Genomic DNA, 144,179 nt, shown 5'->3' on the forward strand with positions numbered 1-144,179 from the left:
CATACATGTACGGGCTTTGTCATTAAGGGGTTAATGAATCCAGGTCACTATAGTGCTGTTTTTATCAAATTTTTTCCATTGGAATCTATATGGTGCTCAGTGATAATAGCTTTATTTCCAGTGCCAAATCCAGCCTATTATTACTAGAGAGTTTCTAATTTATTTGTTATGTTTGTAAGCACCCTTTCATTAATATTCATTAAGTGACAGATCCATTTTAAACTGATTTAACCATTCATATTTCCTTTCTGATTGGTACTTTTCTTCTGGAATAAACTGATTTTATCTGAAATGGACTATAGTATGTAATCTACAAGATCCTGCTGTTCTAAAGCGATGTTATGAACAGGCTCACAAACTAAATGATGCTCGCATTACAGCACTGTGGATTGGTCTGTACTATAAATATATACGGCTCTCACTCTGTTCAATCTGTTCCTAATTTAAAAGGTATGTTAAGTATATTTCAGAGACAGTAAAGTAAATTTTAGGTTTCAGTGGCTCATAAATAAAACACTACAAAATGTTCCCGAAAGATGACAAAGTAGATTCATTTGCATGTAATATACTCTAATTCAGGCACAAAACACAGATTCTTTACCCATAAAAAATATACTATGAGATTGCACCTGTTTTATGAGGCTTTGAATACTTAAGCGGTTAAGGGTACACCTACCTTTAACTGAAAAAATAATAGGTGGGCTGCGTTTCTTTATTAGTATTGATAATTACTGACAGTTTCATAGGGGTTAAATATGATTGGTTAAATATGTGTTATAATTGTACTCTGGGGTAAGGCAAATGTTCCATTAGACAACTGAAGGCTAGGTCTATGTCGGTGTGGCATTAAAGAGAAACGGTCACCTTCACTCATTTTTAGCATAATTAGACCCTTCTATTAAAATTATTTATTGCTTGTATGTTTTGTTTTTCAATTAGTGTAAGTGTTTTGGAGATATTTAGTATGAATTAAGGAAGGACTATCTACCGCTGTGAAACTAAGACCTGCTGCAAAATGTTGTTGTTGGGACATTTTGTTGTTGTTGTTGTTGTTGGGCACTTACAAGGCTGCAAGAGCCAGTAACCAAAAAATAATTTTATGATAAGCAATAATCATACAAAACCTGAGAACAGGGAGCTAACTGGGAATAACAATGTGGCCCTGGCACTTTAATGGTGTAAGCTTGGCCAACGGCTGGATATGACAGGCTGCACGTTACATTTTGATGCTTACGTGGCATGCAGTCAGGCATATCCAGTCGGTGGCTAACCACTACAGGAGCATGTTGAGCAGTGGTCCGCCGGGCATTTTGCTCTTAAGGTAGACATTTAAAGTTGTAGGGGAGTGCTAGAAAGGGGCAACTGACCCCAGGGCTGGCTTAAATTCAAGAGTGTAGGCCAATACTTGAAGCCTTTCTGAGTGTCTTCTAACAGTTCTACATATATCTGATGTCTAGCGTATAGAGGCTTTTAAGTGGCATCTCCATGATGAGTTTTATGTACATTTTCTGGAGTTTCTACAGATTATTTTTCTGTAAATATGTTTTGGACAGGAATAGATGTAGCACATGGAGCATGTCCTCTGTCTTGTGTTTGTTTATTAAAGGCTACTTTGCTGGACCTGCCTTGTGCCAAGTATTACCATCCCTTCCCTGTAATGTTGGTTTTCTAACGTATTTAAGGCTTATTTTAATGTGTAAACATTATTTCATGTAGCTATACAATGTAGAGCTGTGAAATCTAAATGTAGAACTCGGGAAACTGACAGATCTGCTTTAAGAGGTGGGTGGTAATCTGCTGCCAATGCTGCAAGTATATATTTAAGGCATAGTCCTAAATTCTGAACTCTTTGCAGACAAGCAGTTTTAAACAAGATGTAGCAGCAACTTTTTAATCTCGTTAACCATTGTGTAGCACCGTAGAATATGATGACACTACATAAATCGATAAATAAATAATAAGAATAATTTCAGCATTCCTTTTTAAATCTCATCATAACTTTCCGATATTTACAGCAAGTTTAATGTGTTCTGGAACTGGTCCATGATTTCCTTCTGCTTAAAGTGGATTGGTCGCTTTTCTAAAAATATATTGTTTTGCACTTTAGTAAACTCAAGAAACTTGGGACATCCATAGAAAAAAAAACCAGTTAAGTTTCCACTAGTTAGTTACGCCTTACAAATTAGGGATATCGGTTTGCCTACAAATTACCATACATGAAAATTAAACCTGACGATATTAGACACAAATCATTCAAAACAATAAATATAATAAAAGCCCAACTTTACTGAACACTACACGGATTGTATAAAATAATGAGATCAATAACATCCGCATAACATTGTGTGCTCAGGTGCTCTTAATAACTTTTTTATTATTATTATTAACTTTTAGAGAAAATCATTCTTATTTATATTTTTGTCTTTATGTTAAACTCGACGAATTAAAAGGACCAATAACTTTAATCTCTTCTTTTCTCTTTTCCTCTCTCTCTCTCTCTTACTTTTTTCTACCCCTCTCTCTAGCAGCCAGGAAACTTAACTATCAACATTTCTAACTGAAACAAAAACACAGGCATCTTTGAAACAAACACACACTAGGGTCACACAAAGCTTTACATATTGAAATATAGCTTCTAAAATCTCAGATATGGAGACAGGTTTTGGTTTCAGGCAATAGGCATCATCTAATACTTTGCTGTGAATTGTACAAAATATCTGTCCGTAGAATGAGTAAATGGATGTGGATATCAGACTTGTGCATTTGGATTTGTACGGATTTTATTTGAAAGAAATTTGGAAATTTTGTTAATTCGTATGAAGGTCCAAAAACAAGGAGGGGCCCCAACAAAACAAACAAAAACAAAGCAGAAAGCTCAGGATTTTAATATGCGTTTCCTTGCTTGCCTTGCTCTCCCACTCACTTTCTCTCGCACTCTTAGGCACTCTGTTTCACCCTCTCTCTCATGGAGAAAGAGAAGCGTTTTATTCTTGCTTCTTGAACACAGCAGGTGAGGATTCCAGTCCAGGAGTTCTGGATCACCCAGGTATTTCCTAACCTGTTAGCAATGAGCAGCAGAAGGTAGCTACCAAATTTAGGGATTCAGAGAGAGAGCGAGAGGATGCAAGCAGTGAGTGAGACTGCATTTCTCTCCAAAACAAAGTCTACTGAGAAGAAAAATGTCTATGCCGTGGTTCGGTTTGTTTTGTTTGTGTTGGCAGCGGATAAGCCGCCCAACTATAGTCATCTGAAACTGTTATTTAGAGCAAGGCTTCTCTTTTGTTTTATTTAAATTGTTCTGTTTGCCTGATATATTAATAAAAGACTGAGATTTCACCAGAAATACAAACTTGTGTGGTGTTTCAAACAAGACTGTGTGATTATATATACATATAAAACGAGAACCAGGGGTCTACCGGAACATCCCTGGCCAGCATTGCTGGCATCCTTGTAGCAAAAGCGGGCTACAAAATGGGTAGCCTCTCCATTTCTCAGAGTGAAGGTGCTCCTCTGGGGAGAAAGGGTCTTCCAAAGAATTTACCACCAGTCTTGACACCAGTCAGCATGCAAGAGAACACTTTATTGGGATTGGGCATGGTTTGTATAACCCATAGAGCAGGGAGTTGATTTACACAGTAAAGGAGTGACTAACAAATAACATACTAGCAAAGGGATTACGCAGACAACATTAGCACCTAACTAATCTCATCACACATACCACAATGGTGCTTAACTGTAGATTAGACAGTGAGTTCATTTTAATAAACATTGAAACAAGAGAGTGAAAATACAATATGTTACAGTCCCACTAATATTCTTAAAACATGGACCCGACATCATAAATACGACCAACTAAGCAAAAAAGTCATTTATACATTAAAAACATCAATATCCTGAACAAAACTGGCAAAACATAATACCAGAAATATAACCAAAACAGTCACATATTAACTACCTTATGCATATACTGATGGGGGAAGCCATATTAATTTTGCATTTTTTAGGAATTGGATAATTATTTATCCCCAGTTATTTTTCATCTTATTTTAAGTTACTACCCCTTTGTGGGCGCTGTTTTTTTAAAAAGAGTTTTAAAAAGATATGTGTGGGTCACCTCTTACCACAAATCGAACCTTCTGTAGGTTAAAATAATCCCTAATGGGAAATGTCCCTGAACAAATGATAACAAAACAAAAAGCAGAATTAATGAGACTAGCAACATGTTTAATCTGCCAGAGTTTGGCGTTTCATTGGGATGCGAAGAGGGTTTAGTGGTATTCCCATCCAGTCGACCCTTTGGGAATCCAACCTACTTTTGGTGTGAAGAGGCAGATTCAGCGAGCAGGCACATGTGTCTTACACAAAAGTATGCAGCGCTAGACAACTCTTTTATATGTTTTATAGGAAATCTGACCCTGTTATTTAACTTTTGTTCATGTTACACAGAAATGTTGCAGAAAAAGAAATTAACAGAAGTTCTATGTATTCTTAGTATTTCTCAGCAGTCTTCTTGTGGCTTTTGTAATCTTACCAAAGTATCAAACATCTGTGGCTATAAGTGCCGTGTCTGCTAACGCAAAGTAACGTAATCTAAAACAAATGCACACTGCTTCCAAAGAGAGAATTCGGTAATACCCCAGGGATGTGCTATGACAGAGTTCTTATCATGCTGCATTTATTCAACATCAGATGTAACAAGGTGATAATTTCCCAGAAAGACAGGGAATCGGAAAGCTAATCTGATTTCCCAGTTGTATTTTCCTGGTGAGTGCATCGCATCAACCAGTAAAAATGTGGATTGCCTCCAAAGAAATGTGAATGAGGCTTCCTGGAACTTCTGTATTTTTTCACAAATTGGTTTATAGGCAAAATTAATGCAGACTCTTGAGTTTGATGCTTTTGATTATACACTATCACATTTCCTTGATATTTATGATCTCAAGAATATATGGTTAATCAGGTTCGAGACTAACATATGTTCATCTAGTCCGAACATGACACATAACTAAATATCATAATCAAGAAGCAGAAGCAAGAAGAAATACTGCAGTTTTTTGGACATGAAAAAACTGCAAAACTGCACTTTTACTGCACATTTACTGCACTTTTTTTTTTTATACTGCAAACCTACAGTTGTACTTCAAAGTACTGTAGCTTTATTGCATTTGTACTTCCGTACAAAAATAACTGCAGTACAACTGCAGTACAGTGAAGTACAAATGCAGTAAAAGTGCAGTAAATGTGAAGTAATACTGCAGTAAAAGTGCAGTATTGCAGTTTTTTCATGTCCAAAAAACTGCAGTATTACTTCAGAAAAACTGCAGTATTTTTTTTGTAAGGGGCTACCTTGCGTTTAACTGTCCAACTTGGATTCAAGATGTATACGTCGTTTATACATATTTATTTGACTATGCAACTTCATTTTCAGTGAATTTCAAAAATTTCGTAAATTCCAATGTAGCCTCTTCTTTCCTCCAACTTTGAGGCATATTTTTTGGTATTCTCTGGTATATCATATTACTGTCTTCAACATCATATTACTAAAGGGGACAAGCTTGCAGAACACCAAGAGAACATGCAAACAGGTCTGATCCCCAGGTAATTATCAAAACATTTTGAACATATAAGTTAAATGTATTCTGAATGTATACATTTTTCAAATCTAGGGTTGTCTTTAACATTGATGAAAAGAGGCAATTGCTGTGGGCTAAGGCTTGTCTTAGGGACCCATGGCAACTGCCCTGAGGTGTGGGTCTACTGGTTGCTGATGAGGGCCAGGGTATGACATCATATCCCAGCAGCAAGAGGCAATTAGACCCTGAAGGAGGAAGTGCTTGTGGAGGTGCCCCAGGACCCATTAGGAGAAGCAACATGCATTTACGTCATAGGAAATATTTTGCTAACATTTTAAATATTTTATAATAATTAGTTTGGTCCAAAACTATGAATATAATGTTTTGAGACAATACAATGCCAGCTTTTTTTTCTATCCAGCTATTTGGATTCTAAATCAACATGTCCAAAGAACTGCAGAGTAGTATTTTATGGAATAATAATTAAGGAAAATTGTTGTGGACTGCTTATACAGAAATGCTTTATGGCATATCCTAAAAAAACAATATTAGATACATGAGTAGTGATGGAGTTTGAGCCTTCAACAGCTTGCAGTCTCCATCCTCAAGGTATGGCTTTAAATCACTTTGACCCTGAAGGCATATTTTCTGTGAACATGATCAAAATATGTTTGCTTCATTAGTGCATTTTAGCCTGCTCTTTATTCAGAAATCCAAAGGATAATGGCAAATTTATGGTATGGTTACGTGATGTAAGATTAAGGATAATCTGTAATATTTCATTTTCTAACCCAGTTATGTAGACCTGCTAAAAAATAAATGCATCAATCTATAGGATTGAGTTGCATAAAGCAGATTAAATATGCTAAGAGCATCCCCAAACCAAGTTCAGTATGAAACAATGCACTGAATGAATGCCCTAAAAATTAGTAATTATTAATGCCATTATTATGGAAATGAGCAACTTTAACCAACCATGAAATACAAAGTTGATAATAAGATATGGCATTTTTCCCATTCATAAGAAAATTAAAAATATAAGCATTTAATGGTTATCGTTATACAGTAGAATTTTAAAATGTATTGTATTATTTTTAAAGTAACTTTAAAAAAATGAACAATAAAGACTATACCACTGTTTTACCTAAAAGTTGAGGGATGGAAATATGTAATTTATAACAAGGTACTGAACTTTATTCATACAGACAAATATTAATTAATATAAATTGAGGTTACATATACGAGCATCTATTATTCTATTATTTTACTCATCCTTTAATTACTTTTTTTTTTTTTACAATGTCTGAGCGTGGCAGGTGATACTTGCTATTTGTTTGTAAATTGAACAGGAACTGAAGTGAGATTCTCACTAAAATAAACTCTCTCTATTGTATGATCTTATTTATGATTACATTTTGACTTTTTTTTTGACCTTCATTTGAGATTCTATTGTAACTGAATAAAAATTTCAGATTGTGACAACAATCCTATAAGCAAGTTGGATGTACATTATCAATCAGCTCTAGCATTGAAACTTTATCTGGTAAGATTCCAATATTTATTTGGTTTTGGTCTGGTTAATAAACTTGGACCATGTTCTCAATCATTGCTTTTTTTGTGGAAATCTGTTTCCGTTTTTTTTTCCATTTCATTGGATTCCACTGGAATTTGGTGACTATTTAGCTATTTGCTACAGAAAGGCTGGGGCTTGTTGTTTTATTCTATTTGTACTTTTAAGCTGTACCTTTTAAGTGCCTTAACACAGCTTTTATCTCTCAAAAAGTAATAGGTGATCTTATTCTTGGTTGTCACTCAATGTTGTCCCTGCCTCCTGTGTTATGCTAAAAATGTTGTTTGATGTGAGACCCTATGTCCCTTACAAACTTTATGGAATTAACGGAAGGAGATCTCTAAATGTCTTTAAGTAGACAGGGTTATCAACCATCTTAAAATCAGCACTGCATCAATAACTTTGAATGAAGGAGAAAGAGCAATACACACGCGTATACTCTAAGACGAATGAGTGAATTGGTGATCAGGTACGATATTTTTGTCCCACTCCTTTAGGTGAGTGTGGATATATAATTAAGTTAATCTGTATAGGTTTGTATTTACCAATAAGAAACTTTATAAAAACTGAGCACAGAAATGATTTATTCCTAACCATAATATGTCCATTTTAAGGGGGTAAATATAGCCTATAGTCCCAAGAACATGACTGATACTACAACAATAAATGTAAAAGTGTGAGGGCTTATATCAAAGTGAGCAATAAACTGGGATGTAGGACCAGGGGGCAAGAAAAAGAGGAAAAAGAAGTAGAAAAAGCTCAAAGTGAGATTAGTACATTAGCCATAGTACCTGATGATGACAAACGTAGAAGGTGTTACAGTTACCTGGAGTTTGCCTCAAGTTTATCTCAATCTGCCCGCTTATGAAACTTGTGATCAAGGAATTAACCACTTTGGTTTTCCGAGATACAGCACCAGAATTTGTAGGATTAGCTCACAGTTGTGTTGAAAGGGGCTTCAGATGGATGTGACAGTGGCTAACATCAGTGCACATCTAATCATACTGACATCATACAGTGCCAGAACAAGACCCATACTCAGTCCTGGGCGGGCTATCTAGTGCCACATACATACCTTTACTGCTTCTCCAGCAACAGATCTGTGGGAGCCAGCTGGCAGGATACAGATGGTAATATGCTCCGAGAATATAAAATAGCAGTGTTTCTGTATGTCTCTGCCTATCACATTAATAAATATTACAGTTATTAACATCTATATCTTTCCATAGCTTTCTTCTGCAAACTTAGTTTTATTTTTATTACTTCTAAAGTGATTTTTTTTAATCCAAAAGAAATATGGTGTATTAAACAGCAATGTTCTGCCGACCTACTCTGTTATACAACATTTCAAAATAATTCATTTTTTATGGAAAACAATTACTCTTTGCCAATTGAAAAAGAAGGATTAATGAAAGATTCCCATATGTTGCACATGGGTAAGCCATTCATATTGAATTTTATAACTCTTCCTAGATCAGCAGCAGCTGTAGAACTGTAGAACTTGAGTGAATTCCTTGACTGTCTATGGAATAAATTGCAGCACAGGACAATACACTATTTTCAATAGATTAATTTTTTTCCCCTAAACCCTTCTGTACATTAAACAAATGTGAAGTTTGTGAAGCCTTTGGAACCAGCAATAAATCAAAAACCATCTGATAAAACGGGTTTAAGCCAGACATCTACAATATTAATATCAGAAGCATAAATACTCAAAAACACATGTACATTGAAATGTCATTTGTATAGAGTTGTCTGTGTGATTTAGGCAAGGCGCATCAGCACACTGGACATTTTATTTCATATTTCCATTAGGAAGAGTGATTTTGCTCTTATTTACCGGTAACAGTAACGAACCCTTTCGTGCCTACAACATCCTTAGTTTGTGCCTTCTATTTGCGATTAGCTATTCTCACTAAATATCTGACCGGTGTTCTAGACCTTTTGGAATCAATTATTTGTTTAGTATATCTGCCATAGTTATAAGAGACTAACTTGAGACATTAGGACTGTGGCTATCGATAGCCAAAATATATGATTGTATATTCATGAATTATCATATGATATGTACGTTTTGTCCATTTAATGAATTATTAAATAGAAACTGGGTTTGTGTCCTTTTACTGGTTTGATTGCTTTTATATTTGTAAAGTACAAAGTATACAAACCCTAACAACCAAGCAATACAGATCTTTTGTTTCATGCAGTGCTCTGGGCGAGTGCCTTGTCCTGTCTTGAATTCACTGCATTGACTAATCGTGCAAAGGTCAAGGTCCTCAGCACTCAACTTGATGGACCATAAAATGCTAAGGTGTGAAAACCTCAGTGGTGGACTTAAAGACGTATCTGCTCTAGGTCTGGCTGAGGGCAACTCCTCTGGTGGTCACCCCCAAGGCCCTACCTCAAGCCGCTCATCCTCTCTTCCAAACACCAGCACATGATGTTATGTCATGGCTCCCCACCTCTTAACAATGTGAGGGCTTGAGCGAAAGAGCCCTACAGAAGCAGTGCCAACACGGACCTCTGTACTGTCCATGAAGCAGTGGTATGCCAGTGAGGCTAATCATCACAGCATTGCCTGGGCAAAAATAAGCTGAGCAGACATTTTTGGGCTAAAATATAAAAACCGACAGCAGATAAGAACCAATCTTGTTTGGCTGTTGAATCATTACCAGTAGCGGAATCCGAGTGCTATTATAATGAGGAAGAAATACACTAATGTCCTTTTACCTTCTCAGCTATATTTTCCAGTCATGCATAAATTCCACTCGCAATTGACCTACTCATGAAAAAAAAAGCTTCCCAGCAGTATGCAGCATCTATACACTCACAGAAGTAAAGCAATTCATTAATCATAGTTGGGATATCATAGGAACCACTATGATTAATTAACTGATGTTCTCCTGTGAATATATAGATGTTACATACTGCCAGGCAGCACTTTGCATATTCTGTCAGCAACATGTGAAATTTATGTATGACATATAAAAATGGTTGGAATCCTAGAAGCAGAATTCAATTTGTTTCCGGTTATTTTCTAAAAGCATGAAGCCATTTCGACATACATTTATTATAAATTAAAATTCTGTAAACTGTAAAGCAATAATATATATATATTTTAATAATATATATATATTTATTTTTTTTTCCTTCACTTTTTGGCAAGATCAAGCAACAGATAAATGTTTTGTTAATTTTATAGCTATGATTAATTATATAATACCATTTGCACATCTCTAGGTAAAACGTAATACCCCAGGATATATGGAAATATATGTTAAATCACTGGAGTACAGACATGCAACCGTGATCTTGGGTAATCTATGCGTACGTGCAGACACTCGACTGTATGTTAATTGTGTTACTTATTGTGTAAATGAAACACGCTAAAAGCGTTTTACAACGTCATCTGCAGCAATGCTAAAATGACAATAATAAAAAGTCCAAAAGAGATGCGAGAAGTGTGTTTCGTGGTTGACTGCTGAGGTCTCTGGGGAACGTTAGTGCAGAATCACAGCTGTTAACATTTAGGAAATTACACTGGTGAAAAAACAAATCCATTTAAATGTTACCACTGAAAATTCTTAGTCTTGTGAGCTGATCTGCCTCTATATTGTTCTCTGTATAAATCTTAACACCTTAATGACAAAGCCCGTACATGTACGGGCTCAAAATGCATTGCTTTCAAGGGGTTTAGGGACCGCCCATAGTCCTTAAGGGGTTAATAAGTGGTTACATTTTAAAATATATATCTCTGTGTTGGCTTAACCATGCAAATACATGAAGAGTATATACTAAGAAAGTGCAGTGGGTTTCCCCCTGAAAATCTGCTTCTTGCAATTACTTTATTTACATAAATATACATAGATAAATGGCCACAAAAAATGTAATACATTTGTTAATAATTTGTGTTAGTGTACAATACCCAAACTTCCCAACATTACAGACTGGGAACATGGGACACCCTAAACTGTGCACCCATGCTGTCTCTGCGACAAACCATTTCAAAACAACATATTTTAGCATCTAGATGGGTGGATAGACTGTTTACCCGGACAAAGTATTAGTGTCAGTTGCCAGCGTATTATTAGGACCAGTTAAGTGGCTGTTTCAGATCATTATTTTATCTGCAGCTGGACCCACAGCATAAGATTAGGGATTGATGTATCCATTCAGATTCATATTTTATGTTTCTTTATGTCTCTAAATCACGTAAAGTATAGAACAAATGCCTGTCCAGTGCTTCAATATCCAAACCATGAAAACAAGAGAGTGGTACTGGGCAGTTGCAAGGTCACAGTTGACCAAGGTTCATCATCATCTTCATCATCTGGGGCTGCACACCCCAAAGGGATAAGTGACCCCTGACTTTCTTCCTTGGCCTAAACGCCATTAAGATAGACATATTTTATTGGAGGAAGTCTGCAAAGGGAGACAGGAGCCAAAAAAGCCAACCTATCTCCCCCACCCAAAAACTCCTGTGCATGGAAAAATGTGATTTGAATAAATTTGGTAGTCAAACGGCACAGAAGCAACTAGTGTTAATGGTTAGAGTTACTATTTAATTCATGGGTTGCATTGGGTAAAATCCCTGTTAAACCCCCAAAAATGTGCTACAGTCTTGCCTTCATAAATATGACCCAACATTTTATTTTAGAACCCACAGTTTATAGCCTAAACATGTCAATGAGTGGCATAAATATGGAATTTGCAAAAAAAATCCAGTTTACACCCATAAACGTGTGGCGTTTGCACAACTAATTGTAATGCCTGTTCATAAAACACCTGACATAATGATACCGTTGTTTTATTGGGTGTTTTCTAGTATGCTACAGTCACATTCCCTGTTTGAACACAGGTGATTCAATTAAGAATGATTAGAAGAAGAAGATTAGAAGAATGAACATGAGTGCAGCAGCTGCAGCTTAATGATGATTAATTGAAAATAATGCACTTTTTTTATTTAATATTAGGTCACTGTGCTGTCTGCGACAACAGAGGAAAGAGATAGTTACTTCTGAGGGTTTAATGGTGGGCAGGCAATGCATCAAAGCAGCAGAAAAGGCAGGCAGGGTTCTAGGTTTTATCGCTAAAGGAATTACTAGCAGAGAGAGAGAGAGGCAGTTATACCACGTTAAAGGTCTCAGGTCAGACCTCATCTAGACTATGATACACCGTTCTGGAGAAATGTCTCCAGAAGGATATAAATATTCCGGAAAGAGTTCAGTGAAGGGCAAATAAAATGGTTCAATGATGTACAAGATGAAAAATATAAGGGAAGACTGAAAGCTTTCAAAATATATATATATATGTAAGCTCATTTGAGCAGGGCCCTCCTTACCTGTTGTCTCTGTTAGTCAATTTGTTATGTTACATGTTACTTGTCCTGTCTACCCATTGTACAGCGCTACGGAATTTGATGGCGCTATATAAAACAATAAATAATAATAATATATATATATATATTGGGGATACAAGAGAGACAAGGGATGCGATAGACAGATTTAAATACGTAAAGGGATTTAGCAAAGTGCAAGATTAATGTTTCTTCAAATGTCTCAGTAAAGTAAAGCTTCCGTACATTACATCTAAGCCTCTGACTCTTTAGCTTTAGATAATGACCTCTTCCAACATTTCTCCTCCTTGGAAACAAACTTCCCTCGTGTACTTTATGAGATCCCTTATGTATTTAAATGGTTCTATCACATCCCATTTACTTCTTCGTTCTTCCAAGCTAAACATATTAAGGTCCCTTAATCGTTCCTGATATTTGTTATCCATTATCACTTAATAGTTGCCATCTAACCTGGCATCTAATGTTATTTTTCTACGTATATCTCCTGAGTAGTAAAATGACAATTAGGGCTTCTTTACAAAGATTAATTCTGATATGCTAATAAGCGGTTCATAACTTTATTAACTATACTAAATAATAATAAACATAAACATTTATTAATTGTTAAAATTAGTAACAAAATCACTTTTTTAAAATCAAATATTGAGTCTTTTTTTTTTTTTTTTTGCGGAGACTGCGGTCCTTCAGTTCAATTAGTCTGTAATACACCAGACAGGAAACATGCCACGAAATAAGACTGCAATGTCATTAAGTGCATTTTCATGAAATGTACTTTTAATTAGATATAATACAGCTGGCTTGCCATGTGTTTCATGCTGTGTTTGGTTACAGCAGCAGATTGTAAAGGCCACCGTTATACAAGCATAGCTCAAAACCATGTCATAGGACGTCTGGTTTAGTAAACCTGTCACCAGCCATTTCTATAGAGATAAGAAGCCGCTGTCCAAGGGAGGGGGTGACTAGGGGATATAAGTAAAAAGGTTTATTGGGGGTTCTACTTTTAACGCCAACAAATACAAAGAATAATGTGTAAACTAAGGAATGCAATATAACACAAAAAAAGTGACCCGCTTAAGAGTAATCGTCACATGAGAATATTTTTTGCTAGAAGTGTGTAGAAAAGACACTACTATTTAAGCAGCTAAAGAAACAAGCTGTCATCACAATGGCCCACTTAATTTGCAACATTATTTTTTTTGTTACCTGTTCAACGAAATAGCAAATTAAATGCCAAATATTTCAGTTTCTCTTTATTCATTGGAGATACTTCATTAAAAAGAATATATATATATTTATATATATATATTTAGATATATATGTACGTAAATAGCCACACAGGGAGAGTTTGTAACTCATCTCACTTAAAAACCTAATATTTCCTTCTTTAGCGTAATGTCGTCTTCTTTTATCATCCATCTAACTCATCATGTCAAAAAAAATAAATGTCTAAACGACTTTTTGAATGACTGAAATCCCTAATATCGGTTGGTATACATATAAAAAGTTTGACAGGCTTCTGGCGTATAAACTGATACTAAATCTGCTAATGGCTAGAGGCATTAATTAAATTCATTGAACAAAGTTCTGGAATTTGGAATCATTGCTATAGAAACCAGAAGGATATTGTACTCAGCAACAAATGTACGGTCGGCATCTTAAAATGTGTGCAATGCCTTGTTGCTCTGGGTTATGATGTCATATTTTTGCTCGCCATGTCTCAAAGGCTCGGTATAGCCTCCATAGCATGAATGGACCAGATGAGATCAAAGATCTCCCTTTTAACCGGCCCATAGTGCAGTGGGACACTGGGGGGCTTGATCGCACAAGAAGGCTCTCTCTATCCTCTCTGGTTTTTGGGTTTTGTAGTAGGGGACTGCCGACCTAGGTCAAGGCCTAATAGGCTTAAGCCAGGATATGCCTCTTATTGTGCTACAGATTTGCCTTTATAAACTATACGCTTCTCCAGAAAATTGTCGCTATATAAATTAATAAACAATATTTAATTCTACAAATGTAAATCCTAAAGCTTAAACATGTCAATTTCTAGTTTACGCATCACACAAACAGATGTCCATAAAATGTGTGGCTTTGGCTGTTTCATTACCAAAGCGTGTGGGACTAAAACATATGGCCATAAAATAAAATAAATACAAAAATAAAGGAGTGTCTGTGTCAAACATACAATGGATGCCCTGGCATCTTACAGAGTGGACATCATGTTATAGGTAGCGTTTCTCCATTACTGAAATTACATAGAAACCACATTTTGTCCAGACAGACTCAGATTCATTACTAATGCTTTCAAATGTGCTTCGCTTGATTATTTTATACACCTACAGGCCCTGAGCTAAATTTCATTATTTTGATATATTTTTCTTCAACCCTAATTTCCCACTTTCTCATTTAGCATACTCACACAAAGGATCATTTTTCCTGGACAATTAAGACTTTAGTTTTTAATCATATTTGTACATTTAATACAGTATTTATTAGGAATAAAATCTAAACAAAATTGGTATGAAAATGAAAAAAACACTTGTAATTTTGATTAGTATTTCTTCTGCCAGTTAGGTGAAACCAAATTTATGTTTAGCAACATCCTTATAGTAGAGTAATAAAGCACATGCTGTTACATACCTGCAATCCTGGCACTCCTCTTCGACGTCTTCTCAAGGAAGCGGAGACCCCTTCTTCCTCGCTGTCGCTGCAACTGCCGCGGAGAAGAGGGAGACCCTCCTCCACTCCGCAGCTACCACTACTGGAACCGCCACGGAGAAGAGGGAGGCCCTCCTCCACTCCTCAGCTGCCACTACCGGTACTGCTGGAGAGGGTCAACTCCAGAACTACAGGACTTTATACTGGAAGGTTACGCCACACTTAAGATGGCCACAAATCCTGACACACGGAAGTGACGTTTTGGCGCCAAATGGAATTCCACGCCTTTTCCTTCCGGCTCCTATTTAAGTCTTCCAGTTTTCAGGAATCATTGCCCTCTGATGGTCGCCTTTGTTTATAGTGCTAGTCCTCTCCGGTTGTCTTTTGTGTTTGACCTTGGCTTGCTCCTCCACTACATAGACTCTCCGGTATCCTGACCCTGCCATTGATTCTGATTCCTGATATCCTGACCTTGGCTTGCTGACTACGTTTTCGCTACCGTTGTGTTCTGCCTGACTGCGGTGTCTCCAACCTTGCTGTGCATGACAGGTGCTTAATAATTTTAAGTAAGTTTATGAGAGCCCTTACACACCATTAATTAATTTCTAATACCTGTGGAATTTTATATATAATTTTATTGTTTTATATTTTGTGTAACCCAGTTATCTCTCTAGTAATATTATACTATCATCCTTTTGAATATTTCTTTTTGGCTTATTAATTGTTTAACTTATTATTTTTCTTTCTTTTTTTTTTTTTTTTTTTTTAAGAAGAATAAATTCTCCCCCGCAGATCACAGTGATCAGGAATTTCACTGAAGATCTGTATTCAATTAGGAGAAGCTTCACAGGGTCCTACATTCAACAGAGCTTCAAAAGCTACATTTACTGATTTTTAATCAAAGACACATGATGCTAATATTAGGGTTTACTGAAAAAAATTATTTTTCCTGCTGGACAGAATTCAGTTTTTCATTTTATTATTTTTTTCCTTTTTTTAGAGCTTACAAAATTGACAGATCAGAGCAGCTGTGGAGGTGTTTTGGTGAAATAGGATGTAACTGCTATGCTGGAAGTTATTTATGACTTGTACGTATCTCCTAACATCTCAAAGTTAAAAGATGGTCCAGTGGTGTCATGGACTCCTCTGGGCTGTAAGCATTACTTTGGAATTCCTCCCCATTTGTTAAGTCTCTTTGCAGTTGGTAGAAGTAGGATCTGAAAGCCTTCGTAAGGGCAGGTTTAGAAAAGGAAGATGACTTCAATGCAACAATTGAACTAGACTGAAGACTAAAAAGTTCACGTTAATCACACCTAGGGTCTCTTGACATCCTGAACCTTTTGAATATCTGTGTCCACGGATTGTTTAAACATTACAGAAAAACTGTCCTTATTAATGTAGGTAAAAAAAAAATTAAACATTCCTTATTCTAAATGGTCTATTCAGATATTTTTTATGTCAATAATGAAACTAAAATAAGTTTAAACACTTCTACATATCTTATTAATCTTCTGAGATAAGGTTTGTTTGATATTTTTTATTTGTCAGATAGGTTATTACTTCTACAGAACACCCTAGCTCTTTTTGGTTTGTCTTATTATGCGCCTGTCTGTGTTTAGACATAACTCTATATTCATATGCAACAAATTATTCTTTAAACACCTGGATTTGTAGAGTTTCATTTGCAATGATCATTACCATGGTATATTTTCCTGGTATACTATGATTTCATGAATTAGACTGCTTAAGTATGATGTTATTCTAACACTCAGCCATTCAATAATGAGAAGACATCCTTTAAAATAAAGATTTAAAATGCTTTAATTGACTTGATTTGCTTTCAACTTCTACTTAAGTAATAACACTTGCATTATAAGCTAGTGGGTCATATATATTCTAAACACTTACGTTGAATATTACTGAAACAATAATGTGCTACCATGTGGTTTATGAACTATAAGTATCATACTGTCAAGAGGTGTTCTAGAGTTTTTTGGATACATTGATGGCTTAATAGTCTGTTTTAATGAAAGACCCCAGTGTTCTTAAGCGAAATGTGTGAAGAAAGCCTAAATATTTTAGGTAATTAAGGGAAAAAACAGACCTTGATGAATAGGTGTACATAAAGAGAGACAAACATGAATGATCATTATTTTTAGTAAACATAATCGTGTTATATTAAGGAAATCTGGATGTACCATGAATTTTCTTCCCAGCTAGACATGCGAATGAATGAAAGCGTACATTCCTATATGTCGCAAACATAGTATAGCTAAACAATGTGTAGGCTTTCTGCTTGCTACTGCCCAAGAAAGGGAATCAACCAATGTTTAATTTTGGACAGAGAACAAAATTTGGAGTGACTTCTTATTTGGTATCTTAAAAATGCGTTGTGGAGTTATGTTTTATGTAAGAAAGTAAAAATTCCACCTGCCATTTATACAAATTCCAGACATGCTTTTTGTGTATAGCATTTCACTCCGTTATGTTTTTTGTAACACTTCACGTTTTAGCTTACACCGATATAGCTTTTCCAATAAACATTATTTTACCTCTGTTACAGTACATGAGCTAATTTAGTACCTGAAAAAAAATAACAGATGTTGAAAAGTCGTAAAAAAGTTTCTGCCTACATCGTTATGTGTCTTGAATCGTAACGTGTACGGTATGCAACAATGTCATAAAAGATTATTTTGATGCCTGGCCAGAGATGAAATCATTTGGAGAGATTTACCAAATGTTTACTGCAATTCAGTACTGAGAGGAAAGGTAATATTTTAGATAAAAACCTAGCACGAGAAAATGTGAAAATAAAAAATGCATAATGTGCTGCAATTTTTTATACAACTATATATATATATTATATATATATATAAAATAATCTTTTTTACTTTAGATCATGTCTAATATGCACTTAATTAGTTTTACTGTCAGTTATAATATGGATTTATATCAGATTCAAAGAACTGATGGCAGTATGTAAAAGGTTATTTAAAAATAGCACAGCAGAAATAATGCAATTTATATTATAATGTATTTTTTGTTTGATTAAGGTAATAGCAATAGATTAGAAATATGCATACTGCGCCTTATATAATTGTTTTGGAAAGTTGTCACAGTTATGTTATAAGTCAGAATCCAAATGTAAGTAGTAGTAGAAAACCTGGATTGGACCATCACTATTTTGCATTATGAACAACATTCACTCCAAAATATCATTGTTGGGTTATACACAAATGACATGCCAGAAACGTGGGTTACTTTCACCGCATACTATAGAAATGCTAATACAAAATAATCAATAGGTACATAAAATCCTGTATGTACTCTAAAACGCCAACTAGAAACCCTTTAAAAAATGCCACAGACAATTCTAACCAAATTTGTTTCAGTAAATATGGGTAAATATCTGGTGATTTGTTCCACAATCATTTTTCTCAGTTTTTTTTCCCCTTCAATTTTACAGTATTTTTTTTTATTGCCCCACAGTTTCAATATGTCAGATCAGGCCTTTAATCCAGCAAGATTTTCATCCTGAGAATTGTATTTAAGAGGCGAAGAGAGAAAAGAGAGGGGCAGGAAGGGTTAGAAGACCATTTTATATTTCTGCGATTCATGTTTGATATGTTAAATATGCTAAAGAAAAGAGAGAGAAAGAAGTTGCTGTGTTTTGACATTTTACGTCATTCTTATTACACATTTCAGTTCATTTTGGTTAAAGAATGACAGATGATCAAATATGATAACGTGTTTGGAAACTCATTTCTAAGGTGTTTGGTCATTTTAACCCAACTTTCAAAAATATCTTGTAAAATAAAAAGAAAGTGGTTTATGTTACAGAAAGACTATATTTCTGAATTTATTCATATTACTGTTATTTTTTATATTTATGTTTTCTGGATCTTGTTGTGCTCTGGTAGTAATCTCCTCCCCACCAAGAAACACCCCTTTATTCAAAGAGACTTGGTGGACTATGGTGTACCTCCTTGAAAAATGGGTATTTTGGAGCATCCCAATAAGTAACACTGGGAAATATGATGTAACAATGCAGAACATAAACAACTTGACCCAATTAAACATAACGCATGTGCCCAGTGGATGAAGACCATCTAGTGTTATATGACTGCTTTAATTATCATTTCAATTTTGAAAATATATTTCTACAATGTTGACATTGAAACCTATCATGGCATTTGCTGCAATATTCTGTTTTCTAAAATGAAGCAACTTTGCCCTGGGTAGACAAAATAAAAAAATGAATAAAAAGATTAAAATGAATGGAGACTAAATTTGGGACAACGTGCTCACAGCTGCTTCATGAATAATGAATAATCCACGTGGTGTTCACACAGGTTGTGAGTCGCCCCATGTTTCTCTGAAGTTTTGTGTTTCAATTTATGTAAGCTCCATGTGTGGTCTATTTGCTTGTTTTTCTACAAATCACTTTTTGGCAGTTCTACTGTAAATCATATTATGCTGAACCTAATGAAGGGATATGCTTGTTGTCCAGCTCAAGTTGCATTGAAGAAGATCAATGAGGAAATTATTTCAACCAGGTCCTTCACAGAGGTGTGAAACATTTTATTTTCTTTTTTTCAAAACAAGTGTGGTGTTTCCTACAAGTTTGTCTTTTTTATGCAGAAACTATTAACCTATCTGAAAAGAATGAAGCCAAGGGGAAGCATCATTGATAGGCCAGATTCCCCCCAAAAATATTCTGGGAGAAGAAAAAACCCTCAAAAGCAGGATCTTAATGAGAACAGAACTGTGACAGAGATATCCATGAGGTTCCTTTCAAACCAACTAAAGAATATGCTATCTTGTGGTATTCGAGTCTCGATGTTTTAGGCTATCAGAAGCAGCTATCTTGGCCAACTTCCTGGGGTGCCTGAACGAAGGGGGTGAAAGTAAGAGTGCCACCAGAGTTGTCTTTAATGTAGGGCAAAAGGGTCAGCCTCCATGAACCCAAGGTAGCCTAAAAAAAAAGTCAAGATGATCTAAATAAGGGCTGTCTGGCTTTGAACTGGACAGTATACTTTTAGACCCCAGTCTGTAGAAGGAAGGAATTCAGTAGCATCATGCAGCATGTATGTGTTGGTGTCCTTTAGTATTTTTTACAGCTGAACACATGCATAAATGTACACAATCATGTATTCACTCTTTCTATGCATGGCACTTTTGATCACATTGTAGACAATAGGAGTGATTTTATAAAAATACAGAAAGTACATCACTTTCAATTAAAGTAATATTATAGAAATTAAAATGTGAGCAAGTAAGTATTTGTAAAAAATTAAGACTATGGTGGCCACAAAAAATATTTTATATTTTTTATATAATATCTTTAGTATTGGACTAGTGATATACAAAATAAGGTTTGAAAAGTGGTATTATCACCCGAGCAACAAAAGGAATGGTACAATTAGATGAACATTCAATGGTTTTGCTAAGATTATCCTTTTCCAAATGTTACCATAATGCCAAATACATATATCATAGATACCGACTGTAAATGTTTTGAGTATAAGCTATTTTAATTGTATGGATAATATTTACTCTCATCTATTATAATAGCGCTACTGAATCTGCTGGTGCTCTATAAATAAAACATAATGTAAGAAAACTCTTTAAGACATTAGAACAGTAAATCAAATCAGCAACGCAACAAAAAAGGCTATTTAAATAATCTAAGTGTCAGCCATAGTTCCGCTGCAGACAATATAAAGCATGCAGCACGTGACATGCCATCAATACAACATCTGAATGAAGAAACTGAACGTGCCTCCTCGTATTGTTACTGCGAATATATGACTTGGGTTTCTTCATTGTAAACAATGATTTATCAGTGTGAATGTAAAAATGTTAAAATATTCATAGAATTCTACAGTTTTCTAATTCCCCTTAATGGCTGCGTGTAAGGTTTGAGTGACCAGTATGGCATCCCACAGATAAAGGGAATCTCATTTCAGTTTATGGTGCATCTGAGAAACGTGCACTCGTTAATTACAAATGGAATCATTTGAACAAAAGGTAGCGTCGAGCCTGGAAAAATGCCATCACATCTATCAGACAAGGCAAGGGCTCCTGAACAATGTATGATCTCAAATTACACAGTTAGCGGCATCTGTATACAGGAGGTGATGCCTGAAATTCATCACATTTCAAATTAATTTTAATTAAAATCTTCAAAAAAAATAAACAGCAGCGACATCAGCGCAACCATGAGAAGTGGGGTTCATTACCCCTTCTGTACCAAGTGATCATTGAAACTGGATTGAAATGGTTAAAACACTAACTGTTCATCCCACAGACAGAAAATTTTAAGAGGTCATTATCGAAGAGTACATAAACAAAGGCTTTAGTTATTATTGACGGGGCAGTAAAGCTCTAGAATTCTTTACACTGGGAAGTGCTGAGTATAGATGATATGGTTGCATTGAAGAAAGAGTTGGAATGATAGTTGGCAAAGCCGGTCATTCATCAGCACATTTTCTTTATTAATAGGATTTGTTCCAGGGACAATGTTGATGTCTATTGAAGTCATGAGACAAGAATTTTGTTTCAACCTTCTGAAGCAAAATTGGCATTGGCTTATGGAGAATTGTTTTGCCTTCATCTGGATCAACAAAGACAGGGATGTCTTGGAAACCTTCAACTAGATGGACTTTTTATTAATCTTTTTTTAACCTCATTTATGATGCACCTATAGCTACAGAAGGATCCCCAAAACCACATTACCAATGCTTGTAATAATATTTTATGGTAAATTTACAAAATAATTTCACTCATTTCAAGACGTTGCCTACACATCTAGGATTTCATCTTCTTATTTCTATTTCCACTTTCACCCTGTTGGCTTGCCTGACTACTCTTCTGCCTAGGCATTTTGTTCCTGTATCGCCCTACCTGTGCACAATACCTGGCTTGTCTGACTACCTGCAGCTGTGTACTGACCTCTGGCTTATGCAACTTCCCATTTAGTGTACTGAACCCAGCTGCGTCTTACCATTCTCACATTTATTAGAGCCACCGCAATACTTATTTATTAGCCCCAATAGTTAGGCGTACATCATAAAAAGTCTTTAAAACGGGTAATTCATTTGTGCGTGGGATATAGAAGAAGGAGTGGATCGGAGGCAGGCAATGTGGATTTCACCAGGTCCTAGTGCTAGAGATCTTTATCCTTACCAATCCGCAACATTCCTATCCCCACAGCAATCAGCTCGAACAAGACAGTCCCACTGTGTGATGTATGCACGACACCTTTCGCATATCCACGACTTGTTCACTAACTCACATACACACTGGCACACATATTCACACAAACTTATACACTAAAGCTAACACAAATACACACTCACGTTTACACACACAGATTGATGTTCATACATACTTACACATACACATTCATGCTAGGTCACACACAAAGAATCATGCTCACACAAACACACACATGCTAACTTACATATAAACTTGCGCTCATACACACTAAGGGGTATAAATGTCCAGCACATGTGCCTGATGCAGGCATTATCAAAGTCCTGGACTGGATCCTGGATACTGGAGTTGTACAGATACTGGTACAGATGGATAAGAGTGTCCTGCACTTACAAGCTTAAAATCTATTTGGAGGTTAAGGGGGAATACAATGTTAAGCCTTAATTACAAAATCCTCTGGCAATTCCAAAGGGTTTCAAGTTTTTTTTGCCATTTGGCAGGGGATTCCTGGAAAGCAAGTTGGAGTGTACTGTCTGTACATAGGAGTAACAAAGTACATAGATGACACTGGTCCTGCTATTGTCCATGCCTTTCACTTCAGCCATGACACTCCACATAGACCTGCCACATGTACTGTACCGCTAAGAATCTGTGTAATCATGTTTACCCTAGGACCTGATGTTGTGTCCAGATTATTGCATCTCTCTACTAAGTGTACTCCCATCTCCTGCCTTTCACTACTCCAATCCATTCTCAACACCTCTGCCAGACTAATGTTTTTATCCTATCAGTTTTCATCTGCTGCCCCAATGTGCCAGTCCCCTCCAAAATTAAATGTAAACTACCGACCCTTACCTACAGTGTCCCATTCTCTTCAAACATAATCACTTCTTTCCACTCCTAAATCCAGGATTTTACCAACACTGTAACTATTCGCATAAATTCTATACCATGTTCTGTCAGACTCCTCCTTACTTATTCTAAGTTTAAACACTCGCTAAAACCCACCTGCTCAGAGAAGCAAACAATTCTCCTCCTAATACCCACAACCTCCTGAAAGAAACCATCTGTTCTCCTTACCTTGGAAATCACCAAGTCTCCACATCTTCCTTGCTGCCATCATATCATCCTCAACCTAACAGAGCCTCACCCTCTGTCCCATTCCCCTTCAACCACCCAGTAAAATGCAAGCTTGCAGGACTCTTTTCCTCTTCTCTACCAGTTTGTCTTAATATATGTCAATGTTGTTGTTAATTGTGTATATTGTCACAATTGTCACTATGGTTAATTTGCTCTCTCCTCCTTTTTTTAATATGGAATCTGTTGGTACTGTGCAAACATATTTGATGTAATGAGTGATTGTGCATCATTAGATTACAACACTCAATATGACGATCTAGAATTTTTTTCTGGAGTTCTGAAACACACCATGGAGGCATGAACCAAAAAAAGTAGTTTTTAGACTGATTTACAGTTGCATCAAGCATCTCTGATAACTTTTTCAATAGTGTTGCCTTTAAAAATGTCTATTTTGTGCAGTTTCCACCATCCCCAGCAACGTATTTATGTGACTTGTGCTTACATGTTGGTTAGAAGTCTGTTACCAGACTGGGTTGCCAGTGTAAAAGCTGGTCCTGTGAGTCTCGATTAAATGCCTTTTGAAAACTTCTATGGTCCACACCAACATCAACTGCCTTTGTGGCCAGTTTGGCAACAGTGTTTACAACCTTGAGCAATATTAGGTTTAGGCAGCGGATAAACTACCCTTAAGTCATTTGTCACTACATGGAATTGCCCAAAGCAAAGTGGATTTGTTAAATAATTTCAGGGAGAGCTGGTAAGAGGGCAAGTAGTCCATTTCTTGTTTATTCCTGAAATTCATTTTTGATCACAGCTTTTTAGGCACTGATGCTTTATCTATTGTATGTCTACAGCTTTCAGTACTGCTCATTTTAACGCATGCTCGAAAGGACCAATTATTTTATATTGCTGGAAACTCTGTGGACCAAAGCAATTTTGGCTGCTATAATAATGACTTGTGTGACTAAAAATGCCCCAAACCCTGGTCCTGATATTAGCCAACCTAGTCAACTGGCCAACAATTTAATCTACAATTAAACCTCATTAAGTCATCCTGTATTAAGTCAGTACAAAAACAAGCAGTCCCTCTCCTTATGTCTCCCTCTGAATAGCCTAATAGACTATAAGCTCACAAGAGCAAGGTTGTCTTCATCCTAGTGTACCAATGTGTCCTAACATGTGTTACCCTTATTGTCAAATAGTATGTTTTCCATGTTAATGTTATTGTTCATTTTTACTGCCTCCCTATTGTAATTGTGCTACAGAATCCGCTGGAGCTCTATAAATTAATGTAATATATCCCGAGAATAGTTAAAGAAACAGGAATACTACTACTCAGTTTCGGGCAATAGACCATTGTTTCTCATATAAATGCTTTCTTTGAAATATCAGTTCTACACTTGCAAAAATTATCTAATGCTATTTTAACAAAAATGCAATATGCATTAAACCTGCATTAAAAAAATAAAAAATAAATAAAGGTGCAGCTCATGTAAATTGCCAAATAGCTCTATATTCTTGTAAATTAGTTGATTCTTTAAACAAAGGTAAAATGATGTGCTCTCAGTGCTGCATTCCATGTTAATACTGCAGAGCGACTTCTCCAACCTACAGCAATAAGCACCAGACTCCCTCTACTGACACTGCTGTACATTATTTAACCTACAATCCAGGTATATTCCACAGACCCCAGTGAATTTTAATTACTAATGACTGCAATATATTGCTTGATATATAATAACTTGTTTTCCTTGGGGAAAAAATTTATAATATATATATAGAGAGAGAGAGAGACAGTCTTTAAAAATAAGACAGTCTGCATTATCCTGAAAGATCTTCATTGACACATATATTATAATTATATTAAAGGATGGATGACCACTCTGTATAATATAAGCCCCAAAGAGTGGGTGATAAAAAGTCAATTAATTAACTCCATTAATTTATTCAATAATATCAAATGTTTTTTAGGTAGTTTTTCATAATCTATAATGCTTACCAGCATCACAATGCACAATTCACTTGTTCTAGGTTTGTCAAAGTACCTCTATATACATTATAATGTTGCAGTATATATTTAGTATGTCTTCACTAATATATTGCAGGCAACTCTAATCATTTAATGTGAATATTGCACATTTACTACCCACAATAACCAGATGCTCTGCTGTAGAATTTTGGAATGGCATATTTTAGATTCATGTAAATGACACCTTCAGTTCCAACACTACAATTTTGTAGACTATTTTATCACAACGCACAAAATCTAAAACCTAATTCTAACATTATAATCGAAATACGCACAGTGGCAACATCCCAAAAGAAGGTTGGTACCCTTACTGGAAAAAGAAAAAAAAAAGACTGCTGACTTACTGATTTTATTATTCTCATTACTGACCCCATATACAGTTTATTTTTTATTTTTTAAGAAGAATACTTTTCAAATGCCAGAAAGGTGTCAACACAGACTTAATCAAAAAATACTATTTCCCCAAATAATAAGTCTGCACTTTCAAGCACTGAATTATAGATTACTATAACACCATGGCACAGAAGGACTAAGCTCCACAGCCCCAAGCTGCAAAGTGAGTTAAATGTCTTCTGGTCCCATAATGACAGCTGTGCAGTTTATTCCAGGGGTAAACAAACAGTGGTATAATGACAGTGATCATGAAAACATAGCATCTTAAGCAAATTCTCTAGCAATACAAATGACCACAATGAAATAGAAGAGACCTATAATAGAGACCCTATCCTGACAATTTTAAATCCAATATAATGTATTATAGCACAATAGACCATAATATATTATTATTATTATTTATTTTTTTTATTATATAGAATCAACAGTTCTAGAAGAGTTATGATAAGTAAACTCAAGACAAAATGATTGCAGAAAAATCAGACGTGTTTCCCCAACCGCTCACAAACTATTGCTATCTTAAAATATTTTTCACAACTTTGCTCTACACACACATGCACACACACACACATCCACACACATACACACACACACACAATGAGAAATGCATTTCTACCAACTGTGTTAGTCTTGTGCTATCTGCAGGATCCTTCAGTTCTGTTAACCCTAAAACACAGTTACCTGGCATCCTTAATTGCACCTGTCTGTCTTTTTTGTTTGAACAATGACAGCTATTTCATGGAAAATTGGGACCTACCTGTGTTTGAAAGAGCCAGTAAGTGATCTATTGCACCTGCCTTTTAGTCCTTGCTGTGAAGGGATGAGTCTCTCAATGCCTCTCGCTTGTGATACAGTGCAGACTGTAATCCCTTAAGAGAACAGCCCTAGTCTTTTATCCTGCATCCTGCACATAGACACAGCTCTCATGATTTCTCCTTTACTTCACCATCCTCAGTGTCTGATGAACTGAATGTTGAATAAAATGTGGAATAGGCAGAGATAGACCTCTTCTCCAAGCTGAAAATCTGTTGGGGGCTTCAGCTTTCATATTCACACACAGACCAAACTAACACCTCCTGCTATCAGCTGCTGAATTTCTGTAGCTGTACATGCATCTCTGCAGAAATGTTCTCTCCAAGAGCTGCATAACATAGCGTTGGATAGGCAGGTACGCTTCACTCCTCTCTCTGCCATAAATTGGTCCATTAAGGCAGTTGCCACCAAAGTAGGGGTGTCCAGCTGTGTTTTTCTGCAATCAATTTTGATAAATATTAATGTCAGTTTTTTTGCTCAGATATCACTAGCAGTTATCCTAGGGCTAGTCGGAGAACAGTTTTTTTTCCCCTTGGTTTGGGTGTATTCCAGAAGTAACCCTGACAGCCAAGAAATGAGTTAAAACAATTGTCTGGCTCACTGGTTGCATAAATAACATTCTAAAATACAGCACATTTAATACAATTTCACAATAACACTTTTTGAGGGTTTTTTTTTTACACATATTGTCGTTTTTTTCACCTCCTGTTGAAAAAGATATCATGTTCGGTGCTAAATCTAACTGTTTATCGGTGGTTCATTTTGTATAAATAATCTCTTTAACTGCGTTTTTGTTTATGTGAGTTTTGGAGTTTGGAATGTTGGTGTAGGATTTGTGGGTTGATTCTAGAAAGACATCAATTAAATTACTAGAGGGAGGTAAACTGTGGATCTCAACTGTTAGGTTGGTTGAGGATAATGGGAGGGGTACGTGACATCGTGTGGATAGCTCTAGATTAAGTAGCAGGATGGCAAAACTATGCATGGTTCATTTTCTAAAGCAAAAGTTTCAAAGCCAACAAGTTCTGGGTCATCTTTTGTTGCTTTGGTCCAGCATGCAGTGGCATACAGTCTACGCTAACTAGGGAGCCAGATCAAGGTGGCGGTAGCCCCCTGTCACAAAATAAGGGGCAATTAGAATCCACATATTATAAATCTCTAATCTTCACTACCAGCACACTTAACACTATGGATGACTATGCCTCTTTAGAATCTTATAACCAGTCCAGCCATCATGCGCACTTTAATGTATCTGATGGCTGATAGGTCCCTTTACATTTCTGTTTTGGAGGCTTTTGATGAATACTTCCATCTGCATTTGCCCCTTTGCCCTTTGCCTAGTAATTTTCACAAACTATATCCACCTAGGGGTGCTCGTGTGTAATAAACACAGAAGCAAGGGAAAAACAAAAACAATAGTGCAGCAATAAAAAACAAAAGTGATGTGTTTTTATACGTCACTGGTCGCACTCACAGTGTGTCTGTGATTTTCAAGCTTCTGTGATCTGAATAAACAGAGGAAACAAAAGGACCAAAATGGGATGGTATCTTCATAAATATCCAGTGAATACAAAATGATTGAATACGGATGGACACACTCAAAAAGTGTGTTAATCAGCTTTCACAATCCACAACTCCTGGGTAATCAGCAACCGGTGTTCTTATAAGTGGAACTTGAGAACCATTCGTTCCACAGTTGATGTTGGGTGTTTTTCTTTGCTGTGCCCCAAAAATGCTGATATGAAATAACCGTGCCACTGCTCCCCTTTTGTTGTTCTTAGTAAAGTGCTGATGCAGGGGAAAAAATTCTTCTTTCAAATTCTATACAAAAATTTAAATTTATTTTGGGACACAGCCCTTTTTAAAAAACTACATAAATATTATTTAAGGGACGTATAGATGAAATACAGGAGAATACAGGAAGGAAGTGGAGTATGTGGTTAGTACTGTGTGTATATGTGTGTTTATATATATATGTGCATGTGTGAATACCTATACTGTGTATATACTGTATGTGAGTGATGTATATGTGTGCATGTGTGTGTTTTTTTATTGGGGGCAGAAAAAGGCAGGCAACCAAGAAAAAAGGGAAAGAAGATAGAAAAAAGTTAGGAAAAGATCACAGCAAGTAAGGTGGGAAAAAGACAGAAAATAGAACAGATGCCAAGAAAGGAGGAAAGAATAGATCGGAAGGGAAAAGGCCTGCAAGAGGCAAGAAGCAGACAACAAATCTACACAGTAACATAACTGCACACATTAACATATTTATACACGCACGCACTACATACTCACATACACACACTAACCTACAGGAAATGGCATCATAGCCCAGCGCTCAAACTCAGTTTGCGCGGGATGAGTGTGGCTCTCCGGCCCAGCGGTATGCACAGCCTAGGGGGTAGGATTTTGCTAGAGCTGGGCTAGCATTGGGGCACGAGGCCTCTGTTATGCCGGTGAATCCAGAGAATGGCCCTTCCTGTATAATTGCCCCAGGCCCCTGGAGCTCCTTAACCTGGTCTATGCCCCATACCTCTAAACATTTCAAATGATTCAACATGGCTAGGAAGCAGGGCTTTATTAAGACATTTTTAGGTGACCAAGTGATGCATTTCAGTGTATTTTATTTACTTTTACAATTTTATTTATAAACCAATTTTCTGATGTTTCTATAAACCTATTGTAGCTTTCAGGGCTGTAGAACACTGTGATAAACGCATTCCAAGCAAGCAGTTTGAGCTTTTGAGAGGAACGGAGTGATTTAGGACTGTCCCTCCTAAAGATGGATACTTGGCATGATCTCCAATGTACAGTACGATACTGTACACCGTTGTAGTTTACTTGCCAAATAACGCCAAAATTACTAGCACGGTCTACTAGATTTATTCAGCCCGCCTCAAACTAGGAAACTTTACCTGTTTTATATAACCTATCAAGACCTTACATTTTTCTCATGTATATCAATAATTAATGACAGGATTCAGAGAAATGTAATTGCTGTCCTTGATTGAGATATTAATGCATCCTCAAAAAATTATTAGGAAAAAAACATATTAATTCAAATTGAAATCCATGCAGTATCATAAATTAACTGGAATACTAACTGGCTATGAGGATCAACAGAAATTATTATTGTATTGCCAAAGTTAATTACTTTTCATTTCTGAATTTTAATTATTTTTGGTAACAATGTGTTGATATATTACACAACAAATGAACCTTTTTATTGTCAAGTTGATAAACACATGGTGGTTATCATATATTTAAAATGTATTATGAAAGTTCAATTCTGTTTGTTACAGCATCAAAGGGAATGATATCTAATAATTCCAAAACAATATAGAATAAGACAGGCTGAAAGGTCAAGTGTGAATTCGGGAGAAGGGAAGTACTTATTACGCTTTGCCAAAAATTTACATCTTGGCCAATAAAGATATTTTTGCTCCTGTGTATGAGATATATTCCTCATAAGGGAATGTCTGTATTAGTATTATTATTATTATTATTATCTTTTATTTATGTAGCCCAAAACTTATCGCAGCACTTCTTACAGCATATACATTCAAAGGGTGTAACAAAATTAGAACTGATAGGCCAAGCCAAACTGACACATTCGGTAAAGTGAGCCTTGCTCGCAAGCTTACAATCTTTTGGAGGATCAGCTGTAAAGTCAGAGTGTTTAAACACAGTACGCCTTATATGTAGCAGCATGTTTAGAAATGTCTGGCTATGACTAGCAAGCTCAACACTTGGGTAAGCCTGGCTTTAAAAAGGGGGAAGTGCGAGCCAAACTTAAATCGGCTTCTTCATTCTAGTGTTCTTATCATATGGACACAAATGAGGATTTTGATATTCAGTAGACAACTTTAGCTTGTCAGGTCAGCTTGTCCATCTCCCTGGCTGATACAGCAAAGCAAGGACACATGCTCTTTCCATATCTCTCTATAGCCCTGCATTCTTGACCACAATAAGTGAGATCAGCCACCAGGCGGAGTGATTCCAGCAAGGTCCGGGCAGACCCTCTTATTTCTCTTCTTCTCTCCTCAGTCTTTCTGGAGGTCAGCAATGACAACTGCCAGAAGTGCATGATTCAAACAGTAATGAGATATGCTGGCTCCTGCTGACCAGGAAGAGTCCATGCTACTGCTGCAAAAACCTCACTTATTTTATATCTCACTGACTTTATACACTCTGGTGCACAAATGGGTTAAACCACAAACAGTATTTCCTTGTCTTACTAGTGTTGTACAGAATGAGGACCATCGAACTTCAAAACACTTATAAACAAACACTGTTTGTCAAGATCATGCAGGGGAATCATTAATATCCATTTGTGGGTGATAAATTAAGTGTTTGTCAGCTCAGGCTGTGGTTCAAAACTCTTTAGTTTCTGCAACAAATTAGAGTGGTGAGCTTACATTTAAAATATGTTTGTTTTTTAAAATGTATTTCCACTTTGCAGTGGATTCCCTGTGTCACTGAGCGTTATTTAACTTTTTTAGTTGCCTAAATTGGAAATTTGGCCTTATCGCAAGAAAAGAATGGTGTGTATTGGAAAAAAAATATATATATTTTAGTCAATATGAACATGCCTGAAAACAATCATGCAAAGACATGTGAATAAGGCAATAGATATGTCACTTCAATGATCCCTCAATCATATTGACTCCTTTGTTTGCCTAAGCCTGATCCTTTATGCATAGCTTTGGGTATATCATGTGGATGGAGTTGAGTGAGCCTGAGTAGTACACAGTTACTTTGATCAGAGCAAGGTTGTGTTTTAGGAACTTATGTTTTTGTTGTAAGGTTTATTTTATTTTACTGTATATATGGACGTACGAGGGCTTCTGTCACTTTTTCATAACTATAAGCATACTGAATCTGTATATTGAAAAAAAAATCTTTATTCCCACTCAGGAAACCCAAGTGGACTTTTATTGCCAGTCATATTCACAAGATAATGCAACATTTCATCAACAAAAGCACATTTACGTAAACCCGAAAGGGATTAAAGGATTTTTTTCTTCTTAGGCTAGAGCTGCGCAGGTGACTCTGTTTTGTAATACTGACAAAAAAAACGTAGGTCCACATCCAAATGTGTTTACATGTAGTGATAGGTCAAGTGTGGGGTCATTAAATGGAACCCAAGCCAGGAGAACAGACCTAAATATAGTTACTTACAATTGTAAACTCTTTGGTTAGAAATATTATGTTGTATTTAGGAACAGCGATTCAAAGTTTTAAAAGTGGTCTATCACCATGGCAATCAATGGATTGATTGGTCACTGTGGTGACAGGGCTTTTTTGCATACTTTGCACCAAAAAAAAAAAATTTGCTATAGAACCCTTATTGTTTGCCTTTATTATGGACATTACTAGTAGAACTAGTTCATGAAACCCCTACCCAACTGGATCACCTATGTTACCTCCACTACTATGCTTTAACTGTATTTGGGGAAAGAATGACGAGAAGATGCAATTTTCCCCCGGTTTTCTTGGCGTGCCGCCAAGGAAATAACATCATAATACTTACGTAGGACACTTTTTGCAATATTTGTTGCGACTTTCCTGCTGTCCTCATGGGCTCAGACCTTATTGAAATCAAAGTGAGTGAACATAACAGGACCCATCAGATTTTTGGCAAAAGGCAAGCCCATTGAAAGCTCCAGAGCGCCTCACTTTAGTTAAGGATGCAAATAATTAACCTCTATTTTAGCATATAATTAAACACTCCTTTGTGCTTTGGCCCAATGGAATTTACAGCAACGTTTATTTTGTAATTGGCATAAGATTAAATTTACACAATTTGATAACAAATAATACATGTGCAAAAAAGAAACTATAATTCAAACAACTGCATGATGGAAAGTGCGATACTGTATCATAATTCCAAACCAATTGTTTAAATCCGTTAATCAGTTGTAATTGCATAATGTTCACACTAACCATGTCAGACAAGATTCATCATGAAATAGTTAATTTTTTTTTGAAGTTATAGTTGTATACATTTTCATTATGTCTTTTACATAGCGTAAATGTGATGACTGAATAGCCCTAATCAAGCTCCCTCAATACATTGACAACATCCTTAATTTCCGTTACCCTGTCATTAGAATATCATTTACTCAGCACCATGCATTCTTTAGTTAGCAGAATGATAATTTGCATCCTTTGGCACTTCTGTGAATTCTAATTTTTTAAGAGTTTTTAAAAGAAAATGTGCCTTTTCCGGTGTTAAGATTAATAATTAAGACAATGTCAGGGAGCAAGACAACAAATAGTACAACGGTGCAACCAATCTCTTATCACTCCTTTAGCACTGGAGGTGGGAAAAGGGGCAAATGCATATCGGGGGGGGATTGTGAAGAACCCCCTAATGCTTTGACAAAAGGGACACTACTGCAATGTAAAGAGGGCATGCTGGTATCATATGCATTAAAGTGCATATATGATGGCTGGAGTGTCAAGTATTCACAACTAAATATCATTTAACTCTTATGGGAATTAGAGGAATATTTATCATAATCGGAAGGTTGCCTCGTTAAATATATTATGTTAATATATAATGATAATAAATAAACCTTAAAATGAAATAGTGCCCCTTTGGACCCTTGTCCTATTATTTTCCACATGCCTATTTCAGATCCAATCCACGATTAAGTCACTTATCTCTGACAATATGGTTTGCCACTGCATTATTAGAAAAATATATATTTTTCAAGCCTTTTTGTGTGTTTATGTGTAAGGCAAGTAGTCCAACAGGGAAATAGTTCCTGTCTAGAAAATATGCATTGGAGGGCTGCCCTGGGCACCTGTTATTTCTATACAGGAAACATTTATAGAGATAAAGAGTTATTTCCCAATGGTTTTGTGCTAAACTGCTCACCTTAGAGGAAACACTGTTGTCATATTTACTTGCTTTCGGAAAGTGTGCTACTTTACAGAAAGATATGAGATCTGCTTTATGTCAGATCTCTTGGGACATAGGTATGATATTAAATGATTCCACTGTAATCCTGTGAAAAAAAAGAGGTTTTCATCTTTACAGATTAAAAAATATCAGAAATAACAAAAGGATCTCAACATAGCTTGGAAGAAAGAGGGGAGTGATGGAATATGATAAGCCATGCAAGCTATAGATAGAGAACTACTATGAAGGGAAGCCAAGACCAAGAACTAAAAAAGTTTTCTAGGTTTCTGTATTGTTGTCTCCATAGCTTTATGAAGGTAAGCTATTCTCAGATTCATAAGGTTTGTACTGTTACTCAACTTCAAAATGACAGTTTTCTGCTCCTTGCCCCAAGAGGATTATTGTTTTACAAGTCACACCACCTTTTTTTTAGGTTGGTCTTTCCTTCCTCGGGACAGAAATCCCCATGCCCAACTTTCTTTCCCTGAAGTCCCCCTTTTCCCAGGAGTTCAGAATGTTTGCTGTGTATGAGTGTATCAAAGTATTCTAAAGTTCCAGACATTGCAATAATATAGTCATCAATAGGTCACAAATGTGCCTAAAAACTATTGGTAAAGCCCTGCTCCTGTCCATGACTTTCATTATACCCCCGAAACAAAAGAGTCCCTCTTCAACCATTTGAAGTGATATGAAAAAGCCTTGGGTGCCATTTGTTCTTGGATCGGCCATGGATGTTATATTTATAATAATATATACTGTATGTTCCTAGGTGTCTTGAGGTCTCAAATAATTAAATATATTAAATAAAGTGTAAAGTACTGAATTGCTAACTGATATACAGTGTATATATTATATATATATATATATATATATATATATACATACATACAAATACATTTTAAAAAAATGTTTAATGTTTCATAATTACTGAAAGAATGCTGTAATGGGGAAAAATGGTGCAGAATAATTTAACCACTACTCTTTTTTATTAACAGCTTTCAAACAGCTTGAAATATGTTTGTTAGGGTTTAATTTAATGATTTAGGTAAAATATAGGTTGAATACATATTATTTATTCTGAAGAACATATGCCTCGCTATAAATATTATCTTGTTTTAAATACAATGCTCTTATTCTAACTACAACTAGAGGATTTAAAAGATTATGAGATTGCATTAGAAAGATGAATTGCAAAACTCCTTTTTTTTTTCTATTAAATACTGGTCCTTCCAAGAGCTGCAGTGATGTGAAAGGACAGGGATATCAGAATATATCACGCTTTAAACATTTGTTTCATGATTTCATATATGCTTGGTAGCGTTTCACATTTAGGCCTGAAACACACTCCATACAGCAATGCTGGAAATGCCAAGAGACAGGTAATCTCTACTGTTTTTGACAAGACACGGCTTATATAAAATCTCAGATGCAATAATTCCAATCATGGTACCGATAGCAAACAATGCTGCAAACATTTCAAGGACCATCACTATAATTATGCTATGGTCTTGAATCTTTTATTATATCTTAAAAATGGTTGGCTATATATTGTTGTTTTTGTGTTGCTAAAATGTTATTATGGTAATAATTCAGTAATATAAAGGTTGCTTGTAAGTACATGCAAATTTGCAGTTTGAAAGTGGCCGGCCAGGGCATGTATGTCCTCACCTGAAACTTGCAACATTTGAAATATAAACCAACCCCTATGCAATATATTTATTTCAAAAAAAGAATTTGAACAGAAATCTCCTCCTCCATCTCACAGGATAAGGTGGAAGGTATGGGAAACAGAGTACAAAATTGTTGTTACTTTCAGCTAACAGAGTTAAAATATGGGATGGAGTGAGCAACCTATAGATTAATTCACTGATGGGCAAGACAGACTATTATAAAGGTGTCCTATGTCAGCTTGAGTATTTATAAACAACAACATGGCCAATTTAGGAACACTACTTAACCAAGATAATCAGTTAAGGTAAGTTCGTAAGTTGACATAGGTCGCCTTTGCAATGCTCTTACTAACTCATTAGTGAATGAACCTTTAGGTTGCTCACACCATTGCTGTTCTGTTGTGGTGAACACTGTTTTATGTACCTATAAAGCTTTGCTGGCAATTTAATTTCCTATTAAAATTAATATCCAGTACTTATATGAATGACACACTATTGACACTTTTTGCCACTTGGGGAAAGAAAGATTTACACATGTAGGGGTTAGCAAATACTTTGTTTAAAGAACCAGCCACAGTTCTAACTCTATCTGAAATCTATCTCTGGGCTATTTTATAGTGGCCCATATAGTATTTGTTTCCACACACTGTGACACAAGAATATTATATATAATTTTGCCAATAGCAACCATTTCTTTAATGTAGACTTACAAGTATGTTTGAAAATTATGAATTCAGTTCAAATGTCTTAATTAAAGTTATATTAAATCTTAATTATTGATTTCTTTGGAATACTGGTTTTTTTTCTATAGTAAAAATAGGAAAATATATTCATCAAAGGCAAGCAAAGGCATTTAACACCACAGAAGTTGTCATGTCTCTGACCAGCTGGTACTAATTTCTTAGCAGCTGTGTTTTTGCCTATGGAATATTTGCAGGCTGGGTGATTTGTCAAGTCAAAAGAAAATTAGTAAATTTAGAAAAAAAACCCTGTTTTTAGATTTCATCTAAGTACGTGATAAAATTATAAATATATGTAAAAGAATATAGGTGCCATTTTAATCAATATAACTATTCAAATGTTATTTTTTTTTTAAAAATCAACCTGTAAATACTCATATATATATATATATATATATATATATATATATATATATACACAATTTATGTATGTATGTATATATATATATATATATATATATATATATGTTCTTTAGTATATCTTGAAAACCTCTGCATCATTAAGTAAAATGTAAGAAGTCTAAATAACTAAACACAAAACTGGAATAGCGTGATCCTTTTTAAATAGCCTAGAGATGTTGTCTGTCTCATATAAACACTCAATTTGTTTGGTGTATCTTTGCAATATGGGCATCCTTTCCTGAGTCATTTCCTACCTAATAAAGCTTAAAAATAATGTTATAAAAAAAAGACTTACAACTTTCTTAATCTAGTTACCTCCTTGGTTATACATTATCATATAATAGTAATATATGGAATGATGTCAGGTTCAACACACTGTTAATTGAGTAATTCTTCAACTAAAAAAAAAAAAGGTAATCTGATGCGGTCCCTCAGACAAAACGCCATTACACTAGGGCAGTCAGCACAAAAGCAGCTGACAGCTCCGGCATCTCCAGACAGCCTGATCTCCTGTGCAGGGGCATGGAGATCATCTTAAACCTTTTAATAATAATAAAAATACACTCCAGAAACCTAAACATATCCCACTAAATAGTATGTCCATAGGGTCGTAAAGGGGTTAAGGATTCCCTTTTTTATTTTAGATTTGTATGCTTACACCTGTGACATCACAATTGCAACCGACAGTGGATGAAACCATTGAAAAAATGGTTTTATTACCATAGCAATAAACTCGATGTTCCTTGATCATTTTAATGGTGGCTATGAAGAGATAATAACCACAATCAAATTACATAAACCCCCTTTTTTTTCTTGATATCCAGTGATACCTCACTGAAGACTACATTGGAATCCTACTGTCTGTCCCAGCAGGAAGTTATGGCCCCCGCACACAGGGCCGGCCCAAGGCAAAATGCCGCCTGGGGCGAATTTTAAAATGCCGCCCCCCCTTATCTACCCTTCCTCTCCCTCCGTCCCTGCCGCCCCCCTCTTATCTACCTTTCCTCTCCCTCCGTCCCTGCCGCCCCCCCCATCTACCCTTCCTCCCCCTCCGTCCCTGTCGCCCCCCCCCTTGTACTTACCTTTCAGCAGTCCTGCGGCGAGTCTCCCTGTTCGGTCTCGGTGCCGGCTTGTAATGCTGAGCGCCGGAAATCTTCCGGCACTCAGCATTACAAGCCGGCACCGAGACCGAACAGGAAGACTCGCCGCAGAGGAGAGAGAGACGGGCGCCGAGCGGGTACTGACAGCTTGGTAAGCGAAAACCACTTGGCGCCCCTTTCTCTCTCTTTCGCTTAAAAAAAAAAAAAAAGGGCTTGGGGCGGCAAAGTGCCGCCCCTTCAAAAGTGCCGCCTGGAGCGGTTGCCCCACTCGGCTCCATTGTCGGGCTGGCCCTGCCCGCACACTTCCTGTGTTCACATGTTCATGTTTCCTCTCTATCATTATCACCATGATTCTCATGAAACAGTACAAAATTTAAATGGAAAATGTCAAATTCCCCACCCAATCAAACACAGACAATTTATTGAAAAGAGTAGAAAAAAATTATAAATATGTTGCATGCTAGTATTAAATGAGAACTAGGAATTATAATAAAGGTCCTCTTTCCATGTATATACAGTATAACAGCAGAATTGGGAATATCGGTTAATTGAGATATGTTGCCATCAATCACCAAATGCTAAACACAATGAATCTCTGGTTCTAATTAAAAAAATACATAATTAAAAATGGGATTCCGCAAATTAATATTTAAAATTAAATTATGTTCCTAATACAAATTCGTTATCACATTTTGTAATATCACAATCCATCATTATCAGTCTTTTAAAGTAGAATTTCAATTATGTCAAGACAAATACTACATAGCCTTGGCACTGATATTGTTTTGTGTTCAAAATCAACTGCAGCATTAACTTTATTGGTTACTTATGACATTCATTTACATTCCATGGTCATCTCTATGCAGTGGTTGATTCAAATGCTTCCTGCGCTAATTCCTAGGTTAATATTTCAGCTGATACTGTACAATGAATCCCATGCGTGTGGTCAAAATTTAAATACCATAACTGAGGCTGAGTTGCTCGTAGAAAATTTTGGATAATAATGATATAAAAAAATCGCAGAGCCAATTTTCATAGAAAGACAGTAAAGCACTGCATCAGTAAAGACATTCTCATTTCTCTGAACAAACTGCTTTCCAAACTAGAATAAATAAAATTAATGGGCATATTACTGCAGCATATACTGGGCTATATAATTCTAGCTAATATCACATATTTACTAACACTCTATTTCGAAGGACACTTGCTGTCATAAGCGGCTCCATGCCTGGTTGATATTTTGAAGTCACATCTTGTTTCTTGTACTCTATATACGCCCAAGATATAGGATTTGTGTAGCTTTTACGTGAATGTGTAGTATGATGACCCCAAAGAAATCTTGTCATAAGTGTTATAAATGTTTTGGGTTTCTGGATTGTAGACTTGGGTAGATCTGGGTAGCAGCTTAACCGTTTAAGAATGTAAGCTACACAATGCAGCTTTTATTTGGCACAAGTCCCTTAAAATAACTTTAAACCTGAAAAGGAATAAGGAAATACATGGTCCCAGTTTGCATATATATTGTTCCAGCTTGTACCGCTCAGCAATGTGTTAGATAAGAACATGTATCCCTAATCTTGTATCTGTTCATTTAGAACAGATCAATTTAAAAATGTAATCATAGAGTTTCATGTGTGCTAACTCTGAATGTCATGTGTACAGATATTATTGAATTCTTCTCCATTTTCTTCCCATGGTAGCTGACTACAACCACTCTATATGCAGTCCGACACTGATGTCCCTTGGTAACATTTACATCACGGTGTGAAAGTGTACCTGTGTCAATATGAGATCGATAAAACTAAAACTCTTACTCACAAAGGTTTTTTTTTTGTTCTGCTGATGGAATGAATTCTAAGACTCAAGCCATACATCTTGTGCTGGAATTATAAGACACACAAAGGTAAACCTCTATTCCTAAGGCACTCCTCCTCTGTAATAATTCTCAAGTGTATGTATGTATATATATATATATATAGATATATAGATATATCTATATATAGGTACATATATATATATATAAATATATATACACAGTATATATTCTGAAGGTGAAGATCCTAGATTACCTGCTAGACTTGCAGATCAATAAGGAAAAACAACAGGAGCTCTGAAAAATGAATACAAATATTTAAAGCTAATCAAAGCAGAAGAGATTGAAGCAGTGCTTCCCAGACTATCACTGTAAAGCTTGGCTAATGCATATTCTGCTCTCACGCTGTCATATTTTTACAGTCTGTTACCATTTGTTAGCTGACTCTACTGTTTCTAGTGTAAACTATTTAAATAGGAACTACATGCAAATATTACAAACAATAAAACTAACATTCTTTCTACTGACACCAGGTGTAGATTGTGACATTGCCTATCTTAATGACTGGATGAATATCAAAGCCAATAAGAACTTCAATTCTTTCCTGTAACATCACATGAGATGAGTACAGTTAGTTGAAAATGAAGCAAAGAGCTCCGATTTTGTGTTTGAATTTTGTTGGTTTTCTCACTCATGCTCTCTCTCTCACACTGATACCCAGGCTCTCATTCACACTCTCTCATACTCTCTCTGGATGTGTCCCTACCTCCTCTGCCGACCGCTTCTGGGCCTCTGTCACCTTGTCCTGCAGCTTCGCTTCTTCTCTTGCATCTTCTTGTTTTTCTGTCTTCCACTGCTCATCATGTCTTCTTTCTTTGTCCGCTTCTCTGTGGAAACTCCATGATTAAATTGTTTTTATGTGGACATAGCTCCTCCAAGAGCCTGAGACATTAAATGATAGTGTGAGAGAATGTGAATGAGAGTGTGATAGAGGATGGGTGAGAGAATGCGAAGGAGCATGAGAGAGTGTTTGACAACGAATTTCATTTACAATTGTAAAAAGCCCTTTGATTTTTATCTGATCCGAAAGGGCAGGAAACAAAATTCGATGTTGAGCGCATGGCATTAGGTGAAAACTATGGAGGCTATGCTGACACGGCACAGTCCTCCATAGTGTTAGTGGACCAGTTGCTTAGATCAGTGACCTTTTAGTGTCCCATAGGGCAACAGGCATACCTGGGAACTTTCTGCCTCTGGCGACCTGGAGCCAACCTAGCGGGAAGAAGGCCAGTAGGCAGCCCCGCTGACTTTGCAGGACACACACAATTGTTGGAGAGGAAGTGAGCGGGAGCAGTGAGTGGAAACTCTGCTTCCATGACCCAGATATTCCTTGTACTGACAAGGAGACCCGGAGAACTTGGGCTTCACCCGGAATCTCTGGGCAAAATCCGAATAGTCCCCAGGTATGGCAATAGGCTGCCTGTGAAGTGGCAGAAGGGCTGCTGCCCCCTGGTCCTGCCACCAGAGCCTAGGCCAGAATATGCCATTAGTTCAAGATTCACATTCCAGAGTTAGATCTTGTACTGAAGAGATCTAAAAAGATTGAAGCAGCCAGTGCATTGGTGGAATGCTGTGCTCACAGGCTGTGTCTAAAACAGCATACGCTGTGGCTCTATGTGCACATCTGCTGGCTTAAGTGAATTTTATTTTGTTTGACCCACCATAAGTATACATATTCATCATGATTACAGGGAAACCCTGATTTATTGTTATTATTATTATTTTATTGACAGCGTTTTCACACAGTGCAAATCTCCACGCATTATTTCCTTCAACTGGCACATGTCCTTTCATTAGTTGCTGTACTTTTTATGTCCATTATCTGTCATGAGAGTGTAATAAAATAAATTTTCCTCCAGTGTAAAATTTAGGAAAATATAGTACTTTTCTTTTTTATTATACTACAATGCAGGTATGAATGCCTGGTAAAAGGGAATTAGGAAATTTTAGATTTCGAAGTTATAATAAAATTTAGGGCGCCACCTGACAATAAGGTTACAGGAAAAAACTCAATACATTAAAATCAGAATAGAATTGTGTTTTTAAATTTTTTTTAATCCTGTTAAAAATGCCTAAAAGCCGTTTGTTCCCCCAAGTGGCATTTAATAAATCTACTTTCTTGGCTTGATGCAAAGAGTTTGAAGAATCATAATCATACAAACCATTTTAAGTGTTACTAGAGCAGCAGCTACTACATATATCCAGGCTAACGTCCAAGAGATCAATATAATCAGAGAAAAGTCAAGATTATTTAATATCGTTTCAGAGTACTTGGAGACTTGCCTGGGATACTTAGCCGAGGAAATAAGCTACGATGACACTATGTTACTAATGGCAAAGTAAAAAAGAAATGATGGTAATTTTTTTTTTTTAAACAAATGTATCAAAGTCTAAGACTTTGTGTCTATCCACTGTTCTTAGTTGTTTGTTTTTTTTTACAAACCTTTTAAATGGCTTGCATTAAGTAAATCTATAAAAGAGGGCATAAAAAAATCTTTTATATGATGCTCTCATCACACAGATCAACAGAACAGGCAAGAACATGGAAAATGAGATGCCGCATAAGCTGGTAAAGCAATGAACCTGTGGTTGAAAACCATTATACTTTGCAGCTTTATAATGAGCTAATCTTGTATTATTGCATTTCCTCCATGTTCCTTTCAACTTAATAGGAGTACATTGTGAAAAATGTTTGTTTTGTACTATAATGTTTATAATACTGTTATGTATTCCAACAATTAAAAATGCCAATTTTATTCTTTTTAATAGCATTATTAGCCTGGGATCTGTGCATTTATAAACTCTTTTGCATCTGGAATATCCTCCTCCCACCTCCTTTTCATGCTTCATAAAAACTCTATAGTGTATAAATTAAAAGGGAAAGCTCCATGGAAAAAAATCTCCTTGAACCTGTATACAGTTAGGTAGGTTACTATTGACGAAACCTGGCGTTATCTCATTTTGTTCTAGACCTGAAGGTTGCCATTGTTGTCAGTCATGTGATATTTTTGTGTGACTTTTCCCATTCTAGCGCCACACTGAGCTGATTCTTTATAGCAATGCTAATGAAGTCCTGCTTATACAATTCAATTCATTCCTCCATAGACTTTAATTAGCCAGAGTGTCAGACTGAGTGGTTGAGACTTAGCCTTTCTACTGTCTGCAGTAAGATAGGGAGTGAAGGTGTTTGTCTAGTAGATTAGATCTGGATTACAAAATTAGAACACCTAAAAAATGCTAATATACAAATTACTAAACATTACGTACCTCATCGTGGGGTCCGCCATCCCGGAACGTAGTTCCCGTCGGCCAGCCTCCTGACGGCGTGGTCGCACAGCCCCAAGGCTGTGCGACACGGCAAATCCTGGGTCCCTCATCACTGGAACCGCCGAGCAGGATTACTACTCCTGCCCGCTAGTCTCCCAGTGCGGCCGCAGCACTGCCACATGGCGGGCCGCAACTCCGACCTCGCAGTCGGCGCGCACAACGTGTCTCACGCGCGCGCTCCAGACGAGGAGGGGGCGTGGCTTAACCCCAGAAGGGGTGGCCATCCTCTGGGTAGGACACCAGAGGGAAGGAGGAGAGGTGGAGTATTCCATTCCCACCTCCTCTCAGCTGGTTCAGGGGGGAGGGGATCAGGTGATAGGGGGCGGAGTACACAAACCCTGCCCCTATATAAACCCCACAGACCTCTCTCCCAGTGCTTTTTAGTTAAGCTGTGCACTGTGAAGTACCAACTCTAGCTACCTAGCTCTCTGTTATGACTTCCCTGTTTTGCACTGATTCCTGGTTTTTGACCTTTGGCTTTGTGACCCGATATTGCTGCCTGCTACCTGCCTCGACCCCTGGCCCGTGACCCTGTTGACAGTTACCGCTGCCTGCCTTGACCTTTGGACCATGACCCCGACTATTCTCTTGGATTTGCCCTGGTATTCCCACGTTGCTGGACACTGTGTGGCGGCACCTGCGCTACGCTCCACTCCCCCAACCGGATACTTCCCTACGTTTGAGGCCAGTAGCACTTAGCTACCAAATAGCGAATGGACTGAGTGCCATCCTCAAAATTTTTATAGAATGGGGAATTGTCCAACTGGTGAGTTTGAGTCATGACTATGACACATAACACACAGCAAGACAATTGGTTATCTGCATGTTGGCATCATAGACCATCTGTGTGTTGATCGACTGCTGGTTCCTATCCAAGTAGAGAGTTGGCTCATGGTGGGAGGTCTGACAGCCACATGTGTGCAGTCAGCAGCCCTCAGGACACTAGGCATTATCCTAGCCTAAACAACACTTAATTTATCCATATCAGCTGTGACAAACCTGACACATATCCCTTAGTGAGCTAGAAGTATCCGCTGGCCAAAAAATGCAGACCTTTTTTGTGATCCCAGTGACAGCATGCTTGTTCTTCACAATGGAATCAAAGCCTTGCCAAATTACTTCATAGAAATGTTGGAGGTCAACCTACATCAATCTTTAATCACCTCCTCAACCATTCCAATCAGTATGGCGCGGGTTCTGTATTTCTGTAAAACAGGTAGTAGAAGTATTATTAAACACTCATCTACAGACACCAGACAAGCCAGAAGGCTTGCTTTTCCCTCAGAAATCTCATGGTGCTTTCACAACCACAAGGGATTCTGGGTAGGCACATGCAAATAAGGTTAACAATTATCACCTTTGCCTCTATATCCACTTTATACATGTAAAGGGTTTCCATCACCTTTTACCCACCATAACTTATGTAATGATATTTCTTAGCTACCCCAAGCCTCAACTTTTAAGCCAGTATCACAACCTCATGCTGACGAGTCCCATGAAGGACGAAACAGCTGTCCATGAGTGGTGATCTGGCTATTGTACCTCTTCCTGGGTTTTGTCTAAAGGCTGTCTTGTACAGCAGGCAATTACTTTCAAGGAATCCATGTATAAAGTGGATATAGAGGCAAAGGTGATAATTGTTAACCTTATTTGCATGTGCCTACCCAGAATCCCTTGTGGTTGTGAAAGCACCATGAGATTTCTGAGGGAAAAGCAAGCCTTCTGGCTTGTCTGGTGTCTGTAGATGAGTGTTTAATAATACTTCTACTACCCCTTAAATTTTAGTGGAAGGGTTTCCATCACCTTTTACCCACCATAACTTATGTAATGTAAAACAGGTATAAATATTGAGACTTGTGAGACATGTATGATTGGTTCTTATTAGTCATTAATGGGTATAATACAGACAAGAGTAACAACTGATTCCTTTAGCCTTCTGTTGGTTTGATGTGTTAATGATTTATGTCATTTGAAGGGTTAATAATGGCTTGCAGGTATTGATAGAGTGTGTGGTGGTGAGATCCTTATATATATGTTTAATGATTTTTACACCTGATTCACAAGTGAATTGGATCACTTCATACGAAAGTGATTTCTAAGTATTGCAACAAAACATCAATTCCAATAGGAGCTCGCATTGATTTCTATGGTCACCTTTACCTTATCGCATGTTTGCATTGCTGTTCATTTGCTATGGAAAAACAGAATGAGAACTTTAAACCATCAACAACATGTTTTTTGCTTCTGCGCTTATTGAATCGTGACAATACTTTTTTGTATTGAATGCTTTACCTTCTGAAATCCTTTGGATTTTAATTAGGGCGTTTGTAGGAGCACTTAGTGGCCTCCCATATGGAGACACAACAGACAGACTTATTTGTGATCAGCTATGAAAGAGTAATATTTGAAGCCTCCACGTACAAATACAACTACTAAAAGGAGTTAATGCATATGAAGTATATGTGAAGAATTTATAGAAGTTCTTCAGAAGTGATCACAAAACAAAGAGATGCCAATAATTATAATGAACTATTATGTTTTATTTTGTCTCATACAAAATATGTGAATCACTTACTTAGCACTATTAAACCGTGGGTTTCACCAACCAAGTCATAGTATCAGTTTTTAGCTGTTTGTTATCTAGATTGTGAAAAAAATCTTATTTTTGTTTGGGGGGTCAATTAAATGAATGTTTGTTTTTTTTAAATATCTGCCCTAGGACAACTTTATTTTATCAGAGCTATATTACTTCATGGTAATATAAGAGGAAGTTCATAATTCATTAAGGCTCAATTAAAATATAAAGTTTTAGTTTGCATTAGATAAATATGTGTAGGGTTTACCGATTAGCATACCCTCCAACATCTGGGTGTCCAAATCGGGACCCTTATGTTGAATGGTGTGGCATGACACACGAAGGGGCTGCATCCAGACCTCCGTTGAACTAGTCCACAGTGGGACAGTGCCCCAAAATCAAGAATCTTTACGTATTAACCCGTTGATTAACTCTTATGATGGCTCATCATAAAGATTCTATGTACCCACCCCTCAAATGTGTTAACCAAATAGCTCTAATACCAGTCCTCGTGCAAACCTTGACTTCATTATTTAAATAGATATTTAATTGAGTCACCTGCATTCAAGCAATGATATCGACCACAACATACTGGTAGTATGTTAAAAATGCACTAATTAGATATCATCAGATCAATGTAGAGTATGAGGGAGTCAGCTCCAGACTGTGTGACCTGAGAATCTGCCCCATCACTCTGAGCCACTATGGAGCTCCCTTTTCTGGAGCTGACTCAGCAGCAGAATCAGGGTTGGCCTTAGGTGTTCAGGCCCCTTGTGCAAGCCAAACCAGTGCTTACCCGGTCATTACCCCTAGAGTCCATTTGTCCATTGTAGTCCCCTCTTTTTTTCTTCCTCCATGTAGTTCAGGTATAGATCAAATAAACAACGTATACAAACTGCATATTTGCATGTATAGAGTAAATAAATAACACATGGGAACATAGCATTGCAAGCATAGAGCAACTGAATAACACACAAACCAACCTTACAGGTATAGATCAACCGAAAACTCAGCATTGAAGGTATAGCTCAAATAAATAGTGCATGGAAACCCTAAATTGCAGGCATAGATCACAGCTTGTACACCTCGAAGGTCAGCTCTTGCACCCAGATTTCACACAAAGGAAAAAAGTGTTCCTTCGTTATAGTAATCGACAAAGAATATTTAGTATTGTTCATCATTTCTGGAGTTTTCTGTTATATGGCTTTTCACTTAGCTGCTTCCCTTATTCATTGGCTGTGTATACCAAGCCCTTAATTATGTGCCCAACACAGACAGCTGCCATCATAAATCAGGAGTATGTTTGCAAGCCTTGAATTTATTTCTGGCCTCCTGTCCATTTTTTTCATTCCATTGCTTAATCATTTCAGCCAGAAAATGCAGATGAAAAATCAAAGCCAAGGCACAAGAGTCCTTTTTTATAATATCCTTTACGTTCTACTATTCACTTCACTTCAAAGTAAAATAGATCTATAGATAACAATAAAATGTTTTATACATACATATATATATATATATATATATATATATATATATATATAAGCTATCTGGTTTTGCTAAAGTAGCATTACAAATGCACATATTTTTCTTTTTAGCACACTGGGCTTTTAAATACTATGATTCTCAAGTGGCCTTCCCTATAAATTATGGAGCAGGAGACACTGTTTAAGCCATTTTAGTACCCCAATTTCTTCTTGTTTTTCTAACCCATCATCTAAATTTGTATGTGTCAAGGGGCTGCAAGGTTTGGTATAGCATGGAAAGCCATGCCTATATAGTCATTACTCTATCTTCCTTTGTGATCTAGTCAACACATTCCTATGTCATCAGAACTCAACACCTTCAATAATTACTTAATCAGTGGCAGCCCTGCAGTAAAGAAGAGTCAGCTCAGGCATTGTCTAAAAGAAGGGCTCAACAAATTGTGTTTTCTGGGAGAATCTGTTTCATGTTTCAACCAAATATATAATATGGCTCAAAAAAACTTTAGAATATTGTTCTATTCTTTTCATGTATTGTTATGTGTTATAATTAATTCTGTTCTTTGATAATGTTACAGGGCATGCATATTGTCAGTTCCCTGGATCTGCCTACCTATCCATGCCTCTCCATACGCCAACCTCCCTCATTACCAAAGAAAACCACAAAGAAACTCCATCTTTGGATAAGAATTTATCTTATAGCATTTACTAACTAGTTGAAAATAAGAACAGTGTTTATTATCCATTAACATGAATGCACAGACCACTTTAATATTTTACAATGTCCAAACATTTAGCAATGTCCAATGGAACACTCTACACGTCTCTCTTAGACAACAGTGTTTTCCGAGCATCACCTGCCAAATAGAAAGGTGGATGGGAACATTGATTCTAAAGATGAGTTATAGAAAACGAACACTCAAGTTTTGATGCTATAAGTACTAATTTAATCCTCACTAGCTACCTCACACTGTGTCCATCCGGTACATGTCGTGCAGCCCCCTCTGTTATACTATGTCTCTGGGATGGGGTTTCCTGACAAGAGATGTTTTGCTTTGGTTCCCTAAAGAAAATTAACAAACAAAGACAAGGAAAATATAACTAGCCCTAATAGCTTGACCATGTAGATGTCTTCGCTCTGTGCTTCCAAATTATAGCTAAGAAAACCATTGGATTAAATATTGTGATTTCCATTAATGTATTTTTATGCAGTTAATGCATGGGTGTCCCAGTGGATGTCAGATTATTTGAATCTGCTTGCTAAATATGTTGTTGATGTAAAATTGAGTGAGTTGGCATAACTGAAGCAACTTCAGGATTCTCTAAAATCAGCTTGACTAAAACACAAACAGAGTTCCAGATGGAAGAAAGGAATCCTGTCAGATACAGATAGACCCCTTTGAAAAAGAGGAAGAAATTACTATTGCTTTAAAAAAAACAACACATCTCCTCAGGAGAAGAGGGGTTGTACAAGAACTGGTCAAATTCTCAATTGTTTAATCTGACAGCTTGATCCTCAACTTGACAATTAGTTGATTGCTGTTGAAGCCAACCCAACACAAAATGTTCACACTCAATAGCATTTAATTGACTTTACCAGCATCTCACCTGCTAAACTAGTCAAGATGGTGTTTGAGTTTTTGTTGGGTGCTGCGATGTTAGCTCTATAATTCAACTGCTAGGTCAAATTCTACCCAGTATGCTGAAGAGTAGCTCTATAAACCATAGGAGACAGAAAAGGAAGGTTTGTCAGACATCTGTTATCTTTAGACCAATGGGAAGATAAAGGTTGTGATCAACTTTAACTTCCATTTAAATTTTAATGTTATGTATGATCAATAAAACAAGTTGGAAAGTGTTATTTGCAATTAGGCTACATTGTAAACTCATTAGGGCAAGGCCCTCTTCTCCGTCTGTGCCAGTATGTGTTAAGGGGTGTTAATTTTATTATCCATTTGTTGATGTTAGTTTTCACTTTCCTATAGAATGTACTGGTCCTCTTTAAATAGGATGCAAAGTCATTAATGCTAACTTAGTGACTTTTAAACAGGAGGCAGTCACTACTAGTGTCAAAGGCATTACTCCTGAACAGGCTTTTAAACCGGAAGCACTGGTTGTTAATGGTCTGTGCTGTTACGGTGACCTCTTAAGAAGCTCTTATGCTTCGAGAATAATTTTCTTTTAGATGTCAGTGCACTCAGCCCTGGTAATTACTTACATCACTACAAACACATGCTGTATGTAGCAAGGCCCTTGAGACTTTAAAAATAATGCTACATTAATCCTAGTGCCCTTTGGCTGATTTTAGCTCATAGTATCATCATGTTTTGATGAGTGATGTTGGTTAGGGGAAAGAACAAAATTATGTTGTTTGTTGCATGCAAAAAATATAGATATGACTGGGCAGGACATCAAAAAACATAGGTCAACAATGAAAACACTTTTAGCAATGGCTTATACATTAATGTAAACTAATTTTAGAATGTATGGTAAATTCTACTACAGATCTGAATAAATCACTCCAGGCACTTAGCGAATTCTAATCTCATTCTATAGAAATATGGTCTCTCTTCATCTCCTAAAAGCATAAATTTTCAAACAGTTCCATTTCAACGGTCGTATAAAGAATGCGCTTTGACATGTGTGAAAATTGTTAATCCTATACTGGCTCTCTTTACTGGGGTGTGAAAATGCCTGTCCTTTTATTATTCCACTCTATGGGAAACAATTCAAACTGAAATAATCCCTGTTTTTTGGAAATAAAATATAAAAGTATAAATTGTCCAAGTTTACGATCAATTTCTGCTCAGCGAAGTTAATCCTCAAATTCCATGTGTTTTCACGCAAGCACCGGCTTCTCAGAAAAATAAAACACAGGCTTAAGTTCATAGAAATGAGTCTTAAATAGGCACCATATAAGCAGCCATTTTTATAATATATGCTGAAAAGTCACTGTATGCAGTTCTCATTGGTTTCCACCTAATGCATCCCTATACACGATACCAGGTTGGTGTATCAGAGCTGGAATAACCTACCAGCGTAGATGGTCCAGTTTAGTACAGTGAGGTGTTTTAGGAATGCAAGCCATAAGGTTATCCTGAACATATGAAATGCCGTAGGATCACATAAGGCCTGAGCTCTTAAAGCAGATAGTAAGATGGGCAGAGCGAATGGGCCAAATGCCCTCATCTTCTGCAAGGTTCTACTAGAGAGTTATGTGTAAAAAGTAACATTTTAATAACTTATCTTTCCACACAGTAACCAATAGAATTGTCCTATCAACAATTGGCTGCTTTGGTGCAACTCATTTTCCCACTTTGCCCCAAATCAATTTAATTTTTTTTTAAAATAGAGTGTGGTAAACATTTTGCCACATCCAGTTGTCTTTCCTCTCTAACTGAAGCACCAGAGCCCAAATAAAATAAAATGTGCTGACCCCAACGTTTTAATAGTGTCAGGAACCACTTTTTCGCTGCCTGAACCATGGCTTTTTCATACCTGTGGCATTTAAATCTGCTACCACTAGTGGCCACCCTCTGCCCTCTGGAGCACTCAGAACTCTATTACTAGGATCAGGTGTGCCTTGTTACCTGGATTGCCCTGCCCTTCAGTGAGGGCCTTTGTATTGAAGTCTATGGACCTTCCTGCTGTGGCTCTGCACCTGCACCGTTCCTGGTTCCCTGCCAGGCCCGGACTGGCCATCGGGCACACCGGGCGTTTGCCCGGTGGGCCGGGCCACGGCAGGGCCGCATTGACTTAGGGGCTGTCAAAAACATCGGGGTTTTTTTAACTTTATTTAACATCCTCCATGTTAAATAAAGTTTTTTTTAACTTTATTTAACATGGAGGATGTTAAATAAAGTTGAAAAAAAACCCTGATGTTTTAATTTAAACCCTGTGCGGCCGCAAACCCCTAAGGCCGGCACTGGTGGGGGCTTCCCGGCCCCTTAGAGCAGGACCGGCCTTTGGGGTGTGCGACCGCACAGGGCGTCACACTCTAGGGGGCGGTCCGCACCGGGTGCCGCTCATCAGCGGGTGCCAACTTGCGGCACCCGGCACCCCTCCAGAGACGGAGAGTAATGTCCGCCGCTGGAGGAGCAGGCTCGCAAGGGAGCGGTATCGGAGGTCTTTAACAGACCTCCGGTTCCCTTGAGCGATTTTAAGCCGGGTTCAACCCGGCTTAAAATCACTCAAGGGAGCCGGAGGTCTGCTAAAGACCTCCGATACCGCTCCCTTGTGATCCGCGCGGCAACAGCTGCTGTGCGCCGGGGTTTGTTGTTAGATCCCGGCGCACAACACTGAAGCCGCGCCCACCGCTGTCCGTGCCCTCTGAACCGGAAGAAGACAGAGAAGACAGAAGAACTGAAGAAGAGGAGCGAAGAGGAGGAAAAGGAGCTGTAAGGAGAAAAGAGGAAAGGTAGGAAAATATGCAGTGAGAGTGGATTAGTATATATGTGTGGATTGGTATATATGTGTGGATTGGTGTATGTGTGGATTGGTGTATGTGTGGATTGGTGTATGTGTGGATTGGTGTATGTGTGGATTGGTATATACGTGTGGATTGGTATATACGTGTGGATTGGTATATACGTGTGGATTGGTATATAGGTGTGGATTGGTATATAGGTGTGGATTGGTATATAGGTGTGGATTGGTATATATGTGTGGATTGGTAAGTGTGTGAGAGTGATGGGTGTTATGCTGTACCATTTCCAATGTCTTTTTCATGATCTAATTATGCTCTAAAAGTACATCATAACTCCCATCACTCTATACTGTTCCATACAGTGGCAGAGCTGGGAGGCAGAGGCCTTGCACCCTCACCGCAGGACTCCTGAAAGGTAAGTGAACTTCAAAGAGGGAGAGGGTAGATAGTTAGGAGGGGGTAGATAGGGAGAAGGGCGTGAGACGGGGGAAAGGGGGTAGATAGGGGGAAAGGGGGTAGATAGGGGAGAAGGGAGTGAGAAGGGGTAGATGGGGCAGAAGGGAGTGAGAAGGGGTAGATAGGGCAATCATACTCCTATCATGCCAAGTCTGCGAGTACATCCTGGAATCTGGGTATGCCTGGGCATGATAGGAATGTGATTGCTGTTAACAATCATATATATATATACATATAATATTGTTTTTTAATTGTTTTGTCCTATTTTGGTGTGTTACTTACTTAAAATAAAAGGGTTTTTTTATGGTGTGGGGAGGTCATATTCGGTTTCGGACAGGTAAATGCTGCATTTTCGGTTTCAGTCCAAAATTCGTTTCGGTGCATCCCTACTACTAAGCCAGACAATGAAGTGGTAGGCCTACACCACAACAATGTTTGGCGTAGTATATAGTGATTGGGGTTATGCTGCACTATTGTCAATGTCTGGCTCAATGTATAGTGATAGGGATTACGCTGTACCACTGTCAATGTGTGCCTCAGTATATAGTAACATAGTTCATAAGGTTGAAAAAAGACCAAAGTCCATCAAGTTCAACCTATATACATATTGTGTCCCTACTGTGTTGATCCAGAGGAAGGCAAAAAAACCCTTATGAAGCAGATGCCAATTGCCCCATACCAGGGGGAAAATTCCTTCCCGACTCCAAATATGGCAATCAGAATAAATCCCTGGATCAACGTTCTGTCCCTATTAATCTAATATCCATAACTTGTAATATTATTGCTTTCAAGAAACACGTCCAGGCTCCTTTTGAACTCTTTTATTGAGTTTGCCATAACCACTTCCTCTGGCAGAGAGTTCCATAATCTCACCGCTCTTACTGTAAAGAACCCCCGTCTGTGCTGGTGTAGAAACCTTCTTTCCTCCAACCGTAGAGGATGTCCCCTTGTTATAGATACAGTCCTGGGTATAAATAGGTCCTGGGAGTGATCTCTGTACTGTCCCCTTATATATTTATACATAGTGATAGGTGTTATGCTGTACCACCGTCATTGTCTGCCTCAGTATATAGTGGTAGGTGTTATGCTGTACAACCGTCAATTTCTGCCTCAGTATATAGTGATAGGTGTTATGCTGTACCACCGTCATTGTCTGCCTCAGTATATAGTGGTAGGTGTTATGCTGTACCACCGTCAATTTCTGCCTCAGTATATAGTGATAAGTATTATGCTGTACCACCGTCAATGTCTGCCTCAGTATATAATGATAACAGTGAGAAGAGGCAGAGGTGGTAGATAGTGATACAGGGGGATAGATAGTGAGAAAGGGGAGTTTTGTTACAAGTTTTTATCCCTTTCTTTTTTTGGGATGGGGGGGCACCAGAGGAGTAGTCCGCACAGGGCGCCAGAACACCTAAGGCCGGCTCTGCCTTAGAGTGGCGGACCCGGTTGCAGTTGCGGCGGGCTTAAGGGGCTCTGCCTTAATGCGGCCATATAGGCCCAGTCAGTCCGGTCCTGACTGGGCCTATTTTAAGGTAGGAGCCTGGAGCTGCAGCTCCATCAGCCCCTAAGTCAATCCTGCCCTGCCACAGGCGCGGTCGCAGTTGCTGCTTGCTCTGGCAACAAGGTAAGTAGGGTGAGGGAAGGGGCTGCAGTGAGAAGGGGCAGAGGGGGGTTAGGTAGTGAGAAAGGGGGAGAGGGGATAGATAGAGGCGGTACATATTGAGAAGTGGGGAAGGGGGTTACATAGTGAAAAGGGGGAACATAGTGAGAAGGGGCAGATAAGATGATGAGAGGGGGTAGTGTGAATGCGTATGAGAATGAATGAATAAATGTGTGGATTAATTGTGTGAATGCGTATGACAATTAATGAATTCATGTGTGAATGAATTGCTTGAATGATTTGTGAGACTGCATTAATGAATGTGTTAATGATTTGTGTGAATGATTAAATGCAAAGATGGTACATGAAGGGTGGGCTTTAACAATAAATAAATAAATAAATATGGGCTGCTCAGGCTTAAATGCCCGGGCCTATTTTTTGTCCCAGTCCGGGCCTGTTCCCTGCTATTGTGTCCTTCCAAGTGGGCTGTGTGCCTTTCCGTGCCCTTCCAAGCGGGCTCCCTGTCAAAAGACTTATTACCGGTATTTATTTTGCCATATGTCCGGTTTCTTGCTTTGACTGTATTACCCTTATTTGCTGGTCCTGTTATACATAAAATACACTACATTACCTGGAATTCTGCTTGTGGTGTCTTTGTTTGCATAATCATGCACCGTGGGTTACATACTGAACCCCAAGTATCCCCTGCGCATGGGCTCCTACCCGACCTGATCACCCGAGTCCTGACAGAATACAAAGGCCATTACAAGGAGTCAGCGGGGTTACTTTCAGTCATCAAAGTGATAGGAGAATGTTTACTTGAACTGTGCAAATCATTAATGCAAATCTGGGACTCCAACTCCAATCGCTCTCATGAAGACCATTCACCTACACCTGTTACATCACCTGAGAAATCAAACAAGCCTGTTACCAGTATGAAAAAAGAATCTCCTAGGAAACGTGAACCCCTTACCGCAACCGAATTACAACAAAGGCGTGATGAGGAATCTTGCTTTTATTGTGGCAAAAAGGGACACTGGATCACCCAATGTCCTTTGAAACCAGCTAAACCCACTGCAACCCACACCAACAAACCCCAGGCCCAGGAACCTGAATGTGACAACAGCAACGCATCAAAGCTGGAGCACACCCTATCTCTTCCCCAACCTGGTGATCCTTGGGTTAACCAATCCACAGTACCTGGCACTTCTGCGCCATCTGTAGCCATGTTGGATGACCTCCAGACCATCTCTGATGAAACCGACTGGTCTGATATGGACAGCGTGTCTTCAGATGCTTCTGTTGCTGATACAACAGACACACCCGCAATTGATAACCCCACGGCTGTTTGTGCAGTTGGGACCGCCACTCCCATTACTCCCAGGAATAAGAATCGTAGACCCCAAACAGCAAAACACTCCTTAGGGGCTCCTGGGTACATCCTAGCATCTGACGGGACAATCGTGCATAGTAAAGAACTCAACCGTTACGAGCAACAGCTGCGTGAACAGAAGTCTGTTAAGCCTGCCACTCCAGCCTTGAACCGGTGCAGTTTGGGTACTACCCCCCTGCCCCCAGAGGTGCCCTGGGTACAGGGCAGCTTCGTGACCCCTGGTGCATGGACAGCCAAGAAAGAGAGAGTATGGAACAGTGCCATCATGTCTATGTATCCAGCATCCAATACCACTATGTCTTACAACTGCACTGCAGATGACCTTTCCTCAGACTGCATCATTGCCTCTAACGGAACTGTAGTAAGAAAGGAGGACCTGCACGTATTTGAAAAAGCTCTACGTGCTAGGGCTAAGAGTTCTTACCACAGGTTTTGATACTGCCTCTCTACAGTCCCAGGAGCACCCGGAGGCTGCTCCTTGGGGAGGGGGTACTGTAAAGAACCACTTTTCCGCTGCCTGAACCATGGCTTTTTCATACCTGTGGCATTTAAATCTACTACCACTAGTGGCCACCCTCTGGAGCACTCAGAACTCTATTACTAGGATCAGGTGTGCCTTGTTACCTGGGTTGAGCCCTAGTCTACATCCAGCTGGGCCTTGTTACCTGGATTGCCCTGCCTTTATGAACCTGCCCTGCCCTTCAGTGAGGGCCTTTGTATTGAAGGCTATGGACCTTCCTGCTGTGGCTCTGCACCTGTACGGTTCCTGGTTCCCTGCTATTGTGTCCTTCCAAGTGGACTCCCTGCTTTGTGTCCTTCCAAGTGGGCTGTGTGCCTTTCCGTGCCCTTCCAAGCGGGCTCCCTGTCAAAAGACTTATTACTGGTATTTATTTTGCCATATGTCCGGTTTCTTGCTTTGACTGTATTACCCTTATTTGCTGGTCCTGTTATACATAAAATACACTACATTACCTGGAATTCTGCTTGTGGTGTCTTTGTTTGCATAATCATGCACCGTGGGTTACATACTGAACCCCAAGTATCCCCTGCGCATGGGCTCCTACCCGACCTGATCACCGAGTCCTGACAAATAGCTTATTGTGCAGTTACTGACCAAATATGTTAATGGCTCTAATACAGGTTCTCGTGGAAATGTTGACTTGTTGTTGTTTAAAATTACAGCAGAGATATCAACCATAGTATACTGGTAGAAAAAGCACAAATTGGGACTCTTAATAATATATATATATATATATATATATATAGCACTCACTAATAAAATAAAAGTAAAGCTCTGTGGTAGACATTTTCTCTTTCACACACTGTAGAGTCACTTTTAGTAAACAAATAATCTGAATATACATAATCCAAACATTTGGCCTTCAAGCCAAAACGAGGACAAGCCAACTGGCTTAATCTTTATATGAATCTGATTTATTTATTTTATTGCTAACAACTGTTAAGTGTTCTGTTCTATGTACAACAATTTTCTGGTACTAACAACATGTTTGTTTTTAATTCCTTCCTTTTGAATATACGTGCCATTTCTTTTGAGCTAGATGGAAAATTGGAAGAGGGACTAAAACCCTTTTTACCAAGAGTAATTTATTAAAATAGTTGAATTGAATTCTGTTGGGTTATTTATCAAGATTGTAGCTTATTGCGTTTATGCTGAAGGTAAGTATATTGCTGCCTATTGTGTTTTATTGTTGATCACCAGAAAGTGTCTTCGCTCACTGCAGTGGAGATGTGGAAGTGTTAGATGCTCTCTCAGCCTTCTTGTTATGGGAGTTACATATCACACAGGCTCATGTAACCATAGACGCCTATAATTTTAATATATAATATATATAATAAATCACTGGGCTTTTATGCGCAAAGTACATATTTCTGTTGATGTCCATCGAAAGAACAAGTGTTTCGTTTTTAACCATCCCTACAGCTGGTTCTTTATGGCAATGCCAATGAAGTCTGTTCCTCCATAGACTTTTGTTAGAATGTCCGATTGGGCTATGAAGACTGAGTAGATTGAGGTAAAATAACAGAGCTGGAACTCATACACATGGCTGTTGTTCAGCTGCCTAAAAACATTAAACTATGCAAAAACTAATACTAATTGTAAAAAAAAATGGGAGAAGGTCCCCTTTAGACTCTTTTAATGAAAACTATATTGTGCTTTTAGTTCAACTAATTGGTAGTTCCAACTTAATTTATTTGATTATTTACATTTTTGCATCAGATTTAAAAAGTTTTAAAAAGAACATTTTATATTTTGTGATGTATTTTGCAGTGCATCAGGCCTGCTGACAAGTGAGGTTTTGAGGGTATTCCTTCTTAGTTTAGCTTCTATGATTGATGTTTTGGTTTTGAGAATATGGTTTTGCTAGAAATGTTTAAGAATTCACTGACTTTAAGCTAGGCACAGAAAATGGCACGTTTTTTATTTTTATGGCTATTATTATTTGCAGCAGAAATTTTGGTTATACATCCCATAATTTGAAATAGTGTAAAGATTGTAATGTAAAAAAACCCAGAAAAAAATCATTTTTCCCTTTATTGTTTTTACGGATCTCTTGACTGACCAAAGAATATTTCAAGTAGAATTGAGGTTTATTGATCTGCTGTCAAAGCAAAATTGTACTCTCTTGGCAAAGAGCTTCTGAGCTTCAGCTAATGTACTTTGCTACGGCCTTTCAGCTTACCTATAAAGATACCTTTCTGTTGTTTTCTCATGAAAAACATAAGATGAAGCTGCAACACACTTTTTGTGATTGTGCTGCGTAATGTAAATGCAAGCTGGCTCCATCAGTGATTCCATTTGTCAAACAGAACAAAATAATGAAGTGGAGGATTATTTCGTTTCACTCCTTGTGATTACTTGCCATTCTACAACATGTGCCCTGGGGATCCAAATATTGTTTGCAAGTGTATAAATAAATAGGTTGCTGTTATCTAATATGTAAGTTATTTCTTATAAACTGGCAGGTATATTCTGGGCAAGAATCCACACACATCCCCATCCTGGAAATTTGTCCTCAGCTAGTTGGCTAATTTAAACGAATTAGGTGTAATTGGGGCAAGCAGACATTTTCATTAGGTATGATTATTTTGATTTCTAATATAATTTGCCAATATTTAACTTCAAGATCTAGCAAGCAATAATGAGTCTTTTGAAACACTAATTTAAAAGCTAATAAAATAACCTTTTAGTGGGGGTAATATATATATATATATATATATATATATATATATATATATATATATGTATATATATATGAGAGAGAATTTTCTAATATACAGCATTGTAGTTTAAATCATTCAATGTATTTGAGCAGAAATATAAAGTGTCACTTTAAAAATCTATAGGTATGTACCGTCGGGTTCTTATCAATTGACATATCTGGCTTTGACATTGACTCATCTATGGAGAGAATACACTTAGAATTTTTCATTGTGCTATTACTCCCCAGGTATTGTAAAAATTCTGAACAGATAATTTTTCAAACTAGTGATTGTCTTTCTCTAGGGCTGTTGAATATCTGCTGTTCGGAGAGCTGACTGTACAATTTACTATGATTAAATCAGATTTTTATTTAAGTCGATACTGTAAAGATAGCGCTGAGCCCCGTCTCCTCCCACTTCAAGCAATCAGACCTGAATCTATTGACTGTGATAAACAAAGTTCTATTCCTCAAGGAGGACCATGTGATATTCCTTGAAATTAAATTCTATTGAAAGAGATTTGATGGTGAAAGAAGAGATTGATCATACATAGCAACAAGTTTGATAATATTAAAAATCCTTTTCCTCTGGATACAAATTGACAATCCAATCAAATTCTGGCCAGACCAGTAAGAATTTTGTATTTTATAGAGAAACTATTTCTTCATTAACCGGGATTCTAAAAATAGTAAAAACGATGGTGGTACCTTGTAGGTGTGACATTCTGCCCTGGTTTCCTGGCTCCTGTATTGTGCATTCAGGTTTTTGGACTGTTCCTAGTTCAGCCTCTAGTGGCCGCTCTGCCTATGTTTCTGCTCTCCTCCTATTGTTGTCACCTGGCCTCGTTACCTGCTGCCCTGCAGTATAAAGGGCTGTAGCTTCCTGCAAACTGGGCCTTGGCATTGTAGTAATAGGACGTTTTTTCCGGGTCCTGTTCCTGAATTGTTCCTGGCTTCCTTTTGTACCTGATCCTGTATCAGGGCCGGACTGTGACTGAAAAGCAGCCCTGGAAAAATTTGGAGACCAGCCCCATATAGTTTATCTCATGGTCAAGCTCTTATACCCACACGCACCCCTTATACATACCCGTGTCGCACTATTCGCCATTCTTTTTATCTCATTATTTGTATTAAAATGCCAGAAAGCAAAAGTGTTAAAAGGCCCTAATAAATTAAATACATTGCACATAATGGGATCAAAACATTTGCTACTGCGAACATTTTTAGATGAAAAAGTTCCATTTTATTCAGTGGAACAAAACACTGATCACATTATTCTTCACGATATCCTGGTAAGAAACTTTTATTTCTTTATTAATTCATGTAGACTATTTTTTTCCATATTTAATAAAAGCTATGATTGAGACATGTTTGGTTTTTATTTCCTTTCATTTGACAACCTACCCCCGAGTTATGCACCTCTGCCCCCAGGCTTGCCACTCTGCCCCCCTGATATGCCTTCTAACCCCCTATATGCCACTCTGCCTCCAGAAATGCCTTATACCCCCTATATGTCACTCTGTCCCATGATACGCCTTCAAACCCCCTATATGCCACTCTGCCATATAGGGGGTTAAAAGGCATATCATGGGACAGAGTGGCATATAGTGGGTATAAGGCATTCTGGAGGCAGAGTGGCATAAAGGGGGTTAAAAGGCATATCATGGGGCACTCTGCCTCCAGAAAAGCCTTATGCCCCCTATATGCCACTCTGCCTCCCCGATATGCTTTATACCCTCCTATATGCTCCTCTGCCCCATGATATGCCTTTTAACCCCTTTATGCCACTCTGCCTCCAGATATGCCTTTTGACCCCCTATATGTCACTCTGCATCCAGAAATGCCTTATACCCCTATATGCAACTCTGGCATATAGGGGGTTAAAAGGCATATCATGGGACAGAGTGGCATATAGGGGGACACACTTACATACACACACATGCCGATTTGTTTTTGTTTGTTTTTTTTTGTTTTTTTTGTTTTTTTCTTCCAAATACAAAAAATTATACAGTACAAAAAATACATTGGTTTACTGACCTACTTCTCTTGACTTCCGTCCTCTGGTAGCTGCACACTGTTCTCCTCTATGCTGACAGGATCCGGTGCTGCAGCAGTCTGAGTGCGAGGGGGCGGAGCTTTCACCCCTCACGTTGCTCCCATCACTATGCAGCCATCAGACTGCTGGGAATGTAATCTAAACGGCCAATGCGTGCTGATGCCGCCGGCCGGAGCTACTTTAACACTTTTTTATTTATTTATATGGTAAGCTGGATCGGCTTGCCATATAAAGTAAAAAAAAAAGTATTAAAGCAGAGCCGGCCGGCGGCATCAGCACGCATCGGCCGTTTAGATTACATTCCCAGCAGTCTGATGGCCGCATAGTGATGGGAGCAGCGTGAGGGGTGAAAGGTCAGTGCGAGGGGGCGGAGCTTTCACCCCTCACGCTGCTCCCATCACTAGACGGCCATCGCACACGGCTGCTGGGTGCTGATGCCGGCCGCATCAGCACCCAGCGGCCGCTTTGATTAGATTTCGGGCAGCCTGGGGGGCAATTGCCCCCCTGCCCAGCCCGCCCCTGGCGCCGAGGGGGGCCTTCAATGCCATTTGCAGCCGCTGAGGGGGTAGTCTGCCGGCCGCCCAGCCCACGGACCTGCCGGCCCACCGGGAAATTTCCCGGTATCCCGGTGGGCCAGTCCGGCCCTGTCCTGTATTGCTCCTGCCTTCAACCCTGCGAGTGGGCTTCCTGTCGTGTGCCCTGCGAGTGGGCTTCCTGTCGTGTGCCCAGCCTGAGGGCTTCCAGCAGCATGTCCAGTCCTGTGCTCTGCCAGTGAGCTTCCAGTCGTGTGCCCTGCCGGTGGGCTTCTATTTCAGCATCAGCCTTGCCAGTTTCAGTTCGCACTTCTGTCTGCTGTGTGCCTGTCTACCTTGCACCATGAATCGCAGTGTACAAACAGACAATGCTATCCCTGCACCGAGGCCCCTCGCTAACCTGCTTACCCAGTCTGTGACAGTAGGTAGATTAAGCAGCTACTAAAACTATTCAGCTTCCAGCATTGCAATAAAGTAACAACATAACACATAAGGTGGGTTTGAATAACCTGTAATAAATAACAGAATTTACAATATGATTTATTAAGATATATTGCAACATACAGTATTCATTTAATTTAATAACACCAATACAAAAGGCAGCTTTATTGTTATGGTAACAATGGGCTGGATTCAACTGAACAGCAATCATCCCATGGACTGTGATGGAAAAAGAAAGATAAAACCAAGTGCATTGTAAATAGGTTAATAACGTTTTGTGTTTTATCTCCATTTTTTCCCATTGCAGTTCATATTAGAATTGGTATTCAATTACTTGTGATAGATTTATTTATTGCAATTAAATCAGCCCAGTGTCTTCGTAGTTCGATGCGATGCGACATACCATTCCTGAGTGGTTCCTTTTTTAGAGATTATTATTTAATGTCAGCTGTCTTAATACACCATTTAATAATACTTGATGTTCTGCAGTCTTCCCACTGATTGAGGATATCCATTGTTAACATTTAAGGCATCTAATTATTTTTTGTCTCCCTAAGCATAACATACAGTGCTATATACAGTCATGTTGGAGAGCACTATAAAACCTGGCTTTATTTTATTTTGTACTATTAACTGATTTTACCATTAGAGATGGAGGCATAATACCAATATGCATTCTGTGGGTAATGTATAGAGCTAGAATTTTTCTCAAACCTTTTTTCACAACTTCAACTGTTTGCTATAGATGGTGTTTTAAACTCTATTAATAAGTTCAAGGACACTAATGCACTTTGTAAGATAAAACTTTTGTTAAATTAAGTAAATCTATTAAACACAATTATTCCTAAAACCTCAGGACAGAGGACTTCATCAGAAGCTCCACCATTTTGGCAAGTTCACGCAAGCTCATCATATAGTGCAAAATGGTAGAGCTTTTGGTGAGGTCCTCTCCTGATTCTCCAATCAGGAGAGAGGATGGCACCAAAAGCTCAGCCATTTTAGCGGAAGTTCACACAAGGTTATCATAGCATAAAATGGCAGAGCTTCAGGTAACATCCTCTTCCCGATTCTCCAATTGGGGGAAAGGATATCACCAGAAGCTCCGCCATTTTGGCGGAAGCTTACAGAGTTACCAAAATTGCAAAGCTTCCTGTACTCTGACCGTCCAATCGGGGAGAGGATGTCACCGGTAACATCGTCAACTTGGGGGAAGTTCGCCAGGAGGTTATGTCTGCGGAGATGTGGACGAAGAAAGAAGAGAGAAGAAAATGAAGAACAAGAAGATGCGATACACGGAAGCAGAGATGTGAGACACAAGTGGAGGTGGTCAGCAGAGACATTTAGAGAGTATAAGAGCGTGAGATTGAAAGAGCCCGCAAATTTCAGATGAACATTTACAGCTTTTTTGCTTCATTTTTGTTCGTTTTGTGGGGATCTGCCCTCATTTTCAGAGATTCATACGAATTGGCAAATGTTGTTAAATTGGCAATTCCTGTAAATCCAAATGTCTATAGCATATCACCTACCAAGGAAAATTTGACAATCACACAGGTATAAAGCACAGAAGCTTGTTTTGCGCAATTCTTATTTTTCCAATGAGCAAACATCTACGAATATAAATCTAATTTGTAAGAACAAATATGTACAGAGTTATTGCTGCCAATTTGGTAGAACTCGATCTGTTTTTGAAAGATGCTGACAGAGTGATTTTCTGGAAACATTAAAGCTGTGCTCTTAATCTGAAACCAGGATTGTTCTTTTCTTTTGTAAAGCAACTTTGACTTAATTCCGAGCCAAGGCATCACACTTTCTATTATTGTATTTAATTTCATCTGCATTTAGTCTAAGCTGGCAGAAAACATAGACAGATAGATTTTCTCTTCTTTGACTTTAGCAGTTGTGTAAGATTGTTTTACATTTTATCCTTCACAAGAAAAAATATCACTTCTGAGATCTTTAAATTTACCTTCTGTATTATATGTATCGATCCTATAATGAACTCTCCCATAACTTGCCCATAATTTTGTGAGTTACAGGCGAGAACATGAGAGTCAACATTGAGCTTGCATGCCCCCGCCTCTAACTACCAAAATGTATAGTCGCAGACACACGCAGAGAGAGGGCAAGCAACTGAAGTCAATTCTATTCACTCAAGGGAATGGAAATGACGGGAACACATATGACGTACTTAACCATTAGGTAACTGTCAGGAACCACTTTTTTGCTGCCTGAACCATGGCTTTTTCATACCTGTGGCATTTAAATCTGCTACCACTAGTGGCCACCCTCTGCCCTCTGGAGCACTCAGAACTCTATTACTAGGACCAGCTGGGCCTTGTTACCTGGGTTGAGCCCTAGTCTACATCCAGCTGGGCCTTGTTATCTGGATTACCCTGCCTTTATGAACCTGCCCTGCCCTTCAGTCAGGGCCTTTGTATTGAAGTCTATGGACCTTCCTGCGGTGGCTCTGCACCTGTACTGTTCCTGGTTCCCTGCTTTGTGTCCTGATCAAGTGGACTCCCTGCTTTGTGTCCTTCCAAGTGGACTCCCTGCTATTGTGTCCTTCCATGTGGACTCCCTGCTATTGTGTCCTTCCATGTGGACTCCCTGCTATTGTGTCCTTCCATGTGGACTCCCTGCTATTGTGTCCTTCCATGTGGACTCCCTGCTATTGTGTCCTTCCATGTGGACTCCCTGCTATTGTGTCCTTCCATGTGGACTCCCTGCTATTGTGTCCTTCCATGTGGACTCCCTGCTATTGTGTCCTTCCAAGTGGACTCCCTGCTTTGTGTCCTTCCAAGTGGACTCCCTGCTTTGTGTCCTTCCAAATGGGCTGTGTGCCTTTCGTGCCCTTCCAAGCGGGCTGTGTGCCTTTCGTGCCCTTCCAAGCGGGCTCTCTGTCTGTCGTGCCCTTCCAAGCGGGCTCTCTGTCTGTCGCGCCCTTCCAAGCGGGCTCCCTGCCAAAAGACTTATTACCTGTATTTTATTTTGCCATACGTCCGGTTACTTGCTTTGACTGTATTACCCTTATTTGCTGGTCCTGTTATATACATGAAATACACTGCATTACCTGGATTTCTGTTTGTGGAGTCTTTGTTTGCATAATCATGCACCGTGGGTTACATACTGAACCCCAAGTATCCCCTGCGCATGGGCTCCTACCTGACCTGATCACCCGAGTCCTGACAGAATACAAAGGCCATTACAAGGAGTCAGCGGGGTTACTTTCAGTAATCAAAGTGATAGGAGAATGCTTGCTTGAACTGTGCAAATCATTAATGCAAATCTGGGACTCCAACTCCAATCGCTCTCATGAAGACCATTCACCTACACCTGCTACATCACCTGAGAAATCCAACAAGCCTGTTATCAGTATGAAAAAGGAATCTCCTAGAAAATCTAGGAAACGTGAACCCCTTACCACAACCGAATTACAACAAAGGCGTGATGAGGAATCTTGCTTTTACTGCGGCAAAAAGGGACACTGGATCACCCAATGTCCTCTGAAACCAGCTAAACCCTCTGCAACCCACACCAACAAACCCCAGGCCCAGGAACCTGCATGTGACAACAGCAACGCATCAAAGCTGGAGCACACCCTATCTCTTCCCCAACCTGGTGATCCTGGGGTTAACCAATCCACAGTACCTGGCACTTCTGCGCCATCTGTAGCCATGTCGGATGACCTCCAGACCATCTCTGATGAAACCGACTGGTCTGATATGGACAGCGTGTCTTCAGATGCTTCTGTTGCTGATACAACAGACACACCCGCAACTGATAACCCCACGGCTGTTTGTGCAGTTGGGACCATTACTCCCAGGAATAAGAGTCGTAGACCCCAAACAGCAAAACACTCCTTAGGGGCTCCTGGTTACATCCTAGCATCTGACGGGACAATCGTGCATAGTAAAGAACTCAACCATTACGAGCAACAGCTGCGTGAACAGAAGTCTGTTAAGCCTGCCACTCCAGCCTTGAACCGGTGCAGTTAGGGTACTACCCCCCCCCTGCCCCCAGAGGTGCCCTGGGTACAGGGCAGCTTCGTGACCCCTGGTGCATGGACAGCCAAGAAAGAGAGAGTATGGAACAGTGCCATCATGTCTATGTATCCAGCATCCAATACCACTATGTCTTACAACTGCACTGCAGATGACCTTTCCTCAGACTGCGTCATTGCCTCTAACGGAACTGTAGTAAGAAAGGAGGACCTGCACGTATTTGAAAAAGCTCTACGTGCTAGGGCTAAGAGTTCTTACCACAGGTTTTGATACTGCCTCTCTACAGTCCCAGGAGCACCCGGAGGCCGCTCCTTGGGGAGGGGGTACTGTAAAGAACCACTTTTTCGCTGCCTGAACCATGGCTTTTTCATACCTGTGGCATTTAAATCTGCTACCACTAGTGGCCGCCCTCTGGAGCACTCAGAACTCTATTACTAGGACCAGCTGGGCCTTGTTACCTGGGTTGAGCCCTAGTCTACATCCAGCTGGGCCTTGTTATCTGGATTACACTGCCTTTATGAACCTGCCCTGCCCTTCAGTCAGGGCCTTTGTATTGAAGTCTATGGACCTTCCTGCGGTGGCTCTGCACCTGTACTGTTCCTGGTTCCCTGCTTTGTGTCCTGATCAAGTGGACTCCCTGCTATTGTGTCCTTCCATGTGGACTCCCTGCTATTGTGTCCTTCCATGTGGACTCCCTGCTATTGTGTCCTTCCATGTGGACTCCCTGCTATTGTGTCCTTCCATGTGGACTCCCTGCTTTGTGTCCTTCCAAGTGGGCTGTGTGCCTTTCGTACCCTTCCAAGCGGGCTGTGTGCCTTTCGTGCCCTTCCAAGCGGGCTGTGTGCCTTTCGTGCCCTTCCAAGCGGGCTCTCTGTCTGTCGTGCCCTTCCAAGCGGGCTCTCTGTCTGTCGTGCCCTTCCAAGCGGGCTCTCTGTCTGTCGTGCCCTTCCAAGCGGGCTCTCTGTCTGTCGCGCCCTTCCAAGCGGGCTCCCTGCCAGTCGCGCCCTTCCAAGCGGGCTCCCTGCCAAAAGACTTATTACCTGTATTTTATTTTGCCATACGTCCGGTTACTTGCTTTAACTGTATTACCCTTATTTGCTGGTCCTGTTATATACATGAAATACACTGCATTACCTGGATTTCTGTTTGTGGAGTCTTTGTTTGCATAATCATGCACCGTGGGTTACATACTGAACCCCAAGTATCCCCTGCGCATGGGCTCCTACCTGACCTGATCACCCGAGTCCTGACAGTAACTTCCAATTCCTTCATGGCTGATGTTACTCACAAAAGCAATGGAAAAAAAAAATAAGCAAAGCAAATTAACCCCCTAATGACACAAATGCATTGTTTTCAATGGGTATAGGGACCGCCCATTGTCCTTAAGGGGTTAAAGGCAAACCGGGCTCATTACACAATATTGCATATAGAAAGTAATTATGATTCAGAAATATGCTTTTCTTATGCCACCAACTCAATATACTAATTTGATAATTGTATTTCTGTTGAATAAGTACAAATCTGTAGCTCTCCCAAAGCGGATTTACTTATGACATGATCCGTGCTGAACTCCAACACAGCCTTCTTTAACCAGTACTGAAATGAATCCATTTAATGTAGCCCTTTGAGAAATGTTTTCATTTATGGCTTTAATCGTAGTTGGTTATATTATCATGTTGCATTAAAAATATTTTTATTAGGGTTTGAACAGAATAGGACTTGGGAATAATGTAATCTTTATTTATTGAAGCATTTATCATATATTTGAATATATTTTGCATATGATTAGTATGTTAAACTACCTTTTTTATTAAACATGAAATGTGATCCACAAAGACAAGCCAGTGTCTCCACCTTTCATGTTCTTTTTCGCATTATGATATGTGATGATTAATGAAATATAAAACCTCTCTTCAGACCCTAGGAATTTCTCTAGTAAATCACCTTACATGTTCAGTGATAAATGATCATAATGACTCAGTGGCGTCCTCTAAAAATGTTTTAACCTGTGAATGGGTTATTTCTTAATGTTGATTAAATCAGTTATCTTGCTGCCACAGTTCTAGTAAATATTTGATGCCTAAGAACAAAGCCACAACACAATTATGTTAAAACTTTAGAAAAGGTAGATTGAAACAAGGGTGAACTCATTGGCCATGTTTTCCAGGACATACACAATTTTCACATATTGCTGACTGGCAGTAAAGTATAGCCCCCTGCAGTAGATTTGCCTACCCATGGTATATAACGGTATGCTCTACGGTAAAGCAGTGTAAAGAGCAGACCTATGCAATCCATACCCATGTATCACAATCAAAAAGTGTCATAACTTCACTTGTCTTTGCATGCATTGTCAAGTATTAGACAATAGACATGTCCATGTAGGCATATTTTCTAAACTAGATAGAGGAATATATATTTTAACTCAGCCAAATGATGATCTGACCATGTATAATGATAAATGATACCTGGACATATCATTCCATTCTATTTTTACAGTTTTGGAGCTTAGGTGGACAGCCACAATATATAAAGAATTTTGTCTATAGTACAGCTAATCCTGGACAGTGTGATTCATTCACTGATTCTTGGAATTATATAGCAAACAAACCTAGAATTCAAGCTTACTGTCTTCTTTAGCAAATTTCTTGCTCATACCTTAACAGCTCATGTTTCATATTTAATCGTTTATGCTCGGTCTCCTGATCCCCTATTCTCCATCAGCCTGTCTCTAATTCTGAGTAATTCTTCTGCTCCCGACCAAACTTTTACTGAGATGGAACATGTTCACCTTTGCCTTGAACTTGATTGTGTTGATATCTGTCTACACAGTCCTTTGACCTGTTCCTGATGTGTTCTCTTTTTACACTAATAGTCTGACCTAACCAATGTATGACCATTTTGGACAGAAATTACCTGTCATTTTTTAACATATAGTTGTCTAGGGGGATACATTGTATCTCCTTTTTGGACACAATAAAACCAGTCAACCATGCTTTCAATTTCATATCTCAAGTCCTGTCAGTAAGAGCTAAATTGCTTTTCCTGCAAATGATTCAATATGTATACTATATATTCAGTTAATTAAATATTCTGATTTTTATGCTGTAACATTAGTAATGTATAGTAAAGAGTGATCTCGCCAAAAAGAAAATTGAAATTTTGCTTTAGCATAATCCGGGCCACTTTGTTTTTATTGATATAGTCGGCAGGCTCTCTTGATAGACAAACAAACTCCGTGACCTCAATTATGTTAAATTGGTTTAACCCGCAGAGAATGAATTTAAATTTAAATAACCCATTCTTGCTACAACAAAATATTTAAACACATAAAATTAAGTGTGAACAAAAGGTTTTAGTGACTTCCCTTACAGTTGGTATAGTGCACATAGGCCTATTCACTAAACTGCAAGTTCTTGCGAGGAGACAAAAACATGCGAGTTTGCAGCAGCAAATGTCCAAGTGTTGCAGAAAACCTCAAAAAGGGCAGGTATTTCATTTGAATCCTATCCCACCAGGAACAGGAACTTTATTATTTTTTACACCCCTATCCTGATGAGCAGGGGATTGGGGTGAGGTGACATACATTTGGCCATTATTCCCATATGTTGAAAGAAAATTATCAACACCACACCATCCATTCGGTAGGAAAAAGTGGGGATAAATAGTGGCGATAAATCATCACCTTCCTACTTAATAGGGATTTATGGGGACACATATATATATATATATATATATATATATATATATATATATATATATATATATATATATATATATATATATATATATAATTTAAAATGCCCTTGGCTGAAACGCACAAAATTTAAAGTCACAGGCACTTTCATGTCCTCGCAAACAACAAGCATTTTAGTCACACTGCGAACTGTTTCACAAGTGCAGGCTTGCAACCCTAGTGGGATCTGGTCAGCTGAGTTAACCCTCATTCAAGTTCTTAGTAATTAGACAAAAACTGTTTTTTTAAAAGGACACTCCAGAGTTCCAGGCATAATATTCAGCAAAGAATATATATTACAGCACTTTGTCCTACCCCATGCTTTAGATCAGGACTTTTTAGTACAGATCTCAACTACCCTAAGGTAAACCTTTAAATTACATATCTCCAAAGTAACTAGAACTGTTGAATGAGTTCTCTAAAAAAGTTACTTAACTATATGCAATGTTGCCAGGAGCCCTTTGTGTCATGCGACTCAAAAAAAGCACTCGTAGGTAGTTGCCATAGAACCAAAACCTTTTTTTATGTGATTAGACTTTCAGTAGAAAGATGAAAGTGGTATATCTGCTAAAGCTTCTTGTTTAATGTTCTAGAGGCTGGATGTTTTGTCTAAGTGGGACAGCGCCTCTAAGTATCTTAACAAATGGTTATATTTTTCTGCTTCCTATTACTAATAGAGCTATGATAGTGATGGCCCAACTATATAAATTTAGAGTCAGTTTTTCTAAAGCAAAATAAATGACATTCATGCGATCACAAATAAAATATTAATTGCTATAAAGCAAAATATTGCAAACTACCCAAAAATAATGAATTTAGTTAAAGGTTAAAAATAATTCCAGCTCTAATAGAACTGACCCGCAAATGGCATTTTCATATTGTTTTCAGACACAGTGACTCTGATCGGCATAGTTGCGTTAATCTCAATTATACAGAAATTGAGGGTGATCAATTGATAATGACCTAATGTCATGACATAATGTGCGCCAGCTTAAAATGGGAAATCGGTCAACACATGGATCAAATCAGTAAACCTGAGTTTATTGTGTGCAGTATCTACCGCATTCAGGCGTAAAAAACTTCTGTTAGGCATTGTGAGATCATGCAACCGAAAAAGAAAATATTTAATTTTAGATTAAAAAAAAAACATATAAACTTGATTTTCCCCTATTTACTTTTTGTTTTTGAAGGAATAAAAGTGATTTCAAATAACAGAACTTTTTTTCATAATGTTAAGAAGCAACACACGCAATTCCATGGCATACATTGTTCTACATCTCATCCAGGGTAATCTACGTAAACAAATATTTCATTGCAAAGATGTTGCTAAATGAGAAATGCCGAACACAGACAGCTGCCTCGTTCTGTAAGTTCATCAGTTTCAGTAGATAAATGAAAACATCTGCTAGTTCAGTTTGAATGGATTGTTGAACAATTTTTCAGACAGAAAACATTTTAATAATGTATGAAATATCAAAGGCAAAAAAAATGTCATATGTATTTAGATGTTTATGAATATTTTGTAAAGTTTTTTTTTTTTTTTTTTTGTGGCGTATGCATTTTATTGGAAACAATCTTCTTTTACGCTTAATGAGAAATTAAGAACTGTCAAAGGTTTTAAGTGAAACAGATGGTATTGTTTGTAGTGTGAAACCAGCAAGAATAGCTTCAGACGCTAATTAAATAATAAAAAAAAAAAGAGATTAAGTAACAATTTCAACTATTATATCTTCGATTAGAGTAGAGAAACCAGGTAATGTGCGTACATGGAAATCTTCTAGGTATTCTGTCTGTACATATACAGCAGTAAAATGATATTATAGTTGTGGAAAAAGAACTTGGCTTATAATTACCGCATTTGCTCGATTATAAGACGACTCCCCAAATCTGAATATTAATTTAGGAAAAAAGAGCCTGAATATAAGACGACCCTATAGGAAAAAAGTTTTACCAGTAAATGTTAATTCATGTAAACTATGTGAACAATTGTTTGTTAATAATAGCTATAATTGAGAAAAAAAATTCCTTCTATTTTCCAACCTGCCCCCCAGTTATGCAGATCTGCCCCAGAAATGCCTTATACCCCCTATATGCCACTGTGCCCCATGATATGCCTTTTGACCCCCTATGTGCCACTCTGCCTCCAGAAATGCCTTATACCCCTATATGCCACTCTGGCATTTAGAGGGTTAAAAGGCATATTATGGGGAAGAGTGGCATCTAGGGAGGTTTAAGGCATTCAGGAGGCAGAGTGGCGTATAGAGGGTTAAAAAGGCATTTCTGGAGGCAGAGTGGCATTAAGGGGGTTAAAAGGCATTTCACAGAGCACTCTGCCTCCAGAAATGCCTTATGCCCCCCATTTAACACTCCCCCGCCCCCCCCCAAACTTACCGGTGCTTCTAACTTCCCTGTCATGTAGCTGGGGCAGCGTGTAGATCCCACGCACTTACGTTGCAGCCGGAAGGAGGCGTGGCTAGCAGTGGGGGTTGTCTGCGTCCATCGCGCAGACCTTCCCCGACTGTCAGAGATCAGAGTTCCGCACCGGAGCGGGGAACTCTGATCTCTGACAGTCGGGCAAGGTCTGCTCGATGGACGCAGACAACCCCCGCTGCTAGCCACACCTCCTTCCTGCTGCAGCGGAAGTTGTCTACGCGAATCGCGTAGACATCTACGCGCTGCCCCAGCTACACACCGGGGACTCAGAAGTACCAGTAAGTGGGCCGGGGGACAGGAGGATCCAGGTCCCCTGCAGCTGCGGGGGATCTGGATCTTAGTCGTCTCATAGTCAGACCTATTTGAGGTCTGATTATAAGACGACCCCGATTATAAGACGAGGGGTATTTTTCAGAGCATTTGCTCTGAAAAAAACTTCGTCTTATAATTGAGGAAATACCGTAATCTCTTAAAATAGCCATTTGACAAAAAACGTTATGCAAGTACAAACAGTACACAAAGGCAAACCCAATAGCAATTTAACATATCCTGAATCCGTACCTGTATACCTGCACATATCATTCCTCCCCTGTTCTATTACTTTTAGTACTTACTAAACCTCTGTGTTTAGTGTCTAATTACTGCTCTTCATAAGATTATTCTAATGTCCCTATAGGAGCTGTGCATCATCACATTGTCTAGATGGTTCTTGACGGTTCTCTGAGGTATGTATACCTATATTATTTACTGTACCTCCAATGTCTGTACTACTACTCCCCTAACTGTGGCTCCTCTATTCTGATATTCCTATACTTACTACAGCTTTGTTATCCAGTGGCCACTTTTTAAGGTATTTTTATTTAGCATGGTGGTCTTCTGTTGCTATAGCCTACAAGGTTTGATGATTTGTGCAATAGGAGATGTCTTTTCTGCACAATCTAGTTGTGTATAAAGTGGCCACTGAGTGTATATCTAATCTAATTACTTTATTACACTTACTTTATAGCACATTAAGCTATTTTTTTTTGGACAGGGTCACGTAACGAGCCACATTAAGGACACGATGAGGCTTGTTGATGGTAACTGAGTTGTGTGTGATTCTGTGTGTCTAGGTATGTTAGTGTTGGTCTGATTTTGTATGTATATATATATCTGGGTATGTTAGAAAATGTGTGTTTGTCTGAGTATGGTAGTGTGTGTCTGCCTACAACTTGAAAAAGACCTCCATTGTGAGGTCGAAACGTTGTCTTTTTCTTCCTTCAATAAATCTGCCTGATGCTGGAACCCTTGAGTGCCTGGAGCCTTTATCTATCTTTTTGATTTATTGGGGAGTTGGCCCTTCCTGGCACAGTTAAGCACCTGGGTTCCTTTGGAGTGTGCAGATTCGTCATTCTGGTTATTTCCTACTTTTGTGTCATGTGACAGGGATCTCCCACCGAAATAATGCCAAACGAGGCAAAGGTTTGAGTGATTAAAGAACTTTATCTGAAAAGGGTTTGGTCATTCATCGGTGTTAGGAATGATAGTTCTGATGCTGCATTTATCTACCAAAGTACCAGTACCTTTCATCTACTCATTCATTTTGTCAGGGGCAGGACAGGATTTCCCATTAACTTGTGCCATAGTTTTTGGGAAAATTTGATTATTCATGCACCCATTCCCTTTTCAGTCATTTAGAGTCTCCTTGGGCTCAGAGCCAACATATTTTCTATCTCCTGTCTACAAAGCCTTTTTTTAAATATTGCAGCAAGGACACAAGAAGTCTTTGTTTCTGGGTGCACGCCGGTCTGATAACCTCATAATTAAACTTTCCATAGATAATGTAATCAACTATTTCATCAAACTGAAAACCACAGAGCAAGTGGTACCCTTTATCAGCATTATTTATGTAGTATCTATTTAGAAAATGGCACACACTGTCAATCTGTCTCTGTGGTGCTTTGTCTGCATATTTTAGCAAATATTAATTTTTTTTAAAAAAATGTAATTTAATCATTTTAAACGAGTACAGTCTGTTCTTAATTAGCGTTATGAATTAGGTCATTAATATGTTGGATGGAATATAGATTAAGGTGAGGAACATTTTTAATGTGGTGCCTCAACTAAAGTTTATAACTTGCTTATGATCAAATATCTTTCTCCTTTTACTTGCAACTCAGATAGTGCTAGAATAGACTTCTAGTATGAAAATGAGATTCATAATTCTTAATTACTGGACAGGCAATGAATTTTGCTTAAAGTGGAAAAACTGCTGGAACATGAATCCTGAGTCAGTTTCGATTCTCTTTCTCTAAAAAGGTCACATTGGTGACAATTTATATATTTCTGGAACCCAAATTAAATAGGTGGTTGTTTTGGGGTTTTTTTTTGGGGGGGGGCTTCCCTTTTCAGTAGTATGAAATCTATTGGATTACCCAGATTTGCTAAACAGCTTTAGAAAAAACTTTGTATGTCTTATCAATTGTAGAGAAAGAGAATATAACTTGGTGCTTTAAGGTTTTACAGTCCCTATCGAAAGAGCATATTTTCCCTACAGACATAGTAAGTCTATAAGATCTAGGTTACAATATTCAAACCTAAAAAAATAATAAAACAAAGAGTGCCAATACTATAACCCCATTTTCTTTCTCCAAAGTAAAAGACAATATTTCAGTATCTTAACCTATTCTTCCCTTCCTTCCAAAGTCTCTGAGATCCTGTGGTTCATACTCAGCTAGACGGTATCTCTGAGTGGAGGCATGCCTAGGCTGCTTTGCTAGAGGTCGGTGGCCATATTGGTTAACTGGACTCCTTAGTGCAGTTCTGTCTGTATACACCTCAATAGTATGTCTTCCATGATAAGGTGGAGACGGGATGTATTTGCATAAAGAAGAGGGAAGAGGACCTCCTCTGGGGGTATGCTGCCATGGGTCAGATCAAGCACCCCTTATAAATACTTTAGTAACCAAACTTCATCCCAAAGATGAATTAATCCAAACGAGAGGCACTGAATAACTATTCGATGCAATATTCTTTACAACATACTAACACATCACATTTGAATGTGACTTAGATGTTACCAGTTAATGGAAAATGTCAATCTTAATGGAAGGTGATTGCTGATGAGTTGCCAAACATATAAAATGTCAAGATTGCATGCATTTAATTAATGATGTTCATGAATATTAAAATGTTTACTGGGTCTAGAATGTACAGTGATGAACGGATTGAAAGGGAAAGAATTACCTGCTGAGAGTACAAGGTATGATTTAGTAATTGTCATTGCTCAATTAGAAGGTATCTTGAGCAAAAAAAAAAAGTGTTTTTATCTATTCCATAACAGTCCATGCAAAAGACTTGAACTTTATATGAATTGGTATATTTTTGCTGATGTTGAATTTTACAAGTATCCACGTCATAAAGTTTATAGCTAATGGGAAGTGTCTGTTTGACATTGTATTCCAACAGGAGTAGTTAAGGCTAACATACATTGTAAATGTTTTAAAGCAGATTGCACATGTAAGCTCTCTTGTAAGCAATTCAACCCCCAGGGCACAAATCCATTAAAAAAAAACAAAAACAAAATGGTCCCTAATTGGTTGCTCGTTAATTCAGAACATGGTTCCTTATGTATTTATCTCTAAGCCAAGGTTCATCTAATAAGATCAAAACAGATCCAATGAGATCAAATTGATTATCAATTATATCTGTATTGGTATTTTTCTTTCTTCCTTAATTTGGTTAGCTAATAGATAACCAAAGCATTTCTAGGCCATCTGCCAAAAAAGTATCATAAATAGTTTTCTTAATAAATTTATTTTGCTCGTTTATTTCTAAACATCTTTTACTGCACCCAATTCCTTATTGACGTAGACAGGGCAAAGGTGAGCGAAATCACCTCAAGGAAACGACAGAAAGTAATGCAATATCACATTAATATTACAGCCAGTTGATGACCTTAGACACAATGCCTCCTTTGGGACTCTAAATGGCAAGCAGTTTTACAAATCACTCAAATAATGAAAATAATCAATAATGGGGAAAAAACACCAATGGAAGGATGACCTTGGGCAGTCAAGAGGTAGTAAATGCATATTCCTGGTTTAGCTTTATGATAATGGGTTTTGTTATCTGCTGAAACAGCTCAGTGGGATTTTATTGTTTCCGTTAACTATGTCCTCATTCATATGGAGAGAATGCTTTAAAAATCACATGGCTTTAGTTAAGACAAAAGCCAAAAACAGTGCGTACCCTACAGGAAAACCCATTTTGGGATTACTAATGAGTTACGTGTTTCTGTATCTAGCTATGATGCTGAAGGGGCTAACATGACTTTGGATACACATAATTACATATTCCACATGTAAATAACTAAACAGTATACAGTTCTGATAATATTGTTGGCTTGGTAAAATGCTTCAAACTGTGAAGATATTAAGATGACAGCTAAACATTTACATTTAAGGGGCTCTTAAGTTAAAATAACCCAGTAGACATTTAAAGATGATCTTTCCCATTACTCCTTAAGATCTCCGGAAGCCATCATTTTGCCACATGCTACCGTACTTGCCAGATAGACAAGTTTTACTGTGAATACCCTCAACATATATGCAAGCCACCATCTTACAACATGCTCCAACCCACCATTTAACCCACTCCCTCTCTTCTGTTTATTTTGTTGAGAGATCCTCAACTCACCACTAATTACTGCTACAGATAGCTACTATTGCCGGTTTTCCCCTCCTTTAGATTGTAAAGTCGTGAGCAAGCCCTCATAAACCCAACATTCTAACCAGGCCTGAACTGGCTATCGCGCACTGTGCAAAATAAACCTTAAAAAAGGACATTCAAATAACCGAAGAGTTAGTACTGCTCATGCCCACTAGGGACAAAGTCTTTAAGACTTACGCATGCCCAGTATGGACAGCAGCGAGTCGTCGTGGGACACATATACTGCATATGCCATGATGGTGGATTGAGTATACGGCAGTTATCCTGGCACCTGCTGCAGAGGTAAATGCTCCTTGTAACAGTATCTTTGATATGTGTTTGTTATCACCCCATATTTAAATATGTGCATAATAAATTATGAATTAAAAGTGTTTTGACCTTATATTTGCAGTGCAGGACGTCATGTAAAAACTACTACAAAAGTTCAACACTTAATGGCTTATGCAAATAGTTTTTGGTCTATAATATATTAGTTAGTGTTATTATTTATCCAAGTTCTGTTTTGCATTATGCTAGGATATACCATCTGGAAAATCTGAAATCAGAATATGAAGAGTCAGAAACCAAAATAAATAAATGTTCCAGTTGCCTTCTACAGTCAACGTTACAGATTACAGTATGAAGACGTTTTAGCAGTGCTATCCGTATGGGCAGAATATCCATATCCTTTAAACGTATGTTGCTTATTCTACCTAATGACATTTGGATGCAGAAGGTTCAAGACAGCACAACAAAGTTTTCTTAATTAAATGGTATTTTATTTAAAATTCTCATATCTGAGAAAATGGAATACAACAAAAATCATATTCAATTTGTTTCCATGGCGATTGCACCAGTTTACGACCTTGACTTGGTATTATCACAGCCAACGAGAATGGTGAGAACCTAAGCACCTGAAACCATCATTTCTATTACTGTTATTACTTTAGCGACACCTGGAAATAACACAAGGAGAACACTTGTGGGACCATCATTCTTCTAGTAGATAATCCTGGATCAGATAAAATATGCGGTATGTGTGCATTAAATTATGCACTTAACAACTGCATCAATAGATGTTCACGGTTAAAGTGAAAAAAATACAGCAACTCATATATTCTAAGTGCTCTGAATTATCCACTTTCTCTCAAGACTGTTAAACTGTGCTTAGATACTGTGATAGTAGAGACGTAAGAAATAGTGATTCAACGAGAACGGCGAACATTAATTATTCTTGAATCCACATCATGTTTTACAAAATGCGCACCACCCCTGTGATTGTGTTGTATAATGCATTAATTTAGTAGATGTGCTGAGCCTATTTTTCCAAAGAAAAATTAATTTTAAAACAGTGATCACTTGAGTAAACCACATTTGAATAATGCATTGGATCAGCTTTTTAGGACTCCAGCAGAGAATGTTACATATGCCCCCATCTGTGCTAATAGGCTGTTAAGAATGGATTATTTTTTCCAGTACAATCACTTTTTGTTGGTTTTATTAGACTTGCGCAAAGCAGCAGGGACCATATTCCTCCAGATAAAACAAAGGTGTACTGAACTGGGACAGGGTATAGCACTATCATAGGGATACAAAGTGTTTGGGGACTTTGTTTTCTACTTTTTTCTTTTTGACCATCTGGCACACCGGGTTGACAGAGCCACATACTCATCTAAACTGCTGCTCCAGCTGCAGATTGAGTGCTATAGCGCCCAGCTGGATATTCCCGGCGGCATGCTACATGAGATTAAAAACATATCATTGTACCTGGGAACTCTCCGGGTTTGACCAGAAGATCTCCAGCTTAAGCACCGCTTCTCCGGTTATCCGGGTCGTGGGAACGGGGTCTTGTCACACCCTTCTCCCCGCCGGGGGTGTTTAGTGAACGCCCACTGACATCAGCAGGAACGCCCCCGAAGTCAGCGGGACCGCCCACCGACATCAACGGGAATGCCTGGTGACGTTAGTGGGCAGTCCTGACCACATCCCGCAAATGAAGGCTCCTGGTTGCCGGAGCTAAGAAGTTTCCAGGTATGCATATCATTCCGCTGCCTATATCCAGACATTGGCCGCTGGAGACAAGTTGGAGACAAGTTCTGTCTGACATCTTTTGGAAGTGTGGTCCCCAAAAAAAAAAGATTGAGGATCCCTCTCTTCCTCATGTGACGATGTGAAGCATGTTTTCAGATTACTATTACTAATAATTTTATGTATTGCTAATGTTTTCTTGCCAAATGCTAGTTGCGATTTTGGGCACAAGAGCATCCCCGAGAGAAACTAGTCTTCAGGCCCGGAGTGGCTATCTGGCACATGGGGCAAATGCCTTGCCATATGCTTTTTGAGCAGCCATGCAACAAGATCGGGCAAAGAGGTCTGATGTGCGACCACAAGTGCCTGGCCATCGCCAGTCTGATTGATAAAAGTATTATAACATGCTTTTTATAGTGTTTTACAGAAGGCGTTCGGTTCAGTAATGGGATATTAGAATTTCCTATTGCCATAGATTCCATAGATCTCATGCTTTTCAAATCTATTTTTATTTTCTTTAATTGATGATCACAGCAGGCGGGGGCTTAATAAGCACCTCTACTAGTTTATATTTTATGAGAAATTTAATTAGTACATATAATTATTCTCGCAACAATGTAGAAATAAAGCGTTTGAGACACGTGAAACAATAAGGAAAATAAAACGGCATGGAGCTGATGTCAATAGCATAGCTCACCTTAAAAAGAAAATTATAAGGACACAGAAGAGTGTTACACCCCCTTCTCAATTCAATGCTGCAGTCTTTAATGCTAGAGATAAAAGTATCCAAGGATTTTGAATAGTAAACTTCCCACTGATGGCAAATAAGGAGAAAAAAAACAGTCATACATTATATTACAGTTAATGAATATAGCCTAATATAAACAGAGGCATAACATAAATACAAGTCTGAAGTGGCGTCGGTCCCCTACTACTTCACCCCCAAGTATTTAGCCCTTATACTGAAAAACAGGGGCAGATTGCCCTATTGGGTTATGGTTGCATCTTTGATTTCCTCGACCATCTCCTTTGCACTGCGGAAGATTGTGTTGAGCTGACATAGCCTCCATAACACTCTTCTTTTTAATAGCTTACATAAAGGTTTGCATGGATGTCTTTAGTTTCTTTCCCCCTGTGTGATTTAGAAGCAGTAAGGGTTCTCTGCAGTTGAGTTCCACTTTTTCCTAGACAAATTAAGACACTAAAACACAGTATTACCCTGAGCTGATTTCCACAGTGCTGTTTAAAGCCAGACCATTGTCTCAAGTAAAGATCCATTTTTCTATATATAAGGCAAAACGTGGCTTGCGTAAAGACGTTTGACATCTTTGGTGGCATAAGTATTAACGCAATTACTTTTTACCTTGCATCATGTGTGACACAATCAATACCATGCTCCGATCTTCAAGAGGCTTCCAGGTCATGAGATCATGGTAGGTGAGTACTTGCATGGAACACCAAAATAAGTAGTAACATTACTATTTATAAGACAAATATTATATAAATATTCCTTACAACCCATTGGCCAGTAGCTAAAGTATATACATTATAGTGGAAGTTCCCTTTGAAACATAAGCAGGGTTGATGGTGATAAAGTAGAAATCATGATCCGTACGACAGGGTCATGTGGGGTATCCTGAATTTTACACAGGTTCATTTAAGGGGTAAGGACCACTTAATGTCAGTGGTTATGTACAGGAAGGCGTCACAGCCATAATGTATATAGAGTATTGCTAAAATGGCATCCAGGGAAACTGTGCATCAACAAATGGATCAAAGGCATTAAAATGTTAGGTATGAAAGGGTACAAAAATGTTTTAAAATAACATACAATTCAAATTAAAGTAGTAGTTGGTAAATAAACCAAGTACAATTTACCAATGGATTTAAATTTGTTTCATCCTCAGGTCTTTATGAAAAAAAAGCTGTCCTTTTGGTTGGATATTTTGTAACATTACCACATTGTAAAAAATATGTAATGTTAAATGCATTACAAGGAGTTGGTTAGGAATGAACTTTGCGCTAAATGACAATGCTATCCAATACATTTAGAATAATTAATTATTCATACAGGTCATCGCAGTGACAGCAGCCATCGCTTTACTGTGTTTTAGAAATGGAGGCAAATGTGCATTATAATTGTTATATAATTATGAAAAATTTGGGTTTTAGGATAACACTTTGCTAATGGAGTCTATAATTTACTGACCATTGAAGGTTATAATTTCAAGTAATCATAATCTATATTTTCCAAATTAAGTATAAGTTATTTAGAAAATAAATGACTTTTAACATAAAAAGGTCAGAAGAAAATGAGACAATGAAATAACATTAACAGTTCGACATGTAATTACTATCCACTACATAGAGGCATTTATTTAAAATATAAAATAGAAATCAGGGGTTAAAATTGCAGGTAGGTTCCAATTTGATGCTGTAGGTTTTGTATCTCATGATTTTAGCCAAATGGGATTAATCACAAAAAATATAAATTCATGTAAACTAGCGTAACACAAAGGGGTTAATTTGCTAAAAGGAGAGTTGACATGAGAGTTGTGTTTTAGCTCCTTAACTTTGGTATACATTAGGAAGCTCCAACCCCAATGGATTTCTGGTTGGTTGGCCCTGTATAATGTACAGTTAAATCAGTGAGATTTCTTCAAGGTCTCCTTACCCATTGAATTATGCATTATACGGGGCCCGCTCTTTCTAGAGAGAATTAGTTAAAGGCAGGAAAGTATTTAATTTTTAATTTTCTCAGAGTCCCCTGGTAACTTTTTCTCCAGGACTCAGGTATGTGCAGAGATAATAAATTATAGGTGCCAGTTTTGAAGATAGATGAACCAGTGATCTGAAAAGGAACACCTTGAACGTGTTTTATGAGAAATAATTACATGAATTGTGTATAAAGCAGATGTCATTAGTGCCAGCCACTTGTGTGCCAAGAAACCGATGGGGCTCCCCCTTCCTTGCACTGCAGGGACTTTTGGGGCCTATGCTTTGTCCCTGGCACGGGCGTAGTCAGCATTGTGGAGAATTTATATCCCAACCAGGCCTAGTCTATGGCTGGCTTTTATAAAAGAAATTCTACCTCTACCCACTATCTAAGCTACTGCATTTTAAATGAGGTATGGAAATAAAAAAAAAATAGTCAGTCGAAGGGTACAAGGGGCTTCTCCGTCCACTTATCAACCCACCAAGTTTAGTGAAAATGTGCCCAGTTACACAGAGAACCAAACTGAGAAGCCCTAAGAATACCTTGGACCAAGTTTTTCCTCTCTCTTTCACAAGTACTATTAAGTCAAAATACCAATAAACCAGTGTTTTCTTTCAATTGCACCCATACCAACGTTGCTGAATGTCTTTTAGCCTATTTTTTCAACCTAAAGGTATCTTCCCCTTACCTTTTATACTCAAGACCAGCATCAGTTTCCTCTCTAAACATACAAAATAACAATTGTAAATAATGCCTTGTTGTAGGATATCATTGTAATAGCTTTACTGGAGAATCAAATTGTAAAATTGCAAAAATCGTTTGTTATACACCCGTCTGCCAAACCAGTGACGGTTGAGTCCAGGAAGTGTTTGACAACTACATAGATGAGTTGAAAAATAGGATCCCAATACAGCCTTCACTGAGGAATAATGGGAAATGAAAAAAAATGTTTTCCTGACTAATTCCAACTATTTTGAAGCCCCTGGGTTCTCTCCATAAAATAAAAAGACTAGGTCTGAGTTGGATTAAAATGTAGCTTAATAGGGATAGGGCTAGCAACAAAGAGGGGATAGAGATTAAAGATGATTGTCTATTACTGTTCTAGAGTAACAAAGAAATAAACGAAAAACAGGGTAGCAGCGCTTAACTTAGAGTTTCCAGGTGTACATTAATGCATATAGCTATACAGAGTATAAAACGCTTGCTAATGAGTCCTTTGCTTAATGGAAAACTGGCCAGTAGGTGAAATATTTTACTTATCTACGTATATGTAATTTGCCTCGGCTCGTAGTATCGTCTGGGATAGTAAATTTGCCATTCCAGACTAGCAAAGGTGTGACTGAAGTTATTTTTTCATAGTATTTTCTGTATCAAGATCACTGGCTATCTATAAAATGGGAAATGTCTACAATGATTTGATTTTAGTATCTGTTGCTGTGCGACTATAAAATGTCCATTTTCTATCTGTTCCCAACAATGCGTGAGAAAACCTTCTGCATACACTGAATTACCATTTGTGCCAGAGGCATTTCTATTCAAGTTAGTTAAAAATAGCCATGCTATGTGACATCAATAAAACACAAATATCAAGGGAATTTTAAACAAAAACTCTGATTTTATACTGCAGTCTTCCATTGTTTATGAACAACAATATTTCATTTAGTGATCTTAAACAGTGTAGATTGCCAAATAAGTTTATTTAAATCAATAAAATTATTTGTACGTTGCTTTTCATAACCAGGTATTCCTAAAAACAAGCCTCAGGCCACTTTAACAAGACATTTCTGTTTGACACCTAGGAATTATAATCACTTAAAACATTAATCATTTGGAAGCCAAATATTTGTTAATATCTAAATGAAATCTAAGTCTGCAAAATGTAGATTCTTTCTCTAGACCTGATATACTACTGTGTTTCGATTTTGCTGTCGCAGGTTCATCATTTTTATTCGACACGCAACTAGATATCAAGATGTCTGATAAACTCCACTCTTGTATATAAAGGTCATAGGGCACATGTCCAAATCCAAGCAAATCAAAGCTCTATTTTTGTTCCATGCAAGCTTACATAGTGTTTTCTTACTGATCCAGAAAAGAAATGTAAATTTCTGTTGGCTATAATGTACCTGTTTGAAATGCGCTTGCTTACTCATCCTGAATTCGTGCAGAAAAATATTCAAAAAAAATAACAATGCTTTTGCAGACAACAATGCTCAGTCATGAATAGTCATGAACATACCGGTATTAAAAGCTCAAGAATCACTGTCTTTAGAAATCGCTCGCATTGAATCTGGATCTATTGGAACCATTTTCCCTACTGCACACCTTGTATAATGTCTCTTTATGTTTCCCTAAGTTTAATAAATAATTGACTTTAGCAGTGATCTCCTGGATCACTCATTATTATCAGTTTATGAGTTTTGGAGTAAGGCGTGCCAAACATGGCTTGATGATGAGGATGAGTGCTAGAAAGTGAACATTATGCTCCTATCATCAGGTTTATATAAAACAAATGTTAGCTCCGGGTTCCGTCCAGGATTATTCATTACTGGTCAGCATTTAGAATTCTTCCTAACCAATTTTGAACTAATATTTTTGCTGCAAGCTGATTAGATGCTACTCCTACTCCTTGGCAATGAACCAGATACATCTCGTGTTTGTTAAGATCAACAAGTATGAATTATTCTTTCTTTATCTGTTCTGTAGATTGGATTGATATAGATGTTTAAATATCTTGCTAAAACTGTTCAGTAATAACGTTCTAGGCATTGTTAGAGAGGGTTTGATTGCCAAATGCTGATGGTACACAATTAAAATGACATGCTGTATAGTATCACACTGGTTGTTAAAATAATATTTGAGGTTATAGTGGAAAGCATACAGTGCAGGGACTCACAAACATAGTATCCAGGGATCAGTCAATCGGGTAAACAGTGGGTGCCACAAATGAAAAAGCAGAATGCACTACAAATCTAGACACCCTCCACTCAAGACTCATCATATATATCGGCAATAGTAGTACAGCAGGAAAATGCCCAACATACTGAATTTTTTTTTGGTGTTCCAATTTGATATTGATGTAAACATACAAATAGAAATGCATATACATGAGAAACATTCAGTGTAGTCTCTAAATTATTAATTAAATAACCCCAACTATATTATCTATCAACACAGCATTTATAAAAGTATTTCATTATAACATTTTGTTGCATTGATTATTGTGTTAGGGGCCTGAGAAAATAAAAAACTATGCCCTCGGTGGAAACCACTAAATAAAATACTTTTCTCCAAGAGTCTATGTATGAAAATCTAATAGATGTTTAATAGTATTTTTTTTAAAATGTATCAATTATTTTTACTCTCCACCTTTACTTAAAAAATAATGTTGTGATAGCAATGTATTGTTAAAACATATAAAATAATTGACATTTGATTAACATTCTGCAGGCATTATTTAAACTACATTTCAGAGTATTCCCAATCCCAATTTCCGTGATTATACACAAGATTCAAACAGCTGTATGTATATGGAATACTCAGACTGAGTTGTTCAAACCTGTGGTATGCTTAAAGTTATGTATAAAGTAGCAGACAAATCCAAATGAAGGAGCCCCTTGTAAAAGTGTTAGGAATCAAAAAATGACAGCCATTGTGTCTTTATCCGGATTTTCTCAGCCTAGAAATTTCATAGTGCATTGAAAACGTTGTATATTTTGTGAATTCCCACAATTTTCCATTGTGCTGTATAAGAAAATTGCCATTTTGCTATTATTTCACAAGCTTTAAAGCGGTAAGTCTTCCTATGATAATAGGTTTATGGAGGACCTGCATAGTTGTATAGAACCTCTAGAACTAACAACTCATGCTTAGTCTAACAAAAACAATGCGGGTAGAATCCAGGAAGTATGTTGGAACTTCCTGTTTGTGCTAAAAGAAAGATTGTTGTAACAAGAAAAAAATGATATAAAATGTCTTGGTTATTCATTTAGTGGGTACCAGAAAATAGTAATAGTATTTACTGTTGGATTCATCAATGTCCCTATTTTGGGTGTGACGATACTTAAAATTTTCATTCATGTGGATTAAAATTACATTTAAATGGTAACATTCAAAAAGCAGCATGGTGTTACTCACCTGTCCTCGGTTCCCACGTTGCCGCAGCAGCCGCCACGAAGGAGAGGGAGACCCCCCTCCAACGCACGGCCACCTCCACAGCAGCCACCACGGAGGAGAGGGAGACCCCCCTCCAACGCACGGCCACCTCTACAGCAGCCGCCACGGAGGAGAGGGAGACCCCCCCTCCAACACACGGCCACCTCCACAGCAGCCACCACGGAGGAGAGGGAGACCCCCCCTCCAATGCACGGCCATCTCCACAGCAACCGCCACGAAGGAGAGGGAGACCCCCCTCTAATGCACGGCCACCTCCGCAGCAGCCGCCACGAGGGAGACCCCCCTCCACAGCATGGCCACTTCCGCTGACGTCCTCCGAGGTGCCGCGCAGGAGAGGCAGACCTCCTGGCTCACAGCGTCCGGCTACTGCGCTCGCGCTCTAGTGGCGAACTCCCTAACTGCAGGCCTTTATGAAGGGAGACTTCGCCACACTCAAAATGGTCGCGATTCCCGGACACCAGAAGTGATGTCATGAGGGGCTGATGGGAGATTCTGACTTCCTCCGTGGTTCTCCATTTAAACCCCTCAGACCTGTTACACCTTGCCTTCTGATGGTCGTCTATGCCTTGTGCTAGCACCCAGATAGCGTTTACCGTCCTGATTCCTGTGTTTGACCTCGACTCGCCTGACTACGTTGTTTTCCTGTATCCTGACCTCGGCTCGTTTATCGTTTATCCTGATCTCCTGAATCCTGACCTCAGCTACGTTTATCGGCTATCCTGCTCTCCGGAATCCTGACCTCGGCTTGTCTGAACTTGTTCTGTCTTGGAGTCCTACCTGACTATGGTGTCTCCTATTTACTTGTATGTGACACATGGCTATCAGAAAATAATAGTGAGATATTTCTGTCTCCATAATATATTATACTAATGAACATTGATTGACTAAGGAGTTCAGAAAAGAGAAATATTACAATCATTTCAATGCCACTATTTTGGAATACTGCTAGTAATAGATTTTTTTTTTCTGGGGAATAATGTGAATAGATTCTGAATACACAATATATTATTTATGGCATGGTAATTAGTGACTTTTTGTATATGTAAACTCAATGTTTACTTTTACAATGTAAACTTTTGTTTATAATATTTTAGATTCAATATCAGTTTACTGTAGAACTACCCAATATCCTTGCTGTTAATTTAACCTAACATGCACAAACTATTGTGATTTTATAACTTTTTGGAAAAAGAATTGAAACTCCTTCTCTGATGCCAGCATGAAAAAGATATTTAATTATGCTAAATGGTTAGTATGAAGAACCATGAATTCTATTTTTTTTCTTTTAGTATTAAATCAAATGATAATATAACAAGGCATAAAATAGCAGTCTACAACTCGAAAATAGAAAATATCCATGTATGATTTATGGCAGAAATATCCACAAGCAATATAGTCAAACTTAATAGAATAAAAATAACAAAGTATAAATTACAAAAATGCTAATTCGGCATAAAATACATTTTCAAATGTTCAGTGTTCCAAAGTTTTAAATCCCACTTTAAATTTAAAATGTTATACAAATATTTCATATCCTGCTAATTTAAGCACCTAGCGCAGCGTACAAGTGATTAACAGCAAATTTTATGAAGCCCAAAGCTGATTTATCACCAATCAAAAGGCAGCATTTAGCACTTATAATTCTAAATGGTTTAGCTGTCCATGTTATCTATCAAATCGTAAAAAAACTAGAATACACTGAGAAATTAAATGGTTGTGTAAAAAGGGACAAAATATAATGAAGATCTATTTAGACCAACTTCTGCACATATTGCCATTTCTATTTGGTGACCTTAAACACCAATACATTGTGAAAAATGACATTACACAGTAAATCTGAAAATGGCAATTGTCATGGTTCAATCTGTTAATTGTATCATATGAAATTGTAACAGTAAACGCAAGAACTTCAGGGAAGGTGGTGAGATTAAAAAAAAAAATATTTATCAGGATAGCCAAGTAAAATCTAAAATGATTGGGTAGGGAAGGAATATAAATAAATGTTATTGCTGCTATACCTTTTTAGAAAAATATGTTCCGCCATCTGTCTCGTAATCTGTTTTAAGGCTGTGCCTATGCCCAAAAAAAGTGAACCATATGAGGCAGAACACAAGACAAACTGGTACAAAGCCACCCTAGCCCAGCTAACCCAACCTGCGCATGGGTGAGATGCAGGGTCCTTTAGTTTCTTTCAGCAAGCATTTGACGACTTAAAGGAAGAAGTTGATTTCAGCTCTCTGACCCCCTGATAAAACAGCAAAATGAGCTATTAGACTGAAAACTCCACTGGTTTACTGGCTGACTTACAGAAAAAAATACATAAAAAATCTATGAAATTTAAATCCTTAATGGCATTTTAAACCAATAAAGATTCAAAATATAACCATGTTGGCTATCATTTCTGCCATGTTTTTATTTTAAAAAAAATTAACTGTATCATCAACAGTAATTAACTATTTAAGAGGGCTATGCATGTTTTTCCAAGAGAAGTTTAGATTAAATGTATTGATCTGGAAATTTTACATTTTATTGTATTAATTTCATTATTGTTTATAGATTATAACTTAGACATTTGAATATGGGTATACAGCAATAGCTTTGCAATAATTGCCCATCCTTCTGGAATTTTTGAGGTTAAACCAGGAAAATGATATATATTTGAATCGGTGTACACCATGCTAGAGCCTATCATAGGTTTGAAAACAGGAAATAGAAATAAGATCCTACCTTGAAAAATATGCTAAAATTTGTCCTTGAAATCACATAGGAAAAAAATCGTTAAGGATTGCCAACAAACACGCTGTGTAAAAACAACTTTGACAAGAAATATTATAAATCAAATTAACAACCAGTGACCATTTTAATGCTGTTTGTCAGAATGAGCTATTTGTGGTTTGTCCAGGACGACATAAATTATTTGTAAGAGCTTCCTGGAGTAAGCACTTCTCACTTCCTGATCTTCCTTAACTATTGTTAACAAAAAACCTTTTGCATTTATTCTTTTAGCCCTGCGGACAGACACATTTTCTAGAATTCATTTGTCCAAAGTCTTTTAAATCATCTTTATCTTGTGTCCAAATAACAATTTAAGGATTACCTTTTTTTTTTTTTTTTTTTTTCATAACGGTGAGTCATTGTTAACTTCTTTCTACAGCTTTTTTTTTTTTTTTTTTAGTTTTCATGTAGAATTAGTTTAAAATACATCAAGGACTTTGTACTTGAAACTGTCCCCAGTTTTTCTAAATGGATACATAATAATACATAGAAATTTAGCAAAAGCGTCTAATTGTCCTTCACAGACAAGAGTCTGTAACACCACCAAAAGGTGTACAAAAAATCCAAGAACAAATAAGTGAGGTAATATTACCTATTTCCAGGATCATTTATCAAAAAACATTCCATGTGTTTACTGTACATAATAAGGCATGTACCTTTATAATGTGTTTTAGTGAAGCGGAGATTGATTTGAATTGTCCAAAGTGTGTGGCAGTAAGTCAAGATAAAAACACTCCGTTAATTCCTAGGATTTTTTTCTAACGCAGGACATTGAATATTTCCAAATAACCAGAATGAGGACATTCCAAAAGAACCCAGGTGCTTAACGGTGCCAAGAAGGGCCAGTTCCCCAGTAAATCCAATAGATAAATAAAGGCCTTCAGGCACTCAAGAGTTCCAACATCAGGCAGATTTATTGAGATAAAGAACAACGTTTCAACCTCACAATGAGGTCTTTTTCAAGTTAGTTGAATATTTCCATGCATTCCTCAATTAAATTACTTAACAAGTTTGAAAACCCAGAGGCTAAATGCGTGCTGCTTAATAATACATGCAATGTTAACAAAACACGTAGAGAAGGCTAATCAGTGTCTTGGTGTGCACAGTTACAATTTGAGTTGATGTAAATGTTCCTCTTAACTGTTCAGTTGTCATTCTTGCTAAATAGTTTATGTTGGCTTTCAGCAGGAACCAAAAAGTTGACAGCAACAGCATCCATCCCATCTAGTCTGCCTATTTTTTGTCTTGCTATCAGACCTCCTGTATTGGTCCCATGATATTTAGATTGTAAGCTTGTTTGAGCAGAACCATCCTGTCCTTTTGTTTCTGTAGTCCTGCATTGTAAGCTTGCGAGCAGGGCTCTCTCCACCTAATGTATCGGTTTATCTTACTCTGTCAATTCTTTACTTGTCTTACCCGTTGAATATATGTATTGTACTAAGTGCTGCGTAAACTGTTGGCGCTATATAAATAAAAGATAATAATAATTGTTATGTGACGCACTCCTTGTACAGTCTGTGTTGTACGGCATAGCAGAACATGATGACGCTATACATATCTAGGAACTCTCTGTGATTGACCCAGAGTCACCTGGTCACTCTTCTTTCTCTGGAGTAACCCTGTTAATGCTATATGGAGCTAACCCCAGCCATCACTCTCCTTCATGTTGATAATCCCATCTCTCATGAATGTTACTTGTTCCGTGTGCGCCTGCCCTGGGAAGTTATCATTTATGAAACTATACAAATCAGTACCTGATAACAATGTTCAGATCTCTCTCACTTAATTAATAATACTTTATATTCATGACAAACTGGCCTCATCTAAGTTTTTGCATTTTGACAATAAAACTAAAACAATCAATACTTGCTGCTTAAATAAAAATGAAATCGCTAAAGAGGTTAGGTGGTAGAGGTAATTTTTTTTTTTTCTTTTTTTCTGGAGCCTGAAAAAGATATTTCTATGGAGTAATATAACAGCACAGAAAACCTTGGTGCAAGCTATAATATTTTGGAAATGTATGGCTCGCTGTTCCAGTTTTAGTATAAGACATATAGTCCTGCCTCTAGCACTGGGAATGTACATTATATGACCACAGGCATCCATCTCCATAGACAAACTTTGGCAGATTAATGGATCTTTTTGAAAAGCTCAGTGACTTTAAACTAATACATATGATCCAGGGGGTTGATCATAAAGTTGGACTCAAACCTGAAGAAAAACTATGGAAGATAGTTTACCTAAGCTAAATAATATTTCGGTGGACACCAAGTTAATGTTGGAAACATCAAATACCAGAGACGATAAAATGGAGAAAATAGAAGCAATTCTATAATTTATAAAAAAAAAAAAAGTGATGCCATAGCAACCATAGAATTTGTATTAAGTTCAAACATAACTAAAAATAAGACAATTAAGAAAATTATAGTTTTTTTGTCACCTAAAGAAATCAGCGTTGTGGATTATTATATAATATATATTGTAAGTACAGCGGGCAATAACTTTCAAGGGATCCATGTATAAAGTGGATATCGAGGCAAAAGGTGATCATTGTTGACCTTATTTGCATGTGCCTACCAAGAATCCCTTGTGGTTGTGGCAGCGCCATGATATTTCTGAGGGGGAAAAAAACAAGACTTCTGGCTTGTCTGGTGTCTGTAGATGAGTGTTTAATAATACTTCTACTACCCCTTAAATTTAAGCGGAAGGTGTCACGGTCAAGACTACTTGCCAAGCCGTGACTGTGTGGAGGGCGTGGGCATGAAGGGGTTAATAGCACCAGGCCTCTGGATTTACTAACTTGACCCCTTAACAAGGCATAAGCTATACCAAATTAACCCCCAAATCCTGCCTGTATCCCCCCAGGTAGTCTGCCACCACTCACGATTTTGATACCGGATTCGTGAGAAATCCGAATTAGAACCTTTATCTCTATATATATATATCAACCCACCCCAGACAACTAACATATATATATATATATATATATATATATTGTAAAACTTAATAACAATACGGTAACGTGTTATCCTCTCTTAGGGTTTGTGGATATCGATACTAGAGCCCAAAGACAGACTTGGATTATGAATATTTTAATAACAAAAAGACAAAGATTACACAGTGCCAGAATTACAAAAACAAGACATACAAAATAAAAATAAAACGGCAAACAGTTCTTAAAAACAATAGGACTTAAACACAGGACCCTCACTCACGAGTTTCTCCAATAAGTAGGCCTGTGGGAACTCCTTAAGTCCAGATGGTTTCTTATGATGTTGTTCTGATCACAGAATATCGTGGAGTTCTCCTTTGAGGTCGCTGCTTTGTCCCTAAATCAGACTTTTGCAAGCAAACGCCCCTCTGACCACATGACTGATTATATGACACCATCCCCAAGAATTGGGTCCCATCTTTGATGTGCCAATAAGTTATGGTGGGGTAAAGGTGATGGAAACCCCCCACTTAAGATAGGAATGGAATTCCTATAACTCAGGGTCCTTATCTGTTAGGCCATGAATCACCACAGGGGTCCTTTGGGAAGATGACACCTCTAGCCAGAACAGATACAGAGGGCATTCACAAAGAAACACATTAAATCAACCTCAGATTAACTCATTGAATGCTTAAACAAAGAAACTAACCACCTCTGCTGGGTTACCCTTCCATGCAACCACTACGTTATATGAGTTCATCATGACAGAAGGGTTTCCCATCAACTTTTGTTGTAGCTTCCCCAAGCCTCAAGTATTAAGCTGGTATCAAAACTTCATGCTGATGAGTCCCATTAAGGACAAAACAACTGTCCATGGGCGGTGATCTGGCTATTGCATCTCTTTCTGAGTTTTGTCTAAAGGCTGTCCTGTACAGCGGGCAATTACTTTCAAGGGATCCATGTATAAAGTGGATATCTAGACAAAAGATGATCATTGTTTGCATGCCGCTACCCAGACTCCCTTGTGGTTGTGGCAGCACCATGAGATGAGAGGGGAAAAAGTGTGAACGCTTGATTGCAATTATGTTGTGTACTCTTTTGTTAATTAACCACACCTCTTACAATAGTAAACAGAAATAATTTTATAAATTCGGACGTCTGGAAAAAAACTGTTTATAAAACTTTATAAAACCCAATAGCTTTACTTGGTATTAGAATATTTCTTTTTCTTACAGTTATATATCTGTAAAAAAAGACATCAGTCTAACCAGTTCAGTCCCCACTGTTGATCCAGAAGAAAGCAAAATACCACTGTGACAGGAACGACCTGTACACCCACCAAATGATCCTTCGTTCTCCCCATGGCCACCAAGAACACGGAACTTCAACCATCAGGCAGGACTAGCAACAGAGACGGCAAGAACCATGGCTCTTCAGGACCTTGGTGACACTGTAGTATACAGAAGTACTTGATCTTAGCCATAGACAGCTTTTTTTTTTCTGTAATCTCTTTTTATACTTCTTATTTTACACCAAGAGGGCTTAGGACCCCAGCTTTCTTTACTATTCATCCAAGTCAGAAAACTGTGTGCAATGGGTCCCTTCAAGCCCTGCTAGCCTTTCAACCCAGCCAGGAAGATGCAGCCTGGCTGAAGAGTTATTAGGTCCAGCTTTACCACAGGTGCCCAGCCAGAAGGCATGGTTGAAAATCTAAACACAGCAATCCCTTAAAGGGCCCCGCTGGTAGTATACAGAAGTATAACAATACATTGACTTACTCCAGCAACAAGACAAGACTTGCATTGAGATAAAACAGGCACTCACTTCATCGAGGACGCAATCTCCACCAGCCTACAAGAGCTTTTCAATAAGGTGGTGGTGAGCTATAACCAGCATGCATCACACCATATGTAAAACAATATGCAGATCATATGCAAATTAGTTATAACAGCACTCAAAAAGCACATGAACACAATCCTGCCATCAGAACCAATAATACTGTTCAGACAGGCAGAAGGAAGGATGAAACTGGGATCAAGAGAGCTCTGGCCCTCTCACCATTGCCACCCTTACCACAATGCATAGAAGAGTCATTGGTTCATATTTTTAAGAGAAAACCACTTAAGAATTCTTCTTATTGTTGATATTTTATGGTTAACATATGCTCATATCTGACTCCTACATTCTGCAAAACACTCAAAGTACACACTTGTGATGTCAGTATATACATTTTCATACTTAAAATATATCACATTTTTTACTCAACCATATGGTTAAGTGAATACATAAACAGCAAATCTTTTGTGTTAACTTGAATCAAATAAAGTGTATACCTTAAAGCACTGCTGAACCGCCATCACGCATATTAAATTATTTAATAAACATGTTATCAATACTTGCAAGATTTCATTGGATAATGAACTATAGCATCAAACCTGTTTTGAACTAATGTTGCATTCACAGCTAAGTTAATTAATCAAAACTACCTATAACTTTTGTTTTTTGTCAATTGTTACATTTGTTACAGAAATTTGCACCTATGTTATCTTCGCTGCCCCCCTTTCTTACAATGAAAGCCATGGCCTATCAGTAAATTATAGTAGAAGTCATTCAATAATTGTATACAGACTCTGAGAACAGGAACATAAGTCTGATTCCCATAATAAACACACTGAGAGGGGCGCACTTCAAGTTAATTGTGCAAAATGAGCTTTGAGACTAACAAGACTAACACAAGAACAGCAACTTAATGGCCTGCCTGACGGCGCATCACTACTCAGGAACATCTCAAGTTATAGCTTACGTATGCTATTACAGAGAAAAAAGTCAAGTTTGGAATGAAAATGTGAGGCAAAGCATACATACTGCATCATCAGCAGGATACAGTTAGTTCACCACTATGAACAAATGAAGAAGGAGGTGTACACTGGGTATACCATTAAACACCTCCTAAACTGCACATAAAGAGATGTAAGACTAAATAACTACTACTATTAAAGGGCAGCGCACAAAGAAACTAACAACCCCGGTTGTGCTCCACTGTAGGGCCACAGAGAACATCATATCATTTTCTGAGATTACAGTCCATCAAGGCAGAGTTGGATCTAAGGAAATAGACAACTGAAGCCATCAGAGGGATATGGGAGCTAAAACATCAACCTATCAAAAAGCCATGCTTAACCCTAGATACATGTGTTAACATTCCCAGACCTCACCAGTAGAGTACAGCAGACTTGTGGTTCAAGTGAGCTGAACCAGACAAATATTGCTACAGATTTTCTTTCCTCTCTAATGGTACAAGTGGACTAAACTTGAGACACCTCTGAGCAGAGAAGCAGGCTATTAAGTTGTTGTCTATTCTTGGTTTCATTTGTTTTATACTTCTTTGTAAGCAAAATCTCCTTTTGGGGGAACTCATGAGATTCACTCCAAGTCAAAAGGGGAGTCCAGATGTGGACCTCTTTGCTCACCTTGCCTTTAGATATTCTGGGTGTACATTATTGTAAAGGCTGTCCATATTTAGGTGTTAAATTAGAGCCTGAAACTATACAAAGGTTTATATTTCAGAATAAATACAATTTCTGTGTTATTGTGAATATATTTTAGTAGATGCCTATATTGTTATTTTGCAATTGAAGAATAATTCTAAACAGCTTTCTAAGAACACAGCATTAACCAATGGCAGGCCATTCCCACAAAAAAGGGAATAATAGGATTAGTAATTTTACACTCAATCCTCTGGAATTCAATACTATTCCATTCTGTAAAATCTTTAATCAAACCTTTGATTGAAAAATACTATATGGTTATGAACTTAGTAATTAAAGAAACAGCAAAGATACGAAGACCTGGAAAACGTGCTGAAAAACAAATGTATATCTAATGTGAAAAGAGAGAAAGATTTAATGGTTTCGGCCGCCAAACATTCCTTTAGAGGATATTAAATATTACGTTAGTGCTTGTGTCAAGATGGTGGCTGGCAGAGAGCTTGTGATATTTCAGGAAAGCAATAAGAGGTGAAAGAGAGAAGGGAAAAAGTAAATTGCTAAAAAAAGGGGAGAAATTATTGCTGTTGGAAGCCAGACAGGGAGGCGATCAAGAGGAAAGTAATGTGCATTTAAAAAGGTAACATTTGGTCGAAAAGAAATAATGTCCCCAAAACTCATATTTGGAACATATACATTGAAAACCCTTTTCTATCTTGCAAGGGGCCTCTCTTGAGATGGGGGCTAGCAGCAGGATTGTGGTGTTTCAACAAAGCTACAAGAGGGGAACTTACTTACCTTACTTGTTTCCAAATACACAAGTATCTCGTTCATCCACTCATCTGATGATGTTTGTCACAGATGACCTGTCTTCAGCTCGGTCTTCTACCTTTCATGCAAATATACAATGCTGGTTGACGGCAGTCCATATTCTTTGGAAAGTCCTGCTCTGGCACATCTAACTCTGTCCCGACTAGTCATGAATATTTACTGCCCCGTTGTTCTTTAGAGTTGAAGAGAAACGTTCAAATCTATTGCATTAACATTTATTACTGACATCAACAGAAAACATTTCTCTGTTCTTTATTTACTTCATACGTCATCGTGGAAAGGTGTAGCTTTCCATTTATTTTTTTTATCATAAAATCTAAAACAAACTTGTTTTCTTGGGGCTCTTTTTTCATTTTTTTTTTTTTTTGCAGCAATTCTAGTCTGCTTGTAAGGCAACTACTGACAGTTCAGTTGAGATGGTATGCTATGAAGAACAAGACCATGCTGGTCTAACCCCTGGGTTCTACAAGTCACATTTTTCTATGAACAGATATTACTTGTTCTCTGGTAAGACGCAGGATTCCGTCTCTAGGCATTGTGTGGGTTTTTTCTTTAAGGCAGCTGATAATGACAAGAAAGATAATTGCCATGGGTCCTAGATGAAGCCTCAGGATAAACAAAGTATTTTAGGAATTAAACAAAAATGCACGTTGCCTAGTTAGAAACAAGTATGACCTATCTTTATCAATTAAAGAAAAATATACTGTGGTCCAGTGTATTTATTTCAGTATTGTTTTCATCAAATGTATCAAATAAGTTTAACTTTCCAGATCTGATATGAATCTTAGCTCATAGGTCCAAGTGACACAAATGCCAGGAGGGAGAGCTAGCTTGGTGAACCAGTGCATGATGACCAACACAAGCATAGAATAATGGGACCCAAGAAATGCCTAGGCTTTCTTAAAAATGTTGGAATAGCCTTGGCTAGTTTAGGTCCCAGTACTGCAGCAATGTTAGCCAATGGCCAACAGTAGGTGGCTGGTAGACAGACACATCCACCCATATGGTACAAGACTAATCCCCCAGAGAAAGGGAGGAGATAGAGGAGTAGCACAAGCAGTATTAAGACATTTGGCCTGGGCATGCACTAGCAGGTAGACACATGAAACCCCTTGATGCACAACTGAAGTTCCCCAATATTAGAAAGAACAATAACTCATCCACCAAGGGTTTAAGCCACAGCATTAATAGAGGCTGGGCACAGCACATGGCAGGCACAGGTAGACAGACATAAATAATTGAATAAATAAAAAATAAAATAATTGATCCCCGAGAGTAAGGAAGGAGATGAAGCCGCACCAGCAAAAGACGCCAGAAAGGGCACAGGGCAGGCATGTCAGCTACTTGGTGCATAATGGAATTCCCCAACAATGTAAAGAATTGATCTCTTAGAGTAAGAAGGATGAGATGGAGCTGCAGCAGAAACAGACAGTGAAGGCTACATGGCAGGCATGTGCAGACACATCCAGCTACTTGGTGCAGGACTGAATTTCCCCAATATTAGAAAAAATGACCACCCCAGAGTCAGAAAGGAGCCTGCCCTCCTATGCTACTAAAGAGAAAAAATCTCCATCAATATATCAGTCTGATTCTGCCTCGAAGACAGTCTGCAAATCAAAAGGTTAGGAAAATCCCCCTTGCACAAGAAAGCCAACAACCTTAGACAGAGTTCGAGTTTTGTTCTCTGTAATAGTACAAGAAAGATAGATTTGTAGATGCTTCAGAGTCAATCTCAATTTTATTTTGTATGGGACTTGCGAGTGGAACAAAAACACCTTTTGCTACCAACTACCAGTCATCCACCACCTGTATTACAGAGGTTGAGTGAAGATGAGAGGACTTATTGAACAGGCACAAAAATTCAAAAACATTGGAGCTAAAGAAGAATTTGGCCCATTAGGTCTGCCCTGTTCCTGCTGTAAAGACTCAAACCTTAATCAGTCCTTGCTATTGTCTTGGTATCAGGAGTTATATGCCTATTTCATGCATGTTTAAATTTCCTTTTCGGTATTACCCTCTAAAATCTAATTCTGGTCTTTGAATGGCTACAGAACCAGCCCAATATTCTTTCTATAGCACTACAGAGCCCACACACCATTTGTTTGGTATGTTTTGTTCTTTTCCACGTGTTCTAAAGGAGACCCAACCTTTTTTCCTTCAAGTTAGTAGTGTGGTTGTTATTGGCATTTTGGCTTTAATGTGAGCTGCCTCAGAACTAGACTGTTAGATCAGACATTACAAATAACTCACAATTCCCTTCTGGTCAAGTGCCAGGCCAACTGTAAGAAATACATCTAAGCAACACATAACATCAGTCACATTTATATGGCTGTGGTCAGGAGAAAGAAAAATATTAGCTGCTGGTGTGATCTATATTATAATGATAATTATATATCATTATTTGTTAATACTGCATTTGATCGCGCATATGTTTCGCCTCTGCACCATAATTTACCTTGAAAATATAAATGCTTGAAAATATTTTAAAGACACTGTCATTTAGTAATTTCATTCACAGAGAATGTAGAATAACATCTGCACGTCACCGTTCCACAAGAGTTTCCTTTTGTTAATTGGAAGCGTTACTTCCAAGCACAACTGAGCTTTGAACAAAGGTGAACTGGCCCATTAATATGGTGGTCAGTATATGCTTAAGGTAGGGCTGAGCTGATGCAAGTAATTGTGGCCAATATACAATATGGCTTTACTGTTTATGGTAATATTATTACTGACATTTCATCACCCTGCAGCATAATAAAGCTTAATACTGAGAGTTAATGCAAATTTCCCTCTGCTCCAAGCAATTGCTAAATTTAATTAGTGGCAGCCATTAACACCTTGATGAGTATATCCCTCAGTTATATGTAAATCATCGTATCCTTCAATAGGTGCTCTAATCTTAATTAATTGTTTTATGCTTTGATGCCATCACCTAATATTATGACTCAAATAAATTACAGCAATAAAAGGTGGACATTTGTATGAAAATACAGTTTTTTTTATTTAGAAAATGTTTTATGTAAATGTCGTATGTAAATGTTGCGACTGACTAACTGTTAGTGCTAATCTTTTGTGTAGGCTTAGATGGATTTAATAGGGAAAGCAAACCAGTTTAGCACTTTAAAGAGGATCCAGCACACTTGGGATTATTCCTGATCCTAATTGTTACACCAATATATAACACGTTAATTATGTTTTAAGTATATTAATTTTACATTTGACATGTAAAATATTAAACAAAACATACAAAAAAGATTTGAGGCTTCTTCACTCCGGGCAGACAGTTGGTTTGATAGCCTGTCCCATGATGCATCTCCACTCAGGCTCTTTTGCTCTATTCTTGGGTATAGAAGAAAAAAAATCTATATTAACATAACAGCCTGATTCTGAAACAAAACCAGGCTGAAACCAAAAAGTGAGGCCAAAAAGGTATCCCTTCAGGCACAAGAGAGCAAGAAGGGCAATGTCTGGACTTGCTTTTCCACTTGGGGCAGAGTCGTTCTTATGATTTTATGTTTGGTGTTTTTTACCTGAACATGTGAAAATCCATTTATTCAGCAAATAAGTTTGCTCTACAAAACACCATTATTTAATCCTAGTTTAGCTATACCTCTGCTATGGACGTGATGCCACCCTAATATACACACTTGTATTTATTGTTCATAATGTTTTCCCTGGTAGCAATTGCCAACATTCAGTTTTTTTTTCTTCACTAAACCTATTGATTTATTGTTTTACACAACAGAAAAATACATAAAATAGATAATAAATGAAATAGGAAGTAGTTGCACTCACAAACAGATGGGTAGGAACCCAGCCAATATGAGGTGAGATGGAGTTTTTCCTGGATAGAATTCTTTCTTCTTCTTTAAGGAATACTTCAATTAAAACACAAAAACACCATCAATGGTGTATTGTCTATACCACAGGCATTCCCCAGCTAAAGCATACACTAACAGGACAGACACTGAATAACTGTGAATAAAATACAGGTGTGATAAAGCCAGAAATCTAAAACAAACAAATTAAATTCAAAGGCATTACTACATGTTTCAACCACAAGAATAGGCTCTTTCAACAATGCATGCTCTAGGGAGGGGGACTTACCAATTTATACCATAGTCATCAATCACTTCCCTATTACACTTAGGGTGACGTACAGTGGCTTTGCTTCCGTTTTGTGGAGGTTGCAGATGTCAATAAGTCACTTCCGGTGAAAATGGAACATCACTTCCAATTTGGTTGATTCGCTGAAACTTGTATAAAACAACATAAACAGGGGAATGTAAAATCACACAGGGAGTGGCTATTCATAATTTATTCAAATCAAAGGGAGCAAACAGAGGGCCAGCAACAGAGGGGTGGTAATAACATATAGAAATGGTCTGGTTAGATGACAAAAAAAAAACACATGAAAGTCAATGAAGATAAAAATAAGAGAAACAATGCACTCCCACTGTAAGTGTCTATTTCCCACTTGTGTATTATTGAGGGAAACATCCTCCAACTGTAAAACCAAGACACCAAAGGTATGGCAAAAACCCATGCATTAATAAAGGAAACATTCCCTGTAGAGCACCAGTGAATGGACGCAAAGGAATAAGATTCCGCATTTAAAGAACCCCTTAGACATGGCACTTAAAAATTAGTAGGCTTTTCTGTTTAGACAGTAGGGGCGGCACTGAGACCCAATAACTGTTTTAAATTTTCTGCTTTTTTTTTTTTTTAAGGTGGTATCCCCTAAGGAATGGACCTTTCTCTAAAATAGGCCTCTCAATTCATGAGGTTTGAAGTTAAACTTAGTGATAAAGGAACAATCAGACATTGCGTTGTTTTATATTATTTTTATTGTTTAGCAAGTAATCTCTATTAAGATTACTATTTTCCCGAAAACTACAATGTAAAAGTTTGGAAGGGTAACATTTCTCTCCAAAACAATTGTTTAAAAGCATTGCCTGATATTTAAAATCAGATTCCAGTGTGAAATTCCTTTGCACACACATTAATTGCCCTTTAGGAATGTTCTTCAACCAATAACCCTTATGACTACTATTAAAGTTGATAAAATCTTTACAATCTCTAGGCTTAAAAACTTAAATCTGGATTTATCTTGCCTGCGTTTTATCCACACTTGTTTCAGCGTGGCTCCCGTGAGTGTATGCTTTAGCTCGGGTATGCCTGTGGTTCTTAGATAATACACCATCGGGGGTATTTTTGTGTTTTTATAGAAGTATTTATTAAAGAAGAAAAAAGAACTCTATCCAGGGCAGAGTTTAATCTCTTCTCATATTGCGTGCGTTCCTACCCGTCATTTATCATACCTTTATTTTACTTATTACACTATTGTGTATTATTTATTGTTTTTCAAGTTGCCTTGGTGTCCCTGTGTCATCCCCTTTCGGTTTTGTTTTCGCTGGTTATGGGAAGTGCATCAGTGGGAGGCTGCGGTTTACCAAGGAAGTATTTACATTTGTTACATTTGATATGTGTTTATACTATCTTTGTACACGTTCGCTTTTGGTTTATTTATTGATTTATTATTTTTACTGCTGCTTGTTTAATGTATTATTCATGCTTGTTATTAGTGAATATATAAATTAAATTTCTAGTTTTCATCTTAAAATATTTGTTAAAGAAATTCAGTATACTAGTTGTTCTGCATTTTCTGTTTGTCCAGTTCTTCAACCACTGCATAAACCCAAGATGTCTCTCTTTAGGGCAGTCTCTCTTTTATTTTTCAGTGGGCATGAGTGTAATATGCGGTTCTCCAGCAAAAAAGTCACAATAATGTATTGAGAAACAGCAGAAATGTATTTAGAAATTCAGCTGCATGAGTAGAATATATATTTCTCTCTACACAAATTCAATTGTATTGCTAATATAAATTGACCATAAAGCCACACAATAGGCCTTTGTAGCTCTACTCCCTATCAATGTTGCCTAAAACGTGCTTATGTTTAGGTCACGCCTATTCTACATCCACCGCATCGATGAAACGCTGTTTACAATTTCTTATACAGGCTAATAAATGTACCCTAAACATTTACTAGTTCACAAAAAGTTACAAATGGAGGAAAAATTGTTACCTTTTATAATGTGACTGGGCTGCATTTTCTTGCTAATCGCTGATAATAGTGGAAATTTCCATAATTTTGCACTTGGGCATATAATCGTTATTTGCTTATTTGATCACACAACAAAGTCATGTTATTTGCATCTAATCATAAATTCCAGTCAATTTTGTTTTTGTAACATCCTAGTGGAGATAACAGGCGGTGTCGGTATAGGAATTTAGATAACATATTTTCAGATTTATCCTACATTATTGTAATTATAGCTCTCTGCGTGCACAAGGACGTAAAATATTCAGTAAATGTTAGAACTTCAACTGAATTTAGTGGTTCATTTCTACACAACTGTTTAATGCCATATAGAAGCCTGCATTTAAGACGGAAAAAACAGCTAAAGTACATAAATCAAAATAGATGAAGAGATATGATGAATATCAAAACTGTTACATAAAAAAAGTCAGCCCGTTCCCAAAAATGTACATTAGCAGAAGATTCAACAGCAAACATTTTAGATGTGTAGCTATGCCATTGCCGTTCATTAGCAGTGTAAGGGAAAATTATACCCAAGATAACACTGCACTTAATTACCTTAACAATTTGTGTTGCCTTTTCAGCTACCATTTGTGTCCAAATTAAAAATGTGTTTGCCGTATCACCAAAATTAATCTGAAGGGAGCAGTCATTCAGCATCCTTAGCTTGTGAAGCTTCAGTGATATCATGTAACGTGTCAGAATGTTGGCGGATTGTTGTTTGTAATTATACTACAGCTTATGTTTTGCAAGCAATGTTATGTTAAAGAGTTCGAGAGACTTATTGTTTACTGAATACAATGGGATCTGTTCACTTAAGAGAGAGTTTGAAGGAACATTTCAGCTTCCCGATTTGTATATACATTATGAAGAACAAATGTCAGTGAACTTCTCCTGTCGGAAGGGCTAGGTTGGCCCTGTATAATGTATAGCTAAATCAATGAGGCTAGGTATAAGAAGTCTCCCACATTACCTATGCATTATGGATGGCCAAGTCAGAATTTCTTGCAGGAGAACCGCGCTGGGGTTGGCCCTTCATAATACACAGTAATATCTAGGAGTTGATATCTGCAAATTCCCTGTTTAGAGAATAGACCCCAATGAGATTTTATTCTAAAAATAGGGAAAAAATTTAAGTTTCCTTAGCCATATTAAAACAACTTTAATTATTACCTTCAGAGAACAGCTACAGAAAAAGCTTGGCACTAAATGTGTTGTGAAACATGACTACTTTAGCTTATAACCTACCAAGGTTGGCCAAAACCAAAATGGTAGCCATACTTAAATAACAGCGGTCAATGCTTCTGTGCTGAAGTTATACCTATGATTTGACAAATCAAGCTATTATTCTCAGTTCTGGACAAGAAAAATGCAAGCCTTGTGAGTATCTCTTTAAATAGCATGTAACCAGCAGACCTCAGGGATAAAGTATTACATGTTTTATTATTGGATTATATAATTGTGGTTTGCATTATAGCAAGTGGCTTGTCAGTATTCCTTCCCGTGCTGTCTCGTTCATATTGAAATTTGCATATAACCCATCAGGCGCATCTTAAGCAAATTTACAAGCAACCCTTATCATCTGTGCCATTTGCTAACTAAATGTGCACCAACACTACAACATGCCCTATGATATATCGTATAAAATCCACTTTCCTGTACCTCTGCCACAGGAAAGGCAAGTCTATATAGTGACCGAGTGAGTAATGGACTTTTTCATCACCCTAGACCAAGAGAAGGCATTTGATCGACTGTCTCATGGTTTTATGGGTCAGGTACTCCGGAGGTTTGGGCTGGGGGAGATGTTCTGTTCTTACGCTAACCTGATGTACCTTGATATCCGCAGCTCGGTGCTGGTGAACGGCTGGAAGAATGACCCCTTCCCGGTCCTCTCTGGGGTCAGACAAGGCTGCCCTCTCTCACCTCTTCTTTTTGTCTGTTGTATAGAGCTCTTCGCCGAGTGCCTCGGACGGAATCCAGAGATCAGAGGGATCACCGCGCCGGGAAGAGACAAGAAGGAGATAAAGTGCTCGCTCTACATGGACGACGTGACCATCTTCTGCGCGGATCGCCGGTCGGTGAGAGCGCTCGTCCAGACGTGCGAGGACTTCAGCCGAGCTACAGGCGCAAAGGTCAACTGCGGGAAGTCGGAGACCATGCTGTTCGGGCAGTGGGACCTGACTTCTGAGCCGATCCCGTTTCCCGTCAAAACCGACTTCCTAAAGATCCTTGGAGTCTGGTTCGGCAGAGACGGCGCGGCCCAGAAAAGCTGGGAGGAGAGACTCAACAAAGTAAAGCAGAAATTTGGGCTGTGGAGCCTCAGAGACCTTACCATCGAAGGGAAAGTGCTGCAGTACGTGGCTCAGGCCTGGCCCTTGCTGGTCACCATTCACCGAGCCATCAACCGAGCAGTTTTCCACTTCATCTGGGGCTCCAAAATGGACAGAGTAAAGCGCGCAGTGATGTACAAGGAACCCGGCAAGGGAGGCAAAGGAGTGCCTGACATCCCTACCATGCTGAGGACCTTCTTTGTGTGCAACTGCGTGCGCAGGACTCTCAGAGACGTAGTGAAAGGCTCTGCTGGAAACTCCATGTCTCGCTTCTTCCTGCTGCCCCTGTGGAGGCAGCTCAAGTGGGAAAAGTGGGACAGCTCCGTCCCTTACAATTGGACCATGCCCTGGTTCTACTCGGACGTGGGCAAATTTGTAAGGGAGCACCAACTGGAGGGAGTTAAACCAGATTTGTGGTTACCCCGTGTGATCCACAAGCTCATCAGAGCCAAAGACACTATCGAGAACATCCCAGGGCTCCCCGACACCACAGCCAAGACTGTCTGGGCTAACGTGTCGTCGAGCAGGCTAACCAACAGGCATAAAGACATGGCATGGATGGCCATTCAGGGAGGCCTCCCCCTAAGGACATTTATGCATGCCAGGGGGCTGTGCAGATATAGACACTGCCCACAGTGCATTGTGGAGGAGGAGACTTCCCTTCACTTGTTCTGGCAGTGCCCATTTGCACAGGCCTTGTTCAGAGCCCTGGAGCTGGATCTCAAGGACTCTATCGAGAGAAAGTACCTGTCCTACCATTCGGTACTTTACGGACTTTTTCCAGGAACACACACGGAGAGCGCCATTGAGGATGCTTGGCGTCTCATGTGCTGTGTAAAGGACGCTCTATGGTTTGCCAGGAACCGCCTGGTGCTGAGGAGGGAGCAGGTCACAGTCCGTGACTGCCGCAGGCTTATCCACAGCCTGCTGAGAGACTACTCTCTCAAAGACAGTCTAGAGGCTGAAGACGAGCCCCATTCTCCTCGGCCCCCTTCCCCCCTCATTTCCCCAGGTTATGTTCCACTAAAGTGCTAACCATATGTGCCATGTCTGGAAATGTAATTGTACACTGCTTCTACTGAGCTTTCCGTAACTGTAGTCGTACTGTAACGTGTATTGCCCTGCGCTGCGTCGCAGTACTGCTTATCGTCTATCTGTACCGATATTACCGATCTATGTATTCCTGCTAAAACAGGTTGATGTCTGTTTTATCATAATCAGTTTTGTATAATAAACTTAAATACAAAAAAAAAAATAGACTTTTTCATGGTTTAAAATACAAAACAAAAGGCAAAGTAAATTTATAAAATGATAAATGTTTTCTCGTGTCGCATAAAAGGAGCTTGATGCTATATCGTTCAGCGGGGCTGATACATCAAGTAGGGCAATAGTGTAGACACCTTGATGAATCATATCACTGAATAAACACAGCATGAAGTCTTTCTCTTATGAGAACAGAAAAGCATTCTTCATCTACCGCATCTATAAACTCTTTCTTATGGTTTAATTACAATCCTGATGTTAAACCGTCATGGAATTTTGGAATTCATTTTGCACGGTGTATTTTGCTGCACAAAAATTAGTGCTGGCATACTGCACCGACAATGTTTTTTCAGGTTGAACATGAGGCTTCTATCTGATATTTAACATCTCCTCTGGCTTTTGAGAGTGAAAGTGACAATAGTATATACCTTGCAGATGAACTTGACTGCTAAACTAAACTCAATTAATCTGGTTGATGAATTTTTGGTGCAAAACAATGAAGCAGCAAAACACACAAATTTCCAGTAACCTTCCCAGTAACACTGCCAAACAAAATGTGTAATATAGCAGGTTTCTATGCCAGACAAGAGAAAACCATATAGAGCTATTTAAATTTTAGGGATTTACCATTACATAAGTTATGGTGGGTAAAGGTGATGAAAAACCCCTCCACTAAAATTAAGAGGGTAATAGAAGCATTATTAAACATTCATCTACAGACACCAGAACAAGCCAGAAGTTGTGTTTTTCCCTCAGAAATCTCATGGTGCTGCCAAAACCACAAGGGATTCTGGGTAGGCACATGCAAATAAGGTTAAGAATTATCACTTTTTGCCCTTATAGCTACTTTATACATGGACCCCTTGAAAGTAATTGCCCACTATACAAGACAGCCTTGAAACAAAACTCAAAAAGAAGTGCAATATCCAGATCACCACTCATGGACAGCTGTTTTGTCCTTAATGGGACTCAGCAGCATGAAGTTTTTATACTAGCTTAATACTTGAGACTTGAGGCTTGGGGTAACCAATAAATACCATTACATAAGTTATGGTGGGTAAAGGTGATGAAAAAAACTCTTCACGAGTTTTGTCTAAAGGCTGTCGTGTACAGCGGGCAATTACTTTCAAGGGATCCATGTATAAAGTGGATATAGAGGCAAAAGGTGATAATTGTAAAACTTATTTACATGTGCCTACCCAGAATCCCTTGTGGTTGTGAAAGCACCATGACAAGAACAAGCCTTCTGGTGTCTGTTTCATCACCTTTACCCCACCACAACTTATGTAATGGTATTTCATGGCTACCCCAAGCCTCAACGATTAAGCTTATATCACAACCTCATGCTGGTGAGTTCTGTTAAGGACAAAATGGCTGTCTATGAGTGGTGATCTGGTTACTGTGTTTCTTACCTGAGTTTTGTCTAAAAGCTGTTTCGTATAGTGGGCAACTAATTTCAGGGGGTCCATGTACAAAGTGTATGTTGAGGCAAAAGGTATTATTGTTGACCTTATTTGTATGTGCCTACCCAGAATCCTTTGTGTTTGTGGTAATACCATGAGGCTTCTGAGAGAAAAACAAGATTTCTGGCTTGTCTAGTGTCTGTAGATGAGTATTTACTAATGCTTTTACTACCCCATTAATTTTAAGTGGAAGGGTTTTCCATCACCTTTACCCACCATGACTTATGTAATGGTATTTAAACCAAGTATTAAACCAATATCATAACCTCATGCTGATGAGTCCTATTGGGGACAAAACACTTGCCTTTGCCTGTTCTGGCAGTGTCTGTTTGCACAGGCTTTGTTCAGAACTCTAGAGCTGGATCTCTAGAACTCTCTTTTTCCAGGAACTCACACAGAGAGCACCATTGACGATGCTTGGCATCTCATGTGCTGTGTAAAGGACACTCTATGGTTTGCCAGGAACGGCCTGGTGTTGAGGAGGGAGCAGGCCACTGTCCGTGACTGCTGCAGACTCATCCACAGCCTGCTGAGTGACTACTCTCTCAAGGACAGTCTAGAGGTTGAAGACTAGCCCCCTTTACTCTCCCCCTTATCCATCCCAACTACTCCATTCTCCCATTTCCCCAGGCTGTTTCCATTAATGTGCTAAACATGTGTGCCATATCTGGAATTGTAATTGTACACTGTTTTTACTGTATTTTACTGAGTTTTCCGTAACTGAAGTCGTACTGTAACGTGTATTGCCCTGCGCTGCATCGTTTGTTTGTTTTATCATAAACTGTTTTGTATAAATAAACTTAAATACAAAAAGCTGTCCATGAGTAGTGATCTGGTCATTGCATCTTTTCCCAAATTTTATTTAAAGGCTGTCCTGTACAGCGGGCAATTACTTTCAAGGGATCCATGTATAAAGTGGATATAGAGGCAAAAGGTGATAATTGAAGCCTTATTTACATGCGCCTACCCAGAATCCCTTGTGGTTGTGGAAGCACCATGATATTTCTGAGGTAAAAACAAGCCTTCTGGTGTCTGTAGATTAATGTTTAATAATGCTTCTACTACCCCCTTAATTGTAGGGATTTAAAAGTAGTATTTTGACCCTATGTATTGAATAAATGGGAGGGGGAGGGTTAAAACCAAAGGTAAATGTAAACCGATCCTTGACCATTATTATTCTGTAGGCTAAGGTTCTCCTCTTCATCACTGGGGTCCCATGAACAAAAAATCTTGACAAACCCATATTGGTGAATTTAAGGGAATAACATTGATGACTGTATGCTTCTGCTCTTGTATGTATTTCTTGAAAGAGGGTGGGTTGTAAATGTCATGCAAAAAAAAAAAAAAAAAAAAATCTGCACCAAAACAGCCTCCATAACATCCTTCAGAGTTGGAGTGCTGGGATATGATATCTTATCCACGTTCTGAGCGATATGGATGGTGGCCATGGAGGGGGCTGCTGGTGGTACTGTGTGCTGAGCTGAGCCTTATGAATATGCATGGAATAAATAAATGTTGACTTAACAGAACCTTTGTGGATCATTCTTCATACCAAAAAGGGTGAACAACACAGTACTGTCCTGGCTTAGGGCAGGGCCCTACATGAATACATCCGTGCCTGCAGGATGGATCCCTCTTCATAGACTTCATAGAATTCTTTTATAGCCCCTATCTCTGGTCATAGATAGTTATGTATAAATAGCAGAACAGCACTCCAATATTTTCGGTGCTTAAACTGGGCTCCACCAGCACCCCAAAATATCACAAAATAAAGTTGCTCAGCACTCCAGTAGTTCAGTGAGGTATATTTAATTCAGCAACACGGGCAACGTTTCAACCTTCCGAGTCTTTATCGATAAAGATGTGTTGCTCAATTAAATATAACTCACTGAACTACTGGAGTGCTGAGCGACTTTTATTTGTGGTCATAGATAGTTTGAAAAGGAAACCAGGTTTGTAGAGATGCAGGGGAATAAAAGCCCCCCACCCCGCAAAAAAATATATGTGTTACAAAATAAAGTAGAACAAAAACAAGAAATGGCAAGAATGCTAAAGAGTAAAAGAAATTTGATGATATCGCCCAGTTGGAGCTTAACCTCTGGACATTCTGTCCACACGTTACAATTTGAATAGCCTCACCTTTTAAAATGTATTCTTTTATATTTTAGACATTACTAGTGTTCTATAAAGAGTGTGAGATTAAAACTATTTGATCAATTCTTAAACCTCATTTAAAAAGTCCCTATACTCAGCATAGTGTCAGTGCCATTAATCATAACAAGAATATTTCATTAAGAGCAGACTTCATGCATCAAAATAAAGTGCCGCGTGGATTATAGTATATTTGATTACGTATTAATCCCTTCTTAATCTTATACTGAATGTTTTGGGAAATCATAGAAATCACTAACGTATAATTCTGATTTTCATTCAGTTATATTCAATCATTTCTAAATTACGCGCATAGATTAAAAGTTTATTGACAACAGATTAATAAAATGTAAAATAATGTTATAATGGCAATATGTGCAAGTGTTTGTGAAATCGTTCCAGGATTCTCTGAACAGCTGCATGCATGGTTTATTATCAGGTTTCAATCCATCAGGGTTTACAGGGTTTACACAATGTAACATTTACCAAAAACAGGGGGGTAAGAAAGAATACAATTTAACCTTATTAGATCATTAACTATGTTACAGCTTTTGGTAATTTCAGAATTTTAAAAAAATGCCATTCGCTGACTGTAGAGTTTTCTAAGATTTGTTCATTCATCACTCAAATCTAAAATGTGTGAAAAGGTTTTTCTTGTTATACTACTAATATTGTTACACTATCTTGCCTTTTTTATATATGACTTGCTTTCATTAAGTTTCAAATATTAAGCTAATTTTAAAAAATAGAGTTATTGATTTTACCACAGTCTTCTCTCTATGTAAAATATAGCATACTAAATTCTAAATAAAATAAATACATAAACCAATCAAATAAAATATATTTGGGTGCTCTCATTGCCATCAGTAGCTGCTTGGTCAAATAATAATTTGTACTACTTTTAACTATTGGATTTTAGGAAAATAATGTACAATATTACACATGTTGTTTTCATTTATTTTGACATGTTACAGAACATTGTCCCACACCTGAGGAAAGATTTCAGTGAAAAAGTAGATCTGGTATAGTAAAAACATAAAAAAAATACAATGCATAAATTACCATATGCAAATTACCTGTTCCTTGTATGCATTTTGTCATAACAAGAAAAATTGTTTTAAAAAATGTGTCAGTTTATATTTCATAAAATATTTGTATTGGTTTATGAATCAAAAATATAGGTATGTGTTTCCTTTTTGTTTAAAAAAAAAAAGGATCCAACCACCTTAACTGGATATTGAACATTCTAAAAATTAATTGGCAAATGAATCAATTACAATATAGGTTTTTAGAAAAATAAAGCATGTGTTTAATATGCACCCATAATTCCAGCTTCACATACACACACTTATGTATACTCACATGCCAGCGAAGCCCTCCCCATCAGTGTTCGCTCAGTAACAGTATGTCGGCTGAGGACTGAAAGACGGCAGGAGATCAGTTGCAATTTTTGGAGTCAGAGCACCGTTGATTTTAGGTTCTGAGTGAGTTAAGTACCGTGGGGTCGCCTAAAGTCACAGTGAAGCTGAGCCTCTGAAGACTCAGTCCAGTTTTTTGGGGGGGAGGGGTGCCTTCTGGTGCCCACTCCCCCTAAGAAGGTCTTCCTGTATGGGAGGACGTGAAGACTTCAGTGGATCTCCTCTTGGGGAGATCCTAGAAGATCCAGCCCACCCATGGCTTCTGCCTGGGTGGGAAGTAAGAGGATGCACATCCTTCCGGGGAGTGCATGCTCCAGAAGACAAAGATTGGGGACTCGGCTCCACTGTGGATTCCGCAGTTTTGGATCACCGTAGCACTTTTTTCTTCACTCAGTTTATCGTATGAAGACGTCGACTGAAGAGCATGACCTGGGGCTCTCAAAAAAAAAAAAAAAAAGAAAAAGATCAGCCACAGGGTTTCAGTCATGTTTTTTTTATACTAAATGCTCTGGTATAATACATTGCTCACTTTTCAAGACTCTTGAAAAATGGCTGAATTGTTTGAATTATACCTGAGATTATATGGTAAATACACGCTATGCCTTCTTCTACAACTCATAATGTCAGATTACAATCAAAGACTGTAACTAATAATAAAGCAAAATTCTGTTAAATTCTACCATGATGTAATTTGAGATGAGTTCTAAAATGAAAGCTTGAAATAAGTTGACATGTAACGAGTACTGCCTGTGGTGTACGAGTTATAAAAGCCACTTAACATTCGGTCATTTAAATTTATGTCTGTCTGTCATTCAACACCATAGAACTGAGATGAAGTGCAACCTCTGAAATGGGCCAAAGAACATAATAAAGAACCTTTTGAAAAACTTAGGTCGGGGGGGGGGGGGGGGGGTGTCAAAGATTTGTGTTTTAGGTGGAAAATGAAAGATGGACCAGATAAAAGACATTTTTATAGCCCCAAAAAGTGGCCACAAATAAATCACATTGAGTCTACAAGGAATGCTTAGTTTCCTTCTTAGAATGTTTAAGTTAAAATTGATTTGTATTTGGTGGTCATAAATACTTCATTTCATCCCATGGCATTATTTATAATATGATTGATAAATACAGTACAAATATCATGTCTTTAAATCAGATAATGTGAAAATGGAGAGAAAAAGGCAATCATAGAAAACGGAACTGTAGATTGAGTGCACAAGTTCCTGGCTGCAAGGCCAAGGCATGTCACACCAATCATCACCTATGATTTTCTCAACGTCTGCAGTAAATTGCCCTGAACTTGAGAAGAGTGTTCAGGGGAAAGGTAGTTTATTACATGAAGAACCAACTTCTGCTACACCATGATCTTTGTGACACTCACATCATATCGTGTTGGGTACTGCCACAGGTATATAAAATGTACCCTACAATCTGGCATATTGATTAGACCTTTAGTATAACTTAAATACATCATAGCTAAATACACATAACATTTGTAAGAGTGCAGAGGTTGCCTAGTAGCAAGGCACACTATTTGTCCTAAGCACTAAGTTTATTGCCAAAACCATGGGTCCTGGGAAATGAATGGAAAATGGAAGGGAAGAAGGCCTGAAATGTATGTATGGGTGGAGTGTATAGAGTGTGTACAGCAATAGTATAGTAAAATGTGTGCTGTGGCTTAGTATGGGTTTATAGGACATTTTGTATCCTTGTCTCCTCTTCTGCAGCCCTGCTTCTTCCATTGCCTCTTCTTGTTCTTATCCCACTCTCAGACACTCTCAGGCTCCCTTGTGCTCTCTCTGACTCTCATACTCTCATCCACTCTCTCTCACAATCTCTCTAAATGTCTTCCTACAAGCCAGAAAACAACCATAGTAAGTGAAAAACAAGTGGAGAGTTCATGCCAGAGGTTACAACCAGGATCTAAGAAGTACAAGCTGACATCAAAAGTAAAGCCATGTGTCCAAAATTTAAGGAGCATCCAAGAGAATAATCAGGAGCCAATAATCGGGTAAAATCAGGAAGGTAAGATAACATTCGTGATCCGCAGAGATAACACACCTAAACACCTGCAGATGCTGATCAGAGGAATTATTAACCAGGTAAGTCACACTGCTAGCACCTCCTCCCACAGTATGGTGACATTCAGAGGTGTCCTTTAATATAGTGTTTGCATGTAAGGCTTTACAGCTCCTTGAATGCCTAACGAAGCACTTGTGCAGTGGGTGGAGCAATGAAGGAATGCATGTAGCCAGACCTGGATGCCCACAACAGGGAGTGGTGGGGATGCCTACAACATGGGACTCACATGGAAGGTAAGTGACAGATCCATTTATGAGTTATTGATCTCATCTTAGATTCAGGATACCTTTTCCTACCCCATGCATGTTTAAATTCTCTCGTTGTATTAACCTCTACCACTAATGAACCTGGTCTATAAATCTATACTAGGTATGCTAGTTAAACAGGCACTACAAAACAGATTAATTATTTAATGATGGCTGCCCGTTAATGGTCCTCTACAGAATACATAATACCCATCTTCCATGTTTCCTATATATCACACTATATGACGATAAATTTCTTAGCGCACCAAAATAACCTAACTTGGTGTGTCTAACCCAGTCTTCATCTGGCTGTACTTTTTACTATTAAGCCAAGTCAGTAATACTAACGCAAACATTGTGAGACTCTTTTGCACTTTCTTTTTATATAAAACTCTATTAAACGTCTTTCTAGAATTCTTTACAGGTGGTATTATTATAAGTGATTTATTTTCCGCTTAAGATAATATTACTGTGTATACCTTCCAAACCCCTAGCCACAGAGGTTATGTTGAGAAAACAAAATATCTCTTCTCCCAAATCTTATTTTAGCCGTTGAACAAAGAAAAGGCAGAAAATTGCAATACAGAAGAACAAAGCAGATGGTAAAAAAAGGCAATAAATTTGTTGCTTGAAGGTAATCAAATCTAACTTGTTTTACTGTATAATTCCTTTCAAAGAGATTTTCAGTAAACAGCTTTACTTTTCAATAGTCATTAAAATTGCAGAAATTTGAAATGTTTGCATAAAAATACAAAATGTGCTGTCAAATACCAAATCCTTTGGTGATTTGGAGCCATACGCGTTGTCCCAAATTTATATTCAATATTTTCTTACTATTTTGTGATATTTGAATTTATCTCTAAAAAAATACAAAAATAATTTGAAAAAATACAAAATACAAAAATAATGTTGTGACGTGCAAGTTATGTAAAATAGATTGGTTTCAAACACTAGATCACAAAAGAAAACATAAATTCACTTCCGCTGAAATTGTCCATCAAGGTGATTGCCATTTCTTTTCCCATTATTGGACAGAGTCATTAGCATACATTAAGTTGACGTATTTCACTTATTATTCACAGTACATTTAATTTGCTTTTCAATAAAACTATACAAATAGTGCATGATAATAAAATTATATCCACCATTCTATTTTTGAATTGGTAAACTTTATTATAGATTTGCTTTTTACTAATATTTTTGTGTGTTTTGCTTTGCTTCTCTTTGTTGATTTGGCAAGTGACCATTTTTAGTTTGATATTGCTGATGACAGAAAAGCTCCCACTGAAGATTCTTGAAATAGAATTGTCCTCATTGTCCTCAATTGGGTTGTAAGTCATTCTTGTGACCAAAGGTCTCTCTTCCATTTTCTTTTGATTTATATGAGCTGTCCATCACTTTTTTTTCCCATTCAATTTCTCTGGTTATTTGGGGAATGGAATAACCTACGTCAACTTGTCGATTGCTGTCAATGGCAGCCTCAAAGCAGATTTTGCTTTATTGGTATGTAATGCTTCTGACATTGTCGAATAGTTGGGTTCATTTGTGGAAAATCTACAGAAATGCTAGACATACTATATATATATATATATATATATATGCTAGACATACATCTGGATAGACCCTCTGTGGACAGTTGGCGCCGCCATCTTGTGAGTGGCGGCAATGCCAATCACTGATGGCGCTTGTAGTTGCTCTTCGGAGCAATCACAAGGCAATCGGGGTAGGGGGCTTGTGTTGCTGAATGCCTCGATATCGAGGCATGTCAGCAACACTGATTATGCTTAGGAAGCGATTGCTCATCACTTCCTAAACTCTGCTTTAACTGGATGCAGGTATTTAACAGCAGCCCGTAGATATACAGGCTTTTTCGCGAATTAATTGCATCGTGCGGGGCTTTGTCGTGAAGGGGTTAAATAAATGATTTTAGACAAGAAAATCTCAGACGTTTATATTTACAAGTTTATATAATATATATTTAGCTTTTTTTGTGGATAACGGTAACATCGGTAAATTAGTTGAGATTGCAGAGAAATACTGTTAATTTAGCTTTCTGCAATAATTGCATTTTATCCATGAAATTTTTTAAAGTGCCCTCTTAGGTTTTGAGTGCCCTCTTCACCAAAAACAGCAAGTTGTCACCTTCTAGGACACATAATATCACCTGTTAATCACTTTGGAAGATACTTAACAGGAGAAAAATATTCTAAGTGAAGCTTTTAGATATAAAGACTACAAGTTGGTTATAGTCTTAAACTGGCTTAGATGTAATGTAAGGAAATCCCCGTCAGAAGTAAGGGAATTTAAACATGCATGGGACAGACATAGAGCGATCCTCACTATTGGATATAACCAAGGACTGATAGGGGTTTTAATCTTTTAAATCAGAAAAAATGGGCAGAATAGATGGGCCGAATGGTTCTTATCTCCAGTCAAACTCTATGTTTCTAATTAACAATGCGGGAATGAGCAATGAGATTGCAGTTTGGAGCACCCAGACCACAACTAAATGTGTCTCATAGAAGTCTAATACGAACTAAAACTTACCTTTTAAAAAAATCTTCCTGTAATAAAAATTCTATATTCCACAACCAAAAAAGAAAAGCTCTCGGTAAGAAACAATATCTTGTCTGCCATCGATAGTAATGTTCTAACTATATGATTTTTACCTTTGCAGTTAATTCATTCTTACACTAAATGGTCACTGGGAACCTTTCCACCGAGTTGATTCTATCTGTCTTATATTATGCTGTGTATCTGAGGTACACAGAATGTCCAATACATTATTGATGAAATATCCTTGGAGGCTGCTAGACCAGGAAACTGTTCATTCACCCTTATGACCCCAGCCAACGTGCTCGATGATAAGAAGGACGTGTTTGCAGGCTTACAGAATGACAACAAAAAACATTTAGCAGAACACTAATCATTCTCAGTACTATTACAATAGCCCCTGTAAAAGCAGCTTTTACATTAAGAACTGAAATCCAGTCTCTTTTGTCAGGCTTTTAACACATCAAGTGTTGTCTGTCAGCACGATTTAAATAACTCACGCGTGGAATGGCTGCAGAGGACATGTTCAGCATCTCTAAAAAGGAAATTGACTGTGTATTGAAATGTAAAAATGGTTCACCTGTAAGAAGTGGCATTTGTTAATAAAATACATGTGCGTATGTTCTTTTCATGGAACTTCAGTACTTTTCTGACCTATTGGTGCACAGTAGACTTGTGCATTCGTCTTCGGGCGAACATGAAAACGAGCACGAAGAGGCCGTTTTTTTGTTCGTTCCGAAGGAACGTAGAACAGAATACAGTGCCGGCAAACCGTAGGCGAAGACGAAGACTCACAATCACGAAGAATCGAAGATTCTTCGTGATCGTCTTCGTTTTTGCCGCGCAACCGCCAAAATTTCAAACAGGAGTGAGCTGATCCTCGTCTGTCCAATCAGCTCACTCTTGTGACGTAACGCTAAGGGTCTCGTCCAATGCCTGTGCTGCTGTTTTTTGAATTCTGAAGGCGCCTTTATAAGACCAGAGCTTGCCTGAGAGATCCATTCATTTTTCGCTGTGACTGCTTTGGCAACACTGCTGTGCTGCATCCGAGCGTTACAGAGAGAGATTGTTCTGTTCTGTGTGAGACTGGTAAGCCTTAGCCTGCCATTTCTCACTGTGTACTTCATCCTCACTTCAGTGCTACTTAATTTATATATTTAATAATAATAATTTGATTAATTTAATTTTTTTAAAATTAATTTGTCATCAACTTTAGTGTAAGTGCTGTTGAGTTGACAGTGCACCCAGTGCCTCAGTGGCACTGGGGTGCCCTTGCCCTGGGCTGGCACTAGTGCCTATTGCCTGTCCTGCTTAAATAAATTAAATAGAATTTATAAATTACAATTTAATAGAATCTATAATTTAATAGTTCATTATAATATTATATATATATATATATATATTTGTCAGTCATATATATATATATATACTATAGTATACTAGTGTAGAGTGTACTGTAGACATTCATCTACTAGTGTCTAATTTAAAATCAGTAATATTAATTAATATAATTAATAATTGAATTCATTATAAAATTATATATATATTTGTCAGTTATAGTTAGTAATAGTATACTAGTGTAGAGTGTACTGTAGACATTCAGAACATCTACTAGTGTCTAATCTAAAATCAGTAATATCAATAATTCTCTAATTCTTTCTTATCTTAATAGTTAATTAAATTAGCTATAAATAAAAGTAATAATATTAATTAATTACTACTAGCGTATAGTTCAGCTAATCTTATTAGTACTGGTGCTGCAGCTCTATAGTTTGTGCTTTGTTTTAGCAACAGTAAGAGACCAAGTCAATTTTTCTTAATTAATCTTTCATTTTATTTCATTTGTTTTGCTCACCTCAGTCCATCAGTGAAGTGAACTTGTTGGGCTAGTGAGTGCAGCCGCATAAGTGCTGTGTTTTTTTTTGATCAGCAAGCAGTGACGTTAACTGTTTTGCAAAGATTTTCTCATTTATTTTACATTTTATTTCAATTTTATTAAAAGTACCCTTAGTGTTTTGCTCACCTCAGTCCATCAGTGAAGTGAACTTGTTGGGCTAGTGAGTGCAGCAAGCAGTGAAGATAACTGTTTTGCTGTGACATTTTATTTTATTTCTAATTCTTTTCAAGAAAAATTGACTGTGACGAGCTGTACTAAGCAAAGCTTCAAGCTACTAGCTGTAGTACTAAAATAATTCTAATCTTCTTTAATCTTAATCTATAATATATTATAAATAATAATATTCTAATTCATAATCTATAATATAAGTAATTCTAATTCTAAATTCTAATTCATAATCTATATTCTTCTATCTATAATACATAATATATAAGTAAATTAGTTCTAATCTATTAATATTATATAACTTAATATTAATTAATAAATCATATACTGAATCTGATTTAACCTCACTTTAGCTTAGTGGGTTTGAGAGCGTCTGCCTAGAGGTAGACTTATAGTAAGGAAATATAGCTTTAGGCTAGCATAGTGGTAGGCTAAGCTCTTAGGTCCGTGTAAATTCAAATTAAAAATAAAATACTGCTAGTTATTAAATAGTTAATCTTGAGTTAATAATTTCAATAACTTTAGGATTTTGGCAGATTGCACACAGCACAGTGCAGTAGTGCATAGTTTTACTTTTTAAGCAGTAGCACTGAAGAGAACTTCCTCTAATTTTTTCGTCTTTAATTCGTTTTTCCTTTTTTTTATTTTTATTTTTTTTTTTTTTTTTTTATAGTTTTTTAAACACTACACTACACTACACTACACTACACACACAACACAAAATTTGAAATGGATCCTCCTTTTGGGACTAAGGAGGGACAAGCTCCATCTACCACCACCACCACCACCACCAGCACCACCACCAGCACCACCACCAGCTCTAAGATGCAGCCTTTGCGTCAGTCTAGTCGGCCAAGTAGGCCAAGCTCTCGCTTATCATTTGGGGAAGCATTGCTTGAAGGATCATCAAGTAAAGGAAAGGCACCAAAAGCAGGCAGTAGTAGTGCGGCTAGGCCCACAAGCTCTATGGTTTTTTACGGAAAGCCTAAAGCACCAGAAGCACGTTCAAAGTTAAAGGGTAGCACAAGTAGTACCAGCCCAGTGACTAAAAAGAAGTGCCTTTTGCCCCAAGCAGCATCTTCCCCATCCACCAGCAGCATGCAAGGTACCAAGCAGAGCCAAATTAGCAGCAAGACTCAGAGGGGTCCCAAACCAAAGCGATCTCATTCCTTTGTAGGGAAAACCACCACCACCACCACCCCCGCCTCTACCACCACTAGTGCTGCGCCTACTGTTCCCACTGGTACCGCCACGCCATGTCCTCCTAGTACCTCTAGCAAGCCACCAAGTCCTTACAAAATTTTTGTAAAGACAGTTAGAGAGAGGGCTACACATAGTGGAACTCCACCTAGCGAGGTAGCAGAGGAGCCTGAGACTGAGAGGCCAAGTGCAGAGTCTATTCTTCCTGCTCGCACTACTACTAGTCACGAGTCTCACGACGATATCAGTCTTAGCTCCAGCCTAGCAGGAATTCCATTCGATCTGGCTAATGAAGAGCTAGACTATGAGCCAGAGGAAGTAGAGGAGATGAGTGGTCAGGAATCAGATTCCTCAGGGAGCAGTGTCCAAATGACTAGTGCACAATTTTCCCCTGAGCCTCCACCTTCTCCGCTACGATCATCACCATCACCACCACCAGCAGCAGCAGCAAAACCTAGCAAATCTAAAGCAATTAGCAGTCCCACTATGGCCAGTACTGTTACCACCAGTCCCACCACCACTAGTTCTGCCTCTGTTCATCCACCCCGAGCAGTAAGAGCAGCACCCAAGGCACACTCCAAGGCTATGCGCGCCCCAATTTGGGAGCACTTTGAAAATGTTGAAGAAGGGCGCTATGGAAAGTGCAAACATTGTGGGAAGCTAATAAGCAGAGGGAAAGTGTCTGGCCATTTTACCAGTGCTAGCATGAAGCATCACCTCAGCACTCAACACAACGCTGTGCTATTGGGGAAAGATGCAGAGGTAAAACTTAGTGCAGGCAGCATAGCTGGTGGCCGTGGAAAAACCCCAACAGCTTCTTCTTCTGAGCCAATAGCAGCAGCAGCAGCAGCAGCAACTAGTGCTGGCAGCCAGAGACCAAGGCAGGTTGGAGCACTGCATGCCCAGCCCACCCTGGAAGAATTTGGGGCATTCCACTCCAAGAGAACGATGCCCAAACAGCAGGCCAATAAAGTAACGCGACTTATTGGTCAGTTCATTGCTGTTGGAGGGGCATCCTTCTCCATGATTGAAGGGGAGCCTTTCAAACAATTGATGGCGGCTGTGGCTCCACAATACACAGTTCCGTCACGTTCCACTTTCAGCAGGAACATTGTCCCCTCGCTGTATCGGTCCTGTGTTGCAGCAGTGAAAGAGGAGCTTTCCAAGGCTGCTGGTCAGTGTGTTCATTTCACTACAGATTTGTGGAGTGCACCTAGCGCCCAGCATGCCTTTCTTTCTTTGACAGCACACTGGTGGCAGCCCGGTGTGTCTAAGGAAGTTGCTGCAGCAGGCTACCGATCATTCCTTCTCCATGCAGAAGTGATGGATGAAAAGCACACTTCCCAAAATATTCTGCATGCGATTAGGAAAATGTTTAGCCTTTGGGTGGGAGCAGAGGCGGGCACCAATGTTGAAGTTGGTTTTGTGGTAACTGACGGAGGTGCCAATATGGTGAAAGCGCTGCGAGATGGTCATATTGTTGGTGTGCGCTGTGCAGCCCACATCATCCATCTTGTAGTGAAGGCAGCAATGTCAGAAGGAACTAATGTGGCAGCAGTAGTTCTGTCCCGCTGCAGAAAGATCGCTGGGCACTTTCACCATAGTGTTAAGGCTAGCCAACTTTTGAGGGAAGAGCAGGCGAGGTCAGGTCTTCCCGTACACTGCCTACGTCAGGATGTCAGTACACGGTGGAACTCCACGTTAGACATGCTAGAGAGGATTTTGGAGCAGCAGAGGGCAATCCATAATCTTGCCTCAGAGCACAATATTGGGATTACCTCTCCATTGAATAGGGAGGATTGGACAGTGATCGCCCAGCTAGTGGCAGTCCTTAAACCATTCAGGGATGCCACAGAAAATTTAAGCTCAAACACTGCCAGTCTGGCCCAGGTAATCCCTGTGTTCTCCCATCTAGGCAGCAAGATGGATGTGTTCCTTGGAAACCGTGAGGCTGTTCAAGGTGGCACTCTACATCCTGACGTAGCAGCCATAGTCAGGAAGCTGAAGGATCTGCTAAAAGTACACCTTCGCAAGCGAATGGAAGAGAGTCCCGAAATGATGCTAGCGTGCCTTTGTGATCCAAGAATTAAGGGAAAGCTAGCTTTGAAATTCAATGTTCTCAGTAGCTACCGGGAGCAATTGGTCAACAAGGTGCGTGACTGGCAGCGTAAAATGGGAATGCTGTCCGAGGAGGGTGAGGTGCAGGAGGAGGAAGAGATGATGTGGTCTGCTACCCCTAGCAGCAGCATCAGCAGCAGTGCCACAAGCAGCACAACACAGCTGAGTGGAGCAGCTGCGTTTTGGGAAGAGGCACTTGGCAGTATAGTTGGACCATCTGACAGAGCTAGCAGCAGAAAGGAGAGTAGTGCTGCTGAAATGGTCAAACTTTACCTCTGTGAAGTTCCTTCTGCTCCTAATGTTGATCCTCTTAGCTACTGGGATGAAAAGAAGAGTGTGTGGCCTGCACTCTCATGGGTTGCGCAGCAGCTTCTATCATGTCCACCAACCACTGTTCAAAGTGAGCGCGTGTTTTCTATGACTGGAAACATACTGAGTCCACAGCGCTCACGCATGGCACCTCATCTGATGGAGCAGATTGCCTTTCTTAAATTCAATCTGCCCAAATTGGGTTACCCAGCTCTTAGCTTGGAAAGTTAAATTTTTTCTCTCTAATGTTTAAGGTAGTTTCTCCCCCTGGTTGCACTTGCTGCGGTGTGGCAATGCCTGCTACCTCCGCTGGTGTAGCCAATTTACGCTAGGGCCTAGTGTCTGAGCTCTGTAAGTCCGCTCCCAAACGCCTAGGACTGACAGTCTTTGGATGCTTTGCCCTGGGGTGAAACAGGTGAGTGGGTCGTCAATTGCCCACTCATTCACCTTTTTCCGTTTCCAACGCTGCTGCTGGTGGTGGTGCCAGTATCTTTTGCCAGTTCGCTTCCTGGCTGAAATCATGCCTCAGATGTCCCTAATGGAAAGGGTAGTTTCTCCCCCCTGGTTGCACTTGCTGCGGTGTGGCAACGCCTGCTACCTCCGCCGGTGTAGCTAGCTTATGCTAGGGCCTTCTGTCTGAGTTCTGTAGGTCTGCTCCCAAACGCCAAGGACTGACAGTGCTTGGATGCTTTGCCCTGGGGTGAAACAGGTGAGCGGGTCGTCAATTGCCCACTCATTCGCCTTTTCCAATGCTGCTGCTGCTGCTGCTGGTGGTGGTGCCAGTGTCTCTTCTCTGCCAGTTCGCTTCCTGGCTAGTGTCATGCCTCAAATGTCCCTTATGGTAAGGGCAGTTTCTCCCCCCTGGTTGCACTTGCTGCGGTGTGGCAACGCCTGCTACCTCCGCCAATGTAGCCAGCTTACGCTAGGGCCTTGTGTCTGAGCTCTGGAAGTCCGCTCCCAAACGCCAAGGACTGACAGTGTTTGGATGCTTTGCTCTGGGGTGAAACAGGTGAGTGGGTCGCCAATTGCCCACTCATTCGCCTTTCCCAATTCTGCTGCTGCTGCTGGTGGTGGTGCCAGTGTCTCTTCGATGCCAGTTCGCTTCCTGGCTAGTGTCATGAATCAAATGTCCCTAATGGTAAGGGCAGTTTCTCCCCCCTGGCTGCCTCTGTCTGCGGTGTGGCAACGCCTGCTACCTCCGCCGGAGTGGCCAGCTTACGCTAGGGCCTTGTGTCTGAGCTCTGGAAGTCTGCTGCCAAACGTCTAAGACTGACAGTGTTTGGGTGCTTTGCCCTGGGGTGAAACAGGTGAGTGGGTCGCCAATTGCCCACTCATTCGCCTTTCCCATTTTTCAATGCTGCTGCTGGTGGTGGTGGTGGTGCCAGCATCTCTTCTCTGCCAGTTCGCTTCCTGGCTAGAGTCATGCCCAAAATGTCCCTAATTGTAAGGGCAGTTTCTCCCCCCTGGCTGCCTCTGTCTGCGGTGTGGCAACGCCTGCTACCTCCGCCGGAGTGGCCAGCTTACGCTAGGGCCTTGTGTCTGAGCTCTGGAAGTCTGCTGCCAAACGTCTAAGACTGACAGTGTTTGGGTGCTTTGCCCTGGGGTGAAACAGGTGAGTGGGTCGCCAATTGCCCACTCATTCGCCTTTTCAATGCTGCTGCTGGTGGTGGTGCCAGCATCTCTTCTCTGCCAGTTCGCTTCCTGGCTAGAGTCATGCCCAAAATGTCCCTAATGGTAAGGGCAGTTTCTCCCCCCTGGCTGCCTCTGTTTGCGGTGTGGCAACGCCTGCTACCTCCGCCGGAGTGGCCAGCTTACGCTAGGGCCTTGTGTCTGAGCTCTGGAAGTCTGCTGCCAAACGTCTAAGACTGACAGTGTTTGGGTGCTTTGCCCTGGGGTGAAACAGGTGAGTGGGTCGCCAATTGCCCACTCATTCGCCTTTTCAATGCTGCTGCTGGTGGTGGTGCCAGCATCTCTTCTCTGCCAGTTCGCTTCCTGGCTAGTGTCATGCCTCAAATGTCCCTAATTGTAAGGGCAGTTTCTCCCCCCTGGCTGCCTCTGTCTGCGGTGTGGCAACGCCTGCTACCTCCGCCGGAGTGGCCAGCTTACGCTAGGGCCTTGTGTCTGAGCTCTGGAAGTCTGCTGCCAAACGTCTAAGACTGACAGTGTTTGGGTGCTTTGCCCTGGGGTGAAACAGGTGAGCGGGTCGCCAATTGCCCTCTCATTCGCCTTTCCAATTTTTCAATGCTGCTGGTGGTGGTGGTGGTGGTGGTGGTGCCAGCATCTCTTCTCTGCCAGTTCGCTTCCTGGCTAGAGTCATGCCCAAAATGTCCCTAATTGTAAGGGCAGTTTCTCCCCCCTGGCTGCCTCTGTCTGCGGTGTGGCAACGCCTGCTACCTCCGCCGGAGTGGCCAGCTTACGCTAGGGCCTTGTGTCTGAGCTCTGGAAGTCTGCTGCCAAACGTCTAAGACTGACAGTGTTTGGGTGCTTTGCCCTGGGGTGAAACAGGTGAGTGGGTCGCCAATTGCCCACTCATTCGCCTTTTCAATGCTGCTGCTGGTGGTGGTGCCAGCATCTCTTCTCTGCCAGTTCGCTTCCTGGCTAGTGTCATGCCTCAAATGTCCCTAATTGTAAGGGCAGTTTCTCCCCCCTGGCTGCCTCTGTCTGCGGTGTGGCAACGCCTGCTACCTCCGCCGGAGTGGCCAGCTTACGCTAGGGCCTTGTGTCTGAGCTCTGGAAGTCTGCTGCCAAACGTCTAAGACTGACAGTGTTTGGGTGCTTTGCCCTGGGGTGAAACAGGTGAGTGGGTCGCCAATTGCCCACTCATTCGCCTTTTCAATGCTGCTGCTGGTGGTGGTGCCAGCATCTCTTCTCTGCCAGTTCGCTTCCTGGCTAGAGTCATGCCCAAAATGTCCCTAATGGTAAGGGCAGTTTCTCCCCCCTGGCTGCCTCTGTTTGCGGTGTGGCAACGCCTGCTACCTCCGCCGGAGTGGCCAGCTTACGCTAGGGCCTTGTGTCTGAGCTCTGGAAGTCTGCTGCCAAACGTCTAAGACTGACAGTGTTTGGGTGCTTTGCCCTGGGGTGAAACAGGTGAGCGGGTCGCCAATTGCCCACTCATTTGCCTTTCCCATTTCCTTTTCCATTTCATTATTTTCCTTCTGATACACAACCAACCAAACATAACACACACAATAACACATATAACACATATAACACACAGTGACATCACACATAACACACATACACACACACTTACAATGCACAAAACACAAGGACCTTTTCCTTGTTATTTGCCCTGGCCTTCACTCACTAATAGCATTACATTAACACTATAACTCACACTTCACCCTATAACATTTTTCCATCCACATACCTGCCAACAGACCCAACTTTTTCAGGGACAGTCCTGCTTTTTTCCAGTCCTGTCCCATCTAATTTAGCTAAACTAGGTATGCAAAATGCAAATACACATAGGTAGTTATAGCTCGGTAGGTAACGCTACTATAAACATTTAATAAATATAATCAAGTACTAAATAATAAATCTAACTTTAAAATACATTTAAATAAACCCTTATTTTTTTTTTAAAAAAAACATTAAAATTAAATTATTATTATTTAGACATAATCCATCTTTAACCAAACCAGTGCACTGCTACTAATCTTAAACATAACCGTACATTAACCCTAAGCTATTTTTTAGTTCTTGTCCAACATTTTTCCATCAGCATACCTGCCAACACACCCAAGATTTTGGTGGACAGTCCTGCTATTTTCCAGTCCTGTCCAATAAGTAAGTTGGGTTGTTGCAAAGTATGCCATTGTAAATAGGTAGCAAATGTTAGGCATGTAAAGTGGTCCAAAATCAATTTAAAAATGTAAAATATTCCCTATTCTTTTATTAAACATCTATGGACAGTACACCTCGGTATGTGTGTGCAACTCTATTGGTCGTTTCGGCAGGGGGCTCGCCTGCCATCAACGAATGAAGTGCATTCTGCAGTTCTGCAATTCACTCGTTGATGCCAGACCAGCCCCCTGCCGAAACGACCAATAGAGCTGCACACACGTACCTTCACGGCAGCTGCTGCTGCTGTGATGTGTTATTAACCCCGTATTAACCCCTGCTAGGCAACCAGGAGGAAAACGAAGATTAAATGAGCACGAAGAATGTCCGCGAATATTCGCCCGAAGAGAAGACAGGAACGGGCGAATATTCGCGGAATACGAAGATTTTTTTTCCCCCGAAGACGAGCACGAAGACGAACACGAAGAGCCCCCTGGTGCCCAAGTCTAGTGCACAGACAATTTAGTATTTTTTAGAATTAACACTGTCCCGTTAATAATGTTCTAAATCAACAATTACTTCTACTGAAAAGGCGACAAAAAACTGCTGATGATATGGCGAGACTGCTTTATGTGTGACCTTTTATAAAAGGAGAGTGGATCTCTAATTATTTGCCTTGGATATGTAATACTGGGGAGAATTCAGACCTTGGATGCTATTCATAAAAATCTTATACTACACTTCTCAAAAACACCAAATGAGTATACCTGGGAACTTGTGGGGTCCAGTTACCCGGGGGAACACCCTTGCAGGACGCGGCCAGAACTGCCACCTGGTGGAGGGCATTCCCACTGACATTACAAGAAACACCCCCTATTTAAAGGGGAAATGGGTGGAGAGTGGGGCGTGTCAAAACCCCTCTCCTGTTACCTGCAGGATTCGGGTGTTGACTTGGCGGAGTTCTTCAGGCCAAACCCGGACAGCTCCCAGGTATGCATGTGAGGATTATCTTATGTATATACTGTAAGTATCTATGTTATAATGAACTTGAATGCCTTCATCCTTAACACTAGTCTAATAGGTGATCAGGCAATCTTCTCACTGGTAGATAAGGTTTTTGCCATGATTTAAATATCTTGTCCTGTATAACAAAGACTTTAGCCAGCACTTACATGATGACTGGATCCTTTTGTGCATACATTCACTTTGGTAAATATATTTTAGACCAGTTTGCTACTTGCCTATTTGACTGTCCTTTTGAATGTTGTCATACCTCCTCTGCTTGTTGGCCACAAATGCTTAACACAGGGGTGTAGCATTGGACTAAGTAAGTATTACCCTTTGAGGCAGCCCCCAGTTTGTATTAATTTATTAGACATTTGCATTGTTTTATTTTTTACGATTACGCCATAACTAATAGTTGATTATTTTTATTATTACTATTACAGCTTGCATGTTACAGCTTAATATTGACTGTTAACCCTAAATATGCCTTAGTTGGTATTATTTTTCCTATTTCATAGCACAGATAGCAAGAATGACCTACTTCCAATATTTTGCCACCCGCTGTGGGATGAGAGGAGTTCAGAAAGGCCTTGCTCAGTAACACTCCACCGCCATAAAGCAAGGATAAGCATCTCAAGCCATGATAAAGAACATGAACGACATTATGCGTTGTTGGTGATATGGATCCTATTGCTCGCCTTTGGAATGGTGGAGAATTTATGACTGTGTAGTTGTAACCATTCTGTGTCAAACCTGAATAATTCTGTTCAGCGGGGTTCTTTTATGAGCGATGGGAACACAATGTGCCAGGAGTGACATTGTAAATCATCGTTTACATTTTCCCTTCTTTCTGGCTTTCTCTTTTTTGGGTCTTTCAGACATTCATGGTCTGTCCATTCCCTGTTCCACAGACTCCATATTCTCTTCCACTCTGATGCATTGTGAGAATTTAAAGCTGTCAGGCTTAACATATTATGAAAATGTCAGGATCTTGAATATACAAAAAGACAATCTGGTTGCTGTATTTTTATTTCATTATAAGCCATTTGAAGTGGAGTAAAGTTATTGCGTTGTGTCAGTGTGTCCTCATGGGTCCATGCACAATAGCAATATATTCAAGTAAGTAAATGTCATAGTGAGATCAAATATGTCCCTTGTCTCTATTTAGACTGTTGGGTTTGCTCTTAACACTTTTATAGTCAATTGTTTTCAGTATGATGACATATTTAGAACATGTCTTTTTTGGCATAATACATTTTATTCCCAAATTATTCTTATTAAAGAAGTTGGTCGTGGTACCAGCACCACTAAATGAGCCTCCACATTTATAATGGTAAATGGAAATTAGTATCTAATTGCAAAAAAAAAAGAATTTTTGCAAATGTACTTAAATATAAATATATGTTCAGGAATATTAATGTTAGTTATTAATTGAGTGTGTATAGATTGCCTTAGGTTTGCAGACATAAACATCCTATGCTATTTAGTCAATCGACACTTTGGTAGGATCACCCACAAGCAAGTGAATGTGTCTCCCAGAAGTCTGATATGAAATAATACTTAACTTTTAATATAAACTATTAAAATATTCTATATTCCACAACCCAAAAAGAAAAGCTATTGGTAAGAAGCAATTTAAAATACAAGTGCGCTCAGCTGTTAAATAAGACTGAGCATATTGCAACTAACAAAATCCCCTACCTGAATCACTATACTGAATGGCAGCAATTGCTCACCCTAGCACCAAAATTCCCTAAAATAGTAATTATATGCCAACGTCTGCCCAATTAAAGTAGACCAAACGATATTTTAGGAGAAAAAAACCCTTACACCCAATGCACGCATCATCAGTTTATGCAGGGGCAAAAAAGTGTGTAGTGACACTTTGGTTGGAAATATTATGGCTTCTTGCTTGAGGGGACGGAGAGATAATTGCCCCATTGAAGTACTCAGGGGTGTAACACAAAATGCTACCCTTTGTAAGCACACTAAGATGCCTTTTCCTAACATTCTATGGAGTTATGTTTTTTCTGAATGCGATATAAAAAATGATCATTATTATATCATACATATATTATGGTGATAGATAAATACAGAATTGGTAAGTGACAAAGCAAGCATTATGGGGCCCCCTTAGGACAAAAAGTTCTGAGAAGCTCTACACTCATGTTAAACTACTTCTTAGCCTTCATCACAGCACTATGTGGTGTTGTAGAGATACACAGAACAGAACGTGGTATGGACACAGTGAGTTGGTAGGTGGATAAGTGTAGAGTATTTTCTTAAAATGTCTGTTCAGGAGCGTTAATCAGTATACTTGAGGTTTTCTCATAGGTGTTATAAAATAGGCTATTCTGGTAACCTGACCAGCAAGAAATTCAAAAGCGACCCCTCTATAATTCTATGACATTCACAAACAGTTTAACAAAAAGACCGGCGTTGACTCATCACGGCCTAATACAGGCGTGGGTAGTGCGAGAAAGAAGAAGAAATAGTAGACGTTAATAATATTTATGTTCCATTTACAATATAATTTTTCCGCCTAATTCCTGTTATAGCTTTGTATGGCAGAATCAAGTGTTAAGACCTATTGTTCAACAATTTAAGAACATAATACTAAAAAAAGTGAAAAAAAGATTTAAAGCTCTGCTCCTTTCAAAGAGTCATTCCTTTCAATTTGAAAGAGTTGCTGGTGAGTCATTTTTTTATGATTAGCTTGTTTTCACTAGCTGTGCTCCGTATGCAGTAAACACATGATGAATCAGATAATATCACACATGAGGTCACCTTTATCAGCTATTGAAGTAAGAGCTCAGACAAAAAGTTGACACAATTCACAGATTTATTTTTTTGTAGACTGCTGTGCAAATGCACAACATGTCAGCATATGAAGTCCAAAGAGGGACAAGGAATCAACTATTTTTTTCTGCTTATAAGTGTTTTTTTATGTTGAAATACCCTGTGTCTCTACAAAACTCCCAAAGTAAAGTTGAAAGTACTATTAGCTTTTTTCATATCTTTTATATAAAAAATGTGCGTGGTAATTGTGTGATACTCTTTATGAGAATACTACTTTATTAGATTAATTTGTATTTTATACAGTCATATGGACACATAGCATGTAATGACGCATGTCATGGCCAGATGAGCTTTATGGGGTGTCTGGTGCTGTTTTGGACAAGTTCACCAGCTGCCATTACGTTTATATTGGCGTTTATAAAGATAGCTATGGAAACATGTCGTCTGTGTCCACTACTGAAGTCGTGATGGCCACATCTGGATAGCATATATACTTATAGTATAGTATATTTATAAATCTTAATGTTACGAAGAAAAAAATATCTGTTCTCAGTCTCTACATAAAATAAATGCTATAATTAAAAGAAAATATTGTAATCTTCTAACCAGCATGAGGATCACAATTTACAAAGAAATGGTTAACATGAATCCGCACATAGGAATCACGTGGGAATTAGTTTCAATTTTTTTAATGCATTAATCAAAGGTTCAATCTTGCTGTCTGTACATGAAGTCTGCTTTAGAATTTATGTGAAATGGAAGAAAATCCGATGTGGTGTTTTAAAGATCAGATGTAAAGTGGTGTACATTATCTAAGTCTTTTGTGATCTGAGCTAATGAATATAAAAGGAGAAGACTATATGTAGAAAATGATACTTCATACAGAATATCATGATGGGTTTTCTTATTGTGTTAGATAATTGGTCCATACTTGATAATAAAAGTTGGGGAAAAACTAAAAGAAATGTATTTGATAGACAAAGTATAAGGAAAGAACATGGAGTGCTATTTTAATAATATGTTTAACAAGAAAATTGTCTCGTTAAGAGCATATGAGATATTACTGCAATGCTGTTAACTGAATTCATACCCCAAAATATGTACTGTTGTAATAGGATATGTCACACCAGCCATTATAAGCACCTTATCGCATATAATGGATGAGTGCTCCCTTTCAAATGTTCGTACGGGAGATTCTGCAGAATCCAGGGGGTCTAACAGGTCTGCACATACAGAAAGTAGTCTTATTGACTTCAATGAGAGTGCTTCCCTGCGGCTGATTAGCTACTCTAACCAACCAACACAGATGCAAAAGAGGGACAATGGTGGTAAGGGACAATGGAGATAACACCAAGGTACATTTACTTTCTGCAACAGGCTAGTAAGTTAAATATTGGTTAAGTAGAATGATATACAGAACACGAATAACGATTGAGTGTTCAGTGTACGGCTGCTTGGACTGGTGAAAATGGAGAAGGACACGCTGGAAGGAGCGGTTCTTAGTCCTTTACTCCCTATAGATGTACATATATGGCCTCAACAGTAGTACCATAATACCCATTAGGAGATATACTATACTTTATATATATTGCAGAAGCAGGAATATAACCATGCCGTTGCACAGGATATCCGGCTGTCTAATGACCTTGAAGGGGTTAATTGTAAGAACCTGAAATGCTTTGTTAGTACAAAAGCATAGCTTGTTAACTGAGCTTATAAGAACTATCATAGGTAATGAATTAAGCAATAAGTGGAAAAAAATATTAAACGTGTGATAAAAAAAAAAATCCTCGCAAGCTATATAGGATTCCATCTTCTCTAGCAGAATTCATATAACAATAACCCCAGTCCATATGACCTCCATTGTCTTGCCATCTGTCAAACAATTATCCCAGTTCCCACATTATAACAGCTTTTAGCTACTGCCTTTGGTTCTAAATCTCTAATGTGAAACCAATGCCATGACCTTAACCTGTATATTACACTCCTATTTCGCCCCAATTCATATGAGACCAAGCTTCTCCTTACCTGTAGGTCATTAATTGGTTAGCTTTACATCTTTTATCTCTTCACCATCTCTCATTTCTTCTCTCTCTATTTTTTACATCTCCTTGCACTCCTTCCTCTCTGATTCCCTTTCTTATGTTTTTCTATAAATGATCACTTACACAATGTATGCATATTCTCTAATTCTGCATAGTATTCCCCATATCACACAAAACTCTATTATTTAGTACCCCATAAAGCGCCATAGCCAAAGGATAATATCTCTGTCACATAATGAATCTCTAAAGTAAAACCGTCTAAAATATATTTAAGAGCGTGGTGTTCAGTGTTACACTGTGGCTCTATTTCTTTCGAAGATTTTTCCAGGGTTTTATTTATTTGATGCTTGAGTGGCTTCAGATTGAATTCACAATTGGAAACATCAGGATATATTTGCTGGCAGACAAATTCATTTTAATTGAGCAGGCATAGCCCTTTTTTAAGATTAAGCTAACTTTTGAGAGTCAATCTATATATCTCCTCCTATAACCAAAAAATAAAGACTAATAATCTCATTCTAGCGCATTCCTGAGTCACATCCGTTCATGTTTCTTGATTTTCTTCATGAACTCTAAATTTTAATTATAGCAAGCCAAAGGGTCTATTTAGTAAAAATAGTTGTGGATAACTGAACTAACACTAACACACTTTCATGCTACAACTCGCTAAAATATACTTATTAACCCCTTAAGGACATTGTACATGTACAGGCTTTGTTGTGAAGGGGTTAATATATGATGTTGGAAGCTGCAGTCAAGTTCATGCAAGATATCTTAAAATTACCCTCCACATAGTGGTGTTTCCTCGCCTAGGCTGATTATCCCAGGCCTAGGGCAGCAGGTCCAGGAGGCGGCACAATGGGCCATTTACAAGGCAGATATTTTATCTCCCCAGCTGGCCTATTTACATTACGGAGGCACAGCCTTTAAACTACGGTGCACGGGGATATGACATTATATCAAAGCTCTCTGTTTCTTAAGGGACCGCAGTACCTTTTTTTGTATTGGAGACGCCAACGACAAGAGACTGGAGGAGGTGACTGGGGGCACTGCCATTGGTTGGGCCAAGTGATGCCCCAAAAGTAAGTACAACACAGAGAAGTAAATTCCCCTCTGGGGAGCCTATCATTAATTGGTTAACATGTATGGGAATAATATATTGCCTGTATTGCATCTCCATTCACTTCAATGGCCCCCGAGACTTGCACGTTCCATTACATCTTTTTTTTTCTCTTTTCTTTACTTTTCTCTCATCTCCTTCTTCACTCTTCCCGTTTCTCTCCTCTCAACTTTCAATTTTCTCACCATCTCTTCTGGGCGTCTATGAGGCATGCAGCAAAGTTGCATTGCTGCATGCCTCAAAGCCACCCAAATGATCTGCATCTTACAATTAATCCAGTTGATATGTTTACTTGCTATGTATGTGTCTGATATCTTCCTTAAAAAAATCTAGCATATCTGAAATGTACTGATTTTGTGTGTGGAAGAGGAAATGGTGCAAAGTTGTAGCTCCAATGAAGAAATACAGAATATTTGAATGCTCATGCACAATGCAAGGTAAAAATGCATCACTATGTTATAGAGCATCGGCACAAAACAACTACCTTTTGCAGAGGCCAACTTTGAATATTGCATTTAAATAATGTAAATGGATCCAGGTTACTAAAAAGTTATTAGAGATATTATGGGAAATTCATATGTCAAATACTCTAGAGTTAGAGTTTTAAACATTCTTGAAAGTGGGACTGTCAGCAATACATAGCAATGTAACACTTTAACTCAGCCACCAGGTTCACTGTAATGTAGGGCAAAAGGGGCAGATGCCCTGAGCCCAGGCTTACCCAATGGGCTCATGGCAGCTGTACCTTGGACCCCATAATAACCATCGTAGCCTGAAGGTGGAGGTCTGTATACCACGAGGGCCCTCTTTAACAGTAAACAAAAGGGACAGCTGCTCTCAGCACATACTTACCCTTTAACCACCACCATAGTGCTTTCTCCCTCATGTCTGCATTGTGATAGAGAAAGACCTTCTGCAAGTGGCTACAAAGACATCATATTCCGGCGCTCAACATGAAATGCCAGCACCGCGGCAGCCCGGGAAGACGGATGCCTCCCGCTCCCACTGCAGGATTTTGGCAACAAGGTAAGCGAGGATAATCAGAAGTAGGGAGAGGGAGTAGATAGTGAGAAGGGGGCACCAGAACACTTAACGCCGGCTCTGATCATGAACCCTGAGGATTGCTACGGAGCCCTATGGTTTGGTCTGCCCGGCGTACTTGGTGTGTGTAGTTGCACAGGCTGATAAGGGCACCATAGTTGAAAAATCTAAACAAAAAGATTTATGTGCGTGTTTTTGATATCTGACCATGCTACCATGCATTAAAAGGTACGCATAGGCAACCAGAAATAAACTGTAAAAACTCTTCATAACATATTGAGTGTCACTGGGCATTTAATGAGATCCCTAACTAAGTGCAATTCATTTGATCTTTTTCTCAGTTTGCATATGCAAAACCACAAGTGTGTCTACAGAGATATGGAACTGTAAGAAAGGCATCTGTTCATTAATTACACTTGCAAGTATATCAGCCCTCAATAGAGGTTTCTGTGTCTTGAAATTAACCGATATTAATTTAAATGACAAAAAAGGAAGCGAAAACAAAGGTTGTGGGGCCAGAGATAACGTCACAACTTGCATTCAGTTGCTCAGCAAACACTGACCAGAATTCTAAATGATTCTACATGTAATGGTATGTATGACGTTCTTGAATAACTGTACTGGAGTTTAGAAAGACACGCTGTCATTGAATGTAGTGTATTTTATAACCTTGTTTTAAACACAGATGAAGTCTTCAGATGTATTTTTTAACTGGTGATTTTTTTTAACCCCTACATGTACGGGCTCAAAATGCATTATTTTCAACGCATTTAGGGACTGCCCATTGTCCTTAAGGGGTTAAAGGAGCACAGTAACATAGTAATCTAGGTTGAACACAAGTCAATCAAGTTCAGCCTCATTGTTGATCCAGAAGAATGAAAAAATCCCTAATGGAAGCAAAGAGAAATAACAGAACCAAATACAAAATATAGAGAGAAATAATACTCCCCTAATTATATCTCTGCAAGCACTCATCGGATCCCAAAGCACACTGTAGTAGAAATCCACAATGTTTTTGGATGCTAGTACTTGAATTTTGCAATGATGGAATTGCTGTCAAAACCATATAACAATAGCTGACAATTTGTCTGTAATACATCATTACCCATTAAGGTGATGCAGTTCCTAACTGCACCAATGAAGAACTGCCCACCCTTTAAATACCCTTAACTCTATAATATTCTATTAAAAATAATATAGGCACCACTGTAAAAAAAAATTAAAAAAATATGACGCCACAGACGTGGCATTTTAACCTTGCATATACAGGGTTGATTGTATGCTTTTTTGGATAGCGCTGACATACAAATTCAGCAAACATCAATCCAAGGAAATGATGTGGAAATAAATTGACAGTGAGTTAGCAATTCAACTGAGAGGAGACAATTTTGTAAAAGAACGACATTACCAAAGCATGAGTAGAGAGCTCTCATCACATTCTGCTTTCTCAGCTGGAATTCCGAACTTCGAAACATTTCCAACGGTGCTGTTCGAAGTCCGCTAGACACACGGAAATATTCCTGTTCTATTAAATAATTAAAAAAACCATTTTAAAAAATAATTTTCAATTTCAAAGTTCATAGGAAAACATTGAGCCACTGCAAAAAAAAAAATTATAATGCTGTTGTCTGTGGTCTTATAAACTATAGATCTTAGTCAGCAGGCAACTAAAAAAAATATTTGAATGGCAGATGATGCAAAGTTTACGATATGACCAAAAGTATGTGGATACACCTCCTAATCATTGAGTTGAGGTATTTTACCTACACCCATTGCTAAGAGGTGTATAAAATCAGGCACACAGGCATGCCATCTCTATCGACAACCATTGGAAATAGAATGGGTTGTACCAAAGAGCTCAATTACTTCAAATGTGGCCGTACCATAGAATACCACAAGTCAGTTCATAAAATTTCTACGATACATGATCTGCCCCGGTCCACTGTAAGTGCCATTATTGTGAAGTGGAAGCATCTAGGAGTAATAACAGCTCAGCCATAAAAAGATAGACCATGCACACCCACAGAAGGGGCTAAAATGTTGATGTGTGTAGCGTATAAAAATCTCCTGTATTGTGTAGCACAAGCACTATAAATCAGGAGCTTCATGAAATGGGTTTCCATGGCCAAGCAGCTGCACCCAAGTTGAAGATCACTATTTGCAATTCCAAGCTTCGGCTGGAGTGATGAAAAGCACAGCGCCACTGGACTCCGGGGGAGTGGAAACGTGTTCTCTGGAGTGATGAATCACGCTTCACTATCTGGAAGTCTAATAGACGAATATGGGTTTGGCGGATGCCTTGGAATGAGATGTTCAACAAGCTCATTTACATGTGATCATCAGGTGTCCACATACTTTTGATCATATAGTGCAGTGATGGCGAACGCGTGGCACGCGTGCCGCTGTTGGCACGCCGAGCCGTCTTTGTGGGCACGCCGTGACTACAGTCATACACTGTATTCACGGCGTCCCGCGGACTACATCTCCCACAGTTCTCAGTGCTGAGCTCCGGGCGACTGGATACGACGTTTATATCCAGCCCCGGCGCTCAGCATAAACAGCTGTGCGCCGCCGCACTGCACGGACTGCGAGCGGCAAGGAAAGTTAGAACGGAAGAAGCAGAAAGTAGGAAGCAGAAAGGAGTAAGGGGAAAGGAGGAAGTGGAAAGAAGGAAGGGGAAGCAGAAAGGAAGAAGAGAAAGCAGAAAGGAGGAAGAAAAGGTAAGATTTGTGGAGAACCAAGGTGGGTGGGTGGTTGATTATTGGGGGGTCTGATGTGGAGAACGAAGGTGGGTTAGGGGGGTCTGATGTGGAGAACAAAGGTTGTGGGTGGGTCTGATGTGGAGAACAAAAGTTGTGGGGGGTCTGATGTGGAGAACAAAGGTTGTGGGGGGGTCTGATGTGGAGAACAAAGGTTGTGGGGGGGTCTGATGTGGAGAACAAAGGTTGTGGGGGGGTCTGATGTGGAGAACAAAGGTTGTGGGGGGGTCTGATATGGAGAACAAAGGTGGGTTGGGGGGGTCTGATGTGGAGAACAAAGGTTGTGGGGGGGTCTGATGTGGAGAACAAAGGTTGTGGGGGGGTCTGATGTGGAGAACAAAGGTTGTGGGGGGGTCTGATATGGAGAACAAAGGTGGGTTGGGGGGGTCTGATGTGGAGAATGAAGGTGGGTGGGGGGGTCTGATGGTAGATTTGTGTGTGCATATACATATGGTAAGGCATATGTATGGGCACTTGGGCAGGCATATGTGTGTGTGTGTGTATATGGCAGCTGTGTATATGTGCGTGTATGTGCATACGTCTATGGGCAGTGTATATGTGTACGTGTGTATGGGCAGTGTATATGTGTACGTCTGTTTAATAGAAAGCTCTGTTATTGTGTTTTTCTTTTTAAACAAAAGCTGTTAATTAGTTTGAAAAACTGTACGAATTGTTTTTTCTAAACTAAAACCTCGTTATTCAGGTTTAATTGCAGTGTTGGCACTTTGAAAAAAATAAGTCGTTTTGGTTTGCAGTTTGGGCACTTGGGCTCAAAAAGGTTTGCCATCACTGATATAGTGTATATATTGTTCTAATGCAATACGTATTGATATTTTGATATTGTCTTTACATTTTAATAAAATAACCATTCTTAATTGTAATTTTTTATATGCTTCTCCACCAGCTGATCACTGTAATAATCATATCATATGCTCCAGGGTCAACAGTACTATGAAGACTGGTGACTGCTGCCTGGTCCTCTCTCATATACCCAGACATTTTCATAATTTAAGCAAAACACAGTAGATGGGTTAGTCAGGGTCAATGCCACCTAAAATATCCAAGCAATTGCATCCTGATTTTCAATATTTGCTACAGTGCCTAGAAACCCTTATTTTGGCAGCTTGCCTTGAAAAACATACCACATTCTCCTGCTGATTCTTGCAGTTTTATTCCAGTTGCAGTTAGCTGACATCTAAATATTGACATCGCCCTTCACTTATATTGGATGTTAGTAACAACATTATTGATTTTGTAATGAATTTTTCTATTGTGATGCCTGCAGAATTCTGATACTACATTTCAAAAATATTTTTTTGCATTTATTTGAGGCTCTGATAATGGTAAATATGACTACTTATTCATCTGCCGTTGCAATATACTATATGTGTATATATATATATATATATATATATATATATATATATATATATATATATATAGTGATGTTATTTTGTTGTTTAATGTCCCTATAGTCACTGTTATTCTTATAATCATTGTTGCCAAGAGATGAAGCACTTTCACACAGTGGGAGTTTAATTAACACTTTGTCAGTAATTAGCTACAGCAGCTTATGTGCTTATTGCAAGGCACACATCTTTAAAGGTAAAGTCCTGGGCCTCTTTTGCAGTCTTCTGGTCGTGGCATATTGTTATTAGTGAATGGAAGTAGTGTGCAATTTAAAGTTACAGTAAGCTAGATGATGGGAAGTATGCAAGCAGAACTCCCATTGCTGAGGAAAGCTTAATTTGCTTTCAAGTATGAAAGTGAAGCTGTCAGGCACAGGGTGCTTCACATCAGGCCAAGAGGCAGGTAATGGTTGGGATCCTGCAAGTAGAGTCAGGTGCCTGATAGCTGAGCCTATGTAAGTGAGGGTAAGAGAGTCATGTAAGTTTTTTTTTAGACTCTGTGTACAATGTTATTATTATTATCAGGGGAACCTCAAAAGCCGCATGTCTAGGCATTGATAAAATTAAATTGTGCCCTGCTCTAGGCATCACCGTCGTCACTCCCTCCACAGAGACATGACCAAACCTGGGAGACTCCTGGTGAAGTTCTGCCTCCCCAGGTCACTGCAGTGAAACTCTGGGTCGCGGGAGCCCCACTCAAGCCCCACTCCCATCCACTAACCTCCAAAAGGACCACCCACAGGACCACCCGCAATGTCAGTGGGACCTCCCACTGATGTCAGCAGAACCTCTTACACACATCCTGCAAGGGGGGCTCCAGTTAGCCAGAGCCAGAGAGTTCTCAGGTATCGACATGTCATTGTATTCTGGCACTCGGCTTCTAAAGGATGAGGAAAGGGTTGCAAAAGGGGTACTGCGTTGCCCTCCCTGGACTTGGCCCTCTAGGCCTAGTAAACCTAGATCAGGACATGCAATTCTACCAAGGGGCCCTAGAGGCAGTTCTTTATTCTGGTCAAGGCTGACTAACCCTAGGGTAGCAGCTCCAGGGAGAATTCAGCACCGCTGCTCCATGGCCAGCTGGGGAGGTCAGAGATCTCCCTTGTAACTGGCCCATATAGGCTATGTAGCTCTGTGCCTAGCCAGTACAGCCTCCTTAGTGACTCTACTCCACACCGCGCATGCAACTTACCCAAATATGGACAGCGGCTGTTGAGCTTGGGTCCTGCCTTGGGCAGCACCGAGCCAAGATACTTCTCTACCTGGAAGCTATTAATTCAGCACAGGGCGCATTAGCCAAGATGTGATAAAGGTGTTTTGCCGCAACACGGCTGTCATAATATGGGAGTATTTGATAGAAAAGTAACTGTCTTTACAAAATATATAGAAAAAAGATGACAGGCTTAAATTAGTGGGTGGAATTTATCTGAGCAAAACTCAAATTTTCATGGTATGTTCAGATAAGTGTAAAAGTGAGTGCTTGGAATCGCATTCTCTTTTATTATCACTAGGGAAAGGGAAATTGTTTGTTTCTTATTTGTACTTATAAATATCTACTTGTAATCACCAGATGCCTTCTCAGTCTTAATTTTGTTTCAGCAGAGTGTCTTAGCTTTAAAGCACATTTGTGAATTACATGTACAAGACTTACATTTACAGATGCAACAAATTCACAGTATAAGATGACACTGTGGCTTGTATGAAGAATACATACACACCCACGTGTACAGTATATATCAATGGACACAAATATACATACATAGATACATACATGCACACACACAATATATATATATGTATGTATATATATATATATATATATATATATATATATATATATATAGATTATGATAACGTTTTTTATGGCTTTGTTTGCAAAATTGATATAAACGTTTGGGATTTTGTTTTTATGAACTGCATTACAGAATGCATTATTTGGATTAAAGTAACATGGAAGGGAATGTATGATCATGTATGATCATATATCATTGATACAGACTCCATCAATGAAAGGCTGTCAAGGGGTTTAGAGGCTCAGCTGCCTGCTGGGTTGGTCCTCTGGAGAATGGTGGCCACCGACAGCAGCAATTATTATTGCAGCTGCCAAATGTAACAAAACAAGAAAAGCAACACACATTTATAAAGGATACAATATTGGCGCAAAGATAAATCCACTAAATCGAAGACAGAAAAAAAAAATAACAGTTTGCCAAATTGTGGTATTTGTCTAAGTACATTTTATCAGATGACGCATTAAAATTTAGGCAGGTTACTTCCGCCTCTACAACAGTTGCATACATTAAAAAGTAGAGTGTTAAGGGAAAAGGGTGCATGCACGCAAAATAAAAGGTTTGTAAGTCTGTAAAAATGACAATGTATTTATGTAGTGATTGTGTATATGTGACAAAAATATAATTATTATAAATGGGCTCTTTAAAGTACTCATCAAGAAATGAGCAATTGTTTAAAAAGTAGTTGCAGATTTAGCAACTCGACACAGTAAAGCATGGCTGCTTGCACAGTGTAAATACAAAAGAGAAAAAGGTGTACTTAAGTGCAAACAATTATTAATTATTGAATTTGTTATCTAGGTCAACCAAAATATTTTAAACATAAAACAAACACAGCAACACTTCGCACACAATGTTTAGAAACAATTTGTATGCAGTAGTCTAAAGTAGTGCACAGTGTGCAAGCTTTAGTGTGTGTAAGTGAGTAGTGTGAGTGCAAATGTGTGTCCCAGTGCATATGTTAATTACTGCAGGGGGGGGGCAAGTGGGCTGATGGGGCCACTTTGCCTTATCTGCCCCCTGGGCCAGAAGGTTTCTGCCCTCCCCTCATTACTACTAAATGCCGGCATGTGATTCTTACATTTACTTATTAGTTAATGCTAGCCATATACCGTATTTGCTCGATTATAAGACGAGGTTTTTTTCAGAGAAAATGCTCTGAAAAATACCCCTCGTCTTACAATCGAGGTCGTCTTCTAATCAGACCTTGATTAGGTTGCCAGGCTGCTTACCGGTGCTTTGGTCGCGAGCAGCGTCTCTTCTTCTAGCAGCAGGAGAACAGGAAGCTAGCAGCGTCCTCACATAACTCTGCCTCCCCCCTCCTTCCTCTGGGGGCGGGGCCAGAGAAGTTGCTCGCACAGCGGGCCCCTACAGAAGTCTGCGAGTGGGAGATCTGTTCAGGTAAGGGGGTGGGGGGAGGGTTTTTGTGATTAATGTGTGAAGTATGTGTGATTAATGGAATGAATGAGTATTTAAATGTTTGTGAATGAGTGTGTGTTAGTATGGATGTGTAAGGGGGGTAGTGGTGGTAGCATGGCATAGGGAGGCTGTACTCACACTCCTATCATCCCTAGGTTCCAGCATGTACTGGCTGCCTTGGCTTGATAGGAGTGTGATTGCTGTTAGCAGTTTTATATATATATATATATATATATACCTCCAGAAATGCCTTTTAACCCCCTATATGCCACTCTGCCCCATGATATGCCTTTTAACCCCCTATATGCCACTCTGGCATATAGAGGGTTAAAAGGCACATCATGGGGCAGACTGGCAAATAGGGGGTATAAGGCATTTCTGGGGGCAGAGTGGCAACCCTGGGGACAGATGTGCATAACTGGGGGGGCAGGTTGGCAAATAAAAGGAAATAAAAAAATATATATATTTTTCTCAATCATAGCTTTATTAGATATGAAAAAATTGTTTACATGCATTAATATTTACTAGTGAAACTTTCTATAGGGTAGTTTTATATTCAGGCTTTTTCTTTTTTTCCTAAATTAATATTTAGATTTTGGGGGGTCGTCTTATAATCGAGCAAATACGGTAATATATCAGGTAGTGTATTGGGAAAGCACCATTGAAATCATTAGCTAGTCAGTACAAGTCACACATTAATTCTACATTTTTTATTCTTGATTAATATTTAAATGAAACAGGCAAGAAGATAGAGTATGCATTAGTTTTCTTTTGCTAAATAGCATTTGGATTGAACAAACTAGGTGATGATAGAAACAGCTTTACAATTTACTACATGATTATGTTTGAGTATTTAGAGCATTTCTAATTTAAAATGTCTCTAGTCACTAAATTTTCAGTATCCTATTAAGAAAGTTCTTCATTATCAATTGAGCTGCATAAAGTAAAAGAAAGACAAACAAGACAAATGGAAAATATGCCCAATGCATTTCATTAGATAACCTTCTACCTCCCCAAGAGCTAAGGAAAAATAAATCTCTATTAGATGTAGTACATAAAAAAGGATAATAAATATAGATGCAAGTAAAACCATAATACTAAAGCAATAAACTCCACTGAATAGTTTAAACATCCCCCAACATATGTTTCTCAAATTACTTGGCACTCATTAAATTACTTGTCATAATGAACAAACCATTATATTATACTGTAAAAAAAACCAAAAAAACAGATCAATTATCAAAAGTCCAAATTCATTCAAATCATGTTTTGAAAAAAAACAAAAACATATGAATAACATATAATAACACATTAATAAATGCATTAATGTACTTTTAATTTGTATGTCAACAAATCAATTTTAACTGGGAATAACTGGTTTGAATGTAATTCCTTTTGTTAAGCCTTTTAGGGTTTTGTGATTAAGCGTTATATGCGGTACAATATCTGCATGATCCACCCCAACATATTTTCATTAGTTTAGTTGGATTCTGATAACATTGAAAGATATGTCTACTAATTAGAATGTCCTTTCCATTAATTACCCTTCTCACGTGGGAGAGGGAGAATTACTGAGTAGGGACTTACCATAGGACACACTACATTATATTAAATTATAGAGCACCAGCAGATTCCACGGCGCTATTAAAATGGAGGAGAATGAACATTAACAATGTCATCAAAACTGACATTATACAACAAATTCACAGTAACATCAACACATGTTAAGAGATGCTGGAACAGAAGCTCACAATCTACTAAGAGTTTGAGGAAGATTGAAGGTGAGGGATGTTTGGGGGGGGACACACATTAGTGTTCTGTGAATAAATGCAAAAGCAAAGTATGAGGTATAAGTAAAACACGTAATGCAGTGAAAGGCTCCCTTTCACAACTTTCTTTGAACCTACTTAAAACTGTTCTTGCATTGTCTATACACTTTTTACACTGTTTGTATAGGTTTCGCTGTGTCTTTGTAAACAGTGTCCTGAATGAAACTAATAGAACCGAACACTGCACTTCACCGAACAAAAAAGCTTTTCCGCAGTCCAAAAAAGTTAGTAATCCCATATTTCACTCTAATCTTCTTACCTACAAGCTTTTAAAACCTCAAAGCCACAGAGACCTATATGAGGAACTCTCTTGCTGCAATAGTCCTTCGGAACTCGAGTGCTATATTGACCTAACGATAACTTAAAGACTATCTACTCTTTTCAACACTGAAAAATTACTTAAGAGACAAACAGCAAGTGAGTTTCATAATATCCTAGCATATGCAGCCAAGTGATAGTACAGGCTCAACGCTGAAAAACATGAATCCGTCAACAAGAAATTCTCACCAGATCATTAGCAACAAATGTTTCCTCAAAGCCAAAAGAATCAATATAATCTGTCTTTTCATGCTCTGCAGGTTCCTTGGGAATAAGTCAGACTCATCCGTCTCTGTTTTCACTCTCTAATCTCTTTAAAGCACTGACAACTTTCCAAATTGATTAAAACCCTTGCTTCTCCCAAGTTAAAAGTCTATTTGGGTATGTTTTCTGACCTTTTGGTTGGCCATGGGTCAGTGCAGTAACTGAATGTACAGTATGGGAATGGCTTGAAATGCTTGTGCATTGTCTAATGTTGATATAAGCAAAGACATTATCTCTAGAAAGCAGAAAACTGTAAAACACTGTTACTTTTATTTCAGATAATTAAAATTATGCAGATAGCTTTTTTCACATTTGCTTTTTTTTTTAGGAATATCAAAAAATGCAGTATTCAAAAAGAGATATACATTACGAAATAATAACCTGCTTGTAGTTCGCTTGAGTAGATGGAACTCAAGTGCATGTTAGGGTTAGTAGTGAAAAATGGAAACCATCTGGGAGTCGGTCCAAATGTAATGGATCCATGGAAAAGACAGCAAAAAGAAATCAAGAAAAAGTCAGGCCACTAGTACAATACCAAAGGTCAACCCAGAATCGTGAACAAGTTACAAGGAAGATTCCAAATAAGTTAAGTGGCATCTCTAGCTTTCATATTTAGGGGGGGGGCAGAGACCAAAGAAGGGGGGCAATTATAAAATGCTACATATAAACTATATATATATATATGTGTATATATATATATATATATTAACTACATAATATGTACTTATCTCTTTGAAGTAAATACTGTGATTGAAATAACAGCTGAACTGGCAGTTAGTTTTCATTCTTTCTTATTATCCCCTGCTACCAATATATATATTGATATTAGACCCTGTTGCCAATATATTTTATATTGAAAGAAATTGGACCCTACCCAAGCATTCAATAAGCCACACCTCTCTTTTACTTACTCCCTGTAGTTCAGGTATAGATCAAATAAACAACACATGTAAACAGCATGTGCGTTTATACATCAACTGAATAAGACACAAAAACCCTGTATTTGCAGGTATACACAAATAATGTATGGAAACATAGCATTGCAAGTATAGGTCAACACATTAACACACAAACCCAGCATTGCAGGTATAGATCAACTGGGAAACACATGTAAACTCGGCACTGAAGGTATAGATTTAATAAACAACACATGGAAACAGCACTGCAGGTATTGATCAACTGAATTAGACATACAAACCCTGTATTTGCAGGTTTATATAAATAATGTATGGAAACATAGTATAGCAGATATAGATCAACAAAAACCCAGCTTTGCAGGTATAGATCAATTGGAATTCACATAAAAACTCAGCATTAAAGGTATAGATAAACTCCCTAAATTACAGGCATAGATCACAGGTTGCACACCCCAAAGGCCAGCCCTGCATGGCATCCACACTGCCCACATAGAACCTCACCAGCACCCAAATTACACAAATAGGACATGCCATCTTTGTCCCCAAACAGCCCAGCGTACCACATCTTTGTCCCCAACCAGCCTCCCTGTGCTATCTTGGTCCCCAAGGCTTAAACACCCAAGGTTGTCAGAACAAATCAGCTGCCAACAAAAGAGGTGCTATATTGTAACAGGGAAGGGATAAAGCAGAGGAATAATCATATACAGGAGATCTTGAGAACAGCAAGCTAAGATGGCAGCTAACATTGTATGCACAAAAAGTTTTTTGTTTTTTTTAAAAACAGGTTTTTAATCTATAAAAAAGATTACGTAGTTTATTAGTGTACTGAAGGTTAAAATGTAAGACTTGAGAACAGTGACAGATCAATTTTAATGTCAGCTTTTGAGTTATAAAACAGTTTATGTGGCCCAGCATGTGCTGAAAGTGTCATTTAAGAGAAGTGGACCTCTACATAAAATCATTAAATGATTAAAAAAACACCATTACAACCCATTGTGTGGTGATAACAGGGACTTAAAATGTGATCATAATTAGAAAAAAATTACAGAAAGGGGCACACCTACATAACATTGAACATTGGTTTTCTTTAAGCCATTTATAAAAGGCTCTACAGTGGGTAATGCAGATATTTCATCCTGTGTGTTTGGCTTTCTGAACCAGCAGTAATATTTGTAGAATAATTGTCACTTCAGTTACATAATTACAAAAACTGTATGAGGAACAATGACAGCCATTACAGTTTGATTAGTCTTCAAGATGAAAAACTAGTTTTGGAGTGCTAAATAAAACGAAGGTGGTAATAGAAGCACTGGACAACTCATGGACAGATGTTTTGCCCTTAATGTGACTCATACTTAAGCTTGGGGTAGCACAAGAAATACCATTACATAAGTTATGATGGGTAAAGGTGATGGAAAACCCTTCCACTTAAAATTAAGGAGATAGTAGAAGCATTATTACACACTCATCTACATACACCAGACAAACCAGAAGGCTTGTTTTTCAGAAATCTCAAGGTGCTGCCACAACCACAAGGGATTTTGGGTAGGCACATGCAAATAAAGTCATCAATATTCACCTTTTGCCTCTATATCCACTTTATACATGGATCCCTTGAAAGTGATTGCCCGTTGTACAAGACAGCGCTTAGACAAAACTCAGGTAAGAGGTGCAGTAGCCAGATCACCACTCATGG

This window comes from Sceloporus occidentalis, unplaced genomic scaffold (genome assembly GCF_023333645.1).
Source record: "Sceloporus occidentalis isolate IW3139 unplaced genomic scaffold, rSceOcc1.0.p SCAF_34, whole genome shotgun sequence".
In the NCBI taxonomy this organism is placed as follows: domain Eukaryota; kingdom Metazoa; phylum Chordata; class Lepidosauria; order Squamata; family Phrynosomatidae; genus Sceloporus; species Sceloporus occidentalis.